The sequence below is a fragment of the Panulirus ornatus genome, chromosome 14 (assembly GCF_036320965.1).
Source record: "Panulirus ornatus isolate Po-2019 chromosome 14, ASM3632096v1, whole genome shotgun sequence".
In the NCBI taxonomy this organism is placed as follows: Eukaryota; Metazoa; Arthropoda; class Malacostraca; order Decapoda; family Palinuridae; genus Panulirus; species Panulirus ornatus.
Genome location: NC_092237.1, coordinates 3,962,838 through 4,088,101, shown reverse-complemented (window position 1 = coordinate 4,088,101; position 125,264 = coordinate 3,962,838). Strand labels below are relative to the sequence as shown.

Sequence of the window (125,264 nt, the reverse complement as noted above, 5' to 3'; positions counted from 1 at the left end):
AGGAACTCCCAATCAAGGGGTGGCCATGGCAAAATTGTTCCACCTAACCATGTCCTTACATGCCTTCTTCACATATACCATTCCACACACTCTTCCCCCATCTCTCTCCCTGCAGTACTCTTCCACTCTATTTCCCTATGACACTGGTGGTCTTCCTCTCACACTACACACTTTGATTGTACTACCGTACACTCTCATTGTAGACTCTCCAGCTTGCATTCAGATACCTTTTACGATATATTCCACTTCTCTGTGTTTTATCTCTTTTCTTTTCTTATTTTGTTTGCAAACTTTAATTTTGCCTTGTATATGTATATATACATGTATGTTTGCATATGTATATGTATGTATATGTGTGTGTACAGGCGTTTATATATCTAAATGTGTATAAGAGTAGATGGGCCATTCTTTGTCTGTTTCCTGGTGCTACCTCGCTGACGCAGGAAACAGCAATTAAATATAACAAAAAAATATAATATATATAGGTAGATAGATAACTTGGAAGTAGTTGGTAGGCAGCCAATGACCAGGGAGGTATATTACCAGTTCTACCTGCCTGGGTGTTGGGAGGGTTAGTGACAGCTGCATAGTGAGCCAGCACTTCAGTTGTTGTCAAGTAGCACTTCTCTAACCGAGATAGCTGTTTATTCTTTCTGCCTCACCCACACGTGGACTATTGACATTCTGTCCATGAATATACAATCTCTACTTTCATACATAAGGCTTGACAACACTTAACTCACACAGTTCATTCTTCATAACTCTAGTTTTCCTCCGGTGAGTACTATGCGCTGGGCCTGCCTTTTGACAAAACGGTAGGGGTATTAGATGGAAGTTGGTAAAAGTAATAGGTAGGAACATTTTAGTAGAAGTCAGTAGGAAGATTAGGTAGGAGACTCTGCAAACACTACACCAGAGTTGTCCTCTGCCAGATATCTTTTAAGGGTGAGGAGCTAGCGGCAAAGAAGCGGCACTAGAGTTCACTAGCTATGGAGACTCTATTGCTGTGGCCACTCCTTTAAGGGAGTTCTAAATGGGAACAGGTGCTAGAGATATAGATTGACAATACATAATCAAATTATACACAGCACTGTTTAATACTGAATCAGGAAACAGTAACTAGGGCATAGGATGTTAGGGAAAAAATGGAAGAGGAAGCTTTTGGATCACATCAAAAATAAGTGAATACGTATAAGAACAAATAAGGAAGTTTGATTTTCTAACTTGAGAACAGACAGCTTTGATTTAATCACATGTAATTCTACATTTTCTGATTCTAAACAAAACAGGGGAACTGTAACTTGATATCAGTGCCAGCATGGGGTAATTTGTTTGTATGTGTTCTTGGCATTTCATGAAGCTTATGCACCTGCCATTTACAGAGTTGTAGCATGGATATGTGATTTCCTTCAACTTATGTAATTCTGAAGAACTTTGCGCTACCTGATATAGGTGTAGGCTTATTTACTTTCCTTCAAAAATTGCTAAGTATTTCAAATTTCTATCTCTCCCATATAATTTCTATCTCTCCCATATAATTTCTATCTCCCATATAAAACAAATCTCAATATACCCTTGATACCATGAATTTATGCCAATCTCTGACTTGTGAAAGATGAATATAATGGCCACTTTCAAGTAAATATCATGCATGAGTCATAGAGAAGCTGTATCATAGTGTATTCATAATTTACTTCGTTTAAAATATTAACATTAAACATTTCTTTATTGTTTAAAACGTTCCCTCAAGATATTTCATGCCAACGCCTATTTTAATGTGCTTTTGCAGGTGATACACGAAGATAGGAATTATCAACATGGTGATGATCCACACCCTTTTGTATATATGTAATTGCGTAATTATACTTTTTCGTCCTTGTTCTATATTTTACACTTTTGCAGGGTAGCACCAGAAAAATATGAAACGTCCACATTTGTTCACATCCACTTTCTAGCTGTCCTGAATGATGCACCAAAACCACAGAACCCTATCCGCAGTCAAGCCCTACAACACAGTGATTTCCCTAACCACTTCATATCGCCAGGTTCAACCCACTATCTTCCAACTAGCTCCATCCTGTGTACGCCTCACCATCCTGAACGTTCTTTCCCAGGCACACTTACTCCCTTTTCTCCCTATTCTACCCTTTTGCTCTTGGTCTATCCCTTCCTCATGCTCCCTCCACTTCTGAAACCTAGATCTTTTGTTCGTCTATCATCGTTCATTTTCTTCGTATGTCCAACCATTTCAGCACACCTTGGTACTCTTTTTCAATCAGACTGCACTTACTCCATCAACAATTTGCACTCATTCCCTACACAATCAAGCCTCTTCACACCAAATATTGTTCCGAGGCATTTCATTCCCATGTCCACCCTCCTCTATTCTTTAACACTGAAGATGCAGTACTCGCATCCATACAATGCTGTTGAGCTTACTGTAGAATCAGCCATATTTAAATTTGAATGCACTCAAGATCCTCTTTACCCTATGGCTCACTTCTGAATGCATGGGTGCAGGAAAAGAGTTTGTAAACTAACCAAGCATAGAAAGACAGAAAGAAGCAGATCATACGGTGATCCATTATTATTAGTAGTATCAATATTATCACTTTTCAGTATCATCATTACAAACTAGCTTTATACCAATAATTACTAAGAATTACAATTAAAATGCCTTTATTTGCTTTATTGCAATGATTAAGACTGAGATTGTGGTTGATACTCTGGAATAATTAACTAAAATATGATGAGTTACTACCAAGGGAAAGCGGGCTTGAAATAATGTACGCGTTGTAAGCGACGGAAACTGTAGTGACGCCACGCATCCACAGCAGCGTCGCCAACTCCCAGGCGGGTTCTGCAGGTTCTGAGCGTTGATTGGCTAAGACGAGATGAGTCTTACGGCCACAACGGTTTTCAGTAATTTAAAAAGAAATAATTAAAGACCATTTATATTACGCTTTCTTTAGTTTTATTATAATCGTAACATTATAAGTGAAATCGTAATAGACTGTTCTTGATATGTATTTATTATCATCATATTTCATTTCATTAAGATTAGATAAACTATGTGAGAAAGAAGACTTAAGGCTCTCCTGAAATGACACTAGAATCTTTTGTACGTTTTCATTTTCTGTAAATGTCAAATATGGCAGATAACTTCTCTGGTCACAAAGAAATTTTGAAATGATTCTATAGCATAGTAAAGGTAAAATTTTACTTACCTATAAGAGAAGTATACTTAATCTTGGCAATACTGAAGCACGTTCGTTTTCTGTTACGAAGGGTTGGAAACCCTGGAAAATTTTGTTTTGTTTATTCCAGTAATTATTGGTTATACGCCAAATGCTTAAGTAAGTCTTTAGTCAACAGTATTATTACATACAGTTAAACAACGTATGCTAAGGAAAGAATATAAGTGTGCAAGAACGATGAATTCTAAGGAATGCACTGCCATAGCTCAGAGTACCATTACAAATTCTCCAAGAAGCAATATGATACAGACATGATAACTAAAGCAGGAAGATATCACATGCTTGAGTTCCTGACTCTTTAGCTCTCTTACTCTATTCTTAAAGGTAAGCAGTCGCATTGTTCGATAACATTTACTAAATTCTTGATCCATTTCTAACGACCCTCAAATCCAAGATGAAAATGCTCCCTCTAGAAGCGCCAGCAATGGCTGAAATACAGAAATCTAATGATCAGTACTACGAAATTTTTTAGATAGTCGTAAATTAGTCTGTTCTCGCCTTTCCTCGTTCCATTTGCCTGGGTTTGAAATAATGAAGGATATAAATGCTAACCTCAGAACTTGATGAGATGTGTGGTCACTCCTGCTTCTTGGATGAAGGGTAAACATACAAGCAAACTAACAAGCTTAGTGACACATATGCTTCATGGTAAAAAAAATCCTACACTACAAAGCTCCTTTGAGCCAGGCAATCATTCCGTGAGACTGGAATCATAATGAACAAGTTAAACCTGGTATGATAACGATCATGTTAAACCTGGTATGATAACGATCATGTTATGATAAGCTTGGCTTCATAAGGATCAGGTAGGATTAGCGAAGGGAATTTTTTCACGAAACTGCATACACGAGGAGAAAGATGTACGCTAATATCTTGTCTACACTTCATTATGTATGTATATATATATATATATATATATATATATATATATATATATATATATATTTTTTTTTTTTTTTTTCATACTATTCGCCATTTCCCGCGACAGCGAGGTAGCGCCAAGAACAGAGGACCGGGCCCCTGAGGGAACATCCCCACCTGGACCTCTCCTCTGTTCCTTCTTTTGGAAAAAAAAAAAAAAAAAAAAAAAAAAAAAAAAATATTCATACCTGCTTCCCTCAGCCTTTCCGGTCGCCACCCCGCCACACATGAAATGGCGTTGAAGAATGTGTGGAAGGCGAGACCATTATCTCGGAAAGCAAAAATGGGTATGTTTAAAGGAATAATGGTTCCAACAATGTTTTATGGTTGCGAGGCGTGGGCTATAGATAGGGTTGTGCGGAGAAGGGTGGATGTGTTGGAAATGAAATGATGCACACACACACTCATATATATATATATATATATATATATATATATATATATATATATATATATATTATATATATATATATAATATATATATATTATATATATATATGTATATATATATATATATATATATATATATATATATATATATATATATATATATATATATATATCATAGTCGCTATACCCCGCATTAGCAAGGTAGCGCTAGGACCAGACGAAGTGGCTGCATTCGCTCACATCCACAGACCTTTCTGTGGTTTCCCCCAGCTGTTTCATATCCCTTGGTCCAGTCCTTTTACAGCCCGTCGCCTTCTGTATACCACAACACTCAAATTCAATGCACCTCATGCACGTCTCACCCTCCTGCACGTTCAGGCCCTGACCATTCAAAATCTTCTCCACTCCATCCTTCCAACTCCAGCTTGGTTTCTTCCTTTTTCCTAGTTGACTTTACTTTTGGAACACATCTCGTTTGCCGACCTCTCCTCACTCATTCTCTCCATATGTCCAAACTATTTTAGCAAACTCTCTTCAGCTCTCCCAGTCTCATTCTCCTTACTATTCTACCCTCTCTCTTACTCATTTATCATTCAACTTTACGCCTCTTATCCTCAAACATTTCATTTCCAACATATCCATCTTTTTCCTCACAATATCATCTACAGCCCATGCCTCTCATCCAGTCAGCAACACTGGGACTGCTATACCTTCAAACATACCAATTTTTATCCTCCTAGTTAACGACCTCTATTCCCACATACTCCTCAATGCTCCCAAAACTTTCGTCCCCATACCCACCCTATGGCTCACTTTTCGCTTCCATTCGCTGCCATGTCCATTCCCAGGTATCCAAAACACTCCAATTCCACCAGACCTTCCCTCAAACTCACACCCCAACTAACTTGTTCTTCTGCCTTGCTAAACCTAATAATCTTCCTTTTATCTTATTCACATTTACCCTCAACTTTCTCCTTTCTCACACTCTCCCAAACTTAGACACTATCTTCTGCAGTTTCTCACACGAATCTGCCACCAGTGTTGTGTCATCAGCAAACAAATGAATCACCCCCCCCCCCCTCTTCTGCTCCTCCTCCTCCCTCACACACCCTATGGACTGCACACTGGCTCGGAGTCGTTCCTCACTCCGAGACCCTTGCATGTGTACCTCCCTCACCACCCCAACCACAAACAAATTGAACAGCTGCCATATAATACCCTCTCTTTTCTATCATCCAATGTTTCATTTTTTTCATACTTTACATTTGTAGATTAGCTTGTCAGTAATTTTTTAGGTGTTATTTCATCCGTATTTGCTCTAGTTCTAGCATGTGTACGCGTAGGGACATTTTCGTTAAGTGCCTATGTGTGAGCGAATTTGCTTGTCTCTTGGTATGGGGATGTGTTTCGTATTAGGTTTTCTTGTGGAGAAGAAAGTATCATCGCGCATGAAAATAAAGTATCACCACCTTCCTTGGTTCTCAGGAGCGACAGTTCATTTACTAAAGCTACCACGGCGTTAACATAAAACAGTCGTTCAAGCGTTAGAAGAAAGAGAATATTAACCGTTAGTTAGGTAAGACAAGTGGACACAGTGTTGTAAGGAAACATTAAAAGAAATGAGTTGTGGCCAAGAGCAAGTAATACGGATAAATGTATGGGTTCCACTACTGATGTAGGTAACAATAGTAACAGATTATATCGATATCATATACGAAATGTTCATGAATATTCTTACTTGTCTGCATGGCAGTTCAGTAAATACATTTCCAATAGGTAATGCAGCTACAGATATCCAAGTCACAGAGAATTATTATTTTTACAAAAAGGACTTCGACCACATCTCTTGTCGTCGTTCTCAGCATTATAAGTTGCTGGAAACAACACATTAGAATGGAAAAGGAGTTATATTTTACTATTGTAGAAGGGCCGGCCAGCCAGGTCAGGATGTGTTTCAGGGTCACCCACAGGCACGTTTATATATCAGAGCTAGTCTAAGGCACTCTCTAGAGCTTCAGGGCCAGCCTAAAGGACCCCAGAATTCCAGGGTCAACCTGGAACACCCCAGAGTTTCATGGTCAACCTGGAGCACGTCAGAATTTCAGGGTCAGCTCACCTTCCAGTATCAAGGTCAGCCAACCACAATAAAAGGTATGACCGTTGGTTACCCTGACAACCCGTCGTTTTCTATTATGATTTCTTCTTTAATTTTTTTATTGGGCGACTTGGCTAAAGCGTTTATTTGGTAGGTACTTTACAGGACTTGCAATTTCTTTAGTAGATGTACAATTAATTTACTGTGGTAAAATGAATTAGGGCGTAAAAGAGTATATATAGAATGATGAAACATATCGAGGGAAACGGCGATCAAGCGTGAATGTTATGAATGATACTTGATCGCTAATATATATATATATATATATATATATATATATATATATATATATATATATATATATATATATATATATATATATATATATATATATATTAGCCAGAAGGTAATTCGTTGCCACTCCGTAAATTGAATACGTTATCAAATAACAATGGCAAAAGTTGATGTTGATCTTCACGTAGAAAAAATAGTATCATTCAAAATCAAACAGTATTTCTGTACTTCAAGATACAACAAACATCGTCACATATTCAATATTATAAAAGAAAACAGAAGTATCATATAAGATTCTTGATATCCTATCATGTAAGGTTTTTGATATCCTAACAACCTTATTACCGTAGGAATATCAGAGGAGGTCATTTATTGGTAGTTTATACATAATCACAGGAACCCTGGGTAGTACAGAAAGGTTTTCGTATATGATGAAAGATGAATCTAACATGATTTATGCAAACTACATTTGACTTACTTCATCGTCTCACTTGCAAGCACAGACCATGATGTTTGTAAAGGTATAAGAATATGTATCGAATAGGGTTTTGGAATCATAGAATATGAAACGTGAGCATATGAAGGTATTAGAACTTCCATTAATGGAGGAACAGAAAAAGGAGATAAACACATTAATGTCTATCACTTACTTTGATGTTAACATAAACAGTTTAATCCAATGAGCAAGTAATATAGAAGTAATGCATAATATAGAAGTAATGGAAGCACGAAGAACCTACACATGTATAACAATACGATTTCTCGTTAATTCATGGTGTGGATTTATTATTTACTTGAGCTACCCGTAAAAATATGAAAATATTTTATTTTCTCTCATAGCAAGTTTAAACCGTTTTCAATGATTAGATATTGCCAGAATACGTTTCCTTTAAATAATACTTTATTTGTTTCCTGTCATTTACCTCATGTGTGTCTCATTGTTGCCTTTCACTGTAATCATAAGTCCAGATAGTAAACCCTGTGTCTCGTGGGAAATCTCAGGCCGACGGATATGGAGTTCCAAGCCCCTGGGAAGTGTTACTGTTACTCGGCTCGACAACATTAATCGACATTGCCTTCAGTCAGAAAATCAGAACATATTCTTTTGTCATCAAAGTCTGATGTAGAGAAAAATGTGGAGGAAGAGTGAGGAACTGTGAGGTGTGGTAGAGAGGAGGTGGAGCGCCACACGGGGTATGTCTGCCTCCACCGTCACAGGAAACGCCTTTCTACCACAACAAAAACGACGCCATAGACATTTCGCTCCCACCACAGACATGGACGCCTTGGCCTGTTTTTCCGTATACCACTCCACCATGAGGTTAGTTATCAGATGATTTCGGGTCACGTATCTCCCAGGAACATTGTCACGGGTGTAGGGAAGGAGAGGCTAAGTAGAGAGCGCCATACCTGAACCTTCCCCCAAATTCGACCATGGTGGCCGCCTGGCCTGACCAAGAAGGCCGCCGAAAATATGTTTCCCATGGCCTTACGCCACCCTTGTGGCAGTCTTCTTGGTTCTGTTATCCTTACTGCATTTCCTTCTGGATCTCTGTATCACTCGTAACCTCGTCCAGGAAATGAACACACGGTTGAAATGTAGGGCTTCAGTTATGGGGAAGATTTGAGGTAAACGACCTGAAGAATATGGATGTATGGGCCCATAACTAACTTTTATTTCACTTACTTTATCTTTAGTTCATTCCTCTCTGGGAGTGATAAAGATTCTGTCTGTTAGGAGGCTCCCGGATTTGGAATCAGTGAAAGGCAGCCCAACTTCATTTAGTTTGATGTTTTCTTTTATTATTTTTTAATGATGATATTGACAGTTTGTCATGTGGTTGTGAACTCTTGCATGAGAGCAATGTTGTCTTCTTTTTTGATGGATGTTGCACATACATGTCTGCTGACTGACTGTTATCTTGATATGTACAGATCAATTAAATTGTTCAATCTTTATATATATATATATATATATATATATATATATATATATATATATATATATATATATATATATATATATATATATGTTAGATTGTTTAAGGTCCACCAAATTCATGTAGGAATTTCATGGTTCTAGTTTTGCACAGTATATTTAGAGCAACAGTAGGCAACTATCCTTGTACCTTTGCTCAACTGTGTATTGTTATTAAGGGTGAGTGGAATATGATTTAGAGCTTTGCATTTTATTCCATGGTAATTAATAGGGATAGGTATGATGATCACAGGGATGATAAAGGGATTATGTGAAAACCTCACTAGACCTCTTGTAGCAGGCAAGATCTATCGTAATTTTCGTTGTTATCAAAACGTACCAGACCAAATGTTATTTTAATATACCAACTGCCCAAAAGTGTATATGAACATGAAACACAAATTGGCTCGTTATACTGTGGTAGAGAATATTATAAGTGTGGCATTTCTGATTTGGAACATTATATTTTTTCTGGTGAATAAGGTGGTAGTGGTGAGTTTTATGAACATCTGGAAGACGATGAGGTCATTTAATGTATAATTGGGTGAAACTCTTGTAAAATTTAACAGAACGTAACAGCTTTGGTATATCTGAAATATCACCGATCTTATTGAAAGTATACCAGTTTACCTAATATTGAACCTGTGCCAACAGCCCAGGTGCAAACATACAGACAGCACAAATGAAAGGCTTTTTGTTCCACAACCCAACCCTCCCACGAACAGCCATTGCACATGGACCTATTGTAGTTGTATTATTTTATACTCAAAACTCTTCACTTTATTGTGGTTAAGGTGGAATTTAGCAGTAACATACAGAAAATTATTAGTAGTAAAGATTTGCAAGCCTTTAGATTTAGATTTAGATTTAGAAGCCTTAAATATTTTTGACATTTCCTGGAAAATCATGCTTTATTTATTTTGATGACAGTTAAGGACAACGTAACTCGCCATGTACATGAAAAACCAGAGTGCGATGACTAGAGCCTTGGTCAGTCTCTTGCATTACTTTAAGTTTTTTGCATTTAGTGTTTATTGCATAGATGCAAGTATATCTCATGTTTGAATATTATTGGAACCCAACAGGGTTTGAATTGTTTTATTTCATTTCTTTTTTTTTATTGTCTCAGAAGTGGAGAGAACAAGGAGAATGGGGAGACCAAATTGGAGATGGAAGGATGAAGTGAAAAGGATTTTGAGTGATCGGGGCCTGAACATACAGGAGGGTTAAAGAAGTGCACGGGTTTGAGTGAATTGGAATAATGTGGTGTAATGGGGTCGATGTGCTATCAATTTACTGAACCAGAGCATGCGAAGCATCTTGGAAAGGTCTGTGGGGTCTAGTTGTGGTTTCACTGCATTATCACATGACAGCTAGAGAATGGATGTGAGCGGATGTGGCCTCTCTCATCTTTTCGTGGTTCTACCATGCTAATACAGGAAACAGTGATTAAGTATTATAAAAAGAATACATATCTTTCCGTTGGGTCTAGATTGATTTCCATACATTGTATGAATTTAAGTGTTTTTATATACTTAATTTAGTCATTGAATGTTACTTGTAAGTACATACTGTAAAAAACATTTAGAAAACCTCCTTTTCTCTGCTTTTGTTGTGTATGACATACTTAAAACCAAAATTTAGCAATTACAGTAAATGTGAAGTTTTGGGAGGGCATCCGGCACAGCTGAGGTGTAGGCAACAGCAGAAGTAGAAAATGGTGTTGATGTGTACTAAACTTCATGAAAGAGTAGGTGTGGCTCTGTAATATCATACATATATGATTTTCTGCGTGAAAACATTGGAGTTGCACTTCGTGGATGTGCAAAAACCTTTGAATCTTTGCTTCATGAATAGTTTCTTGATCAGTTTCTCTTGGTTTTAGTACACAGTAATTTTTCATGCCATCTCTTTATACTTTTGACACCCATTCTCTGGGAAATTCCATCAAGGGAATGGCCATGGCAAAAGAGTTTTGTCTTATTCCAGTCCTTACATGCTTTCCTCACATACACCAACGTTGCATTCTTCCTCTATTTGTCTCCCAACAGTACTCTTCCATTCATTTTTCATGAGGAAAGATTGACCAAGAGGATATATGTGTCGGAGGTGGAGGGAACGAGGAGAAGAGGGAGACCAAATTGGAGGTGGAAAGATGGAGTGAAAAAGATTTTGTGTGATCGGGGCCTGAACATGCAGGAGGGTGAAAGGAGGGCAAAGAATAGAGTGAATTGGAGCGATGTGGTATACCGGGGTTGACGTGCTGTCAGTGGATTGAATCAAGGCATGTGTATGGGGGTGGGTTGGGCCATTTCTTTTGTCTGTTTCCTTGCGCTACCTCGCAAACGCGGGAGACCGAAAAAAAAAGAAAAAAAAGAAAAAAGGTGAAATTTATGTCCAAGAATCTTATGCATTGATCTTGAAGTTTTATAGCCTAATATATGCTGATCTCTTGTGGTTCTTCACTGTCACTATCTTTGGTACCATTAGTGTCTTCAGTTGGATTCAAGACCATGTTGACAATAGCTTCGTCTGTCTTCTGGCAATTTATCCTGTCACCTTTCACTACAGTTCTTGGTTATTTCTTTGTTCATACCCTTTGCATCCAACAACACTTCTTGTCAACAGTGTCCTTGATGTTGAGAAGCTTTAATGCATCATCCCTGCCAGGAACTTTCCAAATGCTTTTAGATGATGCTGTGGTACAACTTCAAATTTTGCAATCATCTTATCATTAGCTCACAGAGTTCTCCAGTTTTCAGCTTTTAATGAAAGTTTATAGCTTATTCATGCAGTTAAGGCCCAGAGATATGTATGTCCTCATTGCAGTGTTTTTCAACGTAAGCTTATTGATGGTAGGTAATGTGGCTCTTAGCATGTTGATGGTAGGTAATGTGGCTCTTGGCATTGTTTTGTGTCCAGTAGTGACATTATTCAAATCATTCTCAGTGAAAGCCTTAAATATCTTACCATGTTATCATAATACTCCGTCATTTTATACTGTGACAGGCCTTTCTCAAATTTCTCTAGAATTTTAGCTTCCTTCATAATGTTAAGAGGAACATTTCCTCATTACACCACAACACTTATCACTATTACTTAGATGCTTGTTCGATATGATTATCAAGGCAAAAAACCCAAAAATAGCTGAGAGAGTTTGGAGTACTACACCCTTATGTGCCACCTTTGATAAATGTGTGATAGGCTATAGCAGTGCCTGGTAAACAAAGCAGCAGTTTTCAGATTCATGAATCTCTTTGGTGGAAATGTAAATGTTCAGGGATTCAAATTTTGAATGTTTTCAGACTTTGGATATATCACATTGGACTGGAGATTTCTCCCCCCAGTATTTTTTGGCACTGCATCCTTTTTCAGAAATTTTAAAGAATTATGTGCTTATTTACCGTAAGTTCAAACATCCGTATTTAAGGACCAATTTCCCTTGACCTCAGTCAGAACTTGAAGGGTCACATATAATTGAGGTGTTTTATTGTATTGTTGTTAACCCAACAAGGGAATGAATGGTATTTTTTCATGGTTGTGGCATAATTTCCAAATTCTAATAATCATTCTCTTTTGAGGCAGGAACGATATAGGGGTGATTATTGCAAGAAATAAATCTGCCTTATAAGATTTTTTTATTGCAAATATTTTTCATGGTAACGTGACCAAGGCCCTTCTCTTTCTTCCCAGTTTGTTTTGCATGTTCACAAGTCCTCTGAATTAGATGACTGAAGGTCACTTGTGAGCTAGTAAAGTGATAGCTACCCCTCATCTCACTTGTACAAGTATGTTTTTCTAACAAGGCTGACTGTATTTTGTGATGAGAATTTTTAGGTCATGATTCAAAGCTGAATTATTTTCAGTGAATGTCTGATGCCTTGCTGTGTGAGTATGTAAGGACATTCAGTTAATCTACTATGAGCAATATGCAGGAGAAACCTTGCTCTGTAAAGGAAGTGTTTTATGTGAAATGGTTCACCTTTGATTACTGCACACATAACCATATATTTTCAATTTCAGGTACACTAATTCGGACATATCACTGAACCAGAACAGCAAGTAACAACCAATTGAGTAAAGCTCAATGATTCTCTAAAAAAGTGAAAAGATAATATGATGGAAGCAGCAGCACCACCCCAATATCCAAGTAGAACTGATACTGCAAGCCAAACTGTTATGGAGGTACAGCATCAGCAAATTATTCCTCAACTAGGAATGTGGCTGCAGGCAGCAGAAAAGCCTTATGAGTGTGACGAATGCAGTAAACGGTTTGCACAGGAGAGTCACCTCAATAATCACATAGTTTGGCACCGTAAAGTGAAAAGGTATGAGTGTGAGCTGTGTAACAAACGATTTACTATGGAAAGTCATCTTGACAGCCATATGATTGTCCATAGTGCTGAGAAGAATTTTAAGTGTGAAACATGTGATAAACGATTCACCATGGAAAGTCACTTGAATGGCCATATGCTTGTTCACACTCAAGAAAAGAAGTTTGAATGTGAATTATGCAATAAGAGATTTATTATGGAAACCCATCTCAGAAGCCATATGCTAGTACATGTTAAGGAGAAAAGGTTTGAATGCGGAAAATGTGGAAAACGATTTTTGCAGAAAAGTCATCTGAACAGCCATATGAATGCACATAATGTAGAGAAAAATTTAGAATGTGGAGTATGTGGTAAAAGATTTGCATTGGAAATTCATCTCAACAGTCATCATCTTGTGCATACAATGGAAAAAAAGTTTGAGTGTGCTGTATGTAGCAAAAGATTCACAATGGAAATTCATCTCAACAGCCATATGCTAGTGCATAGCGTAGAGAAAAAGTTTGAATGTCTTATTTGTGGCAAGAGATTCTCAATGGAAAGTCATCTCAATAGCCACATGGTTGTGCATAGTGAAAAAAGGTTTGAGTGTGAGGTGTGTGGTAAAAGATATACTCGAAGGAGTCACCTAAACAGCCATAGGTTTGTGCACAGTGAGGAGAAGAGGTTTGAATGTGAGGTGTGTCGAAAAAAATTCAGCCAAAGAAGTCATTTAAGCAGCCACAGAGTCGTACATACTGAAGAGAAAAGGTTTGAATGCGAAGAATGTGGGAAACGTTTCATTCAGGAAATTCATCTCAATAGCCACATGTATGTGCACAGTGCAGAGAAAAAGTTTGAAAGACAGGATTGGGGTAATAGACTACCTCAGGAAAATCAGGTCAATGGGCACAAATTTGTACACAATAATATGAAAAGATTTGAATGTGAAGATTGTGGAAAGAGATTTTCTCAGGAAAGTCACCTAAACAGCCACAGATTTATCCATACTCAGGAAAAAAGTTATGGGTGTGGAGATTGTGGGAAAAGATTTAGACAGGAAAGTCATCTCATTAGTCATCAATTTGTGCACAGTGAGAAGAAAAGTTTTGAATGTCCTGAGTGTGGAAAACGGTTTACACAAGAAAGCCATCTCAACAGCCATAGATTTGTACATAGTGAGAGGAAAGGGATTGACTATATTGAATATGTGAAACAGTTGCCAGTAACCATTCCTCAGAAAACTCATGCTAATGGTCATAACAGCCATATACTCATGCCCAGTGAGAAAAAAGCATTTGATTATCAGGAAAGTGCAAAAATGTTCCCTCAGCAAGCGTATCAGCCGCCTCCACCACATGCTTATGCACAGTGGGAGCAAGTTCGGACATTGTGGTCATTGTAGCCACATGCCAGGATAAAAGTGTCCATAGACTCATAATTTTTTATGATGAAATTGTTTTTCTTGAAATAAAAAAGGTGAAAAAATAACTTCTTTAAGCACAATTTCATAGATTTCTCAGGTGCAAACTATTGGACAAGAATCCTCCTTCAATTAAGGGGTCTTAACACCATACTTTTATCCAGTAATCTGTTCCCCTGATATTGATTTCTTTTGTATTGTTTATTTTCTTATTTCATTTCATGTAATAGATTCTGGGGACCAGTGATATGTGCATTTTTTTATTTGCTTATTGTATGAAAAAATGTTCTGCTATAAAACGAAAGTAAATGAATCCCAGTTCAGCTGCCTTGCCCACTTCATTTTCTTAATCTTAAAGAAAAGTTTGAATTGCATTTTTTTTTTTTTTTTTCTTTTTTTTTTTTACTGAAACTTGAATTAAAAGTTCACATGAATTGTGTGCAAGGCATCGTTACTACCATGTAAGGTTGTGAGATATGTCTGTTATAAAATTCAAAGTTGAAATTGTATCTGAGATTTCCTATTGGTTTATCTTGGTTTACTTTCCAAGTTCTTTGAGATAGAAAAAAATTTCTAAGATAGGACAAAATTGAAGTCAGTTGAAAGTGTGTAATCACAAATTTTATTTGTTAATCTGATTGGAGATGTTTTTGTGTGTATATATATTTGTGCATGATTTTATATATATTTATATTTATCATATATGTATTAATACTTATAATTTTGAGACATTTGCATGATTTCCGAACAAGGTATTCTTAGAACAAAACAAATTTCAAAATCACCTTAAACTTGGCAGCATTTTGATTACTATTTTCCATAACACACCTTGCTATTAATTAGAGGTCAGTGGTATAAAGACAATTAGAAAGATTTTCAGTTGTGATTTTAGAAATTAATAAATGCAGACGATGGTTCATAATAAGTTTATTTTTCTTTAGTGGTTTGGTTGTCTCGTTTATCAGTTGAATCGGATAGCCTCCTTCATATGTTTTCCTAGTAAACTGTATTAATCCATGAGCACTTGTATTAGATTGTATATTTTAGAGCAGACTTATTTTTAGAATTTGTTTCTGCTTGTGGACTTGGTGTATAGCCTAGAAGTTGAAGGATTGAAATTTTTTTTTTAATATATTGACTGCCCAGTCTATCCTTAACCATACCTCTTTAGTTCTTGTATCACTTGAGATGGTAAGGAGTAATGCTGTGTCAGTTTAAAAGCAAAAATTTAGACTTTTAAGTTATACAGTATTAGATTAAGTACTCTGGGTGAATCAGGAAAGAAATTCAAAATAAACAGTATCAGCAAACTAATCAATCTAATTTACTATGATTGATGAAGAAAATCTTTTTTTTTTTTTGAGCCTTAAATTTTAGATTAAGTTGTAAAATGACAAAACTGGAGACAGTTAATGATATTGTTAAACAAATATGTAGTGTTTTTGAATTTGGAAATTGATAAATATACAGGTGCGAATTACTATAATGAACATTTTCAGTGAAGTCTGTTTCTTTATATATTTTACTTCTGCATAAGAAGTCAGCTACAGTTAAGGAGTAATAGAATGATTTTTAACTTATGAAATGATAAGCTAAGAGTATAATTTTATTCCAGTAGTTGTGCTTGTAGTTCAGCACTGAATTTTAGGGTGAACCTTTAAAAAGATATTGTGCTTTTGTGAAAAGTCACTAAATTGTGAATGAGACCATTTACAATTATAAGCTTATTGCACTGTACATGAAGTAATATGTTAATATCAAGTTTCATTGTGTTCATAGAGCGACTAGGGTGGGGAGGGGGGTGGGGAGGTTTGACAAGGAGGTTGAGTACCACACACTGGATGGCTGTATTTAGAATTATCTCTAATGAATTCAACAAAGTAGGAATTTTGTTCATGATTTTACTTTTTGACCTACTCTCAATTTTTTTTATGTGATTCCATAATCTATCTCTCTGTATGTAACAAAGATGAGAATGCTAGAGGTCGTAGCAGGTGTTACAGAAAGTATATGTTGAGTAGTACTGAAACGAGTATCTGAACATCAAGAGCAAAATTATATTTTTTATTAACTCTTAGAAGAGAAACTTGATTTCTGAATATTCCATTGCATACTTGTTTACTTGTGAACAAGTAAATGAAAACATTTCAAGTATGAGTAAAGAAATATTTCAAATAAGAATTTGCAGTCACATGTAATGTCCTCAGTACATTTATGATCATGTATGCCTGCTTGTCTGAAGAAGTAACTTATAAGATTCCTTGCTTGTGTTTTACTGTGTTTCATTTCCAACATTGTTGCTTAGCCATTTATCCTCTGTTTTTTAAGACTATTGTACTTTTTGGTAATAAAAATGTAGAAAGATGAATAAGCAGTTTCACCACATTTACTAAAGAACAGTGCTTGTCATATGGATCATTCATATGTATATATATATATTCCTATGAGTCCATGGGGAAAATGAAACATAAGTTCCCAAGTGCACTTTCGTGTAATAATCACATCATCAGGGGGAGACACAAGAGAGAAGTATAAGTCAGTTGATATACATCGAAGAGACGAAGTTAGGACGCCATTTGGTAAACATGTGATTGTCCAAAATATACAACGCTAGTATGTTTTGGACAATCACGTGTTTACCAAATGGCGTCCTAGCTTTGTCTCTTCAATGTATATCAACTGACTTATATTTCTCTCTTGTGTCTCCCCTGATGATGTGATTATTACACGAAAGTGCGCTTAGGAACATATCGTGTTTCATTTTCCCCGTGGACTCATAGGAATATCTTGATCACGTGCAAAATTGTGATCCTTTCCAATATATATATATATATATATATATATATATATATATATATATATATATATATATATATATATATATACATATATATATATACATATATAATTTTCCAAAAGAAGGAACAGAGAAGGGGGCCAGGTGAGGATATTCCCTCAAAGGCCCAGTCCTCTGTTCTTAACGCTACCTCGCTAACGCGGGAAATGGCGAATAGTTTGAAAGAAAGAAGAAGAATATATATATATATATATATATATATATATATATATATATATATATATATATATATATATATATATATATATATATATTTATATATGTGTGTGTGTGTATCTTGTATGTTTCACAACTTGGATATGTCAGTGCTTTATATCAGAGAAAATAATCGAGTGGTCACTGAGTGTTGATGACTTAACCTGATACAAGAATTAGATATTTGTTTCAACATTAATGATGCATAATATGCATCTTGTCTGAAATCTTTGTTTACAAATTATGCAAAAGATTTTCTTACACAGTGCTTACTGAAATTCTGCATATCTGCTAGGATCTCTGCTTAGATATTTTTTTTCATTTGATTGATTGAAAAGTCAAGGGTATGAGGTAGTAGGATTGTTATGTAAGTTAAGGAGTTAGCCGGTAGACTGAACAACTAGACAGTATTTAGCTTTGCAAAATGTTCAGATAAAAATGTAAACTGTAATATCAGGTGGGGTAAGGCTAATGCTAAGCACTTGCAGTGAATGCATACAGTTATATACATAACCTTATATTCACCGATATAGAAGTGCAGCTTAACTTTTTTAATGTGCTAATCTTAAGTCAGGAAGGGGAAATTTAGATATTTTTGATTTCCAATATAGGTGTCTTTATTACCCAAATTATTGCCAGTTTAATGCCTGGACTTTCCTAAGAGCATTTTTTACTGTTTGTTTCTCGTAATATTTAACCATTGTATATCTTTTGTTAAATAAAACTCTTCATTTTTATAAAGTATTGTATTTGTGTGTACCTTGATTTTGACAGGTTTGAATGGATCAGTTTAGTACAGAAGTTCTGCACATATAAGTAAAATGTTGGTGCACTTATTTTGATATGAAAAAGGTATTAGTTGTTAAGGAATGATATTAAGTGAACGTCATCCTAGGATTTGGGAAGTATTGTCACACTTGGTAGTTGTGTACTCTGTCTCTCTCTCTCTCTCTCTCTCTCTCTCTCTCTCTCTCTCTCTCTCTCTCTCTCTCTCTCTCTCTCTCTCACGCACACACACACACACACACACGCACAAATACCCTATATGTCTGAGAACAGAAATTTTGGTTATGCTCTTAATCCTACTTGAAAAAGACACTGGCTTATGATGGCAGTGTTGTATGAAAAATTTAAAATGGGCTTAAAGTTCTTGGTACTATAATGATAATAATGTGCATTGCACATGACAGCTTGAGAATAGATGTAAGTAAGGCCTTTTCTTTATCTGCTCCAGGCACCACCTTTGATGTGGAAGATGGCAAATAAGTTTGAAAAAAGATAAAATAACTTTTAGAGTCTAATGGCCTCCAAAGCTTGTAGTGAGCTGGTTAAGTTTCGCTGTGGTTAATAAGATTAAGAATAATTAAGTTTTTTGATAGATGAGTAATTAAGTTTGTTTTTGGTTAATAAATAATTGTAAACTTTATGGTGCTACTGCAATAAACCTTTTAATACATGAAGTACTTTTACTAACTTTGACGTGTCTTTATTTACTGATATCTCTCACTGTAGTCAAGCAGCATCAAATGAAAATGAATTATGGCCTCATTTGCACACATCTCTAGCTGTCATGTATAATGCATGGAAATGATTAATCAATTGTGGATATAATCTATTTTCCAAGGTTTCACATTTGGGCTGGTATCAGGAACAAACTTAGGCGGATAAAAGCACTGTGCTGAGTTTTAATAGAGCATGAAACCCCCCTAAACTGTATGTCATGAAAATAAAGACTACTTTTATACTGACCATATTTGTCATGCCTCTCTGCTTACCTGTTCATCTGAGACAGTGTGTGATACATTTACTACAAACAACATAATTTAGCAAGCCTAAGGTGGTATCCTCTTAATGTGAATAAGAAATTTATTTAATGTCTGTCTGTTCATTTGTCCTTTTTTTCTATATGATGTATTTGCTAATACATGCTTTCATGAAAATTCAATTGGTTTGCATTTGAAGCTGAAAACTTTTTTCTCTCAGTATCTAATGCATCACATACCTAACAAGACTTCAGGAGTGACTTACTCAGGTTAAGGTTTTAGAACAAAATGATGGTTCTAGCATCATTCTCTTTACCATTTTTTTGCTTTACTAAATTTCTTCCACTTCAGAAATTCAGCTGTCCTTTCTTCTTGACATGAAAACATCTAAACATCTAAAAGTACCATCATTACTTCATTTCGTTTGAAGTACGTAAACAGTGACTGCATACTCATTAGATTCGTAATGTTTTAGGAATATTTTTCTTGTTCTACATTCAAGCAGTCTTCAGAGTTTAAGAGAAAGCTCTCAGATGATAACTTGTGATGAATGTTTTTCATTTCTGAATAAATGTACTGCCATTTTCATTCAGCCAGCATATATGTTAGCCTTTGATGGAAAAGGTGAGCATACCTGTATATAGGTAAGCTTGGACTTTAGACCATGAAAGGAAGGAGAGTATACCTGTATATAGGCAAGCTTAGACATTGAAAATTAATCTGAAGGAGAGTATCCCTATCTATAGGCAAGCTTGGACATGGAAACAATATGAGAAAGAGTATACTTGTTTATAGACAAGTTTGGACATTAAACAATAAGAGGAAGAGTATACCTATATATAGTAAAGCTTAGACAGTTAAACTGTGAGGATGAGTATAACTATATAGACAACCTTAGACATGCCAACTTAGAGAAGATCACCTGTGTACAGGCAAACTTAGACATGAGAACATAAAGGTGAGCTGCATTCATGTATTTTGGCAGGCATAGAAATTGAACTTGATGTGAACATACTTTTTTGAAAGGTCTTGTTTGTAAAAGGAAATGCCCATTCATGGTGATTTTAGAATTGCCGGCAGTGCATGTATAGAATTGGCTAACTGTGAAGACATGGAGGCAACACACATTAGAGGCATTAGTGCTGACATTGCTCTTATATTGAAGAAAAATCTTGATGCTTCAGGATATGAAAGCCAGGTTTGTTGGCTTTATGAGTGGTTTTTATGGAAAATTTAATGGCCGACTTCTAATGCAATCAAGGAATCATGAAAGTGGAGGCGTATGAAAATACTTGCTCCGTGTTGTTAGTGGTGTGATTAGCACAGCATTGAATCATCAAAATTAACGTATGTGCTGACTTAATTAGTAATACTGAGGACGAATTCGTCAAATACAAGACTTATCTATCCTTGGAGTTGAACGAAATTGGTTGCAGAAATGTAAATCTCCTCACCAGGTTCCCTAAGTCTTAAAGATAAGACGGGAAGCGATTCAAGTGAATTTCATGAAGAATAGAGAAACCATTGTTTTTTCACGGCAGTTTTATTCTTAGCTGGAATTTTGACAAAATATAAAATAAACATGAGGTTTTAAGCAAGATTGGCGTTACTGATGGTTATCCGGCCGTTGTGGACATGATGTACTGGCGTGAGGCGAACTTTGTCAAACCCGCCGCCTAAGTATTGATCTTCGGCGCGAAATTAGGGTGAGAATCGTATTCTGCGGAGGGGACGGCAATGACAGCACGGGGGAGGAGGATAAGGGCGACCATTGGGGGGGTTTCAACCTAACCCCCTTTTTGTTGAAGTAAAAAAAAAATATATGCTAAATTTAATCCTTAAGTACACGTTTCGTGGAACATTATGATTAAATTGTTTCGGTAGCAGTATATTGTACGTTCTTGCAACATGAGACCAATACAATCACGCAATTTTCCACTGTAATCGAAATCAAGTAAATATCATTTGCTAGGTATGAAGATGTTAAAATTTTCATACGTTCTATTTCTACAAATGTTCAATGTATTTTTATGTTGATTTTCTTACATCATGTCATAAATGTATACACACGGTAATGCAAATAGATAAGACAACTTGAAGATTACGCACATCTTTTTTTTGCGGTGTCCCTCAAAAACTCAAACGAAGGAGAAACAAGACGGGAGGGCAAAGTGACCATTTACAAGTGTACATGAGTATGTTACATAGCATTGATTAGGACTACAATGGAAACAAGTTTTTTTTCATTCTGATAGTTTTATTCTAAAATATAATCTCAGGTTTTCGTCTTGCATTCTACAAAGGCGAATTCCATGATCCTGACTTGTCTTTCCATGTTTTCAGATGACTCTGGGTAAAAATAACATCCTCCCTAACCACTTTACAACCCCACCCCCTCCCTAACTGATCCTGATGGAGACCTTTGTCTTCCTCTAGTCTGTCCAGTGAAGCAATCTATTCGCGTGCCATATAAGTTCTAAACCAAATTCCAGGTCAACCTTGCCAATAAGACTGTCTCGTGATGTTTGATATATTTCATATTGTATAAGCATAAATTATACGGTTATACATTTAATCTGGAAAACTGAAAATTTTAGACCAGGCAGATGAAGATTATTGCCATGATTCTAGGGCCTAATTAAGAGCGAAATTCATGCTGAAAATTAAATCAGTAGTTCCGTACATTTCATATGTTTGAGAGTTAATGTTATTGAGGTTTTTGTAGTGATTCATCTTTATATTGACAATTTGTTTAATTAGATAAAGATAGTTGCAATATTTCTATTAAACTGGCGTAAGTAAGGTGTATTACTTACATATCTTTGTACATTTCTGTGTCAGATCCCATCCTTGCTAAAGCAAAACGATTGTGTGCATAGGTATTCTACAGTTTTTATAACGTTACCTTCCAATATCACAAGTTTCAGTAGAGCGTGTTATAGATTTACAAGGGTTGGCCATAAATAAAACACAGAAAACGAGCGTATAGAGAAAATGGTTAAGAGCAGTGCTGCCAACGCTGGGAAGTGTTGACGGCGTCCTGTGACCTCCAGGCACCATGGTCGACAGAGAGAGGAGGGGCGTATTATTCTCGAGGTGGAGTTTTCTGTTAATATTTATTGTGTGTGACAACACTAGAAGTATCACAATGAAGGAAGAAGGGCATTAGTACCTACGCTATCGGGACAATGGTGTCTGCATCCGCATCAGGTAGGAGAATTATGATAAAAGAATATTGAAAATATTTCCGATTCCCTCTCTTCTTCCCTGAGCAACGCCATGTTATCCAATATGGAATTGAATGGCATCTGTCGAGAATATTACAAAAAATATGAAGCTAAGATACATGCATCTGGAATATTAGTAGTTTTGAGTTTGGTAGGATTATAATTAGAATTGTTTGTGATGTGAGAGTAGTGGAGAGAGTGAGGGAGGGTGAGAGTGAAGCATGTGAAACAATCGAGGCGCGGCATCCCGCGCAGGCTAGCGGCGCCGAACGCCAGGGTTGACGATCCCCACCCCGCTGCCAGACGCACGAACCACCTGTGACGTCAGTAAGCCATTTAAGACAGGTAAATGGCATTCTGAAATGCCCACATATACTCATGTACTTGATGATGAAAGTGGAAAAAAAATGGAAAGATATGAATGTTGGTTAAATGTAAAATTCAGGCCATAGCGTTTCCCATTGTTGACATCTAATTAGTCATCGGCAAACCGTCTACCTGTGAAATAATTAGTTGAAAAAACACCCAACAATTTGCATTTAGAAGAGAAAGACTTCAGTTTATGTTCATTGTCTTGTTACTTTATTGTGCATGTACCATTCCTCAGGTACTTCTAGGTTTACTTGATGTCGGAAGCAATTTTTCAAAGAATAAAGTTATCCATAAATATGTTGATTGTAATTAAAACGGTAACAAAATTATGATTACCTGACTTTTTTCTTATTGCTAGCTTAACTTTATTTCAACATGTAACGTTAGTGGACAAGAATAAAAGTCTTGTATCCAAACGTTGGTTACTGAATTTTTTTCGTGACGCGAAGTCAAAGTTACGCCGATCTCCAAACGTTAGGCTATGAAGATGTTTTTTCTTCCTTAACCTTGTCAAAGGAAACAGTGAACAGGCTTATGCTAACGTTATATAAGCTAACGCAGTCTTAGTGATTAGTAACCAAGCTTGACTTAATTATCAGCTAACATGAATGATGGAGGTTATATCTGATCATATAGATGACGACTTCGACTTGTTTGATCGATATTTACTTGCGATGTTTAGCTTTGCCATCATTAATTGAGAAATAATGCCATTTACAGAATAACTGCAAGAATATAGAGTAATAAACGGTAAGTAAATTTTTCTTTTTCTCAGCCCATGTGTGGCTGAGGCAGAAAGATAAGACAGCTTCCTGGGCCGTATTAACGCTTGACGAATCACCTCACCAACACAACACTTGATTATACATAACTACCACAACTAGCCCTTCGTAGCTATACTTGCCTGCGGTAAGTGCAACGCGCTAGCAAAATTTCTTCAGAAGCACTTTCTCTCATCTTTCTCTCCCCCCCCCCCCCCAATAAAAAAAAATCCCGCTGTCTCTAGGTATTTCCTTGTCTCTAAATCTCCACTTCCCATTCTGGTCCCTTCCACCTGGATTCTTCTCTCATTGGTCCTCCCCACCCCTTCTCTTCCATTTCTGGTTCTCACCTTCCCTGGTCATTTCCACCCCATATTCCTCCTTTGTTTCTGGTCTTTCCCCTCCTTCTTTTGCCACCATTGTCCTCTACACTATTCCATGCAAGTACTCTCCATCCCCACTTTTTGTTTCCCAAGTCTTCCTCACCCCTTCTTTTCCCAACTTAGTCCTCCACACCCCTCCTCTTTTCCTCCTGGTCCTCACCACCTCTCCACTTCCCTCCGTCCTCTCTTCCCCCTGATCCTCCCCCTTCTCTTCTCACTGATTCTCCTCACCCATCCTCTTCCCTTGATGATTTTCTTCACCAATCCTGTTCTCACTCTGGTCCTTACCACCCTTTCTCTTGCCTTCTTGGTCCACCCAACCCCCTTTATCTCTCTCAGACCCTCTCCACCCCTCCTCATTCTTCCTTGATCATCTTCAACTCTTCTTCTCTCCCTGGCCCAACCCCATTCCTGCTCTCTCCTTCCAGGTCATCCCAACTCCTCTTCCCCACCTAGTCTTCTCCATGGCTCATTATCCCACCCCTCTTTCTTGTCTTCCCCCAACCCTCTGTCCCTTCTTGTTTCTTCTCACTCCTCTTTCCCTTCTTATTCTTTCCCACCCTTCCTGGTCCTCCCTACACCTTTTTAGTCCTTGGTGGCCCTTCCCACCTCTGATTTTTTCCTTTCTTTCATTTTCCTATCATTTTATATTGACCCCAATTCTGTCTCACTCTCTCAGTTTCACACAGACAGAAGGTATTGAGGATGGAACACAGTAAAAGAAGGCCTCAGTATGATTGTTTTGTAGAGGGAAAAATGCTGAAGGAATCTGTATTTGAGAGGGACTTGGGAGTTGACATTGTACCTAACCTTTTGCAAGAGTCCCACTTCAAGAGAGCAGTAAAGAAGACAAACTGTCTGCTGGCAAATTAGGAAATTTTTAGCATGCTATTTGCATCTCACATTAGGCCAAAAATAGAATATGCTTCTTAAAATTGGTCACTATTTAAAGGTGCACAAAGAACTAGTGGAAAAGGTCCGGAGGAGGGCAGCGAAGATGGTACCAGAATTAAGCCATCTGAGTTATAGGGAGAGCTTAGAGGCCATAAATTTACCCATCATAGGAAAGAAAAGAGTGAGGGGTGACCAGATCTCACTTTAAGTTTTTAAACAAGCATGATGATGATATGAAAAGTTCATTGAAGGATGCAGGAGAACATAACATGAAATTGAAGAAAATATCATGTGTGGATGATAGTAATCTGGTACTTGTATAATGTAAGGGTAGTGGGTAAGAGGAATAAGTTATGAGATAGTGAATGAGGACAGCAGACAAGATTGAAGAGCTGAATGATAGATAAAGTTCAAGAGATTGGGTCGCACAAGTGTACAACTCCATACCCATACGGTACAAATATTTATTTACCAACCCCCCCCCCCCCCCCCACACACACACACATACATACATACATACATACATACATACATACATACATACATACATACATACATACATACATAAATACATACATACAAATACTATAATCAGGCAAGTGCACTCTGATAGGAAGATTATTGAAGCAGAAATGGTAATAATGGAGAAGCTAGACGGTTATTTAACAAAGTTTATTCTATTCATAATGAAGGAAAAGCATTACCACCAACCTATCTAGAATGCAAATGATGTTATGGAGAGATCATAGAAAGTACTGTGACTGTCATGCAGCTAGGAAAAGTGCTCTATTTAAGATGTTTAGTGGCTGAATGGAATAGGGATCACTGCTAATATAGTGGAAGAGAACAAATAACTTACTTATTTTTAGAAATGTGATGTAGAAAGCATGGTAAAGTGTAGAACAGAGTGGCATAAACATGTTTCATGAAATTCTGCTAAAGATGATCATTAAACAATTGATGATTACTTGCAAAGGAGAAACTACCGAGGACACATGGAGCATGGTTCTAAGAGAAGTGGTTTCTGTTGAGTCTACTGGGCTTTTTTGATGGGTAAATAGTAGCATAGAAGTAAGGGTTGGGTTATTACACTGCAAATATAGACTGTCAAAGGGCAGTTGCAATGGTATGGACAGGGTTTCTTGACAGATTTTAAAAGAGGAGTTCAGTATCAGAGTTTATCAAAACTGAAGGGAGGGAGACATGTCAGAGAAGTATATGTATGTATATATGTGTGTATGGGCATTTATGTATATATATATATATATATATATATATATATATATATATATATATATATATATATATATATATATATTTTTTTTTTTTTTTTTTTTTTTTTCCCGTCTCCCGCGTTTGCGAGGTAGCGCATGGAAACAGACGAAAGAAATGGCCCAACCCACCCCCATACACATGCCTTGATTCAACCCACTGACAGCACGTCAACCCCGGTATACCACATCGCTCCAATTCACTCTATTCTTTGCCCTCCTTTCACCCTCCTGCATGTTCAGGCCCCGATCACACAAAATCTTTTTCACTCCTTCTTTCCACTTCCAATTTGGTCTCCCTCTTCTCCTCGTCCCCTCCACCTCCGACACATATATCCTCTTGGTCAATCTTTCCTCACTCATTCTCTCCATGTGACCAAACCATTTCAAAACACCCTCTTCTGCTCTCTCAACCACGCTCTTTTTATTTCCACACATCTCTCTTACCCTTACGTTACTTACTCGATCAAACCACCTCACACCACACATTGTCCTCAAACATCTCATTTCCAGCACATCCATCCTCCTGCGCACAACTCTATCCATAGTCCACGCCTCGCAACCATACAACATTGTTGGAACCACCATTCCTTCAAACATACCCATTTTTGCTTTCCGAGATAATGTTCTCGACTTCCACACATTCTTCAAGGCTCCCAGAATTTTCGCCCCCTCCCCCACCCTATGATCCACTTCCGCTTCCATGGTTCCATCTGCTGCCAGATCCACTCCCAGATATCTAAAACACTTCACTTCCTCCAGTTTTTCTCCATTCAAACTCACCTCCCAATTGAATTGACCCTCAACCCTACTGTACCTAATAACCTTGCTCTTATTCACATTATTATGTATGACTCATGGTGAGGTGCCTGAGGATTGGCGGAATGCGTGCATAGTGCCATTGTACAAAGGCAAAGGGGATAAGAGTGAGTGCTCAAATTACAGAGGTATAAGTTTGTTGAGTATTCCTGGCAAATTATATGGGAGGGTATTGATTGAGAGGGTGAAGGCATGTACAGAGCATCAGATTGGGGAAGAGCAGTGTGGTTTCAGAAGTGTTAGAGGATGTGTGGATCAGGTGTTTGCTTTGAAGAATGTATGTGAGAAATACTTAAGCAAATGGATTTGTATGTAGCATTTATGGATCTGGAGAAGGCATATGATAGAGTTGATAGAGATGCTCTGTGGAAGATATTAAGAATATATGGTGTGGGAGGCAAGTTGTTAGAAGCAGTGAAAAGTTTTTATCGAGGATGTAAGGCATGTGTACGTGTAGGAAGAGAGGAAAGTGATTGGTTCTCAGTGAATGTTGGTTTGCGGCAGGGGTGTGTGATGTCTCCATGGTTGTTTAATTTGTTTATGGATGGGGTTGTTAGGGAGGTGAAAGCAAGAGTTTTGGAAAGAGGGGCAAGTATGAAGTCTGTTGGGGATGAGAGAGCTTGGGAAGTGAGTCAGTTGTTGTTCGCTGATGATACAGCGCTGGTGGCTGATTCATGTGAGAAACTGCAGAAGTTGGTGACTGAGTTTGGTAAAGTGTGTGAAAGAAGAAAGTTAAGAGTAAATATATATATATATATATATATATATATATATATATATATATATATATATATATATATATATAAACGCGGGAGACAGCGACAAAGTATAAAAAAAAATATATATATATATATATATATATATATATATATATATATATATATATATATATATATATATATATATATATATATGATCCCTGGGGATAGGGGATTAAGAGTACTTCCCACGTATTCCCTGCGTGTCGTAGAAGGCGACTAAAAGGGGAGGGAGCGGGGGGCCGGAAATCCTCCCCTCTCGGTTTTTTTTTTAATTTTCCAAAAGAAGGAACAGAGAATTGGGCCAGGTGAGGGTATTCCCTCAAAGGCCCAGTCCTCTGTTCTTAACGCTACCTCGCTAATGCGGGAAATGGCGAATAGTTTGAAAGAAAAAAGAATATATATATATATATATATATATATATATATATATATATATATATATATATATATATATATATATATGTATATATATATATGCGTATATGAGTGGATGGGCCATTCTTCATCTGTTTCCTGGCTCCACTCTGATGCTGGAAACAGCAATTAAGTTTAATTTGTTTATGGATGGGGTTGTTAGGGAGGTGAATGCAAGAGTTTTGGAAATGGGGGCAAGTATGCAGTCTGTTGTGGATGAGAGAGCTTGGGAAGTGAGTCAGTTGTTGTTTGCTGATGATACAGCGCTGGTGGCAGATTTGTGTGAGAAACTGCAGAAGCTGGTGACTGAGTTTGGTAAAGTGTACGAAAGAAGAAAGCTGAGAGTTACTTCAAGAATTTTTTGTCATATGCAGTTTATTTGAGGCTAAATTTGTCTCATTCATATTTCTTGAAAGAATGATTGGCAAATTCTTTGTGTGTGTATATATATTTGTATGTTTGGTAAGTATGTATGTGTGTGTCCAAGCCATTTCAGCACTTCCTGTTCAGCTCTCTCATACATACTTCTCTTACTACCACAATTCTCTCTTACCCAATCCTTTATTATTCATTCAACCCTCCTTACACCAATTATTTAATTTCCAGCATAACCACCCCCATCTTCTCAATCATGCCTTTACAATTACACTTTGCATCCTTAAATCAGTGTCAGGATTACTATACCATCAAACATACCCATCCTTGCCCATAAAGACAGTGACCTTTCTTTCAACCCATTCCTTAATTTGCCCAGGATATTTGCCTCCTCACCTGGTCTGTGCCTGACTTCAGCTTCCTTGGTTCCATTTGTTGCCATATCCATTCCTAATTACCTTGCTTTTATTCATTTTTACTCTCAACTTTCTCATTTCAAACACTCCCAAATGCAGAAACCAGCTTTTGCAGTTTTTCACTCAAATTTGCCACCAGCACTCTGTTTTCAAAGAGTAACTGACTCCACCTGTCTCCCTATCCTCAAAACCCTCACATATATATATATATATATATATATATATATATATATATATATATATATATATATATATATATATATATATATACACACACACACACACACACACACACACACACACACACACACACACACACACACACACACATATATATACATATGAAAAAAGTAAGAAATAATTTAGAAAACTGAAACTTATAGCTTGAAATGAAATGAGAAAATGAATGTCACATAATGGTTCAACCTCTGGCTATGGAAAAGGGAAAATGTATAATTTATTTACACAAACGTCAATAGTAGTTCTCATCAATTTAACCACTGTATCAATAAGCTTCAATGTCTAAGCTACATTTTTTTTTTTTTCCAATTTCACTATTTTCTTGTCAAAGCACCATGTATGAAAACTATCACTCCAGTAACACAACTATAAACATTTACTTCCCCTTTAAAAAAGTTCTGGGGAAGTCTGTCTCGATACACTGCGGGACACTCTACCACCTGGCAAGGTTTGTGTTACAATGGTTCTTGATTCACAAACGTAGTAGCATCACTTGTTCACTAGACTTCCTTCGTTAGGTGAGGTTAAGTCAGTGTGGTTTCAGAAGTGGTAGAGGATGTGTGGATCAGGTGTTTGCTTTGAAGAATGTATGTGAGAAGTACTTAGAAAAGCAAATGGATTTGTATGTAGCATTTATGGATCTGGAGAAGGCATATGATAGAGTTGATAGAGATGCTCTGTGGAAGGTATTAAGAATATATGGTGTGGGAGGCAAGTTGTTAGAAGCAGTGAAAAGTTTTTATCGAGGATGTAAGGCATGTGTACGTGTAGGAAGAGAGGAAAGTGATTGGTTCTCAGTGAATGTCGGTTTGCGGCAGGGGTGTGTGATGTCTCCATGGTTGTTTAATTTGTTTATGGATGGGGTTGTTAGGGAGGTGAATGCAAGAGTTTTGGAAGGAGGGGCAAGTATGAAGTCTGTTGGGGATGAGAGAGCTTGGGAAGTGAGTCAGTTGTTGTTCGCTAATGATACAGCGCTGGTGGCTGATTCATGTGAGAAACTGCAGAAGCTGGTGACTGAGTTTGGTAAAGTGTGTGAAAGAAGAAAGTTAAGAGTAAATGTGAATAAGAGCAAGGTAATTAGGTACAGTAGGGTTGAGGGTCAAGTCAATTGGGAGGTAAGTTTGAATGGAGAAAAACTGGAGGAAGTAAAGTGTTTTAGATATCTGGGAGTGGATCTGGCAGCGGATGGAACCATCGAAGCGGAGGTGGATCATAGGGTGGGGGAGGGGGCGAAAATCCTGGGAGCCTTGAAGAATGTGTGGAAGTCGAGAACATTATCTCGGAAGGCAAAAATGGGTATGTTTGAAGGAATAGTGGTTCCAACAATGTTGTATGGTTGCGAGGCGTGGGCTATGGATAGAGTTGTGCGCAGGAGGATGGATGTGCTGGAAATGAGATGTTTGAGGACAATGTGTGGTGTGAGGTGGTTTGATCGAGTAAGTAACGTAAGGGTAAGAGAGATGTGTGGAAATGAAAAGAGCGTGGTTGAGAGAGCAGAAGAGGGTGTTTTGAAATGGTTTGGGCACATGGAGAGAATGAGTGAGGAAAGATTGACCAAGAGGATATATGTGTCGGAGGTGGAGGGAATGAGGAGAAGAGGGAGACCAAATTGGAGGTGGAAAGATGGAGTGAAAAATATTTTGTGTGATCGGGGCCTGAACATGCAGGAGGGTGAAAGGAGGGCAAGGAATAGAGTGAATTGGAGCGATGTGGTATACCGGGTTGATGTGCTGTCAGTGGATTGAATCGGGGCATGTGAAGCGTCTGGGGTAAACCATGGAAAGCTGTGTAGGTATGTATATTTGCGTGTGTGAACGTATGTATATACATGTGTATGGGGGTGGGTTGGGCCATTTCTTTCGTCTGTTTCCTTGCGCTACCTCGCAAACGCGGGAGACAGCGACAAAGCAAAAAAAAATATATATATATATATATATATATATATATATATATATATATATATATATATATATATATATTTTCTTTTTGCTTTGTCGCTGTCTCCCGCGTTTGCGAGGTAGCGCAAGGAAACAGACGAAAGAAATGGCCCAACCCACCCCCATACACATGCCTTGATTCAATCCACTGACAGCACGTCAACCCCAGTATACCACATCGCTCCAATTCACTCTATTCTTTGCCCTCCTTTCACCCTCCTGCATGTTCAGGCCCCGATCACACAAAATCTTTTTCACTCCATCTTTCCACCTCCAATTTGGTCTCCCTCTTCTCCTCGTTCCCTCCACCTCCGACACATATATCCTCTTGGTCAATCTTTCCTCACTCATTCTCTCCATGTGACCAAACCATTTCAAAACACCCTCTTCTGCTCTCTCAACCACGCTCTTTTTATTTCCACACATCTCTCTTACCCTTACGTTACTTACTCGATCAAACCACCTCACACCACACATTGTCCTCAAACATCTCATTTCCAGCACATCCATCCTCCTGCGCACAACTCTATCCATAGTCCATGCCTCGCAACCATACAACATTGTTGGAACCACTATTCCTTCAAACATACCCATTTTTGCTTTCCGAGATAATGTTCTCGACTTCCACACATTCTTCAAGGCTCCCAGAATTTTCGCCCCCTCCCCCACCCTATGATCCACTTCCGCTTCCATGGTTTCATCCGCTGCCAGATCCACTCCCAGATATCTAAAACACTTCACTTCCTCCAGTTTTTCTCCATTCAAACTCACCTCCCAATTGCATTGACCCTCAACCCTACTGTACCTAATAACCTTGCTGTTATTCACATTCACTCTTAACTTTCTTCTTTCACACACTTTACCAAACTCAGTCACCAGCTTCTGCAGTTTCTCACATGAATCAGCCACCAGCGCTGTATCATTAGCGAACAACAACTGACTCACTTCCCAAGCTCTCTCATCCCCAACAGACTTCATACTTGCCCCTCTTTCCAAAACTATATATATATATATATATATATATATATATATATATATATATATATAATATATATATATATATATATATATATACATAAGTATACGTATGTAAGTAGGAGAGATGGCCAGAGAGCGTTATTGGATTACATGTTAATTGACAGGCGCGCGAAAGAGAGACTTTTGGATGTTAATGTGCTGAGAGGTGCAACTGGAGGGATGTCTGATCATTATCTTGTGGAGGCTAAGATTTGTATGGGTTTTCAGAAAAGAAGAGTGAATGTTGGGGTGAAGAGGGTGGTGAGAGTAAGTGAGCTTGGGAAGGAGACTTGTGTGAGGAAGTACCAGGAGAGACTAAGTACAGAATGGAAAAAGCTGAGAACAATGGAAGTAAGGGGAGTGGGGGAGGAATGGGATGTATTTAGGAAATCAGTGATGGATTGCACAAAAGATGCTTGTGGCATGAGAAGAGTGGGAGATGGGTTGATTAGAAAGGGTAGTGAGTGGTGGGATGAAGAAGTAAGATTATCAGTGAAAGAGAAGAGAGAGGCATTTGGACGATTTTTGCAGGGAAAAAATGCAATTGAGTGGGAGATGTATAAAAGAAAGAGACAGGAGGTCCCCTCGCCCTGTTCCCTCTTATCCCCCTCCGTTCCCCATCTCTAAGTTATCTCTCTACACCAAACAAGAAAACGTGCGCCTCCCCCTCAAAAATTCCTTCTTACCCACCGTATCCACCCTCCACGTCGCCCATTGCCCAACCGCGATCCTGTTCGGCACCATGTGGCTCAGCAACCCGCGACATTATGCATAGCTCCGGCTCAAGAGAGCTACAAAAGCCTAAATGAATGCCATATATAATGCAGCCACTCTATGCCTCACACGTGTGTAAACGGACGTGCTGGGTTTGCCCCTAGCGCGTGTGAACGGGAACCAGCAAATGACCCCGCTCGCGGACGACACCGCAAGCGTGCAGCGACCGCGGGCCGGCAGCAGGTATGTACAGGATCAAGCCTAGGCACTACAAACAACCACGTGTTACCTGTCTAATTGTGACATGAAGGACACGGCACTTTTGCTGACTTGAAAGCTCACAAGGACAGGAGCCTGACAGAAAGGCGGCCAGCGAGCCTAGAGCCATTGTACCAAGCAAAGGGGAAAATAGAGAGTAGCTCAATATACAGCTGTATAAGATAAGATGATAATTCCTGGTAAAATATATGGGAGGCGTATTGATGAGAGAGGGTGACCGCAATGTACAGCATCATCAGATGGGGAAGATCAGTGTGGTATCCATAAGAGTCGATGAAGTTAGGATCCGGTGATAGCCATTTGCATGAATAGACTGTGCGAAAATACACTTAAGAACAGCAAAATGTCAATTTTGATCTGAAGCAATTATGGATCTGGAGCAGTCATCTGAAACGAGATGATAGAGATGCTCTGAATGGAAGGAATTCAGAATAACTGGGTAGGGAGGCACGTTGATAGAGAGCATTGAAAAGTTTTTACCTCGAGGATTAAGGCAAGTGTACGAGAAGGAAGAGAGGAAAGTGATCTGGTTTCTCAGGTGATGTAGGTTTGCGGCAGGGGTGTGTGATGTCCTCCAAGGTTGTTGAAAATGTTTATGGATGTGTAGTTCGGTAGTGAACGCAAGAGTTTGAAAGAGGGGCAGTTAATGAAGTCCAGTTGGGGATGAGAGAAGCTTGGGAAGATGAATCAGTTGTTGTTCGCTGATGATACAGCGCTGGTGCTTGATTCATTTAGAAACTGCCCAAGCTGGTGACAGAGTTATTTGGTAGAGGTAGTGGTGAAAGAAGAAAGATAAGAGTAAATGTGAATAAGAGCAAGGTTATTAGGTACAGTAGGGTTGAGGGTCAAGTTAATTGGAAGGTAAGTTTGAATGGAGAAAAACTGGAGGAAGTAAAGTGTTTTAGATATCTGGGAGTGGATCTGGCAGCGGATGGAACCATGGAAGCGGAAGTGGATCACAGGGTGGGGGAGGGGGCGAAAATCCTGGGAGCGTTGAAGAATGTGTGGAAGTCGAGAACATTATCTCGGAAAGCAAAAATGGGTATGTTTGAAGAAATAGTGGTTCCAACAATTTTGTATGGTTGCAAGGCGTTGGCTATGGATAGAGTTGTGCGCAGGAGGGTGGATGTGCTGGAAATGAGATGTTTGAGGACAATGTGTGGTGTGAGGTGGTTTGATCGAGTAAGTAACGTAAGGGTAAGAGAGATATGTGGAAATAAAAAGAGCGTGGTTGAGAGAGGCAGAAGAGGGTGTTTTGAAATGGTTTAGGCACATGGAGAGAATGAGTGAGGAAAGATTGACTTAGAGGATATATGTGTCGGAGGTGGAGGTAACGAGGAGAAGTGGGAGACCATATTGGAGGTGGAAGGATGGAGTGAAAAAGATTTTGAGCAGTTGGGGCCTGAACATGCAGGAGGGTGAAAGGCATGCAAGGAATAGAGTGAATTGGAGTGATGTGGTATACTGGGGTCGACGTGCTGTCAATGGATTGAACCAGGGCATGTGAAGCGTCTGGTGTAAACCATGGAAAGTTTTGTGGGGCCTGGATGGGGAAAGGGAGCTGTGGTTTCGGTGCATTATACATGACAGCCAGAGACTGAGTGTGAACGAATGGGGCCTTTGTTGTCTTTTCCTAGGGCTACCTCGCACAAATGAGGGGGGAGGGGGTTGTTATTCCATGTGGTGCGAGGTGGCGGTGGGAATGAATAAAGGCAGATAGTATGAATTATGTACATGTGTATATATGTATATGTCTGTGTGTGTATATATATGTATACATTGAGATGTATAGGTATGTATATTTGCGTGTGTGGACATGTATGTCTGTACATGTGTATGTGGGTGGGGTGGGCCATTCTTTCGTCTGTTTCCTTGCGCTACCTTGCTAACGTGGGAGACAGCGACAAAGCAAAATAATAATAATATGATTTATATATATATATATATATATATATATATATATATATATAGTGTGGCCAATTTGAGTGAGAAACTGCAGAAGTTGGTGAGTGACTGAGTTTGGAAAAGTGAGTGAAAGGAGAAATTTGATAGTAAATGCGAATAAGATCAAGGTTATTAGATTCTGTAGGGTTGAGGGACAAGTTGATTGGGTTGTAAGTTTGAATGGAGAAAAATTGGAGAAAGTGAAGTGTTTTAGATATGTGGCAGTGGACTTAGCAGCAAATGGAATTGTGGAAGCAGAAGTGAGTCACAGGGTGAGGGAGGGGGTGAACGTTTTGGGAGCAATGAATAATGTGTGGAAGGAAAGACCATTATCTTGGAAAGCAAAAATGGGTATGTTTGAAGGAATAGTAGTTCGAACAATACTATATTGTTGCGAGGCACGGGCTATAGATAGGTTGTACGGAGGAGGGTGGACTTGTTTGAGGACAATATGTGGTGTGAGGTGGTTTGATTGAATAAGTAATGAAAGGGTAAGAGAAGTGTTTGGTAATAAGAGTGTGGTTTAGAGAGCAGAAGGGGGTGTGTTGAAATGGTTTGGACATATGGAGAGAATGAGTGAGGAAAGATTGACAAAGAGGATATATGTGTAAGAGGTGGAGGGAACAAGGAGTAACAGGAGACCAGATTGGTGTGGAAGGATGGAGTGAAAAAGATTTTGAGTGGTCAGGGCCTGAACATACAGGAGGGTGATCAGCATGCAAAGAATAGACTGAACTGGAATGATGTGGTATACCGGGGTTGACGTGCTGTCAATGGACTGAGCCAGGGCATGTGAAACGTCTTTGGTAAATCATGGAAAAGTCTGTGGGGCCTGGATGTGGAGCTGTGGTTTTGGTGCATAACACATGACATATATATGATATGTATGTATGTTACTGGACTCCACCTTCATGAGGTTACATCATGAGTGAAAAATCACCATTAGTTAGGATGTATCATTGGGAGTGCAGTTTTGTTAAAGAACTTTTAGCTCCAGAGGAGTGCACATTTTCCAGTCTGGAAGTAGCACACCCTTAGGATGTAGAAGCCTCTGGAGAGGCTCTGGGTAACTTCAGGACTTTTTCATAGAAAGATGTCCTAGCTGTCACAGGCAGTTTACCAACACAATGAAACAAGTATCCTCCCAATACAGTCCCACCTCATCATGCTTAGCTCTCATATCTATGAAGCAACACTAGATCCTTCCTACTCAAACCATTCCATAACTTACCAGCAGCCTACAAGTGAAAATAAAAAGCTTACCCTTGCCTTACACTTCAGCAGCCTCTACTCACATATCCCCCATCTCCAACAGATATAATGCTAACAGAACTTATACACACTGAAATGACCTGATAAGCACTAAACAGCTGCTCTTCCAGTTCATGCTCCAGCCCACCTGATGTACACTCATCAGAGGCAACACCACCAACAAACATAAGTTACACTTTCCTGTCTACATTCTTGACACCACTGATCCTAATATCAATGCAAACACCATTTCATTGTATCCCAAGTCTTCATGCCCTCAATTTAACTTACACAGCAAAGACACTGAACACTTACTGATTAATTGCCCCTACCCTCTCCACACATACACACAATGAACCTCATTCCAAGTTATACTGTATGGTACAGCCCAGTAGATTTGTTAGCTTCCTGAGCACTGTTGGAATTCTATGAAGACAGAATGGACTCTTGGAGCAGGAAGTAAGTATATTGTATTTGGTGTCACCTGACTCAGCCTGCAAGAGGTTCCACCGTGAGAGAAAAGTCACCTTGGACGTGGTTGTATCATTAGGAGTACATCCTTGTCAAAGAACTTCTTGATCTAAAGGAGTTCATTGATATCATATTATAGTGTCACATTATAGTGACAAACTTTGTTAGAAAAAAGTACTTGTGCATGACAAAGTTGATATTGACATTATTGCCAAATAAGGCATAGAGTTTGTTTTTGTAGCAGTTCCTCATGCAGGCCTTTGCCTTTTGCCCATTAAGTTAGGGATATAAACACTAGGTATGTTATATTGTTTGAAAGAAGTTTATCATGTAAATTGGCATGTTTTACAAATGGGATAGTACATAGTATCATTTACTCATGTTTAAGTAGTGTGTTGTTGATTAGATACTTCAGGTGTGGTGTTGTTTGATATTTTGTAACTGAATATAATAAAAGTATATTATGCTAGTATGCCTGTTAGTAAAAAAGGCAAGGTAAGCTCTTGTAGATATTCTTGGATGGATATGATTGACAAGAACTTTCCTCAATAGCATTGCCAGAGTATTATATGATTTAATATCCTGCTTGGAATGCAGCAGCAGTGTGCTTACTGAATGCAGATTTATCCTTTTTGTAATTTTGAAATGAAAGATTGATTGCACGAATTGTATTGGACTAAGAACATAATAAAGTTTAGTAGAAGTTATGGTAGGTAAAGGAAGACTTTCAGAATTGTATAATAAACCTTTCTTAAGCTTTGATGTGTATTAACATGAACAATATTGGTAGTAAAAGATCTATATGATGGTGTGTAGGAATAGTAATTATGGAAAACAAAGAGGGTGGGAAGTTGGTATTATAAAGAAGATTTTGAAAATTGATCATGTAACCTTACCGTCATCCATAGATGGATCATTGGTGAAAATGGAAGAGTTCATTGTATATATGTGAAGTGTAGGAATTTTCATTTTGGTTAGATAAAGCATATTTTGGTATTTACTTAAAGAATGTCAGAATTAGTTTATATATGGTATTTCACTGAAGTCCATAGTACAGTGTTTTACAAATTTACAAACATAAATCATAGAAGCAAAGAGAAAACATATGTTATGAATAAGCACAGTACCTTTGCCTTCAGAAAAGTAACTGAAAAGAAATAACGTATGCTGTATTACTGATAGCACTGAAATTATTTATAGTTCATAATGCATACAGCATTTTTCTAGTTATATACAAAACTTTTGGAAAAAGTGAGAGTACATCAGAAAAATAGAAACTCCAGGTATGTTTTGTGAAGTCTCTCGCGAACTTGAATTCCAGTATAAGTTTTTAAAAAGAAAATGCATTTTCTCTTTTTACCAGTCATGTAGTTATTTCCTTCATAACATAGATACCACTTGCAATGTAGTAGGGAGTATGCATCCCTGTATATGGTACTTAGTTTTGTTTCAAAGATCTGCATGGGCAATGGAGGGTATGATAGTATAACGAGTGGTATAATGGTTAGTGTTCCTGACCATGACTCATTTACAGGCTGCCTAGGGTTTAGCGCATAGGTTTGAATCATGGTTGTGGCAGTTGGTCCATGGTGGTCAACCCAGCTGTTCATCCACTCCAAAGGATTGGTCGATAAATTAACTACTTAGTTTAAGCTAGGGTATATATAGTGTGGTTTCGGTACATTTCACATGAAAGCTGGAGACTGAGTGAACGAATGTGGCCTTTGTTATCTTTTCCTAGCGCTACCTCACGCACGTGTAGGGGGAGGGGGTGCCATTTCATGTGTGGCGGGGTATATATATATATATATATATATATATATATATATATATATATATATATATATATATATATATATATCTGTGTATGTATATGTATGTATACGTTGAAGTGTATAGATATGTATATGTGCGTGTGGGTGTTTATTTATATACATGTGTATTATATATGTGATATATGTCACTGTCTCCCGCGTTAGCGAGGTAGCGCAAGGTAACAGACGAAAGAATGGCCCAACCCACCCACATACACATGTATATACATACACGTCCACACACGCAAATATACATACCTATACATCTCAACGTATACATATATATACACACACAGCCATATACATATATACACATGTACATAATTCATACTGTCTGCCTTTATTCATTCCCATTGCCACCCCGCCACACATGAAATAACAACCCCCTCCCCCCTCATGTACGCAAGGTAGCGCTAGGGAAAGACAAATAAGGTCACATTCGTTCACATTCAATCTCTAGCTGTCATGTAATAATGCACCGAAACCACAGCTCCCTTTCCACATCCAGGCACCACAGAACTTTCTATGGTTTACCCCAGACGCTTCACATGCCCTGATTCAATCCATTGACAGCACATTGACCCCGGTATACCACATCGTTCCAGTTCACTCTATTCCATGCACGCCTTTCACCCCTCCTTCTGAGAGTGCAGAAGAGGGTGAATTGAAATGGTTTGGTCTCATGGAGAGAATGAGTGAGGAAAGATTGACAAAGAGGTTATATGTGTCAGAAGTGGAGGGAACGTGGAGAAGTGGGAGACCAAATTGGAGGTGGAAGGATGGAGTGAAAAAGATTTTGAGCAATTGTGGCCTCAACATACAGGAGGGTGAAAGGCATGCAAGGAATAGAGTGAATTGGAATGATGTAGTATACCGGGGTTGACATGCTGTCACTGGATTGAACCTGGGCATATTAAGCGTCTGAGGTAAACCTTGGAAAGATTTTTGGGGCCTAGATGTGGAAAGGGAGCTGTGGTTTTGGTGCATTACTCATGACAGCTTGAGACTGAGTGTGAACGAATGTGGCCTTTGTTGTCTTTTCCTAGCACTACCTCACATGGGCATGGGGGAGGGGGTGCCATGTGTGTGGCAGGGTGGTGACAGGAATGGATTAATGCAGCAAGTATGGATATGTACATGTGTATATATGAAGATGTCTGTGTATGTATATGTATGCATATGTTGAAATGTATAGGTATGTATGTGTGCATGTGTGGGTGTGTATGTGGGTGGGTTGGGCCATTATTTCGTCTGTCTCCTTGTGCTACCTTGCTAACTTAGGAGACAGCGACAAAATATGATACATAGATAGAAAATATATATATTATTTTAATTTTATTTTTTGTCGCTGTCTCCCGTGTTAGCGAGGTAGCGCAAGGCAACAGACGAAAGAATGGCCCAACCCACCCACATACACATGTATATACATACTCGTCCATACATGCACATATACATACCTATACATCTCAACGTATGCATATATATACACACACAGACATATTTATTTATTTATTTTGCTTTGTCGCTGTCTCCAGCGTTAGTGAGGTAGCGCAAGGAAACAGACGAAAGAATGGCCCAACCCACCCTCATACACATGTATATACATACATGTCCACACACACAAATATACATACTTATACATCTCAATGTATACATATGTATACACACACAGACATATACATATATACACATGTACATAATTCATACTGTCTGCCTTTATTCATTCCCATCGCCACCCTGCCACACGTGAACGTGTATACAACGAGAGGGGAGGATTTCCAGCGAGGGCTGGAAATCTTCCCCTCATTTTTTTTTAATTTTCCAAAAGAAGGAACTGAGAAGGGGGCCAGGTGAGGATATTCCCTCAAAGGCCCAGTCTTCTGTTCTTAACGCTACCTCGCTAACGCAGGAAATGGCGAATAGTATGAAAGAAAATATATATATATATATATATATATATATATATATATATATATATATATTATATATATATATATATATATATATATATATATATTGATTGAGAGGGTGAAGGCATGTACAGAGCATCAGATTGGGGAAGAGCAGTGTGGTTTCAGAAGTGGTAGAGGATGTGTGGATCAGGTGTTTGCTTTGAAGAATGTATGTGAGAAATACTTAGAAAAGCAAATGGATTTGTATGTAGCATTTATGGATCTGGAGAAGGCATATGATAGAGTTGATAGAGATGCTCTGTGGAAGGTATTAAGAATATATGGTGTGGGAGGAAAGTTGTTAGAAGCAGTGAAAAGTTTTTATCGAGGATGTAAGGCATGTGTACGTGTAGGAAGAGAGGAAAGTGATTGGTTTTCAGTGAATGTAGGTTTGCGGCAGGGGTGTGTGATGTCTCCATGATTGTTTAATTTGTTTATGGATGGGGTTGTTAGGGAGGTGAATGCAAGAGTTTTGGAAAGAGGGGCAAGTATGAAGTCTGTTGGGGATGAGAGAGCTTGGGAAGTGAGTCAGTTGTTGTTCGCTGATGATACAGCGCTGGTGGCTGATTCATGTGAGAAACTGCAGAAGCTGGTGACTGAGTTTGGTAAAGTATGTGGAACAAGAAAGTTAAGAGTAAATGTGAATAAGAGCAAGGTTATTAGGTACAGTAGGGTTGAGGGTCAAGTCAATTGGGAGGTGAGTTTGAATGGAGAAAAACTGGAGGAAGTGAAGTGTTTTAGATATCTGGGAGTGGATCTGGCAGCGGATGGAACCATGGAAGCGGAAGTGGATCATAGGGTGGGGGAGGGGGGCGAAAATTCTGGGGGCCTTGAAGAATGTGTGGAAGTCGACAACATTATCTCGGAAAGCAAAAATGGGTATGTTTGAAGGAATAGTGGTTCCAACAATGTTGTATGGTTGCGAGGCGTGGGCTATGGATAGAGTTGTGCGCAGGAGGATGGATGTGCTGGAAATGAGATGTTTGAGGACAATGTGTGGTGTGAGGTGGTTTGATCGAGTGAGTAACGTAAGGGTAAGAGAGATGTGTGGAAATAAAAAGAGCGTGGTTGAGAGAGCAGAAGAGGGTGTTTTGAAGTGGTTTGGGCACATGGAGAGGATGAGTGAGGAAAGATTGACCAAGAGGATATATGTGTCGGAGGTGGAGGGAACGAGGAGAAGTGGGAGACCAAATTGGAGGTGGAAAGATGGAGTGAAAAAGATTTTGTGTGATCAGGGCCTGAACATGCAGGAGGGTGAAAGGAGGGCAAGGAATAGAGTGAATTGGATCGATGTGGTATACCGGGGTTGACGTGCTGTCAGTGGATTGAGTCAGAGCATGTGAAGCGTGTGGGGTAAACCATGGAAAGCTGTGTAGGTATGTATATTTGCGTGTGTGGACGTATGTATATACATGTGTAAGAGGGTTGGTTGGGCCATTTCTTTCGTCTGTTTCCTTGCGCTACCTCGCAAACGCGGGAGACAGCGACAAAGCAAAAAGAAAATATATATATATATATATATATATATATATATATATATATATATATATATATATATATATATATATATATATATATTTTTGCTTTGTCGCTGTCTCCCATGTTTGCGAGGTAGCGCAAGGAAACAGACGAAAGAAATGGCCCAACCCACCCCCATACACATGTATATACATACGTCCACACACGCAAATATACATACCTACACAGCTTCCCATGGTTTACCCCAGACGCCTCACATGCCCCGATTCAATATACTGACAGCACGTCAACCCCGGTATACCACATCGCTCCAATTCACTCTATTCCTTGCCCTCCTCTCACCCTCCTGCATGTTCAGGCCCCGATCACACAAAATCCTTTTCACTCCATCTTTCCACCTCCAATTTGGTCTCCCTCTTCTCCTCGTTCCCTCCACCTCCGACACATATATCCTCTTGGTCAATCTTTCCTCACTCATTCTCTCCATGTGCCCAAACCATTTCTAAACACCCTCTTCTGCTCTCTCAACCACGCTCTTTTTATTTCCACACATCTCTCTTACCCTTACGTTACTTACTCGATCAAACCATCTCACACCACACATTGTCCTCAAACATCTCATTTCCAGCACATCCATCCTCCTGCGCACAACTCTATCCATAGCCCACGCCTCGCAACCATACAACATTGTTGGAACCACTATTCCTTCAAACATACCCATTTTTGCTTTCCGAGATAATGTTCTCGACTTCCACACATTCTTCAAGGCTCCCAGAATTTTTGCCCCCTCCCCCACCCTATGATGTTTGAGGACAATGTGTGGTGTGAGGTGGTTTGATCGAGTAAGTAACGTAAGGGTAAGAGAGATGTGTGGAAATAAAAAGAGCGTGGTTGAGAGAGCAGAAGAGGGTGTTTTGAAATGGTTTGGGCACATGGAGAGAATGAGTGAGGAAAGATTGACCAAGAGGATATATGTGTCGGAGGTGGAGGGAATGAGGAGAAGAGGGAGACCAAATTGGAGGTGGAAAGATGGAGTGAAAAAGATTTTGTGTGATCGGGGCCTGAACATGCAGGAGGGTGAAAGGAGGGCAAGAAATAGAGTGAATTGGAGCGATGTGGTATACCGGGGTTGACGTGCTGTCAGTGGATTGAATCAAGGCATGTGAAGCATCTGGGGTAAACCATGGAAAGCTATGTAGGTATGTATATTTGCGTGTGGGGACGTATGTATATACATTTGTATGGGGGTGGGTTGGGCCATTTCTTTCGTCTGTTTCCTTGCGCTACCTCGCAAACGCGGGAGACAGCAACAGAGCAAAAATATATATATATATATATATATATATATATATATATATATATATATATATATATATATATATATATATATATAATTTTTTTTTTTTTTTTTTTTTTTTCCTTGCGCTACCTCGCAAACGCGGGAGACAGCGACAGAGCAAAAAAAAATATATATATATATATATATATATATATATATATATATATATATATATATTTTTTTTTTTTTTTTTTTTACTTTGTCGCTGTCTCCCGCGTTTGCGAGGTAGCGCAAGGAAACAGACGAAAGAAATGGCCCAACCCCTTCCCATACACATGTATATACACACGTCCACACACGCAAATATACATACCTACACAGCTTTCCATGGTTTACCCCAGACGCTTCACATGCCTTGATTCAATCCACTGACAGCACGTCAACCCCGGTATACCACATCGCTCCAATTCACTCTATTCCTTGCCCTCCTTTCACCTTCCTGCATGTTTAGGCCCTGATCACACAAAATCTTTTTCACTCCATCTTTCCACCTCCAATTTGGTCTCCCTCTTCTCCTCGTTCCCTCCACCTCCGACACATATATCCTCTTGGTCAATCTTTCCTCACTCATTCTCTCCATGTGCCCAAACCACTTCAAAACACCCTCTTCTGCTCTCTCAACCACGCTCTTTTTATTTCCACACATCTCTCTTACCCTTACGTTACTCACTCGATCAAACCACCTCACACCACACATTGTCCTCAAACATCTCATTTCCAGCACATCCATCCTCCTGCGCACAACTCTATCCATAGCCCACGCCTCGCAACCATACAACATTGTTGGAACCACTATTCCTTCAAACATACCCATTTTTGCTTTCCGAGATAATGTTCTCGACTTCCACACATTCTTCAAGGCCCCCAGAATTTTCGCCCCCTCCCCCACCCTATGATCCACTTCCGCTTCCATGGTTCCATCCGCTGCCAGATCCACTCCCAGATATCTAAAACACTTCACTTCCTCCAGTTTTTCTCCATTCAAACTCACCTCCCAATTGACTTGACCCTCAACCCTACTGTACCTAATAACCTTGCTCTTATTCACATTTACTCTTAACTTTCTTCTTTCACACACTTTACCAAACTCAGTCACCAGCTTCTGCAGTTTCTCACATGAATCAGCCACCAGCGCTGTATCATCAGCGAACAACAACTGACTCACTTCCCAAGCTCTCTCATCCCCAACAGACTTCATACTTGCCCCTCTTTCCAAAACTCTTGCATTCACCTCCCTAACAACCCCATCCATAAACAAATTAAACAACCAGGGAGACATCACACACCCCTGCCACAAACCTACATTCACTGAGAACCAATCACTTTCCTCTCTTCCTACACGTACACATGCCTTACATCCTCGATAAAAACTTTTCACTGCTTCTAACAACTTGCCTCCCACACCATATATTCTTAATACCTTCCACAGAGCATCTCTATCAACTCTATCATATGCCTTCTCCAGATCCATAAATGCTACATACAAATCCATTTGCTTTTCTAAGTATTTCTCACATACATTCTTCAAAGCAAACACCTGATCCACACATCCTCTACCACTTCTGAAACCACACTGCTCTTCCCCAATCTGATGCTCTGTACATGCCTTCATCCTCTCAATCAATACCCTCCCATATAATTTGCCAGGAATACTCAACAAACTTATACCTCTGTAATTTGAGCACTCACTCTTATCCCCTTTGCCTTTGTACAATGGCACTATGCACGCATTCCGCCAATCCTCAGGCACCTCACCATGAGTCATACATACATTAAATAACCTTACCAACCAGTCAACAATACAGTCACCCCCTTTTTTAATATATATATATATATATATATATATATATATATATATATATATATATATATATATATATATATACAAAGGCAAAGGGGATAAGAGTGAGTGCTCAAATTACAGAGGTATAAGTTTGTTGAGTATTCCTGGTAAATTATATGGGAGGGTATTGATTGAGAGGGTGAAGGCATGTACAGAGCATCAGATTGGGGAAGAGCAGTGTGGTTTCAGAAGTGGTAGAGGATGTGTGGATCAGGTGTTTGCTTTGAAGAATGTATGTGAGAAATACTTAGAAAAGCAAATGGATTTGTATGTAGCATTTATGGATCTGGAGAAGGCATATGATAGAGTTGATAGAGATGCTCTGTGGAAGGTATTAAGAATATTTGGTGTGGGAGGCAAGTTGTTAGAAGCAGTGAAAAGTTTTTATCGAGGATGTAAGGCATGTGTACGTGTAGGAAGAGAGGAAAGTGATTGGTTCTCAGTGAATGTAGGTTTGCGGCAGGGGTGTGTGATGTCTCCATGGTTGTTTAATTTGTTTATGGATGGGGTTGTTAGGGAGGTAAATGCAAGAGTCTTGGAAAGAGGGGCAAGTATGAAGTCTGTTGGGGATGAGAGAGCTTGGGAAGTGAGTCAGTTGTTGTTCGCTGATGATACAGCGCTGGTGGCGGATTCATGTGAGAAACTGCAGAAGCTGGTGACGGAGTTTGGTAAAGTGTGTGGAAGAAGAAAGTTAAGAGTAAATGTGAATAAGAGCAAGGTTATTAGGTACAGTAGGGCTGAGGGTCAAGTCAATTGGGAGGTGAGTTTGAATGGTGAAAAACTGGAGGAAGTGAAGTGTTTTAGATATCTGGGAGTGGATCTGTCAGCGGATGGAACCATGGAAGCGGAAGTGGATCATAGGGTGGGGGAGGGGGCGAAAATTTTGGGAGCCTTGAAAAATGTGTGGAAGTCGAGAACATTATCCCGGAAAGCAAAAATGGGTATGTTTGAAGGAATAGTAGTTCCAACAATGTTGTATGGTTGCGAGGCGTGGGCTATGGATAGAGTTGTGCGCAGGAGGATGGATGTGCTGGAAATGAGATGTTTGAGGACAATGTGTGGTGTGAGGTGGTTTGATCGAGTAAGTAACGTAAGGGTAAGAGAGAGGTGTGGAAATAAAAAGAGCGTGGTTGAGAGAGCAGAAGAGAGTGTTTTAAAATGGTTTGGGCACATGGAGAGAATGAGTGAGGAAAGATTGACCAAGAGGATATATGTGTCGGAGGTGGAGGGAACGAGGAGAAGAGGGAGACCAAATTGGAGGTGGAAAGATGGAGTGAAAAAGATTTTGTGTGATCGGGGCCTGAACATGCAGGAGGGTGAAAGGAGGGCAAGGAATAGAGTGAATTGGAGCGATGTGGTATACAAGGGTTGACGTGCTGTCAGTGGATTGAATCAAGGCATGTGAAGCGTCCGGGGTAAACCATGGAAAGCTGTGTAGGTATGTATATTTGTGTGTGTGGACGTGTGTATGTACATGTGTATGGGGGGGGTTGGGCCATTTCTTTCGTCTGTTTCCTTGCGCTACCTCGCAATACGCGGGAGACAGCGACAAAGTATTAAAAAAAAAAAAAAAAAAAAAAAAAAAAAAAAAATTCTTTCTTCTTTCATACTATTCGCCATTTCCCACGTCAGCGAGGTAGCGTTAAGAACAAGAGGACCGGGCCTCTGAGGAAACATCCTCACTCGGCCCCTTTCTTTGTTCCCTCCTTTGGAAAATTAGTACCCCAGTTGCCCGAGCCATCTCAGATAACGTGAAAAAAAGTTCAAGATTTCTCATGTATATATGACATAAAAGTACCTTTATCATTGTTAGGAACTAAAGTTTAACTGATATAGCTGATTAGAGTTTGCTGAGTTGGTTTAGACAAAGGGAGAGGATGAGTGCAGAAAGATGGACTAAGATACAAAAAAGAGAAGGGAGAAAGCAGAGGGATAGACCAAGGAATAGCTGGAAAGATGGAGTGAAAGAGACTTTTAGGTATTGGGGGTCATCTGTTTTTGATGCTACCTCACTCAGACAGGTGAAGCAAATGAGTGAGAAATTATATCACTGATAAAGGAGGTTTGCTTCCATATGGAAATCTGTTGTGAAACTATGCTCTTGGCATTTTGATTATTATAATAATAACTGTTAGTTGATGAATTATTAACTTACCGGCTATCAGGGTCGAGAAAATATCAAGGAAATATATACAGCATCAATAGAGCTTTAAAGGTCATGTTTCTGTGTGTGGCAGGATTCAGTGGCTATTGGCTGCAGAGTGGCCATGAAACCTAAAATGGTGACATGTAGGTTAATCATAAAAACAATTGTGTCAGATTTGTAATTAAAAGCTGCATATACTGATGACTAAAAGTTTAGAATTTTAATTTCTCAGAGAATTTTAAATTTATGTAAAACTTCCATTATTGTAGCACACAAGTCTAAATTCAGTGGGTTTAAGGCCTTATTATTGCAATGTAACTTGCATATTTATTGTCCCTTTTTGTACATATTTGTACATTTTCATATGTATAGCATTCAGTATAAGATGGAAATTAAGATAAGATTGTGTATGTAATTATTTATTAAACAAAAGAAATTAGTAAAAACGAAGCCCTGCACTGAGATAAAATCAGAAGAGGTAATTAACACTTAAGTTGGACTGCTTGGTGACAACTACATCCCCCAAATCTATTTGTTTGTTTAAGAGGATTTTAGTTCTCAATAGACTTTTTTGTTTAATCTTTTTCCATAGTTTTTGAGGTGTGAGATGACACGATACAGGATAGTTTTCCTTGTTGCACATCCTGTTGGAATGAATCCATTGTTACATGTACATAGACTGAATATTAAAGAAAGTTTGAGATGGGACTCCACGAGTGTAGGAATGTCTTTCTGTACACACACACGGCGTTTTATGATGTAGTGGTTATTGTGACTGATCCTGAGTCAGCATGGGTCTGCCTGAGGTTGAACTTGCATGAGTTTGAATCCAGGGTGTGGTAGTTGGCACACAGCCAAACCCAGCTTTTCATCATCCCCTTGGAGATGTTTGATAAATGGGTACTTAGCTTAGGATCGGTGTGTGTTTGTGTGTATGTACACACATAAGGTAAAGACATGGGATATATACACAAGGTCAGAAGACAGGACAATACAAGTGTACAATTTTCTCCTCACAACATATAGTACACACACACACACACACACACACACACACACACACACACACACACACACACACACACACACACACACACAAGATGAGACTATACTGAAATGGTTAATATTGTGAATGACTAGTCCAATCAGCCTAGGTTTGACTTCCAGAAAGGGCAGCCTGCACTCAACTTACCCAGCTGTTAATCCTCTTCTGGTTGATGAATGGGGGCCTGTCATGGGCTAGGGTGTTTATATGAGTGTATACATGAGATTGAGGCATGGTATATACTCAAGGTTAAGAGACATGACAACATGACTCATCTAGTAACAATTAGATAGTACTCCCAAAACATATAGACAGGAGTATAAATGTTGATTGACACATTTGAAACATAAGAGTGGGTATTTGATAAAAATTGTTCTGATACAGTATTATTGTGTAAGCTGTTTTTCATTGTTACTGTGTCTATATATGTTTAACATGTTCTGGATGAGCATTCTTTCTTCTTTTTAACTTCCAGTTGATCACAAAGTTTTCTACAGATTTGTTTAGGCATGCTAATGTCTGTCATCATCATCATTTAGTTTTAAGAATATCACTGTAAATTATGACAGTCTTACAGAAATAGCCCTAAGCTATATAAAGCAAGTAAAAAATTGCATGTTCATTGATCTAGTCTCGGTAAGCTACCAAGATTTTAGTAAATTTTATTGACTTATGGATGGCTTTGTAAAGTCTGTTGACATTACAAAATTTTGAAGTACTTTAGAGGTTTAACATTTTGTGGATGCAAAGTCCCAAACATGAATCATAGTCTGTGTGAGCACTTTATGTAATCATTAAATTTGTGGATGTATATGAAAGTGATGAATTGGTGATCCTGTATTATATAGACTCAAGATAAAATTGTATGATGTTTATTTTTTAAGAGTATTCATACAGTAGAAACATAATGGTTATGTATGTACTTGATATTGGTAACTTAAGTATTTCCAAGAGAAAATTTTGAAACTTGCGTAAGATCATTAGGACTCCTTGCAGTATTGTACCCACTATTGCTATGAATTTCCCTAAAATGGAAAGTTTATCCTACACATATTTGTTTTTTGGGTTACTTTAAAAATACATCCAGCTGTGATTGATAGTGTGAAACATGCTGTTAAATTTTAGTGTTTATAGAATAATAGAACTGCAAAAGTTTGGTACTTTGGCAGTGATTCTCCATAAATGAAAATGTAAGCTAATTTAGTTATTTAAATTAACTTTTGTACAAAAAATTTACCTGCAATTTTATCATGTTAAGTCCTATTGAACAGTACTATCAGTATCTTTGTAGAATATACATTAATCTATTACCTTAGCAAAAATTTTTATTGAATTGTTATCTCTGACTTGCTGTATGGAATTACTGTAAGTTCTTTCTTGAAAATTACATATATATATATATATATATATATATATATATATATATATATATATATATATATATATATATATATATATATGTATATATATTGGAAAGGATCACAATTTTGCACGTGATCAAGATATTCCTATGAGTCCATGGGAACTTTTCGTGTTTCATTTTCCTCGTGGACTCATAGGAATATATATATATATATATATATGTATATATATATATATATTATCATTTTAAATACAGTTTTGCTGATGTATTTTTCTCTCCTGTCATAGTAGGCTAGATTTTCAGAATGCAAATAGTTTTGCAGATTTGTTTAAACAAAATGAATCTTATGGGTCTCCATGTTGCCTAGTTTTATTGAATTTCATGTTAATATCTTGCTTCCAGTAAGGATATTCTCAATCCTGTTAGATTTAACATAGTTATTTTATTTCCAAATTCATTGTTAGGTTTAAGACTGATTTTTAGAAAAAGTACCTATATAGGTTTAAGACTGATATTTAGAAAAAGTACCTAGTATGGTTTAAGACTGACATTTAGAAAAAGTACTTAGTATGGTTTACGACTGATGCTTAGATAAAGTACCCAGTATGGTGATCTCATTAATTCATTCAGTTTAAACAATTATGAGCATGTCATTTCACAGTAAACCAATAGAATGTGGATATGAGTTTTTCAGTAACAACTTTGGCAATTTGTTTACATTACAAATTGTTATACATACATGGGTTAGTGAGATAGCATGACTGTCTTCCTCATGCTCTTACAAATATGCCAGGTGGTCAAACTCATATCTGTTTTTATATTTTATACATTGTATGTTACCCCACACTGTTTGAAATTATGTAGAGTGCCTGTAACTACATTTCTTAATGAATTCTAAAAAGCAGTATATTATTGAACATTTGCTGTGTTTTCTGATTCTTGAGCTGAAAATATGACCTAATTCTTGAATGAAATCTTGTCGTGGTGCTTATGATAAACAAATAATTGGTGAAGTATGTATATGTGTGTCTTCATAATTATATCTTGAAAGTGCTTTCCACATTCAGTTAAGGATTGCACTGAGTCAAGTCTTTTCTACTTGTCATTATATCATGTTTATCCTTGAGTATACATGGATGTTTTATTTTTATTTCTAATAGTGCAGTAGCTTTAGAAACTTGGTCTTGGTTGGGATATCTTCCAATAGGAGTAAAATGTATCACCTAGCACAATTTATAGGTTTGAAGTATTGCTTTGCAGTACATATCCTACCAGTGCATTGTATCAAACTTATTATTTTTTGTGTGTCTCTGATTGCTGCACAACATAAGCTGTATAGATTTCATTAAACGATATACGAGTTTTAAAGTACAAGTGGGGCATGATTTCTTTCCCTTTTTTTTCAGATTATAAAAATGGATTGGTACAATAGCTGTCATTGTTTCATATTTAGGCCAGAATTTCGAATTGAATGAAAAAAATTGGCAGTTGGTCATCATTCATTAAAAAAAAAGACTTTTAACCAGTATCATCAGTCTTGAGGTCACTGAAATATTTGTCCGTGCAGCCACGTGTTGGCTGTTTGTCGATGAACATATAAATGGAGATGACACTTGTACTACTAGGAGATTAAAAGGTAACTAATGAATGGCAACTTAGTTATTATGACAAAGATGGAGGATCTCTCTAGATAGTAAGGACACTAGGCAAATAGTTGATTTAAAGGGGAAATGGAAGACGAAGAATTAGAGTGGTGAAAGAAGATACAGGAGTAGGAATTAGTAGCTTTTCTAATCATTATTATATGGTGTCATTATAAGATTATGTGACACCATCACATGAAATTTAATTTGTTTGTATTTAATGACTGAGTTCGTGTGAGTGAACCCCATAAGAAAAAAATTATGTTAGCTAGCTTGAACTTGACACAGAAATGTTTTGATTTAAGACATTAATGTACACTGTTGTACTCTCAGCAAACAGAAAACAGTGAATGCTCTAAAAGTTTGTCCAATATGTACAACATTAGGGGATATGAATTGGTCATGGGAAACCGCAGAAAGGTCTGTTGGGCCTGGCTGTGGGTAGTGGGCTCTCGTTTCATTAGATTATACATGACAGCTGGAGAGTAGATTTGAGTGAATGAGGCTGGGTTTTTTTTTTTTTTTTTCTGTTCTTGGCATTGCCTTTCTGTCACAGGAAATGATGAAGAAGTATGGAAGAAAAGAAATGTTTTCTTATATTTGGAGATGGCATTGACTTGCCCTAGATAGTTGATATTGATGTCCTTGAAGCTTTCAGAAAGTTGGAGGAGGTTCCAAAGGCTTATACCCACTTAAAACAAATCCTTTGAGTGTTCTAAGTTGCATTCTTTCATGGCATCTAAAATCTACATTTTATGGGGAACTTGTAAGCTTTCTGTTTGCTGGATGAAAAGAAAAACACAGTTGCTAACAATTATTTTGATACCGTGTTTGTAGTTTTTTAAATGAATGAAGTGTCATTATATTAGAAAATGCAGCATTTCATAATTAAAGTAGTAAATAGCTAATTTTGAGTGACCATGATCATAAATCAGTTGGGTAACATCTTTAGAATAGGATTGATTTTTTTCTGAGCTAGTTGCTCTTGAACTGCATAAAATTCAGCTAAATTTGTTCACATGCTTGTTTTCTCACCATATAAGTGGGTATGTAGCATGGTATATTATTGCAAAAAATTTTTTTGTCAATTTACAAATTCTGTATAGCTAGGAAACTTGTGATTTATGTTAATTAACTTCAAGTTTTGATATTTTATATTCATTTAAGAAATCCACTGTTTTGCAATGTGTTGATATTATCAGCTAACAAAAACCATTTCTTTCAGACACAAGATTACTGATGTATCTTCACGAGTTCATACTGAAGTTGAACACCTAAGGTGAAGACAGCAAGATGAATGATAACCAACTTTCACATTGAGCAGAATTAGGAATGGCACGAGGAAAGACAAAAATTAAATTTTGACTTTGCCATCTTCATGATGGAAGGATTACACATTCCATATCCAGGAAAATTTCATAATGTAAATCACACAAGTGCAGGGGTGGGACAACAGATCCATGCTCATCCTGTCATACCATATTATGCAAACCTTCACCTTCAGAAAAATGCAGAGACTCCCAACGAATCTAGTAACACAAACAATGAGAAGCCATATGATTGTGACAGATGTAGTAAAAGTTTTGCACAGAAAAGTCATCTCACAAGTCATATGCTGTGGCACAGTAAGGAGAAAAATTTTGAATGCATGATATGTAGTAAACGCTTCACTATGGAAAGCCATCTTAATGGACATATGCTTGAGCACAATAGAGAGAAGAAATTTGAATGCGAGATATGTGGTAAGCGCTTTGCAATGGAAAACTATCTGAATAGCCATATGCTTGTGCATATTACTGAAAAAAAATTTGAATGTAAGATATGTGATAAAAGGTTTTCAATGGAAAATCATCTTAACAGTCATATGTTGGTACACAATCAGGAAAAGAAATACGAGTGTGAGAAATGTCGGAAAAAATACAGTCAGAAAAGCCATTTAAACAGTCATATGCTTAAACACAGTACTGATAAGAAGTTTGAATGTACATTATGTGGCAAAAAGTTTAATATGGAAAACCATTTAAATAGCCATATGCTTGTACATAGTGAAGAAAAAAGGTTTGAATGTATGTTATGTGGCAAACGATTCCATATGGAAAATCATCTTAATAGTCACATGCTGGTCCACAGTGAAGAGAAAAAATTTGAATGTACTCTTTGTGACAAACGATTCAATATGGAAAGTCATCTGAACAGTCATATGCTTGTACACAACAGTGAAAAGAAGTTTGAATGTTTGTTGTGTGGGAAGCGATTCAGCATGGAAAGTCATCTCAACAGCCATATGCTTGTGCATAATGAAAAACGATTTGAATGCAACATATGTAGCAAACGGTTCTACATGGAAATCCATCTTAACAGCCACATGGTAATGCACAGTAGTGAGAAAAACTTTGGATGTCAGATATGTGGCAAACAGTTTTTGATGGAAAGCCATCTTAATAGCCATATGTTAGTTCACAGTGAGGAGAGGAAGTATGTATGTTTGTTATGTGGCAAAAGATTTAATATGGAAAGTCATCTTAACAGTCACATGCTTGTGCACAATGAAAAAAAGTTTGAGTGTGTTTTATGTGGAAAACGTTTTAATATGATAAGTCATTTGAATAGCCATATGCTTGTGCACAGTGAGAAAAAATTTGAATGTGATATATGTGGCAAGCGATTTAAGCAGAATAGTCATCTGAACAGTCATAGGTTTGTACACAGTGAAGTAAAGAACTATGAATGTGATGTGTGCAGGAAGCGTTTTGCCCAGGAAAGTCACCTTAGCAGCCATAGGTTTGTGCATAGTGAAGAAAAAAGATTTGAATGTGAAATATGTGGGAAAAAATTTATGCAAGAAATTCATCTCAACAGCCATAGGTTTATGCACAATGAAGAAATAAAACTTGAATGTCAAGAATGGGGGAAGCGATTTACACAAAAAAGTCATGTGAATGGTCAGATGTTTGTGCACGTTGATGAGAAAAGGTTTGAGTGTGAAGACTGTGGAAAGAGATTTGCCCAGAAAAGCCACCTGAACAGTCATAAGTTCGTCCACACTGAAGAGAAACGGTTTGCATGTGATGTATGTGGGAAACGCTTCTCCCATGAAAGTTACCTAAGTAGTCATAGGTATGTACACAGTGAAGAGAAAAAATTTGAATGTGAAGTGTGCAAGAAACGCTTTACTCATGAAAGCCATCTTAATAGTCACAGATTTGTGCACAATGAAAGAAAAACTATCGAGTATGTAGATTTTACAAAGCAGTTACCAGTAGCACCACAGAATGAGCAGCTAATCAATCATGTACAAGTTCAAACTGATAAAAAGCCATTTGAATACGAAGATCCTCAGAATGGAAAACTATTGATACAGCAAACCTACCAACCTTCCTATGCTTATGCTCAGTGGGAGCATGTACGAACATTATGGTCTTTGTAGTTAGATCTCTTGAAATTTTGAAATGTACTCGGTTGCTTCATTGAATAGACATAACTGTAATTGCCAGATCACAGATTTTAAAGAAATGGTCCATTGGGATACTAGCATGTTACTATAGATCCAAGTCATTATGTAGAGTAAGAATATGCTTCTTGATACCTCTTTGAGTTTTCTGGGATATGGCTGTGTTGGTAGACAAGAGCAGCTGTAATTGTGATGTGTTTTTGGGTAAAGTTGGATGTGATTTCTCAGAAGAGCAACTGTAGCCTAATTTAACTCAGTATATCTTTTGGACAAGAAGATATCAAAACTTAGGTCCCTTCAGACCTCAAGACTGAAAGATAACTCCATAAACTTGATGGTTGTTATTTTGAAAAGTAAAACATTTTAGTATGGAAAATAAATCGATTGAAAAGTATTTGAATAAGATACTAATTTCAGGAGGGATGACAGATTCGTATAATCACAGTAAGATGATCTTGGTTGGTGTTAGGGCTTCTTGAGATAGTGACCTATAGTGTGGAAAATTTTCATTCTGATATCTCTGCCCATATCTGTAAGTGAAAGTCATCTTTGCTAGCTGAAAAGTCTTGACTGTAAACCCCATGCCATGGTGTCTCCTTAGGTAATTGAACTTGAAATATATATTGTGAAAAGTTATATGTCTGTGATTCTGTAAACTTATGTATGGTAAGCAGTAATGTGTGCAACTCTAATATGCTATGTGAGAAAATTACGTCATGTGAAATGAAGGTACTCAAAACTTGTTAATTGGATGCTATTCAGTATATGCCTTGTCTCATCAAACAAAACCAATTGAAAGATTTATTCCTAATGGTAGTAGTGTTTTGCTGACTGTACTACTAAACTTTATCCTAAAGTTATATAGTAGGCACCTTATCGCATTCATTACATTTCCAGTCACTGTTTTCGGAATTCTTCATCAAAATACATTCTTTGTTATAAAAGAAAGTAGGATGAAGATAACCTAATGAGCATCTGCAGTATACCCCTGTTACATTCATTAACTAGATGCTGTTTCTTTGAATAAAAGCAGTCATAATACACATGAGATGAAGGAGTTCCCTTTGAAAGGGAGTGTTAATTTCAAAACTCCCAGATCATATTTTCAATTACTTTCAAGAAAAATTAGCCTTTCTTTTAAAGAGTCCTCCTTAATCTTTAAATAAATAAAGGAGTATTCATCTCTTTTGCACCTAAGGTTCTGACTATGACAAGGCTTTTGCCACATAAATCTCATCTAGTTTTCACCATTAAAAGTTTTATGTAATCAAGTAGTATATATTTGTGCATATATAAGCAAGGGAGCATTAAGGAGGTTAAAGCAGGTTAAGCGAGGGATGGTATTCCAAGTTGAGAAGTACTTTGCCGCACAAAAAATATATACAGTGTTACCTCTACTGTTCATATATACCTACTCCTGGTCATGTGCAGATGTTTGATTTTGGCAGATAGTTGATGTTCCCCCATGTGAGACCTGTGTTACATAGAATTATTGACTTGCCAAGGTAAGAAAATCGATGGAATTCCATGGCTTTTATCAAAAGTATAGCATCGCATATTGACAGCCTGTTTATGTCATTCATATGTAGCACGATCTACAACAGAAGTCCTTAACTGTTACATCATTTTTAGTTTACATACCTTTAAAGGTTGCTCACTAAAATGTACTTTCTTAACTTCAGTTTTTGTTTGTTGAAGTCATATTCATTATGCGAGCCTAGACCACAACACTACTTATGCTACACCACTTTTATCCTGATCTAAATGCATTCCTTTGGCTTTATTTCCAATAATAATGCAACTGTCTTATGCTTCTTAGATAACCGAGAACTTTCTGTACTTATTAAACCACTTTTTTTGGACCCTTGATGATCCCATTACACTGTAAATAGGATAATCCTAAACAGTTACAATACACAACAGGGTAGGTATATGATGTTGATACTGAGGAGGTGATGGGAAGAAACCTGGATTTCTTTGTGAGTGCTTCTGCTGGTGACAACTGGAAGCATAAACTTGGCTCTTATGCTCTCACTCGCAAAACTTCAACTATCTCCCGTGCACTAGGGAATTCTGTGGATACTAGAGGTTTGCTAGAAGTTGAATGATATATAGTAGAGGTAGCATTGTAGTTAAAATTGTAATTAAATGGATTTTATTGGGATTTCAATGTGATGCAATTTTATGACTAATGAAATTATATTAACCTGTTGCAACCTCAATTTTGCTAACATATTAAGTTAGTGTCTGTTTACTTAAATGTGAGGATATAAGGGTTTAATCTTGGGTTATTATGGACTGATAGCTGGTAGTGTACAAACATAATATATATATATATATATATATATATATATATATATATATATATATATATATATATATATATATATATATATATATACACATATATATTACTCATCATCAAGGGACATTTAAGCATTACATCTGGGACATGGTCTGAATGGCAGCATTCTGTTGATGAATCATTGTCTGTGCTATAATTATTAAGAATGATTTTAATATATGCAAACACAGGGAAGGGTTCCTTTTTAATAAAGTACTTAATAATAATAATTATAATAATAATGATAATAATAAGAATAATAATAATAATAATGGGAGGAAAAGGCTGTTATGAATTCTTTTAGAGCAGATAGGCTGGAACCAAAACAAACCAGTTTGGGGAAGTGTAATACTTGGACTTTCCTAATTAGAAATACATCTGCAGTTCAGGTTACACTCCTCCAAATATGTAAATGGTGTTGTTCCGGAAAGTTAGGTAGAGAAGATAAAAGTAATGTTACAAGGTAGTAATACAAACTACACTGGCTATCTTTGTAATGTAAAACCAGTAAATGCTGAAGCACCTGTGGCTGACAAAATCCTTTAGTTAAAGAATTGCTGTGTTCATAACTGAACGTAATATTGATGAAATATTGAAAATTAATAGAATCCAGTTGCAGAATATATTTTCCGGAACCACACCTTTCATACCTTTTAAGCAGGGGGCCTTATAACTCCTGTATATTTTCTTTTTGGTTAATAAAATTTTTATATTATATAAAAAATTATGTGTTTCCATGCTAAACCAATATATATATATATATATATATATACCTTCAAACCAATTATCTTAGATAGATTTTTAAGGTTGATCATCTTCGTGAGATAAAAGAAAATGAATGTGATAGTTATGGTGTTTAATTTTTTTTTCAGAATGAAGGAACAGTACAGTATCAAAAATTATCTTAAAACCTCACCTCTGATGAATATATTCAGTGTACACCGTTTCACTCTTGCATATTTGATTATTTTTCTTTGACACCAGTTTAAAAAAATGTGGGGTGGGTTTCACTCATATTTGGTAAGTGCCAGAACATGTGGAATGTGGTGTTCTAAGCAAGGCTTAGATCAAGACTCAGGAGAGATGTCCTTAGGCCCTGGCAGTACATATGACTCCAGGTCCTTTAGTTATTGTTTAACCTGCTTAATATCCAAGACTTTCTTCCTCTTATCACACTGACTAGTGTTTGAATATTTTCCAATATCTTCCCATCTACCGTATTGTTAAGATCTACAAGACAGTCAAAACACCTGATCTCTAGACATATTTTCCTGAAATTCACATGGTTGTGAAAAAGGAGTCAATATGGTAAAGTCATATGCAAACAAGAAAATAAAATCTAAAATAGAAGTCGAGTTAATAAAGAGGGTTACACTGAAAATTTTGAAATACAGTGCATGATTAGTGTGCTGTTGGTTGGGATAGATGTGTAACTGGGACCTTAGCTAGACTCAGAGTAAATGTTTCCCACACTTATGATACCTTCAAAGCCTCATTCTTCAAAAAAAAATTGTATCAAATGAATAAATACACAAATAGAAAGAAATCTCAAGGGAAGGTTTTTTTTATATATATATATACACAGCAGTTTCTCCATTTTGACTGTTGACTTCACTTTAGCTTATACTCTTCATTGGTGTCATATAGACCTATTTAATTTATCTATTTTTTCTTTTACTCTTTCATTTCACCTGAGATGGCCTGGACTGTGCCATGTTGATCACTGTACAAAAAAATGCATTACCTACATAATGAATAATCATAAATACATGATATACACTTAATAGAATCCTTTCAGTAATGTCTCAAGGATATTTTCATGAATGAATAACACTAATGATTAAATCAATTACATTGTTATGATACTTGTGGGAATTTTTCCTTTTTTCCTCAAAAATGGGGGAGGCATACAGTTACCATGTAATTACTTGCCTTGAAGTAAACAATCCACTTATTTCCTCAAGGTATATTTTCAAATATGTATATATATTAAACGATTTCAAGTGTGCAACACAGTTCAGTACTTATGTAAAGAAAGTACGGTGACACTAACCAAAGGCAAATAGTTGTGATGGGGATGAAGTGCCGTTTTGGGGCAGAAGGCAATGAAGTCCTACATAGGCATACGTAGGCTCATCTACATCCAAGGTCACTTCTAAGAGCAATGCTGATGGTTGTCTAGCTGACATTTACCTCTTGTCCATGGTGTTTTCTTGTGTAGGAAGGCCCATTGACATAATACGATTAAGTCCATAACCTTGAAAAAAATCCTCTACAGCAGGCCCTGGCATCATTTTTAACTTTCACATTAAATGCTTTAGCCCAAATTCAAGCATATTCATGTACAATATCTTCAACCACTCCTAGGAACACACAAACATGTGGAAACTTGCCATCATAGCACCTCTCCTGAAACTCCAGCGCAGCCAACTACCCCTCTTTGTACCACCCTATATTACTACTGTCTTGAAAACTCGTGTACAACAGATTCATCAAGAACATCCCACTCTCGCCTATACAGTGATATTTTAGATCCAATAACTCCCTGATCACATTGCACACACACCTAACACAACACATCCTGAGGGGTTTCAACCAACCAAAACCCCCTCCCACACAAAATCATTGCCACTAGATATCAAATATGAGTTGTTCTACACATCCTAACATAAAATGTACTAGACGCTACCCTTCCTAAAGAAGACAAGATAGTATTAGCCAACTTTATAAATAGCCACCAAGCCAGAGTCACTCAAAAACTTAACCTTCCAAATCCTTAGTTCCACGAGGACCATATTTTTCTCAAGCTCTCTTTGGTTGTTTCCAGTGTGAATTCTTATCATCTTCAAACTACAGTGTGAAAGTCATCTTCCATGCAGATAACCTCAGAATCTCATTATCTTACTATAACACTACCATAGCAACAACAGACATGCAACATTACAACTCTGGCTCACACAAAACAAAATTCCCACACCCTCACAGAAATCTATTATTGCCTTCTTAACCTTAGACAGAAATTAATCCAACTGCAATTTCCTTTCACCCTGAATTGTAATTGTAAGCCCATGATTTTTTCAATAATTTTTTGTCAAAAACTCCCTGAGCTCATCATATTTTGTAGTTCCTCTGTCCAATTCTTATCACATTTCATGTCATCTGTCGTATATTATATTCCTTGAACTTTACAATTTGTTATTGTAGGCATTGTTTTACCTTTTGAATAGGAGAATAAGACCATTAATAAGTTTATCACCAAAGTAAAAACTCAGATTTCTAATGTTATATAAAAGAAAAAATTATATAATTTATGAGTGAAAACTTCAGCATCATCCTTAAGGCATGTCTGCAGCATCCTGCCTGGGAATCACTAGGTTAGCCACTGCCACTCGACAAAAGTACAAACATCCCAGATATCACAAATAACACACATTTACTTCCTACACTAGAAAGAAATACCAATGCAAAGACCATAAACAAGCTAAATGCCCTCAGAACTTTTACTGACACCAGTTTCGAACAAAAAAAAGAATCCCATGGCATCCTCTGTAAATGGTTCATCTGCACCACCCGTAGCCATCTCACGTGCCAGGTCATCCACCCCTGTCCAATAACATCAGAGTATTAATGATATAAAATTCCCTTCTACTTAGATACTTAGTATAACACTGGTCCAGTACAGATATTCACAATCATATTGTAAAAGTGTGTGTCCACATTTCTTTTCCCTTGTAGCCCTACATGTTTTAAGTTGCTTATCTTTTAGATAAAATCTGTTGTAAACAGATTCCTTTGTTGATTAAGGCTTTTCTCTGCCTTGTGCACTAACTATTTTCTGAATGGCTAATTCATTTCATCACTTCTTTGAAATGTTTAGTACCAAAATACAGGGTTTTCTTATTCATTTTTCCCATTATATACTCTTTGAAAGAAATTTCATATGCAACTAATTTCTAAAAATTATAGGTTGTCTTCAACACAAGGGACTAAATCCTTTCTTCCTTTGTCTTTGCTACTCTTGCTTACTGGAAAGATTAGATGAAAGAAAAAAAATCTTACCTACCTTCAATTCAACAACTCCAGTGTGTAATATTTGGTGTGATTTCCCTTTTACCAACTCTAAACCCCAGTTTTTTGCTGTTGACCACTAATCAGTCTGCATTCATACATCTGTAAAGATATTTGTGTGTACATATACATGCACAAATTCGTAAGATGTTGAAGATAAAAAGCATACCCTTAGAAGAAGGAAAGAGTCAGAAGATAAATATTGGGTCATATGTGTAGACCAGAAATCAGGATACCCATACCACTAATGAAAGGAGACCCGGAATATCAAAGGTAGGTATGTGCATTTATAGAGCGGTATATGAGTGGTGATCAAGAATACATGGTTTTAGAAAAAAGGTGTATAAGTATACACGAGTAATTGGGGATAGGGGTAAGTGCTCATTATTGGATTATTAGCTGATCAGTAGGCATGCACAGATGAGGTTGTTGGAAGCAAGTGTCCCGAGAAGGGCAATTGGAGGAATGTTTCATAATTTCTTGGTGGAGGTGAGTGTGAAAGTTTGTAATGGGTATAAAAGAAAAGGAAATTATGTAAAGTAAGTGATAGAAGCAGTAAAATTGGGAAGAAGGCCTGTGTACTGAGATACTAAGGGTGAATTCTGTAAGAATGATTGAGTGAAATTGAAAGAAACTTTGGGAAGTGGAAGGGCTTTTGGAAGCAGTATTTGATTGTGCAGGCTAAGTGCTTGGCATGCAGAAGGTAGGATTAGGAGGTATGAGAATGAGTAGTGGGTGATGCAGGGATGTTTAAATCACCAGTGATAGAGAAAAGGGAGGTAAATGTATATTACTGAAAGGGAAGGAGTGATAGTGATTAGGGAGAATGCAAGGGAAAGTGGTAGGTCATGTGAAAGCTACTAGAGTTGAAAAGGAGGGCAAATAAGAGATGGAGTGAGAAAATATCAAAGAACTTAAGAGATATGAAGAAAATGTTTTGGAAAAAGGTGATCAGTGTGAGAACAAGAGAACAGATGTGGCAGCGGACAGTAGAGCTATAGGGAAGTCATAAAAGACAAAGAAAAGGCCAACGAGGGATGAATGAGCATTTTGGAGGACTGCTGGATGAGGTAGATGACAGAAAGATATAAGTGGTGTGTTTGGATAGGATGGCAAGCAAGGATGAGGTGGTACATGAAGTGAGAGAGTCATGGCAAATCTTATAGTAAAAAGAGAGGAGTTTGTGAAAGCCCTTCGTAAGATGAAGTCCAGCAAAATATCTTTAGAGTATGGGATCGGAGTTGAATTTTCATGAAAGGGGGTGACATTGTTATTGATTGTTAAGTCAGGCTGTTTGACTTTTGTTTGGCCTAAGGTGAGGTGCTTGCATATTGTCTTTGTATAATGGTAAGGGAGACAAGAATTAGGTTTGAACTATGAGTATTCCTGCTGACGTGTATGGAAGTGGTGAGTGAAACTCCATTATTTCCCAGCTCTTTATTGTAGATCATTCCTTAATGCAGAATCACTATAAAAGAAGTCCAGAGGTAGTGCAAAGAAACAGACGAAAGAATGGCGCAACCCACCCACATACACATGTATGTACATACATGTCCACCCATGCAAATATACATACCTATACATCTCAACGTATACATATATATATATATATATATATATATATATATATATATATATATATACACACAGACATATACATATATACTCATGTATATAATTCATACTGTCTGCCCTTATTAATTCCCATCGCCACCCCACCACACATGAAATAACAACACACACACACACACACACACACACACACACACACCCCCACTCATGTGTGCGAGGTAGCGCTAGGAAAAGACAATAAAGGCCACATTCGTTCACACTCAGTCTCTAGCTGTCATGTAATAATGCACCAAAACCACAGCTCCCTTTCCACATCCAGGCCCCACAGAACTTCCCATGGTTTACCCCAGATGCTTCACATGCCCTGGTTCAATCCATTGACAGCACATCAACCCCAGTATACTACATTGTTCCCATTCACTCTATTCCTTGCACACCTTTCACCCTCCAGCATGTTCAGGCCCTGATCACTCAAAATCTTTTTCACTCCATCTTTCCACCTCCAATTGGGTCTCCCACTTCTCCTGTTCCCTCCACATCTGACACAAATATTCTCTTTGTCAATCTTTCCTCACTCATTCCCTCCATGTGACCAAACCATTTCAAAACACCCTCTTCTGCGCTCTCAACCACACTCTTTTTATTACCACACATCTCTCTTACCCTTTCATTACTTACTTGATCAAACCACCTCACACCACATATTGTCCTCAAACATCTCATTTCCAGCACATCCACCCTCCTCTGCACAACTCTATCTATAGTCCATGCCTCGCAACTATATAACATTGTTGGAACCACTATTCCTTCAAACATACCCATTTTTGCTTTCCAAGATAACGTTCTCGACTTCCACACATTTTTCAATGCTCCCAGAACTTTTGCCCCCTCCCCCACCCTATGATTCACTTCCACTTCCATGGTTCCATCTGCTGCCAAATCCACTCCCAGATATCTAAAACTCTTCACTTCCTCTAGTTTTTCTCCATTCAAACATACCTTCCAATTGACTTGTCCCTCAACCCTACTGTACCTAATAACCTTGCTGTTATTCACATTTACTCTCAGCTTTCTTCTTTCACTCTCTTTACCAAACTCAGTCACCAACTTCTGCAGTTTCTCACCTGAATCAGCCCCAACACTGTATTATCAGCGAACAACAACTGACTCACTTCCCAAGCTCTCTCATCCACAACAGACTGCATACTTGTCTCTCTTTCCAAAACTCTTGCATTCACCTCCCTAACAACCCCCATCCATAAACAAATTAAACAACCATGGAGACATAACGCACCCCTGCCACAAACCAACATTCACTGAGAACCAATCACTTTCCTCTCTTCCTACACGTACACATGCCTTACATCCTCGATAAAGACTTTTCACTGCTTCTAACATCTTACCTCCCACACCATATATTCTTAATACCTTCCACAGAGCATCTCTATCAACTCTATCATATGCCTTCTCCAGATCCATAAATGCTACATACAAATCCATTTGCTTTCCTAAGTATTTCTCACATACATTCTTCAAAGCAAACACCTGACCCACACATCCTCTACCACGTCTGAAACCACATTGCTCTTCCCCAATCTGATGCTCTGTACATGCCTTCACCCTCTCAATCAATACCCTCCCATATAGTTTCCCAGGAATATATATATATATATATATATATATATATATATATATTTTATTTTACTTTGTTGCTGTTTCCCGCGTTAGCGAGGTAGCGCAAGGAAACAGACGAAAGAATGGCCCAACCCACCCACATACTCATGTATATACATACATGTCCACACACCCAAATTTACTTACCTATACATCTCAATGTATACATATATATACACACACAGACATATACATATATACACATGTACATAATTCATACTGTCTGCCTTTATTCTTTCCCATTGCCACCCCGCCACACATGAAATAAAAAACCCCTCCCCCCTTGTGTGCGAGGTAGCGCTAGGAAAAGACAACAAAGGCCACATTCGTTCACACTCAGTCTCTAGCTGTCATGTAATAATGTACTGAAACCACAGCTCCCATGGTTTACCCCAGACGCTTCACATGCCCTGATTCAACCCACTGACAGCACGTCAACCCCGGTATACCACATCGATCCAATTCACTCTATTCCTTGCCCTCCTTTCACCCTCCTGCATGTTCAGGCCCCGATCACACAAAATCTTTTTCACTCCATCTTTCCACCTCCAATTTGGTCTCCCACTTCTCCTCGTTCCCTCCACCTCCGACACATATATCCTCTTGGTCAATCTTTCCTCACTCATTCTCTCCATGTGCCCAAACCATTTCAAAAAACCCTCTTCTGCTCTCTCAACCACGCTCTTTTTATTTCCACACATCTCTCTTACCCTTACGTTACTTACTCGATCAAACCACCTCACACCACACATTGTCCTCAAACATCTCATTTCCAGCACATCCATCCTCCTGCGCACAACTCTATCCATAGCCCACGCCTCGCAACCATACAACATTGTTGGAACCACTATTCCTTCAAACATACCCATTTTTGCTTTCCGAGATAATGTTCTCGACTTCCACACATTCTTCAAGGCTCCCAGGATTTTCGCCCCCTCCCCCACCCTATGATCCACTTCCGCTTCCATGGTTCCATCTGCTGCCAGATCCACTCCCAGATATCTAAAACACTTTACTTCCTCCAGTTTTTCTCCATTCAAACTTACCTCCCAATTGACTTGACCCTCAACCCTACTGTACCTAATAACCTTGCTCTTATTCACATTTACTCTCAACTTTCTTCTTTCACACACTTTACCAAACTCAGTCACCAGCTTCTGCAGTTTCTCACATGAATCAGCCACCAGCGCTGTATCATCAGTGAACAACAACTGACTCACTTCCCAAGCTCTCTCATCCCCAACAGACTTCATACTTGCCCCTTTTTCCAAAACTCTTGCATTCACCTCCCTAACAACCCCATCCATAAACAAATTAAACAACCATATATGTATATATATATATATATATATATATATATATATATATATATATATATATATATATATATATAAAGTAGCATTTCAGAATACTCCTTCCATCTCTTGGAAACATACTGTATTATCGCACTGGTAGCAGACCACTTTAAGTAACTTTATCTTCTTTGTATGATCTCATCCTGTTCCTGCTTTTCCAATATGAGGAACTGCCTGCTCGATTGTCTTCCCATTACCTTCATATCCCCTTTTACTTATTACAGCTATCTTTGCATTTTTTTTCTAGCTGGAAACTTTCATTTTTCCTTGTGTATTTACAATTTCTTATTGTTTCATCATTTGATATTCCTCCTGTTAATTATGTCTTATTTCATTTACTACATTCTCATTCTGCTGTACTATTCCCTTCCTTCTTGCATGCATCATTAATTCACATCATACAATGTTCCCCAGTTCACAATAATGTCCAGAAATTTATGTCTTTACTCCCTTATATTCTCCATTGAGCAAGATAACAAAATAGACACTCATCACCTGTTGAAATACCCGATTTGTCTCATCTTTTATCCCCCTACTTCCATTAACAACTTCCATGCTACTTTCTGTCATTTTTCCTTTCCCATACCTTTGTCCCTCTAAAAACAAGTACCTCTTTGTACATTAAGGGGAGAGAGCTTTACACCTTTGCACCTCATGATGGTCTAACAGTCCTCCATTAAAATCCCATCTTCACTCTTTTGAGTTAGTAATTTTTTCGTTTAATCTACAGCTACATATCAAGCAGTGTTTGCTGTATCGTATGCAAACTATATTATGTTAATGCATAGACTAATATATGCTTGAAAAAGGCATCAGTGTTGCACAGAGGATATTCATCATTCTCATTCCCACTTTTACAGCCCCTCTGCTCAGATGCTGTTCTCGCTGACATTTCCAACTCATGCATACAACTTTCAACAGCCAGCATCACAATAAATTTCTATGTACTTTATTGAATTACACAGTTTGGCTGTAGCTATAACTTTGATCATTTGCTGGCATTTAACAGTCTATCAACTTAACCTCATTATTATTTATGTTCATCATAACCGATGATGTTTTAAATGATTAACTTCCATTCTTCCACACAAAATCTTATCTTGCACATGTATTGCCACATTCTCCTTTATCCTGTGTTCAATTCTATCATTTATTCTTGACAGCACCTTACAGCTATTACCTCTTGTCTTTTCAATTATGTTTAATCTTACAGTGAAAGCAAGTTTGCATTAAGGGAAAAAATGCAAGAACATTTCTGTGAAACTTATTATCTTTTTGGCAAATATATATTTATTTGTTAGTTACAATATAATAAACAAGCTGTTGACTGTAAATGATGTGGAAGTGATTTTGAAGTATTAAGATTCAGAATTATTGTAAGACTTTCAGAGTAAAATACTGAAAATATGTATGACAAATAGTTTTACTCACCATTAATGAACGTGTGCCACAGTACATTTCAGTGCTGCCATAAATATAAAATGCAGTATTCATAGTTTTATGAGATACTTGAATACCCCATAACTTTTTAGCAAGACTATTTGAATGCTGTGTTCTTCTGTTGTACAATCTCTAGTTTCAACCAGATATGTTTTGCTCTTATATTGTCTTTTTTTAAACTAGAATGGAATTTTTCATATATACTGTACTGATTAAGATTTTCATTGTTTCATATATTGTTTTTTATGTCTTTTGCATTTATGCAATAGTGAGAAGAGTTTGAGTGTACATAGGTGCTCTTCCAAAATTAGATATCTGCATAGATGCATGCAGTATATAACATTTACATATGCAATAAACTCGATTTAACGGACCCTGATTTAACAGATTTCAGATTTAACGGACTGGGCAAATTATAATACATTAATTGATGATAAATTAAAAAAAGAATAAGATATATCAAACGTCATACCATGTGCATTTGATTTTGCACTTTTTTTGGTAGTGTTGAGTATACTTGCTTTGTTTTGGTCTCTGCCTCAAGCTACTGTGTAGTCAGGTTGTATACAGAGACTATTTGTTAAATAATTTTGCCATCCTTACAATTCAAAATGGCATCAAGTGATAGAGGAATTAAAAGAAAGCATGTGAACTGTGTATTGTATTACTGTATATTGTATAAAAAAAATGGCCCATAGGTTACAATCTCTAACAGACTTTCAGGATTAACGGACACCCCCTTCCCCCAATTAGTCTGTTAAATCGAGTGTTTATTAAAAAAAATCCTGGCTGATAAAGTATGATTGTTTTCAATGTCATCATTAGCTTGTTCACTTAGATAATGGTTTTGAGGATTTTACTTTCCATCTCTCATGATGGATTAATAGTATTACTTCTAGACCTACATTCTTCACTTCATCCCGATTTTGGCCTTTGTCTTGTGCAGAGTCTTTGTTCTGAGCACTTCATTTCCTTCCTTGGTGAAGTGGTTGAAATTCCCTACATTATTTGAAGTTATGCATTGGAAAACTTCTTTACCGTGAAGAAAAATTCCCATGTTTAAACAAGATACTTTCACAGTACTGCTGTCTTCCTTGTGTGTATTTTATCAAGGTCAGATATGACAGAGAGTTGTCATGAGTTAAACTTAGCTTTTCATTATTTTATTTTATTTATTATACTTTGTCGCTGTCTCCCGCGTTAGCGAGGTAGCGCAAGGAAACAGACAAAAGAATGGCTTTTCATTATATATATATATATATATATATATATATATATATATATATATATATATATATATATATATATATTTTTTTATACTATTTGCCATTTCCCGCGTTAGCGAGGTAGCGTTAAGAACAGAGAACTGGGCCTTAGAGAGAATATCCTCACCTGACCCCCTTCTCTGTTCCTTCTTTTGGAAAATTAAAAAAAACAAGAAAGGGGAGGATTTCCAGCCACCCGCTCCCTCCCCTTTTAGTCGCCTTCTACGACACGCAGGGAATATGTGGGAAGTATTCTTTCTCCCCTATCCCCAGGGATAATATATATATATATATAATATATATATATATATATATGATAGGCATATGATAGAGTTGATAGAGATGCTCTGTGGAAGGTATTAAGAATATATGGTGTGGGAGGCAAGTTGTTAGAAGCAGTGAAAAGTTTTTATCGAGGATGTAAGGCATGTGTACGTGTAGGAAGAGAGGAAAGTGATTGGCTCTCAGTGAATGTAGGTTTGCGGCAGGGGTGTATGATGTCTCCATGGTTGTTTAATTTGTTTATGGATGGGGTTGTTAGGGAGGTGAATGCAAGAGTTTTGGAAAGAGGGGCAAGTATGAAGTCTGTTGGGGATGAGAGAGCTTGGGAAGTGAGTCAGTTGTTGTTCACTGATGATACAGCGCTGGTGGCTGATTCATGTGAGAAACTGCAGAAGCTGGTGACTGAGTTTGGTAAAGTGTGTGAAAGAAGAAAGTTAAGAGTAAATGTGAATAAGAGCAAGATAATTAGGTACAGTAGGGTTGAGGGTCAAGTCAATTGGGAGGTAAGTTTGAATGGAGAAAAACTGGAGGAAGTAAAGTGTTTTAGATGTCTGGGAGTGGATCTGGCAGCAGATGGAACCATGGAAGCGGAAGTGGATCGTAGGGTGGGGGAGGGGGCGAAAATCCTGGGAGCCTTGAAGAATGTGTGGAAGTTGAGAACATTATCTCGGAAAGCAAAAATGGGTATGTTTGAAGGAATAGTGGTTCCAACAATGTTGTATGGTTGCAAGGCGTGGGCTATGGATAGAGTTGTGCGCAGGAGGATGGATGTGCTGGAAATGAGATGTTTGAGGACAATGTGTGGTGTGAGGTGGTTTGATCGAGTAAGTAATGTAAGGGTAAGAGAGATGTGTGGAAATAAAAAGAGCATGGTTGAGAGAGCAGAAGAGGGTGTTTTGAAATGGTTTGGTTGCATGGAGAGAATGAGTGAGGAAAGATTGACCAAGAGGATATATGTGTCGGAGGTGGAGGGAACGAGGAGAAGTGGGAGACCAAATTGGAGGTGGAAAGATGGAGTGAAAAAGATTTTATGTGATCGGGGCCTGAACATGCAGGATGGTGAAAGGAGGGCAAGGAATAGAGTGAATTGGATAGATGTGGTATACCGGGGTTGACGTGCTGTCAGCGGATTGAATCAGGGCATGTGAAGCATCTGGGGTAAACCATGGAAAGCTGTGTAGGTATGTATATTTGCGTGTGTGGACGTATGTATATACATGTGTATGGGGTGGGTTGGGCCATTTCTTTCGTCTGGTTTTTTTTTTTTTTTTTTTTTTTTTTTTTTTTCCCAAAAGAGGAACAGAGAAGAGGTCCAGGTGAGGATATTCCCTCAAAGGCCCAGTCCTCTGTTCTTAACGCTACCTCGCTATCGCGGGAAATAGCGAATAGTATGAAAGAAAAAAAAAATATATATATATATATATATATATATATATATATATATATATATATATATATATATATATATTATCCCTGGGGATAGGGGATGAAGAATACTTCCCACGTATTCCCTGCGTGTCGTAGAAGGCGACTAAAAGGGGAGGGAGCAGGAGGCTGGAAATCCTCCCCTCTCGTTTTTTTTTTTTTTTTTTCTTTTTTTTAATTTTCCAAAAGAAGGAACAGAGGGGGTCAGGTGAGGATATTCCACAAAGGCCCAGTCCTCTGTTCTTAACGCTACCTCGCTAATGCGGGAAACGGCGGATAGTTTAAAAGAAAAAGAAGATATATATATATATATATATATATATATATATATATATATATATATATATATATATATATATATATATTGTATAAGCAGGCAGAATATTTTCTTTAATACACTGTTTGTTAAAGACCAATGCATACTTAACACACACTAGCTTTCTTTCTTTCTTTTCCCACATTTTGCTTTATTGAATAAAGTGTGAATTAAATGTCCTGTTTTCATTTTCACTTTACTTTTGAAATACACAAGATGCTTTGGGTCCACAAACACTGCCTACCTTCAGTCATATTGATTATAAGTGATACAACACAATATAAAGAATAACACAGGAATGGATCACACCTTGAAATGTTACAAATGAGAGGTGACACAGATATGTTAATTAGTAGACCATGTTCCCTTGGAGTTCATGCTTGGTTTTTAGGGGTTTAACTCTCTGGCAATCCCCCTAATCAATGACCCAATGAGTTTGACCCCCAACGGACCACATTACCACACATTAACTCCAAGGGAACACAGTCAACCAATAAATGTATTATCTAGGTCACCTCTTTTATTAGTATTATTTCAGGATGTGATTACTTATATTTTTTCTTTACATTATGTTGTATCTTTTATAATCAATGTGATTGAAGATGGGCAGTGCTGGTGTGCCCAAAATGTCTTGTGTATTTCAAGGATAGATTGAAAATTAGTACAGGACTTTTAATTCACACTTTATCTAATGAAGCAAAATGTATGGTGAGAAAAATTGGAAGAAAAAATAACAGAAAGCTAGTGTGTTAAATATGCCTTGGTCTTTAACTATATATATATATATATATATATATATATATATATATATATGTATATATATATATATATATATATATATATGTATATTATTGAAATGCTTTGTTATAGACAAAATATGACTTGTGTCAAGAGAAATCTAGATATCTAAAGTAAACTTGCAGTAATAACAGTATATCATATCAGACACCAAAACTGGTGTGTAATGCAAAACTTCACTTCTGGTTTCAGTGCATGACTTGTTTTTAGTCCAGGATGTTGGAGTGTCTCTCAGTATCACAAAATGGCTCTTGAGTAAGACAGTTTACTATAAGGTCTTAGGAACACCAATGTATGCTAATATTTGTTAACCATGACTGGCTAACATGAGTGATCTGTTTCAGGCTTCTGGACATGGAGGTATCTTCTTTGAGATCAAGACAGAACAATACATCGACAATGAAAGCAAGACACGTGATCACCACATGATTTCATGGAGGCACAATTTGGACCGAAGTACAAATAAGAAAATTATATGAATCCATTCCTCATAATGGAAGGATTACACATTCCTTATCCTGGAAAATTTCATAAGATACCACAGACAAGTGCAGTAGGAACGCAGACCCTCATACATCATCCCACTAGTTTTTATGGAAACTACCACATCCAAGAAAACTCTGCAACTGTTCCAGAAACAAATCACTTAGATGGTGAGAAGCCATATGAATGCGACAGGTGTGGTAAACGATATGCACAGAAAAGTCATCTCACTAGTCATATGCAATGGCATACTAAAGAGAAGAACTTTGAATGTAAGATATGCGATAAGCGATTTAGTATGGAGAGTCACCTGAATGGACACATGCTAGAGCACAGCAGAGAAAAGAAATTTGAATGTGAAATATGTGGCAAACGCTTCACAATGGAGAATTATCTAACCAGCCATATGCATGTACATATTACTGAAAAGAAGTTTGAGTGTGAAATTTGTGACAAACGCTTTGCAATGCAAAATCACCTTAACAGTCATATGCTTGTACACTGCATGGATAGGAAATATGAATGTGAAATATGTAGGAAACGATACACTCAGAGAAGTCATCTCAACAGCCATATGCTGAAGCACAGCAAAGTGAAAAATCATGCATGTTTATTGTGCGGAAAACGATATAACATGGAAAGTCACCTTAAAAGTCATATGCTTGTTCATAATGATGACGACAAAAAGTTTGAGTGCGTGTTATGTGGCAAACGGTTTCACATGGAAATTCAACTTAACAGTCATATGGTTGTGCATAATGAGGACAGGAAATTTGAGTGCTCTCAGTGTGACAAGCGGTTCAGCTTGGAACTTCACTTGAATAGCCATATGCTCGTTCATAATAGTGAGAAAAAATTTGAATGTTTGTTATGTCATAAACGGTTTACAATGGAAAGCCATCTTGTAAGTCATATGCTTGTGCATAATGAGAAGAGGTACGAATGTGAAATATGTGGAAAAAGATTTAATATGGAGAGTCACCTTAACAGTCACGTGGCTGTGCACACTGTTGAAAAAAATTTTGAATGTGAGGTGTGCAACAAACGATTTGCAATGGAAAATCATCTCACAAGCCATATGCTTGTTCACAGTGAAGATAAAAAGTTTGAGTGTCAGATATGTAACAAAAGATTCAATATGGAATACCATTTAACAAGCCATATGCTTGTTCACAGCGAGGAAAGAAGATATGAATGTGAAATATGTGGAAAACGATTCTGTATGGAAAGTCACCTTAACAGCCACATGCTTGTTCATAATGAGAAAAAGTTTGAATGTCCATTATGCAGTAAACGATTTAACATGGAAAGTCATCTCAGAAGCCACATGCTTGTGCATAATGAGAAAAAGTTTGCTTGTGTTCTTTGTGGGAAACGCTTTCATATGGAGAGTCACTTGAACAGCCATATGCTTGTGCACAGTGAGGATAAAAATTTTGAATGTACAGTTTGTGGTAAAAGATTCATTATGGAATTTCACCTCAACAGCCATATGTTAGTACACAGTGATGAAAAAAAATACGAATGTGAAGTATGTAGCAAAAGGTTCAACATGGAGAGTCACCTGAACAGCCATATGCTTGTGCATAATGAAAAAAAGTTTGAATGTCCATTATGTAGCAAAAGATTCAATATGGAAAGTCACCTTAACAGTCACATGCTTGTGCACAGTGATAAAAACTTTGAATGTGACATATGTGGAAAACGCTTCAGCCAAAGCAGCCACCTTAATAGTCACAGGTTTGTTCACAGTGAAGAAAAAAAATATGAATGTCAGGTATGTAGGAAACGGTTTACTCAGGAAAGTCATCTAAGTAGCCACATGTTTGTCCATAGTGAAGAGAAAAGGTTTGAGTGTGATGAGTGCGGAAAACGATTTGGTCAGCAGATTCATTTAAACAGCCATAAATTTACGCATAGTGGGAAGAAAGCCGAGTACCAACAGTGGGGAAATCAGATGGTGCAGAAGAATCATATAAACAGTCATAAGTACATGAATGATGATGAAAAAAAGTTTGAATGTGAAGAATGTGGAAAACGATTCATTCATGAAAATCATCTCAACATTCATAAGTTTGTGCATACTGAGGAAAAAAAGTTTGCATGTGATGTTTGTGGCAAACGCTTTTCACATGAGAGTTATCTTTGTAGCCACAGGTATGTGCACGGTGAGAAAAGATTTGAATGTACACATTGTGGAAAGCGATTTATTCATGAAAGTCATCTTAATAGCCATAGTTTTGTGCATACTGAGAGGCGAGAAGTGGAATTTGCAAAGCAGTTACCGCAACCTCAGAAAGATCACCCCAACAATCAGATAGTAGTGCAGACAGAAAAGAAGCCATTTGAATGTGATGAAGCTGGAAAATTACTGGTTCAACAAACATATCAAACACCTTATGCTTATGCACAGTGGGAGCATGTACGAACATTGTGGTCTTTGTAGTTAACACTGGTGCAGTTTGATTAAACTCCTATTATTATTATTATTATTATTATTATTATTATTATTATTAAGCAACAATATGAAGTGTTGTGTACAATTCACTTTTAAAATATTCATAATTATGCAGAAATTTTAGTGACTCATTGAACAAAATGATATATATATATATATATATATATATATATATATATATATATATATATATATATATATAAACTGTACATATAATTTTAATTATGTAACACCCCAGGACCCTTTTATGGGGCTTCTGCAGTTTCAAGGTTACGCTACACTCAGTAGCTGGGAATGATGGACCCCTTTGGAGTGAGAAGTTCCTTGACGAGATTGCACTTCTTTTCGTCCATTGATGATGAAACAACCTTACTGAAGGTCTCTTTTCACTTGTGACATAATCCACATGTGGGAGGAGTCTGGCAACAACCATACATATATATATATATATATATATATATATATATATATATATATATATATATATATATATATATATATATATAAATGTTACACAACATTAGGGGTGTCAAATCTTTTGATATCATTTTGATTATGCAAATCATGAGTGATTTAAAGGTTTGTTCTTTGAATCAGCAGATCAGGAGGGATTAAAATAAGAAGGATTAAGATCATTAGGTAATTTCAAAGAAGCAAGTATGACAGTTGAGCTCACATTAATCACATTAAGGAGTTTTACAGTGTAAATGTATGTGAATTTCATCTATTAAATTCATCAGGCTGGAGAATATCAGTGTTATTGTAAAATAATGACATTTATATTAAGGTATTAGCTCTACTTTGCTACTTTGTGTAGGTTTCATGTAGTCCAGTGGTATGTTGGTACATAATCAGGAGAGCATTTTTATGTGTGTAGCAGGTCTGATCAGGGATAACAAAAACTTCAAAAAGTCATCATCATGTATAAGGTTGTATGGTCAAGTCATTTCATTCAGTACAGTGACATAACCTGGCAAGTAATGTACTGGAGGTGCCCCATTTTAGTAGTGTCTTTACACTGCTTTAGTAATATAGTCACTTGATACATACACCGAACTGGGTGTGGTGCCACCATCTGTTGAGTCAACACATTATTTTTATTGGATGGCTGGGTAAGTAGATATTTGATTATGAAGTTGCTGTTTATCCAGTTTCCTGGTAAGTGATAATTTTCTTTTCCATCTACATAATGTCATTGGAAATTAAAAAGTTTCTTGCAGTGATAAATGAGTCTGAAGTCAGAAATAATGAGCCATTCCTTCACTTTTGAGATAGCTTTGTATTTATTCACATTTTGCTTTCCAAAGGATATGAAAGGGAAAGTCACTTTATTCTGTACTTTAATTTTTGAAGCAGTAGCCATCATGGCCAATGAGAAGGGTGTGCAGGGGGTACATCATACCTTGGCCTTGGGTCCAGAAGGGGGCCTGGGAATTTTTGCATATATTGAAGACTAGCATTCACATTTTGTGAGCCTATATAGTTTAAATATTCTTTAAGCACTTGGCATAAAACCATAGTGGATAAAAACAGGATGACTAATGAAGAAGGGAAGGGGACCCGAAAGAAACTTTGTACCCCAAGATAAAATTCCTCACAGAGGCCCTGGTCACTAGCCATTATGCAGTACAGACAGTCCGTACTGAACTAGTTATGTGCCCTCAGTGATTGTAAAATAATTAATCAGTTAATGATGTTTTAAAATTCAGAGGTTATATACAAGGCAAGAAGTAATGGATTTTTGAGATATGTGCACTTGAAACAGCGCATTCGTGTACATAAGCTTGCTCTCGGGTAATTTCATAAGACAGATGTAGTTTCACTCTTACCCCAGAAATAGACATGTTTTTGATCACTTCATAGTTTTGTAGTTGCTGATGTTCAGTAATCTTTGTTCTGTAGTGAAGGCTGGTTGCTGTGATTATTTCTGCTGCTTATAATAAAAATGTCTCATGTACTGATTGGCTTACCCTCTCTTATCTTTAGGAAAACAGTGAAACTTGAAATAGTGAATTCTGCTTCCTTTCTGTACACAGAGCTGAGCTTGCAGAGTTGAACTGTTTTAGGTTTGAATAAAAGGTCATTAGCTGTTTATAAACTTCTTAACAAATTGGCAGCATTTTTTAGGACATTCCATTGGTAAAAATAGAATTAAGACTTTTATCTAACAAGTAATTCCTTATTTCATAATGGAGTTCCTGAATCAGGATATTGCAATGAGAATCTATTTGATGAAAGATTTAACTGATAGTATGAATTCATGCTTAGAGGACAGAGAAATGGGAGTCTCAGATTGGCTCATATCAGGCAAGCAGATGTGTATGATAGTTGAACAACACAAGAATGTTACAGTTGTTATCATCTGAGTTTGGTAAACAGAGACAAATTTCACAGCACCAGTGAATCTGAGAAAAGATCCCCATCCAAATCCATATCAGAATCTTAGCTAGAACCTGGTGAGTCCTGCCCTCTTAGAATAGTGCTGTGTCATGCCTGAGCATGTAATGCTGTAATAGAAGTTTTTGTCATAACTGATATTTTGTATTACTCTTGAGCAGTCCTCCTAAGCTCTAGGTTTGTGTTGATGCTTAGAGTATTTTACAGAGTATGGGACTCAAATAAGGACCTAGTTCAGGACTTTGGGGTTCAAATGGAGACCTAGTATTTTCACCTGCCAGGTATGACCTTACTTTGTTTACAGGCATTGTATATTTATTAACTTCAGTGTGAAATAAGAAGACCAACTTTTAGTGCTGCTTAATTAAGAATGTAGGAAAAATTAGCTAGTTGTTGTGGTTTACCAACAACAAAAAAAAAATGTAAACTATTTTTCATAAGGTTGTTCAAGTATAGAATTTGCACAAAGAATTACTGTATTATTATCATAACTTTTTTAATACCATATACAATTAGAAAGAGTTTGAAATATCAGTTTATACATGGAGAATACTCATTGCTGTACCACATTTTCATCATACAACAAGGAAAGACAAATTTTTTTATGTGAACATATGAATTGAACTTCCTAGAATAAAGTTAAGGTAAGTTTTCAACTAAGATCACTCTTTACACAACATGTGAGCAGATTTTTCAGTGACTTGATACTTGAACTTCCTAAAGGCAAGCTATGGTAAGTTTCCATCTACAGGTTATTCATATCCTGTGTACATTACACCTTATGTTGAATAAAATTTTTATATTACATATAAAAGTTATTTTTATTTTATTCCAGTACATGCAGTTTTGAATTATTTCCCATTTTTTTTTATATACCTGAGGAGAGAGCATGATAGTAATGGATGATTGACACTGAAATATGGCCTTTGAATAATGTAATATTTACGTATGCTGTTTATGCAAAATTTGTAGAAAGGGTGCTTTAACACATTCTTTGGATAATTCATGCAGCTGTCATGTAGTGATATAATATTTAAGTTAACTCGGCACTGAATATGCACAAGTACACATCTCTCACTTAGCATGAGTGATGCATGTTGAGAAAAAGCTGTGCTAAGCAAATTTTGCAAACCCAAATGCACTTAAGGAGGAGTACAGTACATTCCCCCAACCCAATATTTGCACTATATTAAATAAAACGATGTGTTACAGTGTTGAAATCTTTCTGGATAATAAATGAAATCAGAACAGGTCAGGATGAGTTAGTGACTCAGGAGCACTGACAGCAGGAGGGAGTAACAGTCATGTACTTTTTTTATGGTAACAAACTAAATAGGCAACTGAATGCCTTAATCATGACCATCTTATGTCTACTACACACACAGGTCCTCTCAAAAGCAAATATAACAAGGCTGCAAAACACACAAAATGTGCACTCAGTACAATCTCAGGCTGCCTAGCAACCACAAACACTCAACAACACCTACACAGTATAACAAGGATTCTCCCAGTACAATCCCACTTCAACATGTCCAACACTCAGTTCAACCAAACTATTCCAGAACTAATCACGAACCCCCAAATGAAAATATAAAGGTTACCCCCACATCACACTTAAGTGGCCTTTACTCACAGATTCCTCCACCCCCAACAAATATAACATGGTTAAAATGTACACACACTAAAATAACCCCCACTAAATAGCTACCTTCCCAACTCAGTCTTAACCGTCAACCCACCTGACATATAGATAACCACCCTTCCAAATCGATCTTAAACTCCAATCCACCAGACATACACTCATCAGAAGACACTGCACTGGGCACTTGCTGCTTAACTGCCCTGCGATCTCTGCATATAGACACTTACACACCACTAAATTTTATGACCTATGGTCCCAACTGGTGGATGTGGCAGGCTTCTTGAGAACTGCAGGATCCCCATGAAAACAGAAAGGACTCCTAGGGCATGAAGTATATATATATATATATATATATATATATATATATATATATATATATATATATATATATATATATATATATATATCCCTGGGGATAGGGGATGAAGAATACTTCCCACGTATTCCCTGCGTGTCGTGGAAGGCGACTAAAAGGGGAGGGAGCGGGGGGCTGGAAATCCTCCCCTCTCGTTTTTTTTTTTTTTTTTTCCCCACAAGAAGGAACAGAGGGGGCCAGGTGAGGATATTCCAAAAAAGGCCCAGTCCTCTGTTCTTGACGCTACCTCGCTAACGCGGGAAATGGCGAATAGTTTAAAAAAAAGAAAGAATATATATATATATATATATATATATATATATATATATATATATATATATATATATATATTTTCCCTGGGGATAGGGGAGAAAGAATACTTCCCACGTATTCCCTGCGTGTCGTAGAAGGCCACTAAAAGGGAAGGGAGCGGGGGGCTGGAAATCCTCCCCTCTCGTTTTTTGTTTTTTTTTTTAATTTTCCAAAAGAAGGTACAGAGAAGAGGGCCAGGTGAGGATATTCCCTCAAAGGCCCAGTCCTCTGTTCTTAACGCTACCTCGCTATCGCGGGAAATGGCGAATAGTATGAAAAAAAAAATATATATATATATATATATATATATATATATATATATATATATATATATATATATATATATATATATATATATGTATATATATAAATTATATGGGAGGGTATTGATTGAGAGGGTGAAGGCATGTACAGAGCATCAGATTGGGGAAGAGCAGTGTGGTTTCAGAAGTGGTAGAGGATGTGTGGATCAGGTGTTTGCTTTGAAGAATGTATGTGAGAAATACTTAGAAAAGCAAATGGATTTGTATGTAGCATTTATGGATCTGGAGAAGGCATATGATAGAGTTGATAGAGATGCTCTGTGGAAGGTATTAAGAATATATGGTGTGGGAAGAAAGTTGTTAGAAGCAGTGAAAAGTTTTTATCGAGGATGTAAGGCATGTGTACGTGTAGGAAGAGAGGAGAGTGATTGGTTCTCGGTGAATGTAGGTTTGCGGCAGGGGTGTGTGATGTCTCCATGGTTGTTTAATTTGTTTATGGATGGGGTTGTTAGGGAGGTAAATGCAAGAGTTTTGGAAAGAGGTGCAAGTATGAAGTCTGTTGGGGATGAGAGAGCTTGGGAAGTGAGTCAGTTGTTGTTCGCTGATGATACAGCGCTGGTGGCTGATTCATGTGAGAAACTGCAGAAGCTGGTGACTGAGTTTGGTAAAGTGTGTGGAAGAAGAAAGTTAAGAGTAAATGTGAATAAGAGGAAGGTAATTAGGTACAGTAGGGTTGAGGGTCAAGTCAATTGGGAGGTGAGTTTGAATGGAGAAAAACTGGAGGAAGTGAAGTGTTTTAGATATCTGGGAGTGGATCTGGCAGCGGATGGAACCATGGAAGCGGAAGTGGATCATAGGGTGGGGGAGGGGGCGAAAATTCTGGGAGCCTTGAAGAATGTGTGGAAGTCGAGAACATTATCTCGGAAAGCAAAAATGGGTATGTTTGAAGGAATAGTGGTTCCAACAATGTTATATGGTTGCGAGGCGTGGGCTATGGATAGAGTTGTGCGCAGGAGGATGGATGTGCTGGAAATGAGATGTTTGAGGACAATGTGTGGTGTGAGGTGGTTTGATCGAGTGAGTAACGTAAGGGTAAGAGAGATGTGTGGAAATAAAAAGAGCGTGGTTGAGAGAGCAGAAGAGGGTGTTTTGAAGTGGTTTGGGCACATGGAGAGAATGAGTGAGGAAAGATTGACCAAGAGGATATATGTGTCGGAGGTGGAGGGAACGAGGAGAAGAGGGAGACCAAATTGGAGGTGGAAAGATGGAGTGAAAAAGATTTTGTGTGATCGGGGCCTGAACATGCAGGAGGGTGAAAGGAGGGCAAGGAATAGAGTGAATTGGAACGATGTGGTATACCGGGGTTGACGTGCTGTCAGTGGATTGAATCAAGGCATGTGAAGCGTCTGGGGTAAACCATGGAAAGCTGTGTAGGTATGTATATTTGCGTGTGTGGACGTATGTATATACATGTGTATGGGGGGGGGGTTGGGCCATTTCTTTCGTCTGTTTCCTTGCGCTACCTCGCAAACGCGGGAGACAGCGACAAAGTATAATAAAATAAAATAAATTTTAATTTTCCAAGGGAAGGAACAGAGGGGGCCAGGTGAGGATATTCCAAAAAAGGCCCAGTCCTCTGTTCTTGGCGCTACCTCGCTAACGCAGGAAATGGCGAATGGTTTGAAAGATAGATAGGCACCCGATCACTCAAAATCTTTTTCACTCCATCTTTCCACCTCCAATTTGGTCTCCCACTTCTCGTTCCCTCCACCTCTGACACATATATCCTCTTGGTCAATCTTTCCTCTCATTCTTTCCATGTGACCAAACCATTTCAAAACACCCTCTTCTGCTCTCCCAACCACACTCTTTATTTCCACACATCTCGCTTACCCTTACATTACTTACTCGATCAAACCACCTCACACCACATGACGTCCTCAAACATCTCATTTCCAGCACATCCACCCTCCTGTGCACAACTCTATCCATAGCCCACGCCTCGCAACCATACAACATTGGTGGAACCACTATTCCTTCAAACATACCCATATTTGCTTTCCGAGATAGTGTTCTCGACTTCCAAACATTCTTCAAGGCTCCCAGAACTTTCGCCCCCTCCCCCACCCTATGATTCACTTCCGCTTCCATGGTTCCGTCCGCTGCCAGATCCACTCCCAGATATCTAAAACACTTTACTTCCTACAGTTTTTCTCCATTCAAACTTACCTCCCAATTGACTTGACCCTCAACCCTACTGTACCCAATAACCTTGCTCTTATTCTCATTTACTCTCAACTTTCTTCTTTCAAACACTTTACCAAACTCAGTCACCAGCTTCTGCAGTTTCTCACATGAATCAGCCACCAGCGCTGTATCATCAGCGAACAACAACAGACTCACTTCCCAAGCTCTCTCATCCACAAGAGACTGCATACTTGCCCCTCTTTCCAAAACTCTTGCATTCACCTCCCTAACAACCCCATCCATAAATGCACATATACATACATATACATATCAACATATGCATACATACATATGTACATGTACATACTTGCTTGCTTTCATCCATTCCTGTTGCTTCCTCATCTCACAGAAATACAGCATCACTATCCCCTGCTTGAGCGAGGTAGCTGCAGGAAAACACAAAAAAGGCCACATTCGTTCATTCACACTCAGTCTCAGGTACAATCTCATATTCTGCATAAATTTCATACAGGCCAGCATACTCCCACCCCAAACCCCAGTAGATGTAACAAATAATACACTGTAGTGCATCTAGCTCACTAACTTTAGTGCTACGTAGTATGGGTATGGGTATCTTATGTTATCAAGGAGACCCACTAGTGGACCAAATGAATTATATCTTCACTAAGTATTAAACATTACATCAGTAACTATTCCTGTACTTACTAAAAACTTGTCCTCCCTTTCATCACACGACTACATCCTAGTTTAATATCAATTTTCATTACCAGAATATTTCTTTATATCCCATCTCACTTTTTCCTGTACGTTTCCACTTAATGACCTCAAGACCTTCTTAAAGATACAGTAAAAGGCCTACTTTCTTTTAAATTTTTACAGAATGTACCATTTAATATTCCAGACTGATAACGAAAACTCATTGTTAACAGACTTCTAGCAACAATGTGCTCATGACAGACAAGTAACAGTAAGGTGTTCCAAGTATGACTGGTAACACATATTTCTAAAAAAAAAAAAAAAAGGTAGTGTTATTGTGTTCCTAACATACATGGTGTAATAGCACATTACTGATGAATAGCATTAAATCTTTTGAACTGACATGAAGCAGTCAACAGCAACGGAAAAAGAAACTAGAGGTGTAATATTTGAAAGATGGACTTCATAAGTTAGCATTTGAATGTTTGAGTTCAAATATTACAAGTTGTGTTAATGAATGAATTCAGTGGTTAGAACTGAAGCTGTAAAATTACCTTGTACATTGAAAGGTTAGAGAATTTTGCAGTTAATAACATATATATGATACCTAAGCATTAATGTGGTGTAAAAGTTCAGTTACATGACACTTCAAAGATTAACATCAAAATGGTGAGATTAAAAGCTGGCATTTCGATAATGAATGGTGTAGAAATTTGTTTGAATTATGTAGTTTTGAGAATTGTTTTTATAATTGATTATAAGGATTTGAGTTAAAATTATTCTGCTAAAAAAAATAGTCTAAATGACAGGGCTAAAAGGTTTAGAGGTGAATGACAAAGTATTACCAAATGTTCATTAGACTTGAAATTGAGTTTATATATGAATGACATTTTTAAAGTTTGCACTTAAATGTCAGACCTTATGTCTATTTTAAACATTAACTGAATGTCTAAATTTAAAGGTTTGTTTTCTGATAGTGTGTTGAATGATTAAAGGTAACTCTATTGCCAGTGTAAACTCTTGCAGGCAGAGAGAACCCAGTAACACCTGGACACATTATTACTCTTAGGGAACAGTGGTACAAATAATTAGCCAGTATACAGAATGTAGTTCCCAGATTCTTGTTGAGCAAGTTAAATAGCACCTATTATGAGATTCTAAATAAAGGTGGAATTCTGAGACATAATAGCCAATGTTCAGATTATTAGGGGGATTTTTTTTTTCTAGATTGGAACATACCATACAAAGAACCTTCTTTAATTCTAATATTTATGAAATGTATCTTAGAAATTAGTGTAATGCCATAAAACCACAAAACATATTGTAATTTGAAATTTAAAAACAAATCAATTACTCTAAGGCATAACAATATGACTAAGTCAATTTAATACAACTCTTCAACCACAGATCCTTGTTCTGTAAGTTAATTAGTACCAAATGTGAAAAAAGTTGACAAATCAAGACTAACAGATTTTTGGAGTCAACATTATTTTAATTTTTAAAGAAAATTAAAGCCTTTGTTACACATAGTGCTAACCGGGTTTCCTATAATATAGATCCACAAAGCCAAATATCATTAGTATTTATGGACTTTATGAACATGTGCAATGATTCCACAACTTATGATAAAGTTCCCATCTTACTGTATTACTTCATACCACAAAATGTTGCATAATTCCAAATATAAACCTCGAACAAAATCAAAATTCTTAAAGAGAAGGTAACTTAAGAAGTCACTATCATGTTGAATGGCACATATTGAAATTTTGAACGAAATCAAAATTGTGCAAGAAGAATAGTGTGATGTCATTTTTTTTCTAAACTGAAAAATTACATAAGTCCATCATTGCTTGAATGCTAGCATGATTTCCAATAAGATGATATAAAGGAAACAGGTGGTATCTGAATGAGCAGTTCATGAAAACTTATCATTACTCAACGGCTTAGTAACTTAAATACTTTGCCAAAACAATTACTAGACCCCAGATCCTTCTTTAGAAAGTACAATAGCAAGTCTTACAAAATTTTTAAGAAAATCAACTCTGAAAAGAAAGGAAGGAAACCTAGTCATTAATATTGTAGTTCTTTTGGTCTAGATTTATCTTTAAGCTGAAAAATATTCTATGAAAGCATATTTTATGTTGAATTCGTGTGTAATATTCCATAAATAGTATCGATAAGCAATACAAGTTGTCTGCACAATTATTATGAATAAAAGCTTTCTGTGCATAATTAGTCTACGTGCAAGACAACCCATTTGCTCGAATGCAGTGCACCTTTCAGGTAGATGACTTATTGTTCACCTTCTTCAATAACACCTATGAGATTTAGATTTTTTTTGGTTGTGTGTGTGTGTGTGGGGGGGAGGGGGGGAACATAAGCCTTCTTAACATGTAAAAGATATACAACTATTACCTATTTTTACCTACACTTTTTAGCACCCACCTTACATCTCAAACAGTTTTAACAGTAAAATATGTGACCTTGAGCAGAAGTCTTGCCAGTTTCCTTTCTTGACATGAAAATGTGTAAAACATTTTGTTCAGCATTTTTGAACATGCAGATTTCTTCATATTCTGTCTACTTCGTATTGAAAATTCTAACGCCACGTTCCATTTTGAAGATTTTTGTATACGATTAGTGGAATACGTTCCACCGTTGAAGACCATTGTTGTATGGGACTTACGCGAGGTATTATGCTAGGTCGTAAGTCAGAGTGTTCTCTGCATAACCTGAGGTTAGATTTCTGCTTCAAAGATAAAGGCCTACGATGTTCGCCCTAAGGAATTACATCTTAACGTAATGGTCCAGAGAAAGAGTCCTACCATGCTGATCCAAAGGAAAAAGGACCTAACGTAATGGTCCAAGGGAAGAATTATGCATACTGGTTCAGGGGGAAAAAAGTCCTAACTTACTGGTCCAGAGGATTAAAGTCCATAAGACATCGATTTATCTCGATTTTACAATAATAACTGATCAGTTGTATGGGTTCAGCTGCACGACTTTTACTCCACTGATGGTGGGTCAGTGTGGGATCTCGCGACAATCTGGCATTGAAGCCCCAACATTTGGAGGTTTCCTCAATTCCAGTCCTTATTTCCAGTAATTTACCAGACACCAAGAACCACAGTGACCAAGTTTCACTTCCTACATTCCAGTACAGGTCGGCAGTAAGTGTACCTGTGAGAAGGTACAGTACTTTATTAACATCAGTTTTATAAGAATTAATTGATTTATCGAGTGCACCGTATTACATTAGGATAACCATTTTTTTTTTCGTTATGATCACCTAATTGATAAGTATTAGTGTTTTCAGTTCATTTTTATAAGATATCTTAATTAAAAATTAACACATGTACTCATCAATAAAAATAACGATAAGAAGTAAATGACGTCTAGTAGCAAATTATCATTCTAAGGTCTTTGTAATGTTATGTTATATGAATAAGAGCAAGGTTATTAGGTACAGTAGGGTTGAGGGTCAAGTCAATTGGGAGGTGAGTTTGAATGGAGAAAAACTGGAGGAAGTGAAGTGTTTTAGATATCTGGGAGTGGATCTGTCAGCGGATGGAACCATGGAAGCGGAAGTGGATCATAGGGTGGGGGAGGGGGCGAAAATTTTGGGAGCCTTGAAAAATGTGTGGAAGTCGAGAACATTATCTCGGAAAGCAAAAATGGGTATGTTTGAAGGAATAGTGGTTCCAACAATGTTGTATGGTTGCGAGGCGTGGGCTATGGATAGAGTTGTGCGCAGGAGGATGGATGTGCTGGAAATGAGATGTTTGAGGACAATGTGTGGTGTGAGGTGGTTTGATCGAGTAAGTAACGTAAGGGTAAGAGAGATGTGTGGAAATAAAAAGAGCGTGGTTGAGAGAGCAGAAGAGGGTGTTTTGAAATGGTTTGGGCACATGGAGAGAATGAGTGAGGAAAGATTGACCAAGAGGATATATGTGTCGGAGGTGGAGGGAACGAGGAGAAGAGGGAGACCAAATTGGAGGTGGAAAGATGGAGTGAAAAAGATTTTGTGTGATCGGGGCCTGAACATGCAGGAGGGTGAAAGGAGGGCAAGGAATAGAGTGAATTGGAGCGATGTGGTATACAGGGGTTGACGTGCTGTCAGTGGATTGAACCAAGGCATGTGAAGCGTCTGGGGTAAACCATGGAAAGCTGTGTAGGTATGTATATTTGCGTGTGTGGACGTGTGTATGTACGTGTGTATGGGGGTTGGGCCGTTTCTTTCGTCTGTTTCCTCGCGCTACCTCGCAGACGCGGGAGACAGCGACAAAGTATAAAAAAAAAAAAAAAAAAAAAAAAAAATATATATATATATATATATATATATATATATATATATATATATATATATATATCATCGAAATCCAGCATATAGAAATTTTTGTTGAATGTGTTTGATGATAGAGTGGCAGATATAGGGTGTTTTGGTCGAGGTGGTGTGCAAAGTGAGAGGGTTAGGGAAAATGATTTGGTAAACAGAGAAGAGGTAGTAAAAGCTTTGCGGAAGATGAAAGCCGGCAAGGCAGCAGGTTTGGATGGTATTGCAGTGGAATTTATTAAAAAAGGGGTGACTGTATTATTGACTGGTTGGTAAGGTTATTTAATGTATGTATGACTCATGGTGAGGTGCCTGATGATTGGCAGAATGCGTGCATAGTGCCATTGTACAAAGGCAAAGGGGATAAGATTGAGTGCTCAAATTACAGAGGTATAAGTCTGTTGAGTATTCCTGGTAAATTATATGGGAGGGTATTGATTGAGACGGTGAAGGCATGTACAGAGCATCAGATTGGGGAAGAGCAGTGTGGTTTCAGAAGTGGTAGAGGATGTGTGGATCAGGTGTTTGCTTTGAAGAATGTATGTGAGAAATACTTAGAAAAGCAAATGGATTTGTATGTAGCATTTATGGATCTGGAGAAGGCATATGATAGAGTTGATAGAGATGCTCTGTGGAAGGTATTAAGAATATATGGTGTGGGAGGCAAGCTGTTAGAAGCAGTGAAAAGTTTTTATCGAGGATGTAAGGCATGTGTACGTGTAGGAAGAGAGGAAAGTGACTGGTTCTCGGTGAATGTAGGTTTGCGGCAGGGGTGTGTGATGTCTCCATGGTTGTTTAATTTGTTTATGGATGGGGTTGTTAGGGAAGTGAATGCAAGAGTTTTGGAAAGAGGCGCAAGTATGAAGTCTGTTGGGGATGAGAGAGCTTGGGAAGTGAGTCAGTTGTTGTTCGCTGATGATACAGTGCTGGTGGCTGATTCATGTGAGAAACTGCAGAAGCAGGTGACTGAGTTTGGTAAAGTGTGTGAAAGAAGAAAGTTAAGAGTAAATGTGAATAAGAGGAAGGTAATTAGGTACAGTAGGGTTGAGGGTCAAGTCAATTGGGAGGTAAGTTTGAATGGAGAAAAACTGGAGGAAGTAAAGTGTTTTAGATATCTGGGAGTGGATCTGGCAGCGGATGGAACCATGGAAGCGGAAGTGGATCGTAGGGTGGGGGAGGGGGTGAAAATCCTGGGAGCCTTGAAGAATGTGTGGAAGTCGAGAACATTATCTCGGAAAGCAAAAATGGGTATGTTTGAAGGAATAGTGGTTCCAACAATGTTGTATGGTTGCGAGGCGTGGGCTATGGATAGAGTTGTGCGCAGGAGGATGGATGTGCTGGAAATGAGATGTTTGAGGACAATGTGTGGTGTGAGGTGGTTTGATCGAGTAAGTAACGTAAGGGTAAGAGAGATGTGTGGAAATAAAAAGAGTGTCGTTGAGAGAGCAGAAGAGGGTGTTTTGAAATGGTTTGGGCACATGGAGAGAATGAGTGAGGAAAGATTGACCAAGAGGATATATGTGTCGGAGGTGGAGGGAACGAGGAGAAGTGGGAGACCAAATTGGAGGTGGAAAGATGGAGTGAAAAAGATTTTGTGTGATCGGGGCCTGAACATGCAGGAGGGTGAAAGGAGGGCAAGGAATAGAGTGAATTGGATCGATGTGGTATACCGGGGTTGACGTGCTGTCAGTGGATTGAATCAGGGCATGTGAAGCGTCTGGGGTAAACCATGGAAAGCTGTGTAGGTATGTATATTTGCGTGTGTGGACGTATGTATATACATGTGTATGGGGGTGGGTTGGGCCATTTCTTTCGTCTGTTTCCTTGTGCTACCTCGCAAACGCGGGAGACAGCGACAAAGCAAAAAAAAAAAAAAAAAAATTATATATATATATATCATCGAAATCCAGCATATAGAAATTTTTAACTGCAGAAAAAATAATCCGAGAATCGCATATTATAAAAGCTATAACCGACCATTAATAGTCTTTGTGTAACTTCTTTGCACAACTTCAACGTCTTTTGAAAGCTGCTGCATTACAGTGCCCTAGAGGAAGGAATGTAATGGAAATGTGGTGTAATCCAAGAAGAAAATGGTATCCATGGAAATTGAAAAAAAGAATGATTCTGTGCATGCTCATGATCACATGAAAACCAGTAGGTTGTGGGAAAAGCAGTGGCAACCTTTGCATATGGAACCATGATTGAACTATTGATGTAAATAAGATAGAAGACGAGTGATCTCGTGATTAACGCGTATGATATACTTAAATCGGGAGGAATGGTGATTGTTGAAAATGTTGGGCTCCTTAATGATGAATAGTTAGACGTCTAAATGACAGAAATAGAATGACCTGTGGATTTGGAAATTGATCATGACCATTCCACCGTCAACACTACCAGTTCCTGAGTCAGGAAAAATATGAGGCGACCTGAACTCAAATGGCCGTGTGGATTCATAGAAATTTAGCCTCTCATCTGCTCTTGAGAAGTCACCACTCTGATATATAACGGAGACCAGAACAGCCAAGACCCAACCGGACCAGTGATAAGTATTGTCTCGTACTTCATTATTGTTAGCTGGTATGATAGTAGTGGTCACGGGAGCTTGACTTAGCTGTAATTAGCACTTAAAAATTACACCATTAGATTTTGATTTTGAAACAATTTTTCTGGGATGTTTTAAAAGTCATCAAACATCATGTGGGAACTGTATCTACAATCTACATTACTTGTCTTGCCTAAAGCTGTAATTCTTTTTACCGTTATCTGTATATCTATATATCGTGCGGTGTACACTTAAATGTATACCGATATAAATGTAATTTTGAACACTGCAGATTATATTGTACATTGTGTACATTAGCGGACGTCTGTTCTTACTGATTTGTGGCCCATTTTGCATTTATTTTTTCTTTGGTAAAAAGCTCAATGGCTCCCATTTCTATCAGTTTTTCTTTCTGGTTGAAAGTTCAATGGCTCCCATTTTTATTATTTTTTTTTTCTGGTTGAAAGCTCATTGGCTTATTTTGCATTTATCTTTGCCTGTTGTGGTGTGGACACGAGACTTGTGAATTGTGTCCCCTTTTTTTTTTTTAATAGAAGTTAGTGAAATATAGACCGTATAACGTATATCTTAAAGTTGTAAGTTTGATTTTGTGATCATGGTGAGCATGAAATGCATGCATAGTATAATATTAAACCATCTTGTTAGAGAAAATAATGAAATATTCCACATCAGTGAAATCGTTAGCAATGGATTGAAGGAAATACATACTAAGTCGGATAGTTTTAAATGATGTCTAGGAAAGAAGAAAATTTAGGAGTATAACAATATTTGGTGAGATGTAAACGACATTGTGTAAGGAATTCCGCAATATATTAAAAGATGAGACTAAGATGTGGTTCTTGTCAAGAGTTAAATGCATGTTGTGGCATGGAGGAAACAACTTTGCTTCTTCAACCTCACTGGTGAGTGGCGGGCGAGCAACAGTTGGCATAGTCGGAAAATATCCTGGTGAAAATATTTACGATTGGTTAAAAGGAAGGGGTCGGTGAAGGAAGATAGTACGGTTGGAATTGTAAGGAGAGAAGACAAAGCAAGAGTTGAGCATTTGCAGTGAGCAGATACATGAAAACCTTTTCCAGGGCTTAAAAAGGAATCCCAGTTCAGAGGTAGAATTTTCCGTAAGACATTCATTTATACATGAACTTTATCTACCATGTTAGTCAGTATATTTGCAAGTTATGATTTCACAAGACGCACGCAGCACATGCATATATCATCTTGACAATTAGTGTTGATGATCATAGTAATAGTAATTATAATAAATAATGATAATGATTATATATTAATACCACTATTGCTCATGATTATTATAACAATTATGAGTATATTAGTTAATTGTTTATCTGGTAAGCGCAGTGAAAGTTATTCAGATTGTTTTATGAGATATAGTGAAAAAAATCCCACTAAATTCTCAAACGTTGGATTAGATTAAGTATGGAAATGATGATGTTAACCGATTATGATCAGCTGACCTGATTGACCTGAAACATGAATTTAAGGGACATTCAAGTGTTACATCACACAAGAGATATGGATGGTCCTCGTTACAAAATGTAACGGTAGGTTACTGAAGTCATTATAAGTAGCGGATGGAAATACAATTTTGTACACGGGTTCGTTACTGGTCATGGTATAATACCTTGGGCACATATAACCCTTTTTATGTAGAAAGTGAGTGTTCAGAAAATTGAATATCTAATAAACAGAATATGTTAGACGATATTTTGACGATGTTCTGTACAGGGCTAAGATAATAAAAGAAATATTACCGAACAAATATTTAAGGGTAAGTGAGCAAGATATGGTGTGTGTTTCCCAGAGGCGATCTCTGACGTCATAGTCTGTACAGCAGTGTTACTAACGTTTTACTCGAAAGCCGTACGGAATCTGTCTAGTAGTAAGTACCGCTTTGGAGTATTTTTGCTAACTCTGATAATATTTTATGATAGAAAATATACCAATATACCCATAGAGTCAAAGAAATGAAGTAATTTGTACAGCAGAAATACAGTGCTCACCTAAGGAAGGGGGATCAATAGTAATATCAGTAAACAGGAAATTAGCTTAGAGTCGCTGCCAGGCGTATAACGTTTTGTCGCTTTGTGATACATTGATTATTGACAACTCAAACAGACTCATTTTCCCTTGAATTTTATTATTGTTCATTGCTTAATACACCTCGTAAGCATTCTATAGTTTAAATATGACAGTAACATTTTTCATTCCTTATGGACTCTAAATTCAGTTTCCTCTCCAATAACACATCGTATACAGATGAAACTGTGTTATGTTTGGATTCAATATCACATCAGCCGTCCATAACAGGAATATATTTATTTCACTGGTACATTATAACTAGTAAAATGTGTTTTTCTTGACACAGCTGAGCAAAAAGGACTTACAGATATTTGTATCGGATCAAACTTCTGCATTGGAATGCATCTATATGCTTTGTGACACAAATCTTATTATTTTCTATTACTCTTTGGGAATAATCGAGATCTGAATCAGTTCCTGTAAATCTCGAAATTTTCCTATGTTGCATCAGATAAGGTCTACCTATTATGCATGCAAATTAATGGTGTGACCTGTGAGAATTAACGTGTACTGTTCGTAGAGTAAATTGTAGCACAATGACTGTCTTAAATGGAATATTTTAGTTGTCAGAATGAAAATAGAAATGCCTTGGTTCCGAGTCCTGTGTATCTCTGTGCTCAACACTTAGAAACCTAAGTGATATGTCTAAAATGCTATGTTTATATAGTTTAGCACAATATGAATGTCCCGTGAGTACGTGTGTATTCCTGGCCATGAACATTTAATCAGGCTGTCACGAATACTGCATAGTTAATCAAATACTCGAAGTTTGAGATGTTATATATTCGCTGTCATGTGGGTATCCACGGTACTTAGGTAAGAAGGCCGAGCCGAAAAGACTAGCTTCAGAAGTCCTTCACTTGTAGTCGACACAGCCTTACAGTTCCTGAAGTAATTGTAATTGGAACCTATCACTGGGATGTGTAGCTACAGGAATGTCAGTGTCACTGATTAGTTTCACATTAACTGATATCTGTTTTTAGATGGTTACTCGGTGGTATGTTTCAGGTAGACTTCATTATGAAGTTCTCTCCGTCGGTTGCCATTCAATGTCAGGATGTGATACGAGTTATAACTGAGTCAGGTCAGAGGGTGATTATGTTCGGAGAACAGTCAGGTGAACAGGCTACAGGAAAGGAGGCCAAGTGAGATACACATTAATCACACTTTGAAATCGGCAATGATGACGCGGACACAGACTATCTTATAGATAGTGAGCGAAAGGGCAGACAAGACAAGCTTTTGAAGATAGGCTTCACTGAGTGAAAGCAGGTAAATGGAATGGTCTATAGTAGATGACCTCTTTGCCCAAGCTGGGCGAAGAGGAATTGGAAGCTGCCGGCAGTGTGAAAGTAACAAAACCAGTGATAGAAATGTGATGTTAAGAGATGGGACCCCGTGTATGGAAAGCTGCCCCATGATATGAAAACGACATTAAGTACACATACACACAAACACAGATACACGCGTGTTAGTGGACCCCGCCTGCTTGTGGGTATACTGCTAGTGAGATGACCTTTTCGAGAATGCAACATCGTTAGGAACTCCTTTTTCCGGAGTCCATCATTTCCCCTGCTTCTGTTTATAGTGCGGAAGGAGCCTAACAGAAGATTGATGAAACTAAACACTTGAGAGCTGCGCAGGTGGGTTAATACATATATATATATATATATATATATATATATATATATATATATATATATATATATATATATATATATATATATACATATTGGGAAGCGAGTCAGTTGTTGTTCGCTGATGATACAGCGCTGGTGGCTGATTCATGTGAGAAACTGCAGAAGCTGGTGACTGAGTTTGGTAAAGTGTGTGAAAGAAGAAAGTTAAGAGTGAATGTGAATAAGAGCAAGGTTATTAGGTACAGTAGGGTTGAGGGTCAAGTCAATTGGGAGGTGAGTTTGAATGGAGAAAAACTGGAGGAAGTGAAGTGTTTTAGATATCTGGGAGTGGATCTGGCAGCGGATGGAACCATGGAAGCGGAAGTGGATCATAGGGTGGGAGAGGGGGCGAAAATTCTGGGAGCCTTGAAGAATGTGTGGAAGTCGAGAACATTATCTCGGAAAGCAAAAATGGGTATGTTTGAAGGAATAGTGGTTCCAACAATGTTGTATGGTTGCGAGGCGTGGGCTATGGATAGAGTTGTGCGCAGGAGGATGGATGTGCTGGAAATGAGATGTTTGAGGACAATGTGTGGTGTGAGGTGGTTTGATCGAGTAAGTAACGTAAGGGTAAGAGAGATGTGTGGAAATAAAAAGAGTGTCGTTGAGAGAGTAGAAGAGGGTGTTTTGAAATGGTTTGGGCACATGGAGAGAATGAGTGAGGAAAGATTGACCAAGAGGATATATGTGTCGGAGGTGGAGGGAACGAGGAGAAGAGGGAGACCAAATTGGAGGTGGAAAGATGGAGTGAAAAAGATTTTGTGTGATCGGGGCCTGAACATGCAGGAGGGTGAAAGGAGGGCAAGGAATAGAGTGAATTGGAGCGATGTGGTATACCGGGGTTGATGTGCTGTTAGTGGATTGAATCAGGGCATGTGAAGCGTCTGGGGTAAACCATGGAAAGCTGTGTAGGTATGTGTATTTGCGTGTGTGGACGTATGTATATACATGTGTATGGGGGTGGGTTGGGCCATTTCTTTCGTCTGTTTCCTTGCGCTACCTCGCAAACGCGGGAGACAGCGACAAAGCAAAAAAAAAAAGGAAAGGAAAACAAGGAAACAAGGAAACAGACGAAAGAAATGGCCCAACCCACCCCCATACACATGTATATACATACGTCCACACACGTATATATATATATATATATATATATATATATATATATATATATATATATATATATATATATATATATAGAAGGCGACTAAAAGCGGAGGGAGCGAGGGGCTAGAAATTCTTCCCTCCCGTTTTTTTTTATTATCCAAAAGAAGGAACAGAGAAGGAGGCCAACTGGGGATATTCCATCTAAGGCTCAGTCATCTGTTCATGGCGAGAGGAGAGGATTTCCAGCCCCCGCTCCCTCCCCTTTTAGCCGCCTTCGACGACACACAGGGAATACGTGGGAAGTATTCTTTCTCTCCTATCCCCATGAGACAGATATATTCATTCATACATTAGGTATGTATTATTTTTTGTCTAAAGCCTGGCCGAAAAAAATGAGTAAATGCGAAGAAAATAACTGAGGCAGAGAGAAGTGCAAAGTGGATGTAAGGGCATGATATTATCGAACCTAGTATCACTTAAAATGAGACGTTAAGACGAGCAATTCCGGCAATGTGCGTAGATTATTCTAGGCACTTCAGTATGTATACATTGCACCAGACAACCTCTCTCCTAACTCAGTGTTGCTGTCCACTCCAAAAGACATACACTTATCAGAAGCAACACTCCCCAGACAAACACGAGTCACACTTTTCCGTTTATGCCCCGAACATCACCCATCCCTACAACACTGTAAACAGTTTCAACATCTGTGACCTTTCATGCCTACAATAAAACTAACACAACAAAGACACCAAGTATTTATTTCTCAGGTACTCTGTACCCTCCGCACATAGACGCACACACTACTTGATGGCCCAAGCTTCCGATCAGCGGAGGTGGTTGGCTTCTGAGTGCTGCAGGAGCCTTCTAAAGATAAGAGGGATACTCGAGGCACGATGTGAGGTGGTTTGATCGAGTAAGTAATGAAAGGGTAAGAGAGATGTGTGGTAATAAAAAGAGTGTGGTTGAGAGAGCAGAAGAGGGTGTACTGAAATAGTTTGGTCACATGGAGAGAATGAGTGAGGAAAGATTGACAAAGGATATATGTGTCAGAGGCGGAAGGAACGAGGAGAAGTGGGAGACCAAATTGGAGGTGGAAAGATGGAGTGAAAAAGATTTTGAGTGATCGGGGCCTGAACATGCAGGAGGGTGAAAGGCATGCAAGGAATAGAGTGAAGTGGAACGATGTGGTATACAGGTGTCGACGTGCTGTCAATGGATTGAACCAGGGCATGTGAAGCGTCTGGGTTAAACCATGGAAAGTTCCGTGTGGCCTGGATGTGAAAAGGGAGCTGTGGTTTCGGTGCATTATTACATGACAGCTAGAGACTGAGTTTGAACGAATGTGGCCTTTGTTGTCTTTTCCTAGCGCTACCTCGCGCACATTTAGGGGGAGGGGGTTGTTATTTCATGTGTGGCGGGGTGGCGATAGGAATGAATAAAGGCAGACAGTATGAATTATGTACATGTGTGTATATGTATATGTCTGTGTGTGTGTATATATATGTATACATTGAGATGTATAGATATGTATATTTGCGTGTGTGGATGTGTATGTATATACATGTGTATGTGGGTGGGTTGGGCCATTTCTTTCGTCTGTTTCCTTGCGCTACCTCGCTAACGCGGGAGATAGCGACAAAGCAAGATAGATAAATGAATAAATAATATATATATATATATATATATATATATATATATATATATATATATATATATATATATATATCCCCTGGGGATAGGGGAGAAAGAATACTTCCCACGTATTCCCTGCGTGTCGTAGAAGGCGACTAAAAGGGAAGGGAGCGGGGGGCTGGAAATCCTCCCCTCTCGTTTTTTTTTTTTTTTTTTTTTTTTTCCAAAAGAAGGTACAGAGAAGAGGGCCAGGTGAGGATATTCCCTCAAAGGCCCAGTCCTCTGTTCTTAACGCTACCTCGCTATCGCGGGAAATGGCGAATAGTATGAAAAAAAAAAAAAAAATATATATATATATAATATATATATATATATATTTCATATATATATATATATATATATATATATATATATATATATATATATATGTATATATATATATATATATATATATATATATATATATATATATATATATATATATTTTTTTTTTTTTTATACTTTGTCGCTGTCTCCCGCGTTTGCGAGGTAGCGCAAGGAAACAGACGAAAGAAATGGCCCCCCCCCCCCATACACATGTATATACATACGTCCACACACGCAAATATACATACCTACACAGCTTTCCATGGTTTACCCCAGATGCTTCACATGCCTTGATTCAATCCACTGACAGCACGTCAACCCCGGTATACCACATCGCTCCAATTCACTCTATTCCTTGCCCTCCTTTCACCCTCCTGCATGTTCAGGCCCCGATCACACAAAATCTTTTTCACTCCATCTTTCCACCTCCAATTTGGTCTCCCTCTTCTCCTCGTTCCCTCCACCTCCGACACATATATCCTCTTGGTCAATCTTTCCTCACTCATATATATATATATATATATATATATATATATATATATATATATATATATATATATATATTTTTTATACGATTCGCCATTTCCCGCATTTGCGAGGTAGCGTTAAGAACAGTGGACTGGGCCTTAGAGGGAAAATCCTCACCTGGCCCCCTTCTCTGTTCCTTCTTTTGGAAAATTAAAAAAAAACGAGAGGGGAGGATTTCCAGCCATCCGCTACATATATATATATATATATATATATATATATATATATATATATATATATATATATATATATATATATATATATATATAAGTGTGTGGGGCCTGGATGTGGAAAGGGAGCTGTGGTTTCGGTGCATTATTACATGACAGCTAGAGACTGAGTGTGAACGAATGGGGCCTTTGGTGTTTTTCCTAGCGTTACCTCGCACACATGAGGGGGGAGGGGGTTGTTATTCCATGTGTGGCGAGGTGGCGATGGGAACAAATAAAGGCAGACAGTATGAATTATGTTCATGTGTATATATGTATATGTCTGTGTGTGTATATATATATGTACATTGAGATGTATAGGTATGTATATTGTGCATGGGTGGACATGTATGTATATACATGTGTATGTGGGCGGGTTGGGCCATTCTTTCGTGTTTCCTTGCGCTACCTCGCTAACGCGGGAGACAGCGACAAAGCAAAATAATAATGATATATATATATATATATATATATATATATATATATATATATATATATATATATATATATATATATATATACATATAACTTCCGCCAGGCAGCCATAGAGGGATACGTTTACCCCAAGCTTCTTTGGGCCCATTTTCACTTATTGATATTTATTGAATAAACCAAAGCTATAAAACCAAGCTTTTGTTTTGCGCCTCGTATGTGGCATTCTTGTATCAGAATTTTGGATCGATTTTTTTGTGTACTGAATTTTCATTGTGTATTTCTATAACAAAAAATGTTTATATATGGACACTTTTTTGAAACTTTAATTGAATCTCAAACAATCCGCTAAAACCAAGGATTTTCTCTTGAAGTTAGTTTCTGAAAACTATGATCATATCAGAGCGCGGCTCTTTTGTTTTGTCTTGCAGTAAACAAAGCTCTAGACCTGACACTTTTCAAAATAATCATCGTAACGATTTTGGATGATCATTGTCCTCCCTTCTTGGAACTGGTTTTGTTTCATAAATGTTTTCAGGTTGTTTCCTTGAAATGTGAATAAATGACAAGTGATATCAGTTTTTAAGACAAGGAAATGGGCGTGGTTCCTTGTTCAGCTGATAATTAAGAAAATATAAAACCACTGAAATCGCAGTTCATAGGAAAAAATATCAGATTTAGAAATTCTGACACGTATTTTGACAAGAAATGCTTAGGGAATTTTACTGATCGCAGTATATACTGTATTTAATGGGGAATTTAGATAGATTAGCAATTATTTCAAGTCCTACGTGAAGAATGAACAGAAAACGGAGTCCCACAGAAAACGGTGAAGTAGCAGTGCTGCCAACGCCAAGACGATGTCCTATGACCTCCAGGCACCGTGGTAGTGAGAGGAGGGCTGAATCCTTCCCAAGGTGGCGCCTTCTGTGACCATTTTCGTACTTCTTTATCGTCATTCAGCTTACAACCATGCATAGACGAGGACAGTGGCCGTGGAATCTTTTTAGGGACGCTGTCGACCCACCGACAAGGTAGGCAAAATCCAGTGACAGCGCTAAGTATATGGGAACCGAGCGTATATTTACTAAGCAACCCGACGTTATCCATTGTGGCAATAACAGGACGAGTTTCGCGTCGCCACGGCAACCAGGACGTAAAACGGCTCGTGATATTTCGTCCTTCCGGCGGCATTTGCGTTTCAGTTGGTTGGAAACGCAAGGTATTTAGTGGCAGTGCATTGTAAAGGATAACGATCGTTGGTGTTCGATTCATCTTGAGCTGGCAGCGCACTGTTGGCCGCGCAGGCCAGGCTTCAGGGCAGCAACGTCGGGGTTGACGTTCCTGGTGGTCGGCTCCCGGGTTGGCAACAGTGCCGTCGCTGCCTGCCAGATGAGCGACGCTCTCACTCCCTCCCTCTCTCCCTCCCTTCCTCTCCCTTCCTCACCCTCCCTCCCTCTCCCACACAGCACAATAGCCCCAGCCGCCGCCATACCTGTAGGGGATTATATCGTTCCTTGAGTTATAATCATCTCCATTTTGACACTGACAGCGTATGCTGGACTAAGATAACCATAGCAACAGACCCCGATTTATATATTTATATAAAGACTTGTGAATCACCACCATCATTGCGCGTGTGTGCGAGCATAGAGAGATGAACGAAATGTGCTCGTTATTTTCCTTCGTACACAAGAGAACATTTACAAATCCATCCGCCGGAAATCATTGGCTTGCAGCAAGAAGAACTATCCTTAAAAACGTGTGTGGATAGTTTCCATTCATTTGTTAGAAAATGCTCTGGTAAATTCAACTTTTACCTAACGAAACCACCAATACACACACATATATACACATACACACGCGACATGTACGTGGACACAGACCTACGAACGCACATGGCTTCCCAGAGAGGCCAGAGGATGCTGGCCTCACTTGCTACATAACCTCCACCACGCCCTCACAATGCCTGCAGGTATACATTCCCAGCCTCACCAGCTCACGAAAAGTGCCTCATTGTAATATTTTCAGACGCAGGTTACTTGTGGAGAATTCTGTTTAACCTTCCATGTTTTGACAATCGTTCTCTGAACTAAGGTAGACAGGATGGTAGCATCACGCTTGCCAGGTGGTAGGGAGTTGTGGATGACATTGTGTGACTTTACCCTCTTACATTTCTACCTGGTTGTTGGGCGACCAGGGAGATTGAGACTGTTCAGCTTAAGCCTTACTACTGCGAAGGAACACACAGCATAGAAATATTTAGACTTGATTATGATGGTATGCTTTTAAATAATTTGGTGTTTTCCAGGGCGCTATAGATGACATCAAGGACTTCATCCTCCATCTAACTTTTCGGGAAAATAAGATGTATTTAAGTAGTATGTGGTAGAAAAGGGTTTTCTTTTTAAGGAAAAATTTTAGAATGATATAATGTCATATAAACCATTTTGCTGTGTATGGTGATAATGGTCTGTCAGTGGTAATGATGAACGATAGTGATATCAAAGGTAAAGATGTACCAATGACAGTGATATGTCAGTGGTAATGATGTACCATTGATAGTGTTGTGTTACTGGTATGGATGTACCAGTTACAGTGATGTGGCAGTGGTAATGATGTTGTACCATTGACAGTGGTGTGTTACTGGTAGAGATGTGCCAGTTACAGTGATACGTCAACGGTAAAGATGTATTAGTGAGTGATGTGTAACTGGTAGAGGTGACCAGTGATAGTGGTGTGTCAGTGAGAGACACGAAGCAGTAATAATTGTGTCGGTCATTGGTAAAGGTGATCAGTGACAGTGGTGTATTAGTGTGCCAATGATAGGGATGTACCATCGATAATGATGTATCAGTGACAAAGATGTACTGATGACACTGGTCTGTCAGTGGTAAGAATGTGTCATCGACAGGTAACCACACACTGGTGTGTCAGGGGTAAAGATGGACCAGTGACTGGTGTGTCAGTGGTAAAGATGTACCAAGGACAGTGGTGTCTCAGTGGTGTGTCAGCGTTAAAGATGTATCACTCAGAGTGGTGTGTTGATGGTAAGGATGTACCAGTGACAGTGGTAAAGATGTACCAGTAACAGTGGTGTGTCAATGGTAAAGATGTCCCAGTAACAGTGGTGTGTCAGTGGTAAAGATGTCCCAGTAACAGTGGTGTGTCAGTGGTAAAGATGTACCGGTGACAGTAGTGTGTCAGTGGTAATGATGTGACAGTGGTGTGTCAGTGGTAAAGATTTATCACTAGAGTGTCGAGGGTAGTTGTGTCGCTTGCAGTGGTGGTATGTCAAAAGTAGGTATGTGTGATTAATGGTAGTGGATCAGAGGTAGTTGCAGTATGTCACTAGAGGTACTGTGAAGGGTAGTTATGTGTCATTAATGTTAAAGCGTCAAGGCTACTTATATGCCACTATCTGTAATATGTCATGGTTATTTATGCATCACTATTGGTAATGAATGAAGGGTAGTTATGTATCACTTGTAGCAGTATGTCAAAAGTAGCTGTCACTAGTAGCTGTATGTCAAAGGTAAATATATGTGGAGTTTTAAGGTAGTTTTGTTACAAGTGGTATTGGGTCAAAGTTTATGTATCAATGGTGTTGATGTGTCAAGGGTAGTTATGTGTTAGCTGTAATAGAGGTATATTTTGATGTATCAATAATTGGCATATTATTAGTGTGATAGTATCAGTGGGTAAGTGTTAAGTGTTAATGATGTACTATTTATCATAGTATGACATGCTTTAGTGTTATTATGTCTGTGTGGTGTGCCATTGGTTTGGGCCTGTTAGTGGTGGATTGTCTTTGGTAATGATGCATGATTGACTATGATGAGCCAATTGTGGTCATGGGTCACTGATGGTCAAGACATGCTAGTGGTAGTGGTGTGTCAGTAATGTTACTGTATTGCTTTAGGTAATAGGTTAGTGACTGTGGTATGTTAGTGATGGTAAAATACCAAAGGCATTGGTGTATGGGAGTGGTGGTGATGCGTCAATGCCTTTAATGTCCTGCCCATATCATAGCATATGTGATGATAGATAAAAGTGTTTAATCAAACTAACACGTGGTGTGAGATTGTAGTAGTCTGATTGATTGATGTTACCAGACTTGTATTGCAGTTGGTAATGCTGTGTGAAAGATCACATGTGAAAGGAGCACAGTCTTGTCAAGGAACTTTTCACCCTGATTGGAGCACAACCACAAAGCCACAGGAGCACAATAGAATGGTCATTGGGTTGTATGATCAGTGAATTTAAAAACTCACATAGGTTTATGTATACTACATATTTTCTTTTTTCATTCTTTGTATGCAGTTAATGATAATATAGTAAATGCGTATCATTCATGTAGGTAGACTTGTATTTATTCTCCTTTTTTTTTCAGTTGCTTTACCTTTCTTTGTGCATCTTTAGTATATTATAAACTTCTGTGTCCTTGTTTATCATGAGTTTCTCATAAATATAGCTTCGAGTTGCTTCAGCCAACTTAGATTTTACTTACCATCCAGAATGTGTACTCTTGTTTTTTACTTATAGTATTGTATTATAAATTTTTCCCTTCTTTGCTGTTATCATTATGATTTTTAATTCTCCTTCACCAACAGATGTCACTGTAAGGAACACTTGGGTATAAATAACCCTAAAATTATATATTAATATCATACCCTGGTGGACTCTAAATACGTTCCTGTTTTGCAGATACATGAAAAACACTGTATGTTCAACAGTTCAAGTCTTTCGCTAGATTTGGATAAACTTCACAGCAGGAGGGAGACGATGAGAGTTCATGACAAATAGAGAAGATTGTGTAATGGCATAAGGACACTGAAGAAACCATACTGCCACAACCATGGCAGAGCCCCACCCACAGTACCCCAATAAAATCCACAAGGTGACTCAGACAGGCTTTGATGGACCACAGCTCTTCCATCACCCAGGGACTACTGTGTATGGAAATGTGCATTTTGAGGAGAACTCCTTTGTTAAGGAGCAAAATAAACTACGCTCCCAGATTGAAATGTGGTTACAGTCTGGGGAGAAGCCATATGAATGTGATGGTTGCAACAAGAGGTTTGCCCAGAAGAGTCACTTGAACAGCCACATGCTTGTCCATACAGGTGATAAGAAGTTCGAATGTGACTTATGTGGGAAAAAATTCACTATGGAGAGCCACTTGAATGGGCATATGCTGGTTCATAACACAGAAAAGAAGTTTGATTGTGAAATCTGTGGGAAACAGTTTGTTCAGAAAAGTCATCTAAATGGCCACATGTTGGTGCACAGTGAGAAGAAATTTGGTTGTGAAATCTGTGGCAAACGATTCATTCTGGAAAGTCATTTGAACAGTCATATGCTTGTTCACAGTGAGAAAAAATTTGCTTGTGAGATGTGTAACAAAAGTTACACCCATAAGAGTCACCTCAACAGTCACATGTTAGTACATTGTGAAAAAAAGTTTGAGTGTGAGATCTGTGGGAAAAGATTTATTCAGAGAAGTCACCTAAACAGTCATAGATTTGTGCATAGTGAGGAAAAAAGATTTGCATGTGAGGTTTGTTCCAAGCGGTTCTCCCAAGAGAGTTATCTCAACAGCCACAGAATTGTTCACACTGAGGAGAAGAGGTTTGAATGTGAAGTGTGTGGCAAACGATTTGCCCAGAAAAGCCACCTCAATAGCCATCGCTTTGTTCATAGTGAGGAGAAACTGTTTGAGTGTAGAGAATGTGGGAAACGCTTTACACAGGAGGTGCACCTCAACAGTCATAGATTTGTGCACAGTGAAGAGAAAAAATATGAAAATCAGGACTGGGGGAAGCGCTTTGCTCAGGAGAACCACTTGAATGGTCACAGGTTTGTGCACAATGACTTAAAAAGACATGAATGTGATAAATGTGGGAAGAGATTTGTTCTGAAAAGTCATTTGAACAGCCATAAGTTTGTCCACAGTGAGGAGAGAAAGTTTGAGTGTCTTGAGTGTGGAAAGCGATTCACTCAGAAGAGCCATCTTAATAGCCACCGGTTTGTACACAGTGAAGAGAAGTTGTATGAGTGTGAGGACTGTGGTAAGCGTTTTGCCCAGCAGGTTCACCTCGCAAGCCACCGATTTGTCCACAGCCTGGAGAAAAAGTTTGAGTGTGATGAGTGTGGAAAGCGCTTCACTCAGGAGAGTCACCTTAATAGCCACAGGTTTATGCACAGTGAGAAGAAAGGGTTCGATTATCAGGACTGCGCAAAGTTATTCGCCCCAAAGAATCACCTCGCTAGTCTGGTACAAGTGCCAAACGAGGACAAGACAGTGGGCTATGAGGAGGCTGGGAAAATCTTCACACCACAGCCCTATCAACCACCATACTCTTATGGTCCATTGACAGGACAGTTGTCAGACAAGGTACGGACACTGTGGCCTCTGTAGCACTGGTTCACAGCCATTTTACATCCTGGCAGTGAAATGAACTCATAAGAATTTAAAGTGACTATTTCTCATGAATGTATGAGCAAGTTCTCAAGTTGTGGCTTTGCTAACACAGGATATATTGTCAGTAAAATGAGTGGAAAAAGAAGTCATTGAAGTGTAAAATCAACACTGGTGGGCTTGTTGCACCTGCCGATATTAGCATATGTAAGTCATTATCATGAACTTTAACTATAAGCTTGTGAATTATGTTAACTTGTGCATATGTGATCTGCATTTCTGAGACTTGATAAGGGGTCATCTTTATGTTCTGTTGACACTGATGAATAGTTAGATTATCATAAGTCCTCATACATTGTCTTATTTGTTGCCACATTCATCAGTGTTGACATGTTATTTTGTGGTGTAACTTTAAACTATGCAGCTGTTGTCACCATCATAGTTAAACATTGGATGACTGAAATGAGAATCATTGATTTATGTAAGGTGATATGCTACTATGTAAGGGTCAGAACACCATGATACCACAGGGAGCTAGGTAACTCTGCAACATAAGTTGGAGACACCAGCATCTAGCCTTGAGCAAAGCACCTCGCATACACAAGCTCACAACCAAGTCTTCAGGACTCTTATCTAAATTGTTCACATCAGATGCTGAAACAAAAGAATTTATCTCATGCATTTTGCTTAATCTAGCATTTTTTTCTTGATAGTCAAATGAAAGCCAATCCTGGAAGTTTTTTTTGTAGGATTTCCAATTGTGTTTTCAGAAGGCCAAACTTTTGAGTGAATCAGTACAAATTTTCTTTTTTTCTTTCATATACACTAATTTGTTTAAATACTAAGAATTTTGGCAAAGAGTAATACCGGTAACTGTTCTTGGAAAGGGAAAGGTCAGGTAAAAGAAGATTGTCGTAGAAGAGTTGGGGGATCTGCAGTGTAAATCAGTTTAGTTTTACAGAACCAAAAAAGAATCAAAACAGTAGTTGTATTTTTGAAGTAAAGGAATTTTTAAGTAAAGTGAAAATTGTATCTTTGCATTATTGTAGAGTTACACACTAGAGTTAGCCTTTGATAGGGAAGGGACCCTCCTGGATTGCTAACTCCTGTAACTGTTAGCTACTCACTTACCACTATGGTAAACCAACTCTTGACCCTCCATAGGAAATTGCAGCTACACCCACTCCAATGTACAGAGCTGCCAACTATTATGTTTTTACCTTATTACTTTTTTTTTATGAATATTTTTTTTTAATGAATATGGCAGTACAATTTTGCTTCGTAAAATACGTCTTTTTGAAGTTCTGGTCGTATGTTCATGTATTCTCCATGTATTGTAGATGTTATGTATGGGAAGTTCACAGGGATGCACTGTTCAATATATAGTGTACATTCTCATTGTGCTCGCAAGTACTAATGCAGTGTACAAAATAACAGTGGTTAATTTTCGATCATTTCGTGGAAATGACCACACTATATGTTGCATGGTTGATCTTACCATCCAATCATATCTTTAGCTTGTGTAACCAGGCTATTCCTACACGTAGACCAAGCCCTCCTGAGGCTTCAAAAAGTTGTGCAAAATTATCATGTATAGAGTTGGATAAGAAATTACTAGTTCCCTTCCATAATATAACAAAAAGCTCTCTAGCCAGGACTGAATATGTATGGACAAACAAACATTAGAACCTCTTTTGACTTAGTTTGAGGACTGAAAATGAAACATTACCGACTATATACTTGTTGGTTTTAAAGTGAACAATTGTGAACTATCTACATGTAGATAAATGAATGGGGACATTAACTTGAGCACAAACAAACATTAGAACCTCTGTTGACTTAGTTTGAGGAAAAATGAAACATTACTGACTATATACTTGTTGGTTTTAAAGTGAACAATTGTGGACTATCTACATGTAGATAAATGAATGGGGATAATAACTTGAGCACTGGATGTTACAATTTCCTGTATTGTGTGTGGTTGTAAGTTTTATTTTCCAGAATTCCTTTTTTTTTTTTTACTCAAAATCCCCTTTTTTTTTTTTTTTTTTGACAAGGTTGGCAGCTCTGAATATACACTTGTTCCTGACCTCACTACAGCACCCTAGCCATTCTACACTAATTCCTGATATGCCACACTGAATGTGGGCCTTGCCAGAAGGGACTTTTTAGTGCCTCCATACAAGAACTATCACCTTACATTAGGTCATGTCACCCATCTGACAACACAGCTCCAGTTTAAAAACAACTAAACTTGGGGTTGGTACTTCATATCTGGACGCCGGCAATGATGTTAACATGCGACCAGTTAAATGACCTCATGGTAAACCATGAATCCCAAAAGTTGCATGGTGCCATACAAAAATATGCTGATGTTCAGATAATAAAGAAATATGAGGTTGTGACCATTTGTAGGGATTTATACCCTGAAAGTACTCAGTTAATGTAATGGAATTGCAGTATTTTCACTCTAACATAAGATATTGTGGCAGTTATCAATTATTCCTCAGATGCCAGTGATAGTTTGCATAAGAGGTAAATGTACCCAGTTTGGCAAAGAGGTAATGTTGTAGTCTCTGTAGGAATAACAAAATCATGAATTATTCTGACTGAAGTAATGACAGACAGGCATATGGAGTTCATGTGGTCAAGAAGATTGTCATCTGCATTTCTGTAAAAATTATTAAGTTAGTAAATATAAGAGAACACCAGTAATCACTGTCAAGTTGCCTTTTGCTGTTTGGTATAAGAGTATTTCATGCAGCTGAGACGAACATTATAGAACTATAGATTAACAGTTGTAGAAAAGTTCCCAATATTTTTTTTTATATTAACATATATCATGGTAAATCAGTGTTGTAAATAGGTGATTTAGGGGTAATTGATCTTGTAGAATGAATGTACTTAATATCTACATATTTTTTCTTTTTGTTTTATACTTAATTGCTTCTCCTGCCCAGTGAAGTTGCATCAGGAACAAAGGAACAACGGTCTCATTTGCACACATCCACTCTTTAGCTGTTGTGTATAGTATACTTAAACCAGCACTTATATATTCTTTCTTTCTTCTTTCATACTATTCGCCATTTCCTGCATTAGCGAGGTAGCGTTAAGAACAGAGGACTGGGCCTTTGAGGGGATATCCTCACCTGGCCCCCTTCTCTGTTCCTTCTTTTGGAAAAAAAAAAAAAAAAAAAACGAGAGGGGAGGATTTCCAGCCACCCGCTCCCAGCACTTACATATATATATATATATATATATATATATATATATATATATATATATATATATTTACATATATATTACCTCCTGTCCCAAGACTACCTTATATTCATATGAGGCTCGTGCAGCACTGGTCAGGATGTTGTGATGTGTGTGAATCTTATGTGTAGAGAGTGCAGGACAATTGAGTAGCAAGTGCTTTGTGTTTTCTTCATAGCTGTTGCATCATGGACATAATGAGTTTTTGAATATGGTAAAATGGTGTTTGTAGTTTTGTAGTGATGGGTGATATACAGTTTGTAGGTTTGAGAATGTGACTTTTTTTTTGGGGGGGGGTGAGTGTGTTCTCTGATAATTGTGTATGTTTGGTGGTTCAGAGTTTAAGACTGAGTTGGAAGGTTGGTTGTTTAATGCTTGTCGGGCTAGTTTGTTTTGTATGTGCTTTTTCATTGTTATATTTGCTGGGGTGGGGGCGATCTGTGAGTAGAGCTTACTGAAGTATGAGGCAGGGATAAGCATTTTATTTCTACATGGGGGTTAGTGGTTAGTTATAGAGTTATGGAGCGATTTCCCTTGTAAGCAAGGTAGCATTAAGAACAGAGGACTGAGCCTTAGAAAGAAAATCCTCGCTTGGCCCCCTTCTCTATTATGTCTTTTGGAAAAATCAAAAACTGGATGGGAGGATTTCCAGCCCCCTGCTCCCTCCCCTTTTAGTTGCCTTCTACGACATGCAGGGAATATGTGGGAAGTATTCTTTCTCTCCTGTCCCCAGGGATAATATGTATGTATATATGCATATGTTCGAACCAGTCGCCAGCTGCCTAAGAACCAGATATTTAATACCTGCACAACAGAACAATTAATTATACATTCAGTTCAGTTTCCCCTCAATATGCTTGGCACTCATTTCTTTTGCAACAGCATTAGACCCCTCCCACCCACCACTTCATAATCAGTCACCAAACTGAAAGTAGATATATTATGAAAAAGCTTACCCCTACATTACAATTCAGCAACTTATACTTACAGATTCCATCCTCCCCTAGCAAATGTGACATTGACCAAACATGTAAGCATTAAAATAATCCAAGTATTAAACAACTGCCCACCCAATACAGTTTTAAATTTTCCTCCATCAGACATGCATCATTGTGAAACTATACTCCCTCAGGCATGTACGAGTTATGCTTTCTTGTCTGCTTTCTAGATTCCACCCACTTCTCCAACATTACAAACAATTATTCAGCATATCACAATACCCTTGTGCATGCCCAAGATGCAGCTTTCATACTGAAGGCACTGAACTTCTTAGTTGTCTTGTTCTCACCCCACACAAACGCACAGCATCACTACTGGATGAATGTGGCTGGTTTCCTGAACACTACAGTAGCTCAGTAGAAGGGGATCCTGTAACAGTAATGTAAGATATATATATATATATATATATATATATATATATATATATATATATATATATATATATATATATTTTTTTTTTTCAAACTATTCGCCATTTCCCGCGTTAGCGAGGTAGCATTAAGAACAGAGGACTGGGCCTTTTTTGGAATATCCTCACCTGGCCCCCTCTGTTCCTTCTTTTGGAAAATTTAAAAAAAAAATAATATATATATATATATATATATATATATATATATATATATATATATATATATATATATATATATATATATATATATATATGTGGCATACCAGGGTCGAAGTGCTGTCAGTGGATTGAACCAGGGCATGTGAAGCGTCTGGGGTAAACCATGGAAAGTTTTGTGGGGCCTGGATGTGGAAAGGGAGCTGTGGTTTCGGTTCATTATACATGACACCTAGAGACTGAGTGTGAACAAATGTAGCCTTTGTTGTCTTTTCCTAGGGCTACCTCGCGCACATGCGGGGGGAGGGGTTGTTATTTCATGTGTGGCAGGATGGTGATGGGAATGAATAGAGGCAGACAGTATGAATTATGTACATGTGTATATATGTATGTCTCTGTGTGTGTATATATATGTATATGTTGAAATGTATAGGTATGTATATGTGCGTGTGTGGACGTGTATGTAAATACATGTGTATATGGGTGGGTTGGGCCATTCTTTCGTCTGTTTCCTTGTGCTACCTCGCTAACACGGGAGACAGCAACAAAGTATAATAATATAATAATAATAATATTTGTATTATTTTATTTATTATACTTTGTTGCTGTCTCTCGCATTAGCGAGGTAGCGCAAGGAAACAGACGAAAGAATGGCCCAACCCACCCACATACACATGTATATACATACACGTCCACACACGCACATATACATGCCTATACATCTCAACGTATACATATATACACACACAGACATATATACAATGCACATAATTCGTACTGTCTGCCCTTATTCATTCCCGTCGCCACCCGGCCACACATGAAGTGACAACCCCCTCCCCCCACATGTGCACGAGGTAGCGCTAGGAAAAGACAACAAAGGCCACATTCGTTCACACTCAGTCTCTAGGTGTCATGTATAGTGAACTGAAACCACAGCTCCCTTTCCACATCCAGGCCCCACAAAACTTTCCATGGTTTACCCCAGATGCTTCACATGCCCTGTTCAATCCATTGACAGCACTTCAACCCCAGTATACCACATCTATCCAATTCACTCTATTCCTTGCACGCCTTTCACCCTCCTGCATTTTCAGGCCCCGATCACTCAAAATCTTTTTCATCCCATCTTTCCACCTCCAATTTGGTCTCCCACTTCTCGTTCCCTCCACCTCTGACACATATATCCTCTTTGTCAATCTTTCCTCACTCATTCTCTCCATGTGACCAAACCATTTCAAAACACTCTCTTCTGCTCTCTCAACCACACTCTTTTTATTACCACACATCTCTCTTACCCTTTCATTACTTACTCTTTATCAAACCACCTCACACCAGTGGGAGACCAAATTGGAGGTGGAAAGATGGAATGAAAAAGATTCTTAGTGATTGGGGCCTGAACATGCTAAGCGTGCTAGGAATAGAATGAAAAGGAACGATGTGGTATACCGGGGTCGATGTGCTGTCAATGGATTGAACCAGGGCATGTGAAGCGTCTGGGGTAAACCATGGAAAGTTTTGTGGGGCCTGGATGTGGAAAGGTTTCGTTGCATTATCCATGACAGCTAGAGACTGAGTGTGAACGAATGTGGCCTTCATTGTCTTTTCCTAGTGCTACCTCGCGCACATGCAGGGGAAGGGGGTTGTCGTTTCATGTGTAGAGGGGGGGCGACGGGATTGAATAAGGGCAGACAGTATGAATTATGTACATGTGTATATATGTATGTCTCTGTGTGTGTATATATATGTATACGTTGAGATGCATAGGTATGTATGTGTGTGTGTTTACGTGTATGTATATACATGTGTATATGGGTGGGTTGGGCCATTCTTTCGTCTGTATCCTTGTGCTACTTTGCTAACGTGGGAGACAGCGACAAAGTATAATAATAAAGAAAAAAGAAATATATATATTTTTTTTTTCTTTTAAACTATTCGCCATTTCTCGCGTTAGCAAAGTAGCGTTAAGAACAGAGGATTGGGCCGTTTTTGGAATATCCTCACCTGGCCCCATCTGTTCCTTCTTTTGGAAAATTAAAAAAAAAAAAAAGAGAGAGAGGGGAGGATTTCCAGCCCCCCGCTCCCTCCCCTTTTAGTCGCCTTCTACGACACGCAGGGAATACATGGGAAGTATTCTTAATCCCCTATCCCCAGGGTATATATATATATATATATATATATATATATATATATATATATATATATATATATATATATAAAAGTGAATGTGTGCAACTTTGTGTATATGTGTATGTGTATCAGTACATATATATATATATATATATATATATATATATATATATATATATATATATATATATATATATATAGTACTGTATATTAATTAAGTTCTTGTTTCTTGGTGCAAGAGATGAGGCTGGGTGCCCTAGAAGCTTTTACAACTGCAGTTTAGCATTTATTCAGCCCCTTTGTACAGGACTTTCTCTTACTATGAGTCTCCTACTGATTTCTCTGTTACTGTGTATTAATTCTCACCCCTATTTGAGCTTCATTTAAGATGTAGAATATATATATATATATATATATATATATATATATATATATATATATATATATATATATATATATATATATATTTGTGTATATATATATATATATATATATATATATATATATATATATATATATATATATATATATATATATATTAGTTGTAATTGATAAGATGTGAGGTTGGATATAGAGGAAGTGTCCTCCTGACAAGCCTGAAATCTTGGGCAGAGAACCACCCAGTGGGCATGATCCCCTGATAGTATTATTCTGGTCTCCTTTGCCGACCTTGTAGACTCTACTCACGAAGAGGTTGATGGTAAATACTGAAGGACGAGTTACTGAGCAGATTAGTTATCACTGGTGTTCAGGACTTTTACAGTCAAGCTGGTAGGGTGACTGTTTTAAAGGAACAACACCTGCTGTCGTGCAACTTGCAAGCAGAAAGCATTTTTAGTGTTTCCATTTATAAGGGGATATTTTACTCATGTATGCATTTTGCTAAATAAATCTTTATATTACAGTGAAGAACTTTCTTCCCTGACTTTCATGGTTGGTGCTGTTTGATAAACAAAAACGTTTCCTGACCTCCTTGGAAGGGTAAGAGTTGAAAGCATTGTTGGAGTTTGCTTGTCAGGGTTGTCGACAAAGTAGAATGTGTGATTTGTGGACTAAGTACTGTAGTGTGACCAAAGTTGTAGACTGCACTGGACTTTATAAGCATTGTGACTATATAACCAAGGTTGTTGACTGTGCTTTGTGGACTTAAGACCGATGGTTAGACTGTATGACTGAAGTTGTAGACTAAGCACTGTGGACTTAAACTTAGGTTGAAGACTAAACAGTGTGGATTGTATGACCAAGATTGTAGACCAAGTACTTGACTTTGACCTTAGTTTTAGACAAAGCATATGGACTTTGACCAGGGTTGTACACAGCTTTGTAAACTGTGTGACCAGGGTTGTAGACTAAACATTGTGGACTATGACTAGTGTTGTAGAACAAGTACTCTTAACTAATTGACCGAAGTTGTAGAATAGTTAGAAAAAAGTCATTAATAGTCAATTAATTGATGAGCTTACCGAAGAACGATAAGCAAGCGAAAACGAATGTTAATCTGGTAGAGAATTCCAAGGAATAATAATGTGTAAGGTTTGAAGCAACACAGAGAATAAGTATACCACCTTTAACCTCTCTCAGGAAATCCCATTTTCTCCGTACCTTCCATTCTTACCCTAAGAATCCTTACTTGCCTTCCCCTCCTACCCCTTTCCCTTCCATCTCTTTACCTTACCTTAATGCTTAAGGAATCCAATCTACATTTGCCTTACCTCCCTACCCCAGCAATTTCATCTTACCTAACCTTCCTGCTCCAGGAGTCCATTCTGTTGCCTTGATTTCGTGCTCCTGTAATCCTTCGTTTTCCTTACCTTACCTTCCTGCCCCGGGAGTTTCTTCTACCTTTTTAATTTTCCTTCTTACCTTACAAGTCCCATCTACCTTCCTCCCTTACTATTCTGCCGTAAGTCCCTTTCATCTCGGTACTAACAAAATGTAATCGTGTTTGGGGGACAAGAATGAAGTAAATATCAACGAAGTACACCAGAAAGCAAGAATAAAGAAAAGACTAAGTTTCTGGTATTTGTTGGTTGTGTATAAATCAGTAGTAGGTAAGTGAAGAATATGAAGGTGCCAAAGAAAATAGCTAGAATTGTAAACCTAACCAATTGATAAACTCTATTTCCTTTAGTTACTATTAGATCCCATATAATATTCAACCAACTTTTTTAGATTATGTAAATTCGTCTTTGCTCTTTGTCTTTTTAAGTACGTTTATTCCTGTGTGCTCAACAGTGAATTATTGCATTTGAAGTTTTGGGACGATCACAGTTGGTTTTCTCCAAAGGAGAATGTAGGCTTGATACATACAGTAGTACTCAGAGTACTTTCTTGTATAGGGGAAGACTCGTACATGGGTGGCAGGCAAATTAAATTTTATGCGTTTTGATATTCGAGACATAGAGAATGATGGACGGAGATAATGAGCATAAGTAGATAAAGTAACTAAATAAGATAGGGCAATAATACAGTTATGCCATGTATCGTACAGGACCTAGTGGCTGTACACTTATCGCTACCTGACGACAGACAATGGGGGCGAATTCGTTCCCTTTCTCATTTTTTCACTTCCATATTTTTTCTTATCTGTTCTTGTGCCTTGTCATTCGAAATTCGACCCTTTTGCTTCGTAGTACCAAACCCATCTGTGACAATTATGGCGGTTAAGCTAGGAGTACAAAACGCATAAATAATAGAGTTTTGGTTAAAATACTATGAGTTGTCATAAGTTATCCTTTTAGAAATAATGATTAGATAGGCCCCAAGACGATTAATGAAGAACCAGACTGCACGACGCTGTGACGTCACACACTATCTGCGTCACTCGAGACGTAAACAAACAAATCCACATGGCTGTTGGAACCAAGTTTGTTGTAGTGCCACATTCAAAAAATACTCTTGGAAGAAATTATCATACGATGTGATTCAAGTGCAGAGTGCCTCCAAAAATGAAGGTAAGTTTCGGAAGTCTTGCAGTGGTAGTGTAGTAAGTTTCGGAAGTCTTGCAGTGGTAGTGTAGTATATGGGTAACAAGGTAATAGTGGTGGAGTATGATTTGTAACTTTTTTATATGTATATTTATCTATCTATATCTCTGACACCTGTTCCCCACAGGAACTCCCTCAGTGGCAGGAGGGGGGGGGAATTGAACGGAATTAGAGTATCCACAACTAGTGGACTCAAAGTGCTGCTTCCTCGTCTTTGTTGCCCCATCCTTAACAGGCCAATGGCAGAGGGCAACTTTAGTGTAATGTTTGTTGAGGGTCCAACCCACTGTTCCTTCGGACTACTACTACCTCATGCTCTTTCATAATATTCCCACTTAACACGTTTACCTAATGCTCCTGCCTAAATGTTCCTACCTATTACTTCCATCTACTGCTCCTACCATTTTCCTCCAAGATGGGCTAGTGCATAGTGTTCACCCGAGGGAAATTCAGGGTTACGAAAAATGAACTGAGTTAAGTGTTGTCTGGTGTTATGTGAGACAAGGAGAGATTGAATTTATGTGAACAGAATACTAGTAGACCATGTGTGTTCAGGAGGAAAGAGAAGACAGCTACCTAAGTAAGAGAAATGCAACTTGACCACTGAAGTGCTTGCTCACTACGCAGCCTTCACTAACTCACCTGATACCCAGGCAAGTGTTACTGGTTATATACCTTCCTGGTCGTTGGGTGCCTATGAAGTACTATGTATTTAGTAATCATTAATTGTGTATTTACAGTGAATATTTTAGCCCAAAAAACTTTTTGTTTAAAAATTGAATTTTTTTTTTTTTTTTTTTTTTTTTATACCTCGTCGCTGTCTCCCGCGTTTGCGAGGTAGCGCAAGGAAACAGACGAAAGAAATGGCCCAACCCCCCCATACACATGTACATACACACGTCCACACACGCAAATATACATACCTACACAGCTTTCCATGGTTTACCCCGGACGCTTCACATGCCTTGATTCAATCCACTGACAGCACGTCAACCCCTGTATACCACATCGCTCCAATTCACTCTATTCCTTGCCCTCCTTTCACCCTCCTGCATGCTCAGGCCCCGATCACACAAAATCCTTTTCACTCCATCTTTCCACCTCCAATTTGGTCTCCCTCTTCTCCTCGTTCCCTCCACCTCCGACACATATATCCTCTTGGTCAATCTTTCCTCACTCATTCTCTCCATGTGCCCAAACCACTTCAAAACACCCTCTTCTGCTCTCTCAACCACGCTCTTTTTATTTCCACACATCTCTCTTACCCTTACGTTACTTACTCGATCAAACCACCTCACACCACACATTGTCCTCAAACATCTCATTTCCAGCACATCCATCCTCCTGCGCACAACTCTATCCATAGCCCACGCCTCGCAACCATACAACATTGTTGGAACCACTATTCCTTCAAACATACCCATTTTTGCTTTTCGGGATAATGTTCTCGACTTCCACACATTTTTCAAGGCTCCCAAAATTTTCGCCCCCTCCCCCACCCTATGATCCACTTCTGCTTCCATGGTTCCATCCGCTGACAGATCCACTCCCAGATATCTAAAACACTTCACTTCCTCCAGTTTTTCTCCATTCAAACTCACCTCCCAATTGACTTGACCCTCAACCCTACTGTACCTAATAACCTTGCTCTTATTCACATTTACTCTTAACTTTCTTCTTCCACACACTTTACCAAACTCCGTCACCAGCTTCTGCAGTTTCTCACATGAATCCGCCACCAGCGCTGTATCATCAGCGAACAACAACTGACTCACTTCCCAAGCTCTCTCATCCCCAACAGACTTCATACTTGCCCGTCTTTCCAAGACTCTTGCATTTACCTCCCTAACAACCCCATCCATAAACAAATTAAACAACCATGGAGACATCACACACCCCTGCCGCAAACCTACATTCACTGAGAACCAATCACTTTCCTCTCTTCCTACACGTACACATGCCTTACATCCTCGATAAAAACTTTTCACTGCTTCTAACAACTTTCCTCCCACACCATATATTCTTAATACCTTCCACAGAGCATCTCTATCAACTCTATCATATGCCTTCTCCAGATCCATAAATGCTACATACAAATCCATTTGCTTTTCTAAGTATTTCTCACATACATTCTTCAGAGCAAACACCTGATCCACACATCCTCTACCACTTCTGAAACCACACTGCTCTTCCCCAATCTGATGCTCTTTACATGCCTTCACCCTCTCAATCAATACCCTCCCATATAATTTCCCAGGAATACTCAACAAACTTATACCTCTGTAATTTGAGCACTCACTCTTATCCCCTTTGCCTTTGTACAATGGCACTATGCACGCATTCCGCCAATCCTCAGGCACCTCACCATGAGTCATACATACATTAAATAACCTTACCAACCAGTCAACAATACAGTCACCCCCTTTTTTTATAAATTCCACTGCAATACCATCCAAACCTGCTGCCTTGCTGGCTTTCATCTTCCGCAAAGCTTTTACTTCCTCTTCTCTGTTTACCAAATCATTTTCCCTAACCCTCTCACTTTGCACACCACCTTGACCCAAACACCCTATATCTGCCACTCTGTCATCAGACACATTCAACAAACCTTCAAAATACTCATTCCATCTCCTTCTCACATCACCACTACTTGTTATCACCTCCCCATTTACGCCCTTCACTGAAGTTCCCATTTGCTCCCTTGTCTTACGCACCCTATTTACCTCCTTCCAGAATATCTTTTTATTCTCCCTAAAATTTACTGATAGTCTCTCACCCCAACTCTCATTTGCCCTTTGAAATATGATGTTATATTATTCTGTACTTGAAATAGTCATGAAAGATATCTCGCAATGCTTCCTCAAGCTGACAGATAACCAATGAATATGAACTGAATAATCACAGAATCTTCTAAAGTAGTGCAATTAATTATGTATATATAGGCCTTAATAAAGGCAGACCATGAATTATGTGCATGTGTATGTATGTATATATCTGTGTGTGTATATATATGTATACGTTGAGATGAATAGGTATGTATATATTGCGTGTGTGGATGTGTATGTATATACAAGTGTATGTGGGTGGGTTTGGCCATTCTTTCGTCTGTTTCCTTGTGCTCCCTCGCCAATGCGGGAGACACCGACAAAGCATAATAGAATAAAAAATAAATAAATAGGCCTTAATGTCACCCAACATATATTTCAACCCCAGATTCAAATTCAGGATGATAGATAGTCCTTATACTGAGGTTTTCAAGGAGATCTATTTCTCTTACAAAAATACTTTGAATTGCAGGGATTGTTTTAGCCCAAAAGCCTTTTTGTTTAAAATTGAAGTATGACATAATGAAACTTCTATGCCTGAAATAATTAAGGAAAATATCTTGTAATTATCCCTCAAGCTGAATGATACCCAATTAATAACAGAATATTCTTAAAAGAATGCCTTAAAAGTCCTCTAACATATATTTCTACCCCCAATTTGAATTCACCGTGAAAAAATAGTCCTTATATTGAGGTTCTCAAGCAAATTTATTACCCTCACAAAAATACAAAAATTTTCAGGAAATAGTTCAGGTTTTTTTTTTACTGCAAAAACTTTATCATGGAAAATCCTCGTAATACTTCCTTGAGCTGAAAAACTCCCAATAAATACAAACATAATCAAAGAAACTTTTAAAAGAGTAACCATCATTTATGTACATACAGGCCTTAAAATATCCTCCAATATATATTTCAACCCGCAGATTTTCATTCAGAATGAAAGATAGTCCTCATACTGAGGTTTTCAAGTAAATCTATTACCCTCACGAAAATACCAAAAATTGCAGGGACTTTTTTAGCCCAAAAACTTTTTCGATATACTATTGAAATGTGACATAATGAAATGCTTCTATACTTGAAATAGTCACGGAAAATATCTCTATGCTTCCCAAGCCGATGGGTACCCAATGAATACTAACCAAATAATCGCATGATCTTCTAAACAAGTAGCAAGTAATTACATATATAAGCCTTAAAGTCCCATATCATATCTCAACTGCAGATTTGAATTCAGCATGAAAGATATTTCTTATACTGAAGTTTTCAAGTAAATCTGTTAGCGTCACAAAAACACCTAAAATTGCATTTTTTTTTTTTTTTTTTAGCCCCAAAAGCTTTGAATTCAGCATGAAAGATATTTTGCATACTGAAGTTTTCAAGTAAATCTGTTAGCGTCACAAAAATGCCTAAAATTGCAGTTTTTTTTTTTTAGCCCTAAAAGCTTTTTAAATTTGAAATATGACATAGTGGTATGCTTTTATACTTGAAGAAATAATTGCAGAAAATATCACAAATGCTTCCTCAAGCTGACAGATACCCAATAAATATGAATGGAATAATCATAGAATCTTGTAAAAGGGTTAGAATTAATTATGTATTGATAGGCCTTCAAATGCCCTTAATGAATATTTCAAATGCAGATTCAAATTCAGCATGAAGGGTAGTTTTTATACTGAGGTGTTCAAGCAAATCTAATACCTTCACAAAAGTAAAAAATATTGCAGGTAATAAATAGTTCAGGAAATTTTTATCTCAAAAAACTTTTATGTTTTAGAATTGAAATATGACATAATGAAACACTTCTGTATTTGAATTAATAACAGGAAATATCTTCTAATGCCCTCTCAATATGACAGATACCCAGTAAATGTGAACCTAATAACCATAGAATCTTCTAAAAGGATAACCATTAATTACGTATTTATAGGCCTTAATGTCTCCCATCATATATTTCAACCCCATATTCAAATTCAGCATGAAAGATGATCCTTATGCTGATGTTTTCAATATTTCAGGGAATTTTTTAGCCCAAAAACCTTTTTGTTTTAGTATTGAAATATGGCATAATGAAATGGAAAATATCTCATAATTCTTCCCCAAGATGACAGATGCCCAATAAATGCGAACCAAATAATCACTGCATCTTCTAAAAGAGTATCATTTGATTATGTATACATAGATCTTAATGTCCCGTATTATATATTTCAACTGCAGATTTGAATTCAGCATAAAAGTTATTCCATATACTGAGGTTTTCAAGCAAATCTCTTACCCTCAAAAAAATACCAAAAATTTCAGGTGATAGTTCAGGGAATTTTTTAGCCCCAAAACCTTTTTGTTTTGAAATTGAAATATGACAGTGAAATGCTTTTATATTGGAAATAACCAGTGAAATGCTTTTATACTGGAAATATCCCAGTAAAAAGTCTCATAATGCTTCTCCAAGCCGACAGATATCCAATGAATATAAACCAAATAAAATTGATTGTGCAGTTATTGGCCGTAATGTCACTCAACATATATTCCAGTTGTAGATTTGAATTCAGCATAGTCATTATACTGAGGTTTTATAGCAAATCTATTTCCTTCACACTTTTCTTTTTCTTTTAAACTATTCGCCATTTCCCGCGTTAGCGAGGTAGCATTAAGAACAGAGGACTGGGCCTTTGAGGGAATACCCTCACCTGGCCCCCTTCTCTGTTCCGTCTTTTGGAAAATTAAAAAAAAAAACGAGAGGGGAGGATTTCCAGCCCCCCGCTCCCACCCCTTTTAGTCGCCTTCTACGACACGCAGGGAATACGTGGGAAGTATTCCTTCACACTATTGCTGTTAATAGGTCAGGGAATTTTTTAGCCCAAAAACGTTTTTGTTTAAAGATTGGATTATGACTTAATGAAATGCTTCTATACTTGAAATAATCATGGAAAATATTTCATAATTCTTCCTAAGGCTGACAGATACCTTTATAGATAGAAACCAAATAATGACAGTCTTTGAAAAGAGTAACCATTATTTACATATTTACAGACCTTAAGATATCCCACAACTGTATTTCAACCTCAGATTCAAATTCAGCATAAGAGATAGGCTTTAAACTGAGGTTTTCAAGCAAATCTGAGGCTTTAAATTGAGGTTTTCAAGCAAATCTGTTGCCCTCACAAAAATACCAAAAATTGCTGGTAATAGTTTAGGGAATTTTTCAGCCTAAAACCTTTTTGTTTCAAGATTGAAATGTGACAATAAAGTGCATCAGTACTTGAAATAATCACAGAAAATATCTCATACTGCTTCCACAAGATAAAAAGTACCAAGTAAATACACTTAATAATCACAGAATCTTCTGAGAGTAACTATTATTTACTTATTTGTAGCTTTCGAATGCATCGAACATATATTTCAAATGCAGATTTGAGTTCATCATGAAAGTATATTTATTTATTTATTTTGCTTTGTCGCTGTCTCCCGTGTTAGCGAGGTAGCGTGAGGAAACAAATGAAAGAATGGCCCAACCCACCCACATGCACATGTATATACATACACGTCCACACATGCAAATATACATACCTATACATCTCAATATATATATATATATATATATATATATATATATATATATATATATATATATATAAGAGCAAGGTTATTAGGTACAGTAGGGTTGAGGGTCAAGTCAATTGGGAGGTGAGTTTGTATGGTGAAAAACTGGAGGAAGTGAAGTGTTTTAGATATCTGGGAGTGGATCTGTCAGCGGATGGAACCATGGAAGCGGAAGTGGATCATAGGGTGGGGGAGGGGGCGAAAATTTTGGGAGCCTTGAAAAATGTGTGGAAGTCGAGAACATTATCCCGGAAAGCAAAAATGGGTATGTTTGAAGGAATAGTAGTTCCAACAATGTTGTATGGTTGCGAGGCGTGGGCTATGGATAGAGTTGTGCGCAGGAGGATAGATGTGCTGGAAATGAGATGTTTGAGGATAATGTGTGGTGTGAGGTGGTTTGATCGAGTAAGTAACGTAAGGGTAAGAGAGATGTGTGGAAATAAGAAGAGCGTGGTTGAGAGAGCAGAAGAGGGTGTTTTAAAATGGTTTGGGCACATGGAGAGAATGAGTGAGGAAAGATTGACCAAGAGGATATATGTGTCGGAGGTGGAGGGAACGAGGAGAAGAGGGAGACCAAATTGGAGGTGGAAAGATGGAGTGAAAAAGATTTTGTGTGATCGGGGCCTGAACATGCAGGAGGGTGAAAGGAGGGCAAGGAATAGAGTGAATTGGAGCGATGTGGTATACAGGGGTTGACGTGCTGTCAGTGGATTGAATCAGGGCATGTGAAGCGTCCGGGGTAAACCATGGAAAGCTGTGTAGGTATGTATATTTGTGTGTGTGGACGTGTGTATGTACATGTGTATGGGGGGGGTTGGGCCATTTCTTTCGTCTGTTTCCTTGCGCTACCTCGCAAACGCGGGAGACAGCGACAAAGTATAAAAAAAAAAAAAAAAAAAAAAATATATATATATACACACACAGACATATACATATATACACATGTACATAATTCATACTGTCTGCCTTTATTCATTTCCATAGTCACCTCGTCACACATGAAATAAAAACCCCCTCATGTGCCCGAGGTAGCGCTAGGAAAAGACAACAAAGGCCACATTCGTTCACACTCAGTCTCTAGGTGTCATGTAATAATGCACCGAAACCACAGCTCCTTTTTCACATCCAGGCCCCACAGAACTTTCCATGGTTTACCCCAGACGCTTCACATGCCCTGGTTCAATCCATTGAGAGCACGTCAACCCCGGTATACCACATCATTCCAATTCACTCTATTCCTTGTGTGCCTTTCACCCTCCTGGATGTTCAGGCCCCGATCACTCAAAATCTTTTTCACTCCATCTTTCCACCTCCAATTAGGTCTCCCACTTCTCCTCGTTCCCTCCACCTCTGACACATATATCCTTTTGGCCAATCTTTCCTCACTCATTCTCTCCATGTGACCAAACCATTTCAAAAACCCTCCTCTGCTCTCTCAACCATGCTCTTTTTATTACCACACATCTCTCTTACCCTATTATTACTTACTCGATCAAACCACCTCACACCACATATTGTCCTCAAACATCTCATTTCTAGCACATCCACCCTCCTGCGCACAACTCTTTTCATAGCCCACGCCTCGCAACCATACAACATTGTTGGAACCACTATTCCTTCAAACATACCCATTTTTGCTTTCCGAGATAATGTTCTCGACTTCCACATGTTCTTCAGCGCTCCCAGAACTTTTGCCCCCTCCCCCACCCTATGATTCACTTCCGCTTCCATGGTTCCATCCGCTGCCAAATCCACTCCCAGATATCTAAAACACTTCACTTCCTCCAGTTTTTCTCCATTCAAACTTACCTCCCAGTTGACTTGACCCTCAACCTTACTGTACCTAATAATCTTGCTCTTATTCACATTTACTCTCAGCTTTCTTCTTTCACATACTTTACCAAACTCAGTCACCATCTCCTGCAGTTTCTCACCCGAATCAGCCACCAGCGTTGTATCAGCGAACAACAACTGACTCACTTCCCAAGCTCTCATCCACAACAGACTGCATACTTGCCCCTCTTTCCAAAACTCTTGCATTCACCTCCCTAACAACCCCATCCATAAACAAATTAAACAACCATGGAGACATCACACACCCCTGTCACAAACCTACATTCACTGAGAACCTGTCACTTTCCTCTCTTCCTACACGTACACATGCCTTACATCCTCGATAAAACCTTTCCCTGTTCCCTGCTTCTAACAACTTACCTCCCACACCATATATCCTTAATACCTTCCATAGAGCATCTCTATCAACACTATCATATGCCTTCTCCAGATCCATAAAAGCTACATACAAATCCATTTGCTTTTCTAAGTATTTCTCACACACAGTTTTCAATACAAATACCTGATCCACACATCCTCTACTACTTCTGAAACCACACTGCTCTTCATCAATCTGATGCTCTGTACATGCAGTGTGGTTTCAGAAGTGATAGAGGATGTGTGGATCAGGTGTTTGCTTTGAAGAATGTATGTGAGAAATACTTAGAAAAGCAAATGGATTTGTATGGAGCATTTATGGATCTGGAGAAGGCATATGATAGAGTGATAGAGATGCTCTGTGGAAGGTATTAAGAATATATGGTGTGGGAGGCAAGTTGTTAGAAGCAGTGAAGTTTTTATCAAGGTTGTAAGGCATGTGTACGTGTAGGAAGAGAGGAAAGTGATTGGTTCTCAGTGAATGTAGGTTTGCGGCAGGGGTGTGTGATATCTCCATGGTTGTTTAATTTGTTTATGGATGGGGTTGTTAGGGAGGTGAATGCAAGAATTTTGGAAAGAGGGGCAAGTATGCAGTTTGTTGTGGATGAGAGAGCTTGGGAAGTGAGTCAGTTGTTGTTCGCTGATGATACAGCGCTGGTGGCTGATTCATGTGAGAAACTGCAGAAGCTGGTGACTGAGTTTGGTAAAGTGTGTGAAAGAAGAAAGTGAGAGTAAATGTGAATAAGAGCAAGGTTATTAGGTACAGTAGGGTTGAGGGTCAAGTCAATTGGGAGGTAAGTTTGAATGGAGAAAAACTGGAGGAAGTAAAGTGTTTTAGATATCTGGGAGTGGATCTGGCAGCGGATGGAACCATGGAAGCGGAAGTGGATCATAGGGTGGGGGAGGGGGCGAAAATTCTGGGAGCGTTGAAGAATGTGTGGAAGTCGAGAACATTATCTCGGAAAGCAAAAATGGGTATGTTTGAAGGAATAGTGGTTCCAACAATGTTGTATGGTAGCGAGGCGTGGGCTATGGATAGAGTTGTGCGCAGGAGGATGGATGTGCTGGAAATGAGATGTTTGAGGACAATGTGTGGTGTGAGGTGGTTTGATTGAGTAAGTAACGTAAGTGTAAGAGAGATGTGTGGAAATAAAAAAGAGCGTGGTTGAGAGAGCAGAAGAAGGTGTTTTGAAATGGTTTGGGCACATGGAGAGAATGAGTGAGGAAAGATTGACCAAGAGGATATATGTGTTGGAGGTGGAGGGAACGAGGAGAAGTGGGAGACCAAATTGGAGGTGGAAAGATGGAGTGAAAAAGATTTTGAGCAATCGGGGCCTGAACATGCAGGAGGGTGAAAGGCGGGCAAGGAATAGAGTGAATTGGATCGATGTGGTATACCGGGATTGACGTGCTGTCAGTGGATTGAATCAGGGCATGTGAAGCGTCTGGGGTAAACCATGGAAAGCTGTGTGGGGCCTGGATGTGGAAAGGGAGCTGTGGTTTCGGGCATTATTGCATGACAGCTAGAGACTGAGTGTGTGTATATACATGTGTATGGGGGTGGGTTGGGCCATTTCTTTCGTCTGTTTCCTTGCGTTACCTCGCAAACGCGGGAGACAGCGACAAAGCAAAAAATATATATTTTTTTTTTTATATAATTTGTTTATGGATGGGGTTGTTAGGGAGGTGAATGGAAGAGTTTTGGAAAGAGGGGCAAGTATGAAGTCTGTTGGGGATGAGAGAGCTTGGGAAGTGAGTCAGTTGTTGTTCACTGATGATACAGTGCTGGTGGCTGATTCATGTGAGAAACTGCAGAAGCTGGTGACTGAGTTTGGTAAAGTGTGTGAAAGAAGAAAGTTAAGAGTAAATGTGAATAAGAGCAAGGTAATTAGATACAGTAGGGTTGAGGGTCAAGTCAATTGGGAGGTAAGTTTGAATGGAGAAAAACTGGAGGAAGTAAAGTGTTTTAGATATCTGGGAGTGGATCTGGCAGCGGATGGAACCATGGAAGCGGAAGTGGATCATAGGGTGGGGGAGGGGGCGAAAATCCTGGGAGCCTTGAAGAATGTGTGGAAGTCGAGAACATTATCTCGGAAAGCAAAAATGAGTATGTTTGAAGGAATAGTGGTTCCAACAATGTTGTATGGTTGCGAGGCGTGGGCTATGGATAGAGTTGTGCGCGGGAGGGTGGATGTGCTGGAAATGAGATGTTTGAGGACAATGTGTGGTGTGAGGTGGTTTGATCGAGTAAGTAATGTAAGGGTAAGAGAGATGTGTGGAAATAAAAAGAGCGTGGTTGAGAGGGCAGAAGAGGGTGTTTTGAAATGGTTTGGGCACATGGAGAGAATGAGTGAGGACAGATTGACCAAAAGGATATATGTGTCGGAGGTGGAGGGAACGAGGAGAAGTGGGAGACCAAATTGGAGGTGGAAAGATGGAGTGAAAAAGATTTTGAGTGATCAAGGCCTGAATATGCAGGAGGGTGAAAGGCGGGCAAGGAATAGAGTGAATTGGATCGATGTGGTATACCGGGGTCGACATGCTGTCAATGGATTGAATCAGGGCATGTGAAGCGTCTGGGGTAAACCATGGAAAATTCTGTGGGGCCTGGATGTGGAAAGGGAGCTGTGGTTTCAGGCATTATTACCTGACAGCTAGAGACTGAGTGTGAACGAATGGGGCCTTTGTTGTCATTCCTAGCGCTACCTCGCACACGAGGGGGGAGGGGATGTTATTCCATGTGTGGCGAGGTGGCGATGGGAATAAATAAAGGCAGACAGTATGAATTATGTACATGTGTATATATGTGTATGTCTGTGTGTGTATATATATGTGTACATTGAGATGTATAGGTATGTATAT

At 38.1% G+C, this 125,264-nt stretch overlaps 3 protein-coding genes and 1 long non-coding RNA gene across 9 annotated transcripts in view; all 4 read left to right on the top strand.

Annotated features, from left to right (window-relative positions):
• Window positions 1-7,939: 7,939 nt before the first annotated feature.
• Window positions 7,940-18,755, top strand: LOC139753178 (uncharacterized). Its single transcript, XM_071669368.1, has 2 exons — window positions 7,940-8,278; window positions 12,959-18,755. The coding sequence occupies exon 2, from the start codon at window positions 13,052-13,054 to the stop codon at window positions 14,648-14,650; it is 1,599 nt and encodes a 532-aa protein (XP_071525469.1). The 5' UTR covers window positions 7,940-8,278; window positions 12,959-13,051; the 3' UTR covers window positions 14,651-18,755.
• Window positions 18,756-22,526: 3,771 nt separating this feature from the next.
• Window positions 22,527-77,795, top strand: LOC139753177 (uncharacterized). 3 transcript variants are annotated; one of them, XM_071669364.1, is made up of 2 exons: window positions 22,527-22,693; window positions 71,988-77,795. In XM_071669364.1, exon 2 carries the CDS (start codon window positions 72,119-72,121, stop codon window positions 74,570-74,572), a length of 2,454 nt encoding a protein of 817 aa, XP_071525465.1. In that variant the 5' UTR covers window positions 22,527-22,693; window positions 71,988-72,118; the 3' UTR covers window positions 74,573-77,795. The 3 variants fall into 3 exon arrangements, with proteins under 3 accessions (XP_071525465.1, XP_071525468.1, XP_071525466.1); XM_071669367.1 differs by lacking the exon at window positions 71,988-77,795 and adding an exon at window positions 52,879-58,172 and having other exon boundaries at window positions 22,529-22,693; XM_071669365.1 differs by lacking the exons at window positions 22,527-22,693; window positions 71,988-77,795 and adding exons at window positions 22,765-23,055; window positions 52,879-58,172.
• A 20,467-nt stretch (window positions 77,796-98,262) lies between these two features.
• Window positions 98,263-111,686, top strand: LOC139753181 (uncharacterized). 4 transcript variants are annotated; one of them, XM_071669374.1, is made up of 2 exons: window positions 98,263-98,443; window positions 102,117-111,686. In XM_071669374.1, exon 2 carries the CDS (start codon window positions 102,268-102,270, stop codon window positions 103,828-103,830), a length of 1,563 nt encoding a protein of 520 aa, XP_071525475.1. In that variant the 5' UTR covers window positions 98,263-98,443; window positions 102,117-102,267; the 3' UTR covers window positions 103,831-111,686. The 4 variants fall into 4 exon arrangements, with proteins under 4 accessions (XP_071525475.1, XP_071525478.1, XP_071525476.1 ...); XM_071669377.1 differs by lacking the exon at window positions 98,263-98,443 and adding an exon at window positions 98,528-98,631; XM_071669375.1 differs by lacking the exon at window positions 98,263-98,443 and adding an exon at window positions 98,723-99,384.
• A 1,893-nt stretch (window positions 111,687-113,579) lies between these two features.
• LOC139753182 (uncharacterized) overlaps window positions 113,580-125,264 on the top strand; it is a 30,199-nt gene continuing 18,514 nt past the window's right edge. The window contains exon 1 of the long non-coding RNA XR_011713655.1: window positions 113,580-113,736. This is a non-coding gene — a long non-coding RNA (uncharacterized lncRNA). The remainder of the gene's footprint in view (window positions 113,737-125,264) is intronic.

Bases quoted from the DNA above. Each gene is read 5' to 3' on its own strand.
- LOC139753178 (XM_071669368.1), top strand. From the start codon at position 13,052: ATGATGGAAGCAGCAGCACCACCCCAATATCCAAGTAGAACTGATACT.
- LOC139753177 (XM_071669364.1), top strand. From the start codon at position 72,119: ATGAATCCATTCCTCATAATGGAAGGATTACACATTCCTTATCCTGGA.
- LOC139753181 (XM_071669374.1), top strand. From the start codon at position 102,268: ATGGCAGAGCCCCACCCACAGTACCCCAATAAAATCCACAAGGTGACT.